This window comes from Myotis lucifugus, unplaced genomic scaffold (assembly GCF_000147115.1).
Source record: "Myotis lucifugus unplaced genomic scaffold, Myoluc2.0 scaffold_10, whole genome shotgun sequence".
In the NCBI taxonomy this organism is placed as follows: domain Eukaryota; kingdom Metazoa; phylum Chordata; class Mammalia; order Chiroptera; family Vespertilionidae; genus Myotis; species Myotis lucifugus.
In genome coordinates this window covers 8,500,154-8,641,988 of record NW_005871058.1, presented here as the reverse complement: position 1 = coordinate 8,641,988, position 141,835 = coordinate 8,500,154, and the positions used below count along the sequence as shown (strand labels likewise).

General features: G+C 43.2%; 4 protein-coding genes across 17 annotated transcripts in view; 1 reads left to right on the top strand and 3 right to left on the bottom strand.

Moving 5' to 3' along the window:
- Nucleotides 1-19,047, top strand: part of CD163 (CD163 molecule) — a 27,930-nt gene extending 8,883 nt beyond the window's left edge. The window contains exons 5-17 of the mRNA XM_006084199.3: nucleotides 5,445-5,765; nucleotides 6,499-6,819; nucleotides 8,794-9,108; nucleotides 9,206-9,520; nucleotides 9,894-9,986; nucleotides 10,069-10,383; nucleotides 11,787-12,107; nucleotides 12,838-13,146; nucleotides 13,720-13,752; nucleotides 13,947-14,054; nucleotides 15,260-15,352; nucleotides 16,265-16,317; nucleotides 18,850-19,047. Coding sequence (XP_006084261.1) covers nucleotides 5,445-5,765; nucleotides 6,499-6,819; nucleotides 8,794-9,108; nucleotides 9,206-9,520; nucleotides 9,894-9,986; nucleotides 10,069-10,383; nucleotides 11,787-12,107; nucleotides 12,838-13,146; nucleotides 13,720-13,752; nucleotides 13,947-14,054; nucleotides 15,260-15,352; nucleotides 16,265-16,287 — 2,567 coding nt within the window. The 3' untranslated portion in view covers nucleotides 16,288-16,317; nucleotides 18,850-19,047. The remainder of the gene's footprint in view (nucleotides 1-5,444; nucleotides 5,766-6,498; nucleotides 6,820-8,793; nucleotides 9,109-9,205; nucleotides 9,521-9,893; nucleotides 9,987-10,068; nucleotides 10,384-11,786; nucleotides 12,108-12,837; nucleotides 13,147-13,719; nucleotides 13,753-13,946; nucleotides 14,055-15,259; nucleotides 15,353-16,264; nucleotides 16,318-18,849) is intronic.
- A 40,052-nt stretch (nucleotides 19,048-59,099) lies between these two features.
- Nucleotides 59,100-106,627, bottom strand: LOC102428432 (antigen WC1.1-like). Its single transcript, XM_023750009.1, has 17 exons — nucleotides 106,039-106,627; nucleotides 98,812-98,923; nucleotides 98,259-98,402; nucleotides 87,035-87,355; nucleotides 78,614-78,922; nucleotides 78,203-78,520; nucleotides 69,920-70,009; nucleotides 69,527-69,841; nucleotides 67,900-68,214; nucleotides 65,996-66,037; nucleotides 65,589-65,903; nucleotides 65,330-65,362; nucleotides 64,608-64,745; nucleotides 63,669-63,764; nucleotides 61,979-62,122; nucleotides 60,341-60,428; nucleotides 59,100-59,243 (listed from the first exon to the last, which is right to left on the bottom strand). The coding sequence occupies exons 3-17, from the start codon at nucleotides 98,338-98,340 to the stop codon at nucleotides 59,240-59,242; spliced, it is 2,610 nt and encodes an 869-aa protein (XP_023605777.1). The 5' UTR covers nucleotides 98,341-98,402; nucleotides 98,812-98,923; nucleotides 106,039-106,627; the 3' UTR covers nucleotides 59,100-59,239.
- A 2,116-nt stretch (nucleotides 106,628-108,743) lies between these two features.
- PEX5 (peroxisomal biogenesis factor 5) lies at nucleotides 108,744-124,140 on the bottom strand. Of its 8 annotated transcripts, none has more exons than XM_006084193.3 (16): nucleotides 124,081-124,133; nucleotides 123,281-123,443; nucleotides 122,570-122,605; nucleotides 122,168-122,300; nucleotides 121,756-121,887; nucleotides 116,268-116,373; nucleotides 115,703-115,793; nucleotides 115,192-115,302; nucleotides 114,837-114,929; nucleotides 114,381-114,500; nucleotides 112,289-112,432; nucleotides 112,014-112,084; nucleotides 111,388-111,600; nucleotides 110,924-111,089; nucleotides 110,425-110,582; nucleotides 108,744-110,208 (listed from the first exon to the last, which is right to left on the bottom strand). In XM_006084193.3, the coding sequence occupies exons 2-16, from the start codon at nucleotides 123,425-123,427 to the stop codon at nucleotides 110,007-110,009; spliced, it is 1,923 nt and encodes a 640-aa protein (XP_006084255.1). In that variant the 5' UTR covers nucleotides 123,428-123,443; nucleotides 124,081-124,133; the 3' UTR covers nucleotides 108,744-110,006. The 8 variants fall into 8 exon arrangements, with proteins under 8 accessions (XP_006084255.1, XP_006084257.1, XP_023605773.1 ...); XM_006084195.3 differs by having other exon boundaries at nucleotides 114,381-114,476; XM_023750005.1 differs by having other exon boundaries at nucleotides 114,381-114,470.
- A 6,865-nt stretch (nucleotides 124,141-131,005) lies between these two features.
- The window catches only part of CLSTN3 (calsyntenin 3), a 46,120-nt gene continuing 35,290 nt past the window's right edge, over nucleotides 131,006-141,835 (bottom strand). For all 7 annotated transcript variants that reach the window (XM_023750004.1, XM_023749999.1, XM_023750000.1 and 4 more), the window contains 6 exons: nucleotides 140,114-140,340; nucleotides 139,655-139,825; nucleotides 138,711-138,856; nucleotides 138,346-138,481; nucleotides 132,153-132,355; nucleotides 131,006-131,918 (listed from right to left, as the gene is read on the bottom strand). In XM_023750004.1, coding sequence (XP_023605772.1) covers nucleotides 131,778-131,918; nucleotides 132,153-132,355; nucleotides 138,346-138,481; nucleotides 138,711-138,856; nucleotides 139,655-139,825; nucleotides 140,114-140,340 — 1,024 coding nt within the window. In that variant the 3' untranslated portion in view covers nucleotides 131,006-131,777. The remainder of the gene's footprint in view (nucleotides 131,919-132,152; nucleotides 132,356-138,345; nucleotides 138,482-138,710; nucleotides 138,857-139,654; nucleotides 139,826-140,113; nucleotides 140,341-141,835) is intronic.

The following is a 141,835-nucleotide window of genomic DNA, read 5'->3' as shown; positions in this document are numbered from 1 at the left end:
CTGTCACACACAGAGCAGGGGGATCAGGGGGTTGGGGCGCTGCCTTCTTATCACCCACAGAGCAGGCCGATCAGGGGGTTGGGGTGCTGCACCCTGTCACACACAGAGCCGCAGGGCAATCAGGGGGTTTGGGCGCTGCACCCTGTCATGCTGATCCGGTGCCAGGAGGCCTCACGGCTCCACTGATCCCGGTGCTGGGAGGAATATTACCCTTTTACTATATAGGATAGAGGCCTGGGGCAGGCTGGTTTGCCCTGAAGGGTGTCCTGGATCAGGGTGGGGGTCCCCACTGGGGTGCCTGGCCAGTCTGGATGAGGGGATGATGGCTGTTTGCAGCTGGTCACACACCCTTCAGGGTGTGGGTCCCCACTGGGGTGCCTGGCCAGTCTGGGTGAGGGGCTGAGGGCTGCTTTCAGGCTGGCGGTTGTTGACTGAAGCTCCCAACCGCTCTTTTTTTTCTTTTTTTTTTTTCTTCTGGGCCAGCTTTAGCTCTGGCTCTAGCTCTGAGGCTTCTGCTGCTGGTTTGTTTGCTGTTCTATAATCGAAACAATGTATAACTTCAGCTCTGAGATCCCAGCCGGCTATATTTGTTACAAAGTTTCAAACTGCCAGCTCAGAGGCCGGCAGCGCAGGCGGGGGAACGTTGGAATTCGCAGTCACTGGAGGAAGCAAGCCTCATGTTCGCTTCCAGCTGCCTGGCTGCCAGCCGCCATCTTGGCTGACAGTTAATTTGCATAAGGATATGCTGATTAGCCAATGGGAAGGGTAGCGGTCGTACGCTAATTACCATTTTTCTCTTTTATTAGTGTAGATATTACTCAGAATCCAGTTCTGTTCTTTGAGGAATATTGATTGGGAGAAGGTTAAGTCCCTTTTCTCTTTGCTTTGCTTTACTTTTAAACTAAGGAACTGGTCACAAAAGGGCCAGGCAGGTATTAACTAGGTAGTGTCGATAGGTAATGCAACCAGAGGCAAAAGTGAGTGTTGAGTATTGAGGCAAACTAGAGTGTGTGAGTACCATCTAAACCAGTGATTCCCAGCCTTTTTGGGCCATGCCCCACCTAAGCATCTCTAAAATCCTGATGCCTCTTCCTCCCCACCCCCCACCCCCCAACCCCCACCCCCATTATATATAATTCTTATTATTCAAAAAGTGAACTCCTATTCACATGGAGGAAGCCTAAAAAGACATTAACTTGGTCTAAACAAGCTTCCAAAGAACATGGCATTCATGAAAGAGAAAAGTAAAAGAACGAAAGGACAGTTGAAGTACTGAAAAAGAAATTGTTTAAAAATAATAATAACATGAAGTGATATGAAAAAAATAGCAAATAAAGTTTCAAAACATATAAGAGAACTGAAATGCATAAATATGTCACAATATAAATTTATATACTGTATATGAGGCCTCTAGAACCATAATACAAAAAATTCACTGTTAATAACTCTCAAATTGCCCCCCTGTGGGGCGTGTGCCCCACACTGAGAACCATTGATCTAAACACATGCAAATACACATTTAACAATAGCAACAATAACAAAACAACCAAACACTTTCAACAAAAACTTTGGTGATCAAAAAGCCTATCGCTAGATAAAATTCAGCTCCTGGAACTCCTGTTATGGAGTTACAGTGCAAGCTCTCTATACTGAAAAGTCCTGTCTCTTACCCAATCCACTCCATCCGTCTTTAATAATTTTTTGTTTTGTTTTTCTTAACACTTATTTTATGTGCATTCATGTGTTATTTTATTTTATTTTTAAAATACAATTTATATTCAATATTTTTTTTATTAGTTTCAGGTCATCTTTAGGAATGTTCAATCAAAGTATACCATTGTTTTCTTTATCTCTATTTATATCTTCCCTTTTCCTGAACTCATTTCAGATACAACTATTTACAGTCCCCTTATTATTTTGTTTCTTTTTAAACTTATTTTTCAATTACAGACACACAATAATATGTTAGTTTCAGGTGTACATTGCAGTGGTTAGACATTTAAACAACATATGAAGTAATCCCCGTGATCAGGCTGGTACCCATCTGCCACCCTACATAGTTATTGTGCCGAGCCAGCTCAAGCCAAGGGTTCGAAAGCCTGAGTGAGAGCAGTGAAGGATGAAGTAATGACAAAGAGAATAAGCTGGGTCTAGGGTGGATCTTCCTGTGCCTGGCTGAGGCCACAGAGATCCAGAGGCAAGCTGAGCCTTTATTTTATAGCCAGAGGTAAACGAGGTAGTGGTCACCATAGTTACAATGTTCTTGTGAGTTTCACTTGTTTTGGCAGCACTTGCTGCACCTCCCACAGCCCATTAGCTACCAGGATAAGATCTAGGGAGCATAGTAAAGTCAAGCCTAATTATGCTAAGAGGACTGTGCCCTCTAAGCTGGGACTTGTTTGTGGCTGTGCCAACAGTTCAGTCCGAGGCTTAACCCTATAGCCGCACCCTACAGTTATTATAATATTATTTCCTGTATTCCTTAGGTTGTATTATACATTCCTGTGACTGTTTTTATAGCTTCCAATGTGTACTTCTTAATCTTTTTTAGCTTCTTCAACTAGCCCCCAAAATCTTCCTAACAATTATCAATTTGTTCTATCTATGAGTTTGTTTCTGTTTTGTTGTTTGTTTTTAGATTCTACATATAAGTGAAATAATATATTTGTCTTTCTATGTCTGACTTATTTAATTTAAATATACCTCTAAGACCACCCATGTTCTTGCAAATGGTAAGATTTCATTCTTTTTTATTGCTGAGTAATACTCCACTGTGCATATGTACACATCTTCTTTATGTATTCATCTACTCAATGGATACCAAAGTTTCTTCCACACCTTGGCTACTATAAATAATGTTGCAGTGAACATAGGGGTGCATATATCTTTTCAAATTAGTGTTTTGGATTTCTTTGGGTAAATAGCCAGAAGTGAAATTGCTGGGTCATATGGCAGTTAATTTTTAGTGGTTGTACAATCCCACCAACAATGCACAGGGGTTCCCTTCTCCCCACATCCTCTCCAACACTGGTTTGTGTATTAGCCACTCTGACAGGTATGAGGTGATATCCATCATGGTTTTGATTTACATTTCCCTAACGATTAATGATATTGAGCATCTTTTCAATTTGAATGCCTTTTTTTTAGCTTCACATGTTTGTATGTGCTTCAAGTTTTCTTCTTGTAGTTGATTTCTCGTTTCATACACTGTGGTTGGAGAAGATGCTTGATATGACTTCAATATTCTTAAATTTATGAGACTTGTTTTGTAACCTAACATGGTCAATTCTGGATAATGTTCTGTGTGCACTTGAAAAGAATGTATATTCTGCTGCTTTGGGAGGAAATGTACTAAAAATGTCAATTAAGTCCATCTGGTCTAATGTGTCTTATAAGGCCTTTGTTTCTTGTTGATTTGCTGTCTGTAAGATCTATCTATTGATGTCAGAGTGGTGTTAAATCCTCTACTAATATTGCATTAGTGTAGATCCCTCCCTTTCTGTCTGTCATTTAGGTGCTCCTACATTGGATGCAGAGATATTTACAAGAGATATTATCCTCTTGTTGGATTGATTCCTTTATCATTATGAAATGCCCTTCTTTGTTGCCATAGCCTTTGTTTTAAAGTCTATTTGGTCTGATATATGTATCGCTATCCCAGTATTTTGTTTTGTTTTTATTCATTTCCATTGCATGAAATATCTTTTTCCATCCCTTTACTTTCAGTCTGTGTGTATGTCTTTCAATCTAAAGTTGGTCTCTTGTAGACAGCATATGTATGGGTCTTGTTTTCTTATTCACTCACCCACCCTATGTCTTTTAGTCCATACACATTTAAAATAGTTATATATAAGTATGTAATTATTGACATTTTATTAATGGTTTTCTGATTTTTTTATAGTTCTCAGTTTCTTATTCTCTTGTTCGCCTCTCTTTTATGTTGATGACTTTCTATAGTGTTATGTTTGGATTCCTTTATCTTTATTTTTTGTACATTTTTCATAGATTTGGGGGTTTTGATTTGTCATTTGCTTCACATATATTAAGCAATGTTTATAGCAGTCTATTTTAAGTTAATGGTTACTTAAGTTCAAACACAGTCTAAAATCACTACCATTTTCATTCACCCCTCCACGTTTTTGTGTTTGTCATTATTTTTTACTCCTTTAATGTGTGTGTGTTTGAGTGTCACCCTTTTTGTTTTTATTATTGTAAAAACAATGGGTGTGTTACTTCTAGAGCCTTTTGGTTGAGACTCCTATGTATGCCAAGGTCATCTTCCACCTGTGCCTCTCTTGGACCTCTTGGTAGAACCTACAAAGTGATCTGAGTTGGTCCGACGGTTATGGGTTATTGTTAAGCTGATTAACAAAGTGATCTGTTCCTTGGTTACCACTTGTGCTGGGCTCAGAGGTGCTTAGAAGAATCTATGCGGCAAACTGAAACCATCTGTCACTTGTGCCAAGCTTGTGTCCCCTTAGTTGAGGCTACCTTATAGGCCCAGACTGGCCACCACTTATGCTAGGCTTGGGGCCGCCTGGTGGGAGTTGCAATGCAAGTTGAGATCAGTCGCCACTTATGCTGGGTTTGGGGCCACTTAGCAAACTGAGGCAGGCTGTTGCTTGTTCAGGGTTTTAGAGATTGGGGGAAAGTCTGCAGTGGGAGCCAAGGCAGGCCACTTGTATGGAGGAGCCACTAAAAGAGGCTCAGGCCAGAGGAGCTAGTTGAGTGGGGCAGGGTCTCAGGGAATCACCAGGACGCAGAATGGTGTTAGCCAGATTAATGAAGAGCACAGATTTGGTGCCCGCCTACATCTGGCTGGCAGGGTGGGAAGAGAGTTCAACAAAGGAATGTCCATTCCCAGACAGAGTTGACCCCAAACCCTGTCACTCCAGCTCTCACCCTAAAGTTAGTTCATTTAGTTTCTCCCCATAGGTCCCTGGAACTTTCCAAGGTGCATCCCATGTCCTGGAGCTTGGAGTGAGTGAGATTGTGAGTGACTGAGATTGTGAACAAGTGAGTCTGTGCACAGGCCCTTTATGACCTGCAGTCCTCTGTCTCTAGCAGCTCATTATCTTTCTTGGACACAATACCCACTTGTTTTCACAGCCAGATGTTAGGGGGACTCCTCCTCCCAGCATTGATGCCCTGGATTGGGGAGCACAGACGGGGCTGGGACCCTTTGTTCCTCAGGGTACCTCTGCAGCCAAAATACCCCCCTGGATTCTTACTTGCCATATTGTGAATATGGGACCTGCCTATCCCACGTCTCCACTCCTATGCTAGTCTTCAGGTATTTCTCAATGATGGTTGTTCTCTAATTTAGTTGTAATTTTGATGTGGTCATGGGAGGAAGTGAGCACAGAGTCTACCTGCTCCACCATGGAGACCGGAAGTCTCTTACTGTTTCTTTATCACTGACTTGTTTTGTGTCCTCCTTACAGATGGAACAGATCTGAGCCTGAGAGTGGTTGATGGAGTCACTAAATGTTCAGGAAGATTAGAAGTGAAATTCCAAGGAGAATGGGGGACAGTGTGTGATGATGGCTGGGATAGTAATGATGCCGCTGTGGCATGTAAGCAACTTGAATGCCCAACTGCCATCACTGGCATTGGTCGCGTTAACGCCAGTGAGGGAACTGGACACATTTGGCTTGACAGCGTTTCCTGCCAAGGACATGAACCTGCTATTTGGCAGTGCAGACACCATGAATGGGGGAAGCATTATTGCAATCATCATGAAGATGCTGGTGTCGTATGTTCTGGTAAGTTAAAACAAAACAAAAACCGAGAAGGAAAGACCTGTATTCTTTAGGAGTAAGAATATGTCTGAGAGATAGAAATATCTAATAATTTCTTTGTTGGGAATTCTTTTACAGTTGTGATGAATTTTTTAAAAAATATATTTTATTGATTTTTTACAGAGAGGAAGGGTGAGGGATAGAGAGTTAGAAACATCGATGAGAGAGAAACATCGATCAGCTGCCTCCTGCACACCCCATACTGGGGTTCTGGCCGCAACCAAGGTACATGCCCTTGACCAGAATCGAACCTGGGACCCTTCAGTCCACGGACCGATGCTCTATCCACTGAGCCAAACCAGTCAGGGCGTGATGAATTTTTAACATTTTCTTTTTTTTTTTTTTACTAGTTTTGAGGGTTGTCTGGTGCAATTTTTCATAGTAATTATTCGGACTGCTATTGGATTCTAAATCTACCTGGAGTTCTGGGACAAAAAATAATATAAATTTTAAATATTTTAAAAATAGCTGTCTTGTTCATATTTTTCTGCCATTGACGGTTTTTATTAACCCTTGAAACTATCATCCTATTTCTAACCAAATGTATGATCTGTGCTGGCTGTGAGAAAAGCCATAAGATGGGTAAGCCTTCATTTCCAGTGCCTCCGTATCTGGAAAGGAGCAAGATTTTTTTAAAAATCCTTTGGGAGTTAATCTGCACATGTACCTATAACCTAAATTTATGTTTCTTTTGCAGATGGATCAGATCTGGAACTGAGACTTATAGGAGGAGGCAGCCGCTGTGCTGGGACAGTGGAGGTGGAAATTCAGAAACTAGTAGGGAAAGTATGTGACAGAAACTGGGGGATGAAAGAAGCTAATGTGGTTTGCAAACAGCTGGGATGTGGATCTGCACTCCAAACATCCTATCAAAGTTATTCCAAAATTAAGCCAACAAACATGTGGCTGTTTTTAATCAGCTGCATAGGAAATGAAACTTCTATTTGGGACTGCAAGAATTGGCAGTGGGGTGGACTTACCTGTGATCACTATGAAGAAGCTAAAGTTACCTGCTCAGGTAAGACTTTTTTTTTTTTTAATCCTCACCCCAAGGATATGTTTCCCATTGAAAGAGAGTGGGAGGGAGGGAGGAGGAGAGAGAAAGAAACATTGATATGAGACACATCGATTGGTTGCCTCCTGCAAACATCCTGACTGGGGCCGGGAAGCAAACCCAAGACCCTTTGGTTTACAGGCCGATGTTCTAACCATTGAGCCACTGGCCAGATCTGCTCAGATAAGACTTTCAATCAATTTTTTAAGAAGTTTGATTTGAGGTAGGAAAAATGTGTTTTAAGTAGAGAGAAAACTTTATGCAGAGGAACAAAAGCATGAAAAACCATGCTATGCCCAAGCATCTTTAGGGTGGGGCATTGGGTATGATTGATAGAGAAATAGATATTAAGGCTTTTAAGGTAACATCATACAGTATTTTAAAGTATGCTAACTTATTAGTGTTTATCATTTCTCCTTAATTTTAATAGATGGGTGGTGTTGGGGAGTCTACCAAAGCTCCCTGTGCTGCAATTTCCTCAAAAGAAAAAATGGTGGCAACAAAACACCCATTTCACAGGAATTACACATCAAGTGATGGATAAATGGTTATGATAATTATTCGTAGTGTTAGTATTATCTGTCTTCACTGATAGACTGAACTCTGTGATTTCAAACCCACCCAAATGCCTAAAAACATTGCAGGTGCTTAATAGTATTTACTGAAATGATAAATTATTGTATAAGTAGAAAAGAAATATTGAATTATCTTAAAGATAAAAAAGTGAAAATATTTGAAATGCAATTAATATATTTGTGATTGTGTCATAGGCTTTTTAGAAAGAGGACTTAGAAAGCTATTGCAAAGAACTATCTGATATAGGTAGACGTGTTAATTAAAGCAATAGCAAAAATTATGCAGAAGAAATATGCTGGAAAACTGACAGAGATTGGTGACTTTCCACACGTGCAGTGTAGTGTGAGGGTCAAGATTCTAGGCTTTGGAATATACTGCGTAACTTCAAATCCCAGTCTTCACTAACTCACTGTATGAACTTAGCAAATTACTACAACTCTCTACGTTTCACTTTTCTTATCTGTAAAATTGGAATGATATCAATGATTTCCCCCTAAGACCATTATAAGGATGAAAAATGTTTGTTACATACTTAGTAAAATACCATATATAATAGGCGCTCACTTAGTATTCACTAATATCATTATTATTGCGCTTATGGTGGATAAAGAAGTGGTTCAATTTCAGGTCATTCTAATTTGGTCTAGATATCATTAATTGGGAAAAGAACACAGTGAGCTTGTCTGTAGATAATTCATTCCATTTTGAACACATAAAGTTACAGATGTCCAAGTAGATACATTTATGAATATAAATTCAAAGAGAAAAGTATAAATGAAAACATTTATTGGCAGTTAAGAGAAAATGTCCATTGATAAGATGGGAAAGTTGAGGCTAGAACCTTCAGTCAAGGAATTCATGAAAGATTCTGTCAGGCAGGAAGGAGGAGAAAACAGGAGAAAGAAGTATCTCATGTATCAAGTGCAATATATCAAAGGGAAAAGGGGGGGTCTGATCATTTGAAAACAGGAAGCATATTGAAAAACTTTTCAAAACCATTTGAAAAGTTTGGGGCAGACCCCAGATGGCAGTAGGTGGAGGATTTAAGTACAGGGTTAAAAGATAGAGTGACTACACATTATCTGTCGTCTCCATTATTATGAACAATGTAAGGAAAATACAGAAAGGCTGGCTTCAGGAGGCAAAGTTTCAGAATTCTCTCAAATGAATTGGTCTAATGAGGAATGGGGAGTTCTAGAATTTGCTATGCCCAATTCTAGGCAAAGAAGCCAAGAGGAACGAGTGTGGAAAATGACTAATCACCCTGGATTCCCTTTCTCACTTTCACTTCCCTTCCTTACTTCCATCATAAAAAAAAAATCTTGGAATTATGTTCTCTCTCACTGAAATATTATTTTTCAGCCCACAGGGAACCCAGACTGGTTGGAGGAGACATTCCCTGTTCTGGTCGTGTTGAAGTTAAATATGGCGACACATGGGGCTCTGTCTGTGACTCTGACTTCTCTCTGGAATCTGCCACTGTGCTGTGCAGGGAATTGCAGTGTGGCACCGTTATTTCTATCCTGGGGGGAGCTTACTTTGGAGAAGGAAACGGACGGATTTGGGCTGAAGAATTCCAGTGTGAGGGGCACGAGTCCCATCTTTCACTCTGCCCAGTCGCACCCCACCCAGATGGGACTTGCAGTCACAGCAGAGACATTGGCGTCGTCTGCTCAAGTAAGACTCGGAGTTCATGTTCAGTCTGTTCCCTTGCTTGGGAGACAGCAGGGCTAGGTCATCACAGACATCTTTTTAAAGCCCTGTTTCCTTCCAGGGTACACAGAAATGCGCTTGGTGAATGGCAAGACCTCATGTGAAGGAAGAGTGGAGCTCAAGGTTCTAGGGACCTGGGGATCCCTCTGCAACTCTCACTGGGACATGGAAGATGCCCACGTCTTGTGCCAGCAGCTGAAATGTGGGATTGCCCTTTCTATCCCAGGAAGAGCACATTTTGGGAAAGGAAACGGTCAGATCTGGAGGCACATGTTTTACTGCACTGGAACTGAGCAACACATGGGAGATTGTCCTGTAACTGCTCTGGGTGCATCGCTATGTTCTGCAGAGCAAGTGGCCTCTGTAATCTGCTCAGGTAAGAGGATCAAGGGCAGCCAGTGACGAGCCTCTCCCATGGGTGCTGGGCCTTCAGAGCAGGTGCACCTGTAGGGGTGAAAAACAAACGTAAAAGGGAAAGATCCATTGTGAGGGGTCATGAGAAACGTACTGGAATATTAACCTCACTTACCTTTTTAGAGAAAGTGTGAACTGGATGTTCATTGGTCTCATAGTTATCTAGTGCTTCTTAAAGCACCTGGTAAATTCCTTGCCTGGTTGACCAGTCCCATTTCTTTCTCTCTAAAGCTATGTTTGTTCCCAGCTCATCTATCTTATACCTCATTCGTCTGGCCTCCCTTCCTCACTCTACCTTTTGAATCTTGTTTGACTGAGCAGTTTGGTATTTGCAGGAAACCAGAGTCAGACACTATCCCCGTGCAATTCAACATCTTTGACCCCAACAAGCTCTACCATTTCCGAAGAAAGAGCTGTTGCTTGCATAGGTGAGAATCAGTGATCAATCTGTAAAAACTATCTCAATCCTTAGGAATGCATTTTTAGTAATATTTTACTTTCTCTCTCCAGAGAGTGGTCAACTTCGCCTGGTAAATGGAGGTGGTCGCTGTGCTGGGAGAGTAGAGGTCTATCATGAGGGCTCCTGGGGCACCATCTGTGATGACAGCTGGGACCTGAACGATGCCCATGTGGTGTGCAGACAGCTGGGCTGTGGGGTCGCCATTAATGCCACTGGTTCTGCTTATTTTGGGGAGGGAACAGGGCCCGTCTTGCTGGATGAGATAAACTGTAATGGAAAAGAAGCTCGTATTTGGCAGTGCCCTTCACATGGCTGGGGGCGGCACAATTGCAGGCATAAGGAGGATGCAGGAGCTATCTGCTCAGGTAAGTTCTGCACATAATCTCTGGTCACAATTACATACGAAAAGACTGAGGTAGGGCAAAGGATAGTGGGGGGTATTAATCTGAAAGAATTGCCTGAAAAACAAGTAGAGAGGAAACTATTGCAAGAGTCAGGATCCCAGAAGTATAGATTTGATGAATTAGTGTTACCTCCTATGCAAGGTAGTATAAAATTAGAAGGAGAAAATTTCAGAAATGAGCTTGCATATCACAAAAATGACAACAAAACTAATAATGAGAAGTTCTTTTACAAATATACGTAGAGCTGAATATTGAGTAAAGATTCAGCATACCTCTTGATAATCACTGTATTAATTAAAAAGTAGGTTTAAGAGACAAGAAGAAATACATTAGTACTACATTCTACAGAGAAAAAGATAACTATCATGTCCAAGCAATTTTTCATGACAGACAAATAAGACTTATTTGTCATAGGAGCAAAAATTATCAGAAGAACCCACTGATCTTATTTTGTATACATGGCAAGCTTCAGAAACTATGGTGAAGTAGAAAAATGTACTCAGCTGTAATATATTGGGGAAAACAGTACTATGATCAGTAACTTAGGGAAGTGAAAAATTCTATATGCCAGAAGTGATGTGGACATCAACCACATTTAATGACACACATTTGGTAGAGATCACATGCAACAAAACTGTGATGTGTCAGAAAGGGGGCTATTCCATTTTAAGGCAATGCACACAAAATCTTGGGTTTAGTATCTGAATATCTCAGTAAATTTTAACTGTCAAGGACAGTTGCAAAAAAATGAATGGAATAAAAATTCTTGAGGATAAAATACAGTAACTTAGGTAGAAAGTCCAAACTATGTAATTAATAAAAGATTTGAGCCTTTTATTGAGACCTAGAAGTCAACTTAAAATCATTGGTGGCCTTCTAAAGAGGTCCCAAGTACAAAACCCAAGACTGTAAAAGCAGAAGATATAGAAAAATATTATATTTTACTAAAATCTACTAAATCACCCCATAGTTACTAAAAAAAATTACTACTAATTGATATAGTGTACTTATTTTTGTGGTTGTTAATCCTCCCCAAGGATATTTTTCCATTGATTTTTTTAGGGAGAGTGGAAGAGAGAGGGAAAGATAGAGAAAAACTCTATGTGAGAGAAACACATTGACTGGTTGCCTCCTGCATGAGCCCCAACCAAGGCCTGGGCCAGAGAGGAGCCTGCAACCAAGGTACGTGCCCTTGATCGTAATTGAACCGGGACCCTTTGGTCGGCAGGCCAATGTTCTATCCACTGAGCCAGCTAGGGCTAGTGTACTCATTTTTGAAGTCATTCTCACACCAGAATAAAGGGAAGGAGCCTTGTGAATTTTCAGAGAAGATGTGAAACTACTCACTCTGTATTTCACTCCAGAGTTCTTGTCTCTGAAACTGACCAGTGAAACCGGCAGAGAGACCTGTGCAGGACGTCTGGAACTTTTTTATAATGGAACATGGGGCACCATTGGCAAGAGTAACATGTCTCCAACCACTGTGGAGGTGGTATGCAGGCAGCTGGGCTGTGCAGACAAAGGGAACATCAGCCCTGCATCTGCAGCCACGACAATGTCCAGGTACATGTGGGTGGACAATGTTCAGTGTCCGAAAGGGCCTGACACATTATGGGCGTGCCCATCATCTCCATGGAAGCAGAGACTGGCAAGCCCCTCAGAGGAGACCTGGATCACATGTGCCCGTGAGTATTTGAAAATTCCACTCTGGCCTATATGAAAATTCCATTCTGTGACTCCACTATGATCTTCTGATCTCATTAAGTAGGAATGGGTAAACTCTAGTTAATACCTATTCTACCTGGATTGTAAAATTGGTTTTATTTCATTTGATCTATAGATTTTCAAGACCAGAGATCATTTTTCCATAGAATATTTATACGTCCCATGGTCTTCCTGAAAGTCCTATTCAATTGCTTTCTCTGTGAACAAATGAGGAGCAGAGAATATGTGATTCAGTATTTAACTATTGAATGGTCTACTTTACCTTTCCAATTTTCCTTTCAATATCATTTTGATGTACTAATATAAAACAAGAAGCAGTCATAAAGACCAATCCTAAAGTATTTCCCCATTCTCCATCTTATTAAACTGGAAGAAATTTTCTATGTACCTGGCAATCTCTCAAGCTCTTTTATATTTGAGAAAATTTAACATTATGCAATGTTCACATTATTTATTTGACATTTTGTGAAATGTCACACTACTGTTCTTATGTCCAATATGAAATATTTTGCTGAAAGGACATGTATTTTCATAAAAGATACATTTTGTTAAATTTATTGTTTAAATGTGCATTAAATAAGCAACGTTTTAAAATAGTCTTAAAAACAGTTTCAAATATCTCTTTTCCCCTGTGACCTCTTAGGAGTTTTTAATCTTCTCAAAAATGACCTTGGGTCTCTGATTTTTCAGACAAGATAAGACTTCAAGAAGGAAACACTACTTGTTCTGGACGTGTGGAGGTCTGGCACGACGGTTCCTGGGGGACAGTGTGTGATGACTCCTGGAACCTCGACAATGCTCAGGTGGTGTGTCGACAGCTGGGCTGTGGCTCAGCTTTGAAGGCACTCAAAGAGGCGGCATTTGGTCAGGGGACTGGGCCCATATGGCTCAATGAAGTGAAGTGCAAAGGGAATGAGTCTTCCTTGTGGGATTGTCCTGCCAAGTCCTGGGGGCACAGTGACTGTGGGCACAAGGAAGATGCTGCTGTGATATGCTCAGGTGAGTGCCAGGATACGGGATTAAGCTTGCAACCTCTGGTAGCTAAGAAGGGGTGAGTCATCGAGTGCATTGTGTAAAGACTGGATATGCCAACATAGGGGTCTAGTGGGGAAAGAATCATAATGTCTCAGTCTGAAGAAATGATGAAAATATTTGTTGTTATACATTGGCCTTCCCCAAGGTAAAGCATATTACTTATCTGTGTTCCTGTGCAGAGGGAAGAAAGAGAAGAACAACATCGTTTTAGGTCGGAAACAGTAGTTTGCTTGACTGAGGGCACTCAAGGCTCACATAGAAAATAAAAAATTAATTGTTTTCAATAAAAGTCGATATTCCTTAACCCAGGAAGTGGTACCACCACCCATCCAAATCTCTCGTTTGAACTTCTTCCTCTCCCTTTGATCTATCACCTCCCCCAGTCAGTCACCAGGTCTTATTTTTTTTTTCTAAGACTAAATTTATTGTGGTAACATTGGTTAATGACATTATATAAGTTTTAAGTATACAGAGATAGAAATATTTGTTCTATATATTACTCTTAGAATTGAGTCTCCTTCTCTTTTTCTCCTACAGGCAATGCAGTCAAAGAATCATCACACGCCAAAGGTATATAATCTTGAGGTTTCTGAGCATAGGACCAACTGTCTGCATTATTTAGAATTCCTTTTGTTAAGAGACTTTAGGTTAGAAGTTCTGAGGATATGACACTTACTTCAAGGATCCTGTATCTGACCTAAGAAAGGGACCCACTTCTTTTAGCTAAGACATTCTCATCTCTTGTGATGTTTACTTGCACTTAGGTAATGCACTCCCGGTTGTACTTGGAGTCCTTGGGGTCATTGTGTTGATTGGTCTCATCGTGTTCTTCTTGCGGTCTCAGAAGGGAAGACAGCTACAACAACTTGCAGGTCTGAGCTAAATTATGGTCTTTCCAATGTTTTATGGGATAAGAACATTCTTGGGATAAAAAAAAAACACATAAAAATATTAGATCCAAGAATCAAATGGCCAGAAAGATGGAGCCTACAAGAGGCTTAAGCAGTTTCTCAAAAAGAGGGAATAAGATTGTAGAAAAGAAAAGGGGCTTAGGTTGTTTTGATGAGTCCTGTACTTCACCTATATATTTAACTGGGACATGATAGAATTGCTAGTTTAGAATAAATATGCTTATATAGTTAAACATGAATCCTTTTTTTTTTTTTTTGCCGGAAGATTCATTTGCTTTTGCTATATACTTATTACTGATTGTGCCATTCTGTCAAGCAATGTGCCTAGGATCTTATGATATGGACATAGATAACCAAGTGTTTTTTGTCTTCATGGAATTTCAAATCTAATGGAAGAGATATATATGTAAACAAATAACTTGCAGGGTAGTGTTATATATTCATATGAATAAGGGGACAGTGGCACAGAGGAGAGAATAATTAGCTGTAAGGGAAAGGGGAGTATCAGAGGCCCATTCTAGGAGGCATTCAAGATAAATTTTGAAGATAAGAGTTCAAATAACTGAGTAAGGTGCATTTATAGGGGAAGAGAAAACTATGTACAAGTGTAGAGAAGCTTAAAGGATGCAACATTTGTTGTTGGGGGTCGGGGGGGGATAAAAGTTGAGCTCAATGAGAGAAGCTACTGATAAGGCTGGAGAAGAGGGGGAAAATCATGAAGTTCTGTATTCCATGGCAAGAAGAAGAATAGTATTAAAGAGTATTATGTAGAAGAGTGAAATAGTGAGGCAGCCTTTTAAGAAAGTTCCGGGCAACAGAATGTATGAGGAATTGAAGGATCACATTCCTGACAAGGATAGCAGTTTTAAATAGTTGGGATGAAAGATGAAAAAGACTTTATAGTGAGGATGAAGGGAAGATAGATTTTAGCGAGATTTTAGGAAACACTCCAATGGATTCGGAAAAGCTTCTGGCTGCCTTGGGGGGGAAGAAACTAGGTTGTTCTACAATGGCAATAGCTTTAGCTTGGTAGTAGAATGGGATGGAAACCAGACAAGGGTATGAATGAAGATTGGGTATGTTTGCACTGCTAGGAAAAAGCACACAGAGGGAGGGAAAGTTTTACTATTTTCTGCTGATTTATAACTTAAGACGTCTGTTGTCAGTTTCTTCAAGAGAGAATTTTGTCCACCAAATTCAATACCGGGAGATGAATTCTTGCCTGAAAGCAGATGATCTGGACATGCTGAACTCCTCAGGTGTGTGGTTCTTTAAGGGTCAATAGCCCGGGGCTTCAGTCCAGTAGCTGCAATTGAGGCTGAGGCATTCTACTTTGCATAACAGTGGAAAGAAATCACAAACACGTATTAATAGGAAACTTATGATGCATGTAAGGAAGAAGACAGGAATGAACTGAAAATTATTCTTAGAGAACATGAAAATTGCAATCATGGGGACACCTCTGGCTAAGAGGTCTATATTTCTGACAGAGGTGCAAAGAACCATGAAGCAGAATATTATGATTTGGACCTCATTTTATTAAAACAGAAATTAATCTTCTAAAAAATAGCTTAACTCTTCATATATCTCTTTTGTAGTTTCTTCCATTAAAACTCCTGCTACTTTCCTTTCTCTAACTTTATATCTATCATATTTTTCCTAAAATCATAAAAGCTCGGACTTTTTATATCTTATCCTATCAGAGGCCACTAGCCTTATTTCCTATCACATGATACTTCTTTCTTTGTCCACTGACCTCTATTTAGCACCACTGCACTAATTCTGCCTCTGGGAAGCATAACTCTGCTGGTTTGGGGAAAAAATATCCCAATACCTTCTTACTTCATGAAGGTTCAATGCCTTCTCGATAGTTCTTACCTTCTGACAAGGGCCTGCCTCACTTCTTCCATACAAGGGATTTGATATTTGCTGCAACTATGTCAGGAACATAATGTTTAAGGCATGGAAAGGACTTTCTGTGCCCCCTACATCACACTTGTTTCCTTTCCTAATTACAGATGGTGTTTTTAAATGTTCAAAGAGCTTCTAAGACATTTGAGGGGAGGTCTGATTTATTTCCCAATAATTATTTTCTTCCATTCGGAAAATCTCAATGAGCCAGACGGTTTTAATGCTGCTCGACTAATTTCCATGTCCAAATCTCTTCCTAGGGGACCATTCTGAAATACACTGAAAAGGAAAATGAGAATTATAACCCAGTGAGGTGAGTGAGGAAAATTTATTCATCATCATTCTAAACAAGTACATTCCTCTGGAAAATTGAGAGCTCCTCTGGTTAGGGCACATCATCATTCTAAACAAGTACATTCCTCTGGAAAATTGAGAGCTCCTCTGGTACTAGAAAGAATGTATAGACACATATTTTATATACATGTATATATGTTTATGTATGTATATCTAAATAGAGAATATATAATAGATTTTTATTACTACGACTTCACCTTTCAGTTACAAATAAGGGTTTTCCAAAAAATGTATGCACACTTTGAATAATTATTCATTCCAGTGGGTTAAATCTGAAAAGAAACATCAATTGAACTATCAGCTCTTAAGTGTGTATAGTGTTTTGGGACACCCTATATATTCTAAGCCATAACAATGGTATGTAATGGAGCTAAGGAAAAACTGGGTAAATAAATATGAATAAATCTTTTAAAGATATATGGGGTAATTTCAGGAAATAAATAAGACATATTTATGGTTGTATAATGCATGCTACGGTAAGTATTCAATACTATAGGAGTGTAGAAAGTTTGGAAAAATTATGAAGAAGATGTAATGTTCAAGTTAAATAGGAGATGACTGAAAGATAGACCATTTTAGGGAAAGGACATAGCAAGTACAAAATATGGAGGCATAAAAGAGAAGCACACCTTTGGGAAACAAGTTTTTCATTCAAAAATATATATTGAACATATTTATGGTGATAAGTGGTATCCTGCTGAAAATACAAAAATTGAAGACACTATTGACAAAGACAAGATTGTTTAATGAAATAGGTAGGGGTATGGAGAGGTTCTGTGAAGAGAAGCAAAGTGATGCAAAACCCAAGATGAAAAGGCTGCATAGAGCCCTATAATGAATGGTCTTATCTGCTACATTTCATATTTATATTTTATTTTAGCGATTCTTGGGGAAGTGTTGGCTATGGAAGATTAAGCTGGTCAAGAAACAGATTTGCATTTTATAATTTGCTTTCTTGAGGAAGGTATAACAAGAAAAAAATGAACAAGGCAAAAAATTTGCTAAGTTATACATCAAAAAGAAAAATGGTGAAATGAATTAGTGGGTATATTTTCTATTCTTTCAAAAGTAAGGGGGTTTTTTAAGAAATATTATGACATATAAGAAATACAGATTGAGTCAAAGGATAAAAGTTGGAACTCTTAAAAGTATATAAATATAAAGTGTTAATATCATATGTAGACACATAGAGCACCTATAACTTGTATATTGCATGAAAAGGGTAAATTCATGTATGTAAACTTTACACACACATATATATCTCATCAATTGTTATGATAAAGACAATATCTAATGGATAATTGGGAAAGCTATGAAAAGATAACTCATAAAAAATGAATTTCAGCCCTAACCGGTTTGGCTCGGTGGATAGAGCGTTGGCCTGCGGACTCAAGGGTCCCAGGTTTGATTCCGGTCAAGGGCATGTACCTTGGTTGTGGGCACATACCCAGTAGGGAGTGTGCAGGAGGCAGCTGATTGATGTTTCTCTCTCATCGATATTTCTAACTCACTATTCATCTCCCTTCCTCTCTGTAAAAAATCAATAAAAAACATATTTTTAAAAAATGAATTTCAAATGATAGACATTTTTAAATGCTTAAATTCACTAGTAACTCAAATTATGACTAATGATGAGATGCCATTTTATGTAAATCAGACCAACAAAAATTTAAAAGCACCAATGTTTATTGCTAGTAGGAATAAAAAGAAAACTAATTTTAAACATTGCTTTTGGAAATAGGAAGTGTGATAGTCTTTGGAAATGGAAACTTCTATTTTAAAAAACTTAAAATGCTTCACAGATCCTTTGACCCAACAATTCTACCACTGAGAATTTTTTCCATACAGATAAAGACACTAGTATATAAGAACATATATGAAGGTTTATTTTTTACAGTGTTGTTAGTAGTAGCCAACGTTGGAAACAAAGTAAATAGCAATCAGTCAGGAAGTGGCTGATATGGAAAAACTAAAAAGGAAAACCCATTCATGAAAATGCAATAATATTATTCCATCTATGTGCTCACGTTATTGAATATAATTAAATCCACCTATAAAATCATGTGTGTATACGTATAAAGAAACATGTAAACATTCTAACACTATTATAAACTGAGGACTATGAATGACTTTTGATTTATAATATCAAATGCATGAATATTATAATAAATAATATTTAAAACTACTTATTCCTTAAAGAGTAATCACTGATGAATAACTGCTTCAGAATCATGTAGGAGTGCTTTTAAAAATAGCATTTCTGGACATCACTGTAGTTCTTTGGAATAGAAATCATATTTATGCACACTGAAGTTTGAAAATTGTTGCATTTAAGTTTTCTGTCCAGGAAAGTATTGTGTTTTGTAATCCAAAGGAGCCAGTGAGAGTGTGTGGTAATGTAATACATTACAGTATATTATAATGTAATTCTTATAAGCATGTGTGTGTAAAGAGGAATATAACAATTTTTCTATGTATGGTTTTAATTCAGCCTTTTAAGATATCTGAAGACTTGGATTATTGAATGGAGCAAGAATTCACCTGGTTCACTGAAGATCACAATACAATCCTTTTTCTCCTACTATTCCAAAGACTGCTGCTGAATTTATAAAAATTAAATTGATGAATGTGACTACTAAAAGTTGTATATAAGACTCTCGGGGGGGTAAATAAAAATGAATATTGCTGATTTAAATTCGTCTTAACTTCTTGTTCTTGACTGAATTTCTTAGTGGGCTTTCTGACTTTTTTAGTTTCATAAATATAATGTGATGTCTTTTTATTTGATAATGTTTTTATTTTTATATAATACATATTTTTATAGTTTGGGTTAAATAATAACTTTCTTATTATTATTAAATCAAAACAAAAATTTTTTAGAAAGGGAAAGTTAGTGATTATTGAAGGATTTGTTAATAATATATGGTTATCTCTGCAAGGCATGATTCTCATTGGTTCTTTAATTGCTTTTTGTCACTGTAATTCTGGTCATGGACAAAAAATGCACAGCAACAACTGGTAAGGAAAAAAAAAATTCAATAGCTCACTTCCTCAATTCCTTTGGATGGTAAAACAGAAGCTGAAATAAATGCATAAATTATGTCTTTTCTATATAACTACTAGAGGCCCAGTGCACGAATTCGTGCATGGGTGGGGTCCCTCGGGCTGGCCAGGAGGAGGTACCATGAGAGGTTGGCCAGCCAGCGGAGGTTGGCTGTGGGAGCCCACTGACCACCAAGGGGCAGCTCCTGCATTGAGCGTCTGCCCCCTGGTGATCAGTGCACATCATAGCAACCAGTCATTCAGTCACTTAAGCTTTTATATATATAGATTATAATGAAAGTTTATATTTTACTAAAAATCACTTATCCACATTTCATATAAACCTAAGTAAGAGTTATAGTAACTCAAATAAGAGTTATAGTAATAAGACTTATAGTAATTCAACACTAAGCTTCGAGTCTATTAACTTGTTCAATTTGCATCAGTGTTAGATGCAAATTGATTTTTAATTCTTTCTTGGTATTCAGATATTGCATACAGCCTTTCCTGGCATTTTGGGCTTCAAAGCAACTATATTGTAGAAACACATCTGTCTGACTTTCCATTTCTTTAATACCTCTTGTCAATTTCACAAAATCTATTGAGCACTTACTATTTGTCAAGTATTGTATGTACATTAAATACTCAATTATATGCCATGTACTATGTGCCCAATGTTGGGAACTATATTCATATGTGTGCCAATATATATATGAGCCAGGGCCCCTCATGTCCAAAATGACCAGAGGGATGACCGAATGTGTGTGGGGGGGGGGGGGGGGCAGGTGACAGGCACGGTGAGGTCGTTAGCCTCCAGCCCGGGCTGGGCAGAGGCTTAACGACCTCGCCGCTGCCTCCGTGGATGACTCCCAGCAGGACCTGGGCCCTCCCCTCTGTGGACCAGAGGCCCTTTTCCTGATACCATGTCCCCAGGATCTCTCAGACCCGTTTGTGGAAGTCAGGAAACACTGCATGTGGTCATCCCGCCCTGGGGACTCCCAGGGCTGACAGCAAGGGTGGGCTTCTGTGGGGTCCCCTCTGTTATGTGATCCAGGGTCACTACATCCTAATGTTGACTCTGGCAGGACTTGGAATGGTCCTCTGTGTATCTGAGGTCCTGCTCCCTATACCAAAGCCCCCGAGTCTCTGAGACCCAGATGCAGAAATCGCCTGTTGTCGTCATCCCGCCCTGGGTGGGATGATTCTGTTCTAGGGTCCAGGGTCCCTCCCTCCTCCCTCATGTTCCTCACCTTGAGCCCTGGCAGGTCCTGGGATCCTCCCTCTGTTGACCCAAGGCCTCACTACCCTGAGTCCTCTGCAGGAAGTCAGTGTAGGTCACATCCAGTACCAAACCCAGCAATTCCAAAGCCTGATAGCAGGGGCTGAGATGGATTCTGTAGGGTCCCTTAGCCCTGCCTCTGATCCATACTTTGACAGGGCCTGGGCCTCCTGTCCTCTATGAACCTGAGTCTGCAATCCTCAGACCAAGGGTCTGACTACCCAAGTTCCCTGAGGAAGTGGGGGGTGGGGGAAGGAGGTGCAGTTTTCAACATACAAACAGGAAGCCCAACTTTGGGAATTTAAATTCCTGCCTCATTCACCTTATACTGTTAAAACCCAAATCTAGATACTATACCTACTATGATCACCCCCAAGATTTTAAACAAAGCTAAGATAACCAGTTGAACAACTCTATTCATTAAAGACAGCCTAAGGCAATGATTTCAACCTTGAAAACAGAAAGGTGGGGAGAGCCACATGGACAGTGGGAAAAGGGGGGTGAGATGGAAAATTTCTCTGGTAGTAGCCAAGAAGTGAATGGTTTTCAAGGTGCATAAGAGCAACCTGTACTAGGGAAGCAGGATGATTCACATCTCCACAGAGACAGTCACATTACCTTGAAAAGATTTTAGGTAAATCTTATGAAAACTAGCTAATGGTGAAGGATGAGAAAGAACAGTGAACCACTGAAATGGGTGGCCTAGGGAAACGTTTGGAGGAAGCATCATCTCCCTACCATGTGACCCAGCAGAATTGAACATGGGGCCCTAACCAGTTTGGCTCAGTGGATAGAGCATCGGCCTGCGGACTCAAGGGTCCCAGGTTCGATTCCGGTCAAGGGCATGTACCTTGGTTGCGAGCACATCCCCAGTAGGGTGTGTGCAGGAGGCAGCTGATCGATGCTTCTCTCTCATCTATGTTTCTAACTCTCTATCCCTCTTCCTTCCTCGCTGTAAAAAAATCAATAAAATATATATATTTTTAAAAAAAAGAATTGAACATGGGGTCAATAAGCTTGAGAAGGATTAGGAGTGCTAAAGAAATGTCCCCTTTCTTACCAAAGCATCTCGGCATCCTCACCCCTCCCCATGGAAGTGTAAGGATGGTGCTTTATGATGTCTAAGTTTCTCTCCCAGAGCTACCATTAGCTGGAGGAGAGGCTTCCTGATTAATTAAAGCCTAAAGGGTGTAGCCCCTCATTTTCCTAGAGAAAAGCATATGTTTAAGAGGCCTGGGGTAGGGCCCTGGGAAATTTTGACATGGTGAAGATGACCAGGAAACCACAAACTCCTAGCACAGTTATGTAACAACCAACCCCATTCACCAAAAGAAGGTAAAAGAGGAAGAGGCCCTGTTAACCCAGGTCCAGTGTCCATGATGAAAGGACCACACCCAAACTTCTCCTCCTCTTCTTTAGCGGCATATCCCCAAGACTCCCTGGTCTGCCTGGCAGATTCCAGCCTCAACCCATACTTTTTCTCATGAAGACTTTTTCCCCTTTCATCCCAGCCATTTCCCCACAAACCAATGTCCTTCTGTGCTCACTCTGTTGTCCTTCTAGGTACTAAAGACATCCATGGGGGTGAAAAGATGTCTTTAAGGGAGTTCAAGGAAAGGAGCCTTTCCAAAAATTCCTACCCCTTTAAGAAAACCTATGAAAGTTATAAAGCCAACAATATGTGGCCATGATCACAGGCCAAATGAGAAACTGAATAAAAATGATCCAGAAAAAGACCAAGACAATGTAGAAAAATTCACCACCTCGAGTGATAACTTGGGCAGCCAGTAACTTCAGAGCAAGGTCAAAGACCTCAAAAGTATCTATGAAGTCTCTGAAGTCTGGCCCCCAAGAAATGCTGACAGTGTGGAAGCCAAATTTTACACCTATAGGGTACACCAATAGTGATGATTAAAATAAAATTGATAAGTGCTTCACTTTCAGTGTAAGCATAATTTGCAGACAATTTTTATTAAATTTATTGGGATAACATCTACATTATAAAAGACCAGGGGCCATCACATCCTAAATGACCAGGCAGACAACTAACTGGTCACCAGGCGGGGGTGGGGGGAGGGGGAAGGCGGTGGGGGGCGGGGCGGGGAAGCGGGGGGTGGGGGGGGGGCCCCGGGCGAAGTAAGGTGGGCACAGTGAGGTTTTTAGCCTCTGGTCCGGGCGGAGGCCTAACGACCTCGCCGCTGCCTCAGCGGCTGCGGATCAGGCCTGGAGAGAGGCCTAGAGAGAGAGGCAGGGCCTAATCAGCAGCCACCGTGGTTGTGGGCGAAGCCCAGAGAGAGAGAGAGAGAGGCAAGGGCTGATCAGCAGCTGCCACAGAGGCTCCGGATCAGGCCCAGAGAGAGGCCCGGAGGCAGAGGCAGGCAGAGGCAGTTAGGGGTGATCAGGCAGGCAGGCAGGTGAGCGGTTAGGAGCCAGCAGTCCCAGATTGCGAGAAGGATGCCCCTGATTGGAGAGGGTGCAGGCTGGGCTGAGGGAACCTGCTCTCCCCCACCCCCCCATGCACGAATTTCATGTACCGGGCCTCTATATATATCCAATTATTGTATACACACCTAGGAACCCCACATATATAATTAATATAAATCTTTATGTACATATTTTAAAGTAATATGTAATGTAGAGTCTTTACCTATATTTAGATTTATTTTACCAAAGTTGTGTATGAGACAGTCAATTGTTAAAATATTTCCTTACTGCCCTAATCAGTTTTGCTCAATGGATAGAGCGTCGGCCTGCGGACTCAAGGGTCCCGGGTTCGATTCCAGTCAAGGGCATATACCTTGGTTGCAGGCACATACCCAGTAGGGAGTGTGGAGGAGGCAGCTGATCGATGTTTCTCTCTCATCGATGTTTCTAACTCTCTATCCTTCTCCCTTCCACTCTGTAAAAATCAATAAAATATATTTTAAAAAAATATTTCCTTACTAATACTCTAGTAGGACATAAATGAAAATTGATAGTACTTTCAGAATTTCCACCATTGCTTGAGAGGGTGTTAGTAGTAATGCACACCACCTCCCTCCTCTTATTGCTCAATATGTCCCCTAAATATGAAACTCTACTCCATGTTTTAATACTTAAGATGTATGATAGCTTCATTTTTATTAATCAGCCTACTCCACATGGAAGTATGTATGAAAAATCCAGATAAGCACCCTGATGGCTTTGTTGGCTTTTCCTTAGACCTATCCCTATAATCAGGGAGACAGGTTTGTAAGATATAAGCTCTAATTATTAATATATCAAACATCGAGGAGAAAAATGTTTCCAAATAAGCTGGTAGGACATATAGGACAATTAGAACATAGAACAATCACTGTGAGCTGAGAAGCCACTTCTGGTTTTCTACTAAATGTTTTAAATCAATGTTTTCCAAACTCATCTGAGAACTGAACATTTTTCTTTCACAGTATTATTAACTGGTGACCCAATGCACAGATTCGTGCACATTGAAAGGAAATTCATTAGAAGGTGGCCAGCGGGGCGGACTGGGCAAGATGGGCCGGACATGCCCTGGAGCCAACCTCCCATGGTCCCTCCCCGGTCAGCCGCACCTGGGGCAGCACCATGGCTTGAAGGGCTCTGCAGAGTGAGTGGGGTCCCTCTGGCAGGAGGGGTCCCTTGGCCTGGCCTTCGGGCATCGGGCCAAAACCCGCAGTCCAACATCCCCCAAGGGGTCCCAGAGTGCAAAAGGGCACTCTGCAAAGTTGCTGTCATACAAGGTGTGGAACGCAAACACAAGTCTGCAGTAAACCAGATTCGAGGCCGACAGTGCCCCAGCAACAACATAACCCACAGCCAAAGGTGGAATCCCCCAGCCCCATGAGGAATCAGGCTCCCTCCTCTCTGGTTTCACCCTAGAACCGAGAACCACCGCTGCCAAGTTACTGCAGCTCGGCAGCTCCTGTGTTGAACATCTGTCCCCCGGTGGTCAGTGCACGTCATAGCCACCAGTTGAATGGAGGGAGGGACTTAGCATATTATTATATACTAGAGGCCCGGTGCACAAAAATTTGTGCACTCGGGGGGAAGAGGGGGTCCCTCAGCCCGGCCTGTGCCCTCTTGCAGTCTGGGACCCCTGGGGGGTGACCACTTGCTGCCTTAGGCCTGCTCCCTGGGGGATTGGGCCTAAGATGGCAATCAGACATCCCTCTGGCAGCCCGCAGCCCTCGGGGAATGTCCATTTGCCAGCGGGGAGCAGACCTAAGCTGCAGTCAGACATCCTTAGTGCTGCTGAGGAGGCAGGAGAGGCTCCCACCACGACTGCTGTACTGGCAGCCATCAGCCTGGCTTGTGGCTGAGCAGAGCTCCCCCATGTGGGAGTGCACTGACCACCAGAGGGCAGGTCCTGCATTGAGCGTCTGCCCCCTGGTGGTCAGTGTGTGTCATAGTGACCAGTCATTCCCAGTCTTTATGCTGTTAGGGTCAGTTTGCATATTACCCTTTTACTATATAGGATAGATGCCTGGTGCACAGGTGGGGGCCGGCTGGTTTGCCCTGAAGGGTGATCCGGATCAGGGTGGGGGTCCCGCTTGGGTGCCTGGCCAGCCTGGGTGAGGGGCTGATGGCTGTTTGCAGCTGGTCACACCCACTTCAGGGTAGGGGTCCCCACTGGGGTGCCTGGCCAGTCTGGGTGAGGGGCTGAGGGCCGTTTTCAGACTGGCGGGCGACTGAAGCTCCCAGCCTCTTTTTTTTTCTTTTTTTTTTATTCTGGGATTTATTTACCTTCTATGGCTGTCACTGGAGCTGAGAGCCAGCTCCAGCTCTGAGGCCCGGCTCCAGCTCTGAGGCCCTGGCTGGCTGAAAGCAGGTATCTGGGTTTGTTTAGCTTCTATAATTGAAACATTGTTGCTTCCGGAGCTCAGAGCCGGGCCCGGCAGGTGGGGAACCTTGGCTTCCTCCATCACTGGAGCAAGCAAGCCTCATGTTCGCTTCAGCTGCGTGGCTGCCAGCCACCATCTTTGTTGGCAGTTAATTTGCATATCCTGCTGATTAGTCTATGGGAAGTGTAGCGGAGGTATGGTCAATTACCATGTTTGTCTATTATTAGATAGGATATAGATACTAAAAAAACTAATTTTCCGGGACTCCATTTATATATATTCATAGATTATAGGATATAGTCCTATAATATGTGTTTAAAACATGTGTTTATTCAGGCTCATGTAGACATCAGCAAAATTTTCATAGAAAATCCAGTTTTGAGCAATGTAATTTCCCTTTAACATAGGTTGTTGTAATATGCATGCTAATGTTAACAAACCTGGTGACATATTTTATCTTTTAAGTAAAATCCATATAAATCTTTTAATGCAAAATATGAATTTCTTTAAAAATATAGCATGGCAGTTTATAGTTCCCCTTATTCTGTGGTAGTGTCCAGGCAGATTCTTGAACTTCCTTTATGGCACCATATCCAAACATGATAAGGAAGTAACAAGGGAAAAACAACCTCAGCTTTTATAACGAACTTCTCCTTTCAAGTACCAGAAACTCAAATTCTTTTTAAAAAGTTTTTATTGATTTTTAGAAAGAGAGGAAGGGAAAGGGAGAGAGAGATAGAAATATCCATCAGTTGCCTTCCTCACACCCCTTACAGGGGATCGAGCCCACAACCCGAGCATGTGCTCTGACCAGGAATCAACAGGAACCAGCTATTTCCTGGTACCTGGGTTGATGCTCAACCACTGAGCAACATCAGCCAGGCTAGATTTGTCATTGGCTAGCCACACCAATGACAAATCTGTTTTCACATCATGAGTACACCTATGGGGGCATATATAAGAAGATCCAGAATTATTTTTTAAGACTCAGGAAGAGGTAGTTTCATAATGATACTACCTCAAAATTCTTGGTATATTGGTAAGGTTTGCTTTTATTTCACTCTGTCATTTGGGAGAGGGTAGGCATGGTAGAAGTAGATGTAAATATCATGCAGTAAGGACAAAAATTGAAAGAAATGAGAAATATAAAAGATATCAGAAGTTTTGTGAAGGTTTGAGTAGCAGCAATTTTGGAGACAGATCCTCACTGTTCTTACCAGATTTTCATGACTAGACAGTTCTCAAATTGGTTTTTGCCTTTGGTTAATTTCCAGAGTTCTGAAATAGTGTTTTTTAAATATTATATTTAGTTTATAGTTTCTTTGGGGGGACAGGATTTGCCAATCTGCTCACTCCATCATGCCTCCCTTACTAGTGTTAGCATCCATTATCTTGCCTGAATCAGTTATTATTAGGATGATTACTGAACAGTGACTTTTAAACCTATAATTTCTATTTTGTTTATATGTTGAAATTCTACAGTAAGGAAAATTTTTCTCTTCTTCCCCATTTATTTATAAATGCATTTATTCAATATAAATACATGAGTTTTTATTTCATTGAAGAATTATAGTCTATTAGTTACATTATTAACATTGATGCAAAAATTGTCTCATTTTTGACCAGTAGGAGCCCCCCTCGTACTAGGGCATAAGTCCATTAAATATATTTCCATCATTCTTAGAGTACTTCTTAAATTTATGTCAGTTAGGTACAGACTTCCAGTCTAGGTGGCAGAGTAGATAAATTCTGTGTTCACCTCCTCACACAATCAAATCAAAATTGCAACTATGTTAGGAAAAAACCATCACTGAGAACCTCCTGAAGACTAGCTGAACAGAACTGCTATAACTAAGGATGTGAAAAAGAAACTATGCTGAGACTAGTAGGAGGGTCAGAGATGGGGAATGAGCAAGTCTCATAATTACAATGAGGTGATTAAGAATCAGAATGGTTACCTAAGTTGCAGAGGTCTCCTCTGAGGAGTCCTAGACCCATACTGGGCTCCTCAACTTGGCTCACTGGTGGCAAGAAGAAGTCCTCATAACAACTGGCTGTGAAATACAGAAGAGATTGCAACTGAGAAAGACAACAGCCTGCGAGAGACCTAGGTGCTCCTCTTAAAGGTCCTGCACACAGATTCATTCTCTCATGAACTCATCTCACTCTAAGCTCTATGCAGCAGACGCAGCTTGAAAATCAGAATGGGCATACAGGAAGGAACTGAATTAACTAACTTCAGGATAAGGGCTGGTGGGGGAGAGGTTAAGACAACTCTCTCCAGGAATGGAAGTACTGGCAATGTTGAACTCCCCTCCCACGCAGCTGGCATGGCACAGGCAGATGACAAATTGGTGCTCTCTATTAACCTGGCTAATAGGTAATTATTGTTCTCTATTAACCTGGCACAAAATATCAAAGTGGTTAAAGGCAAGGCCTACAATCAAGGTTACTCAAGCCTAGCACAAGCTGACCTTGGTCTGCAACAGAGCTTGTCCCAAGAAGCTCCAGAACCAACATATCCACTGGCCAGCTATAGATCACACCAGAGCACCACCCAAAACACACTTGAAGGACAGATTTTACTGACACCAAAGCCCCATTGACACCATTCAACCCTCCCTGGTGACTCCCTGAGACCCCACTTCATCCAACTCACACTCCAGAATGAAGCCTATTCTAGCAACTCCTCCACAAAAGTAGCCTACCTACTTCGTGCTACAGACTTTTCCAAAAATTTCTCAAAGGTCTACCAACCCCAAACCAGCAGTGGCTGGCCTCTGCATGACTGGTAGCTCTTGCTAAGTGACCCCAAGCCTAGCAAAAATGGTAACCAGTCTCAGCTTGCATGTGAGTCCCATCAGGTGGTCCCAAGCCTGGCACAAGTGGCAACTGGCCTCAGCTCACACTGTGGTCTCTCCCACGCATCTCCAGGACAGCACACAGCACTTTCCTGAGAGCATCAACGTATTTGTTATCCATTTTATTTCAGTACAAACAGGACTCCCACACATTGTTTTCCTCCATAAAAGCCCTTTCCTGTTTATGAGGAACTTTGCTCAATATTCTTCTTCTTTTTCATATAAAGTCTGTATCCTTGTATAGATAAATATTGGGGAGGGACCCCATTTTAATAAGCATGAGTGAAATATTTAAAAAACAATATGAAGCCCTGACCGGTTTGGCTCAGTGGATAGAGCGTCGGCCTGCAGATTCAAGGGTCCCGGATTCGATTCCTGTCAAGGGCATGTACCTTGGTTGCGGGCACATACCCAGTGGGGAGTGTGCAAGAGGCAGCTGATCGATGTTTCTCTCTCATCGATGTTTCTAACTCTCTATGCCTCTCCCTTCCTCTCTGTAAAAAATCAATAAAATATATTTTTTTAAAAACTAATATGAATATTTTCTTTTCCATTTAAAAACAATGCTTGAAACTTTAAGATTAATTTAATGACCCAAATATTAATATGAAGTTAAAGGGAAAAAATGTGGAGATTTTTTGACATTTAAATGTTAAATAAAAATTATATGGAAAGATAATAATAGTTCAATGGAACCATTTTTTATTTAATGTTTAGCATTATTTTATCAAGAGAGTGCAGCTAAAGGGTTTCTGAAAGTTTTATTCCATGACATCATTAGCATAAGAGATAACTCCTTTTAAGTTCAGAAATTAGCAATCATAAACTATTTGCTTATACAAGTATAAGGGAAGTAACCACCCATTGCCCATGAAAAAAAAAAAAACACTATTAGGCTATCTTGAATCTCAATTTGGGTCAGAGAGATTGATTAACAATGTAAATTTTTTAATAAATTCATCAGGCATATCACCAACCAGGGAGCATCTTTCAAGAGCAATGGTTCCCTGGGAAGGAAATTAAGACTGTTGGTGATCCACACACAATATATAACATATCTATAATAATAAAAGTATAATATGCTAATTAGACCAGACAGCCAAACGACCTTCCGGACATTCTTCCCGGATGAAGCTGCAGCAGCCGGGGCTGAGGCAGAGGCAGTTAGGGGCAATCAGGCAGGCAGGCGAGCAGTTAGGGGTGATCAGACAGGCAGGCAGAGGGGTTAGGAGTTATCAGGCAGGCAGGCAGAGGGGTTAGGGGCGATCAGGCAGACAGGTGAGTGGTTAGGGGCGATCAGGCAGGAAAGCAGGTGAGCAGTTAGGAGCCAGTGGTCCTGGATTGCAAGAGGGATGTCCAACTGCCTGTTTAGGCCCAATCCTGCAGGGTAGTTGGATATCCCCCGAGGGGTCCCAGATTGTGAGAGGGTGCAGGCCAGGCTGAGGGGACCCCACTCCCCACCCTATGCACAAATTTCGTGCACCTGACCTCTAATATCAAATAAGTCAAATAGGACTGGGGGGAAATGGATGGAAAGCTATTGTGATTGGAGTATACTTTTAGTAAGGTAAGGGAGCAGATGGCTTCCATACTTAGAATTAATTTCTAAAAGGATGAGATCCCAGCCCTAGCTGGTTTTGATAGAGTGTCGGCCTGGGGAGTGGAGGGTCCTGGGTTCAATTCTGGTCAAGGGCACATGCCCAGGATATGGGCTCGATCTCCAGTATGGGGCATGAAGGAGGCAGCTGATCAATGATTCTCTCTCATCATTGATGTTTCTATCACTTTCTCCCTCTTCCTTCCTCTCTGAAATCAATAAAAATGTACTTTTCAAAAATAAAATAAATAATAATAAAAGGATGGGATCCAAGCATAGTATGTGGGCAATGTTAAGCCCTTCTAACCCAGCACCTGAAGAACCCCTGTTAAGAATAGAAACAAAATAGCTAGAGGAGGCCTCTGGGGTGATCACTATGTGTTCTGCTGAAACTAGCTCTGCTTTGCATTGAATAGGCAACCAAGCTGAATCAATTCTTCACAGAACTACATTTCTCACAATCCCTTCAGGAGCAATCTGGGCTAAGCTCCACCAATAACATGTTCTCCTATTCATGGAAGATTTAGTTTTGGAGGGGCTTTTACCCTTGCCCTGAAAATTGCTAGCTTCTGTGTTGCAGCACCATGACCTTTAGCAGTGGTTTCCTGCGGTTTTTGAAACGTTGTGATGAGGATTTTTGTAAGATAGAATTTCCTGTAGTAAACCACTTTCTGCTTTAAATACCTAGAGGGCTTTTTTATTCATATCTGATTTTGAGCCCTTGGTCTCCTTAAATTCATTTCATCTTTAGCAGAATTACATTTTGGGGAGTGGGAGGACAGGGCCTTAGAGTTGTATTCTTCTTCCAAAGCAGTGAAACATAAAGAATGAAACATTTTAGAGGAAGACCGGTTTGGCTCAGTGGATAGAGCATTGGCTTGCAGACTGAAAGAATGAAACATTTGCAAGGTAGACAGAAAAGAAAAGAAATAATCAGACTTAGAAAACAAATAGGGAAGACATGCACAAATCTAGAGATGAAGGAAACAAAAATAATCTAAAAGTTTAAAACAATCAGGATATTAAAAAGAATTAATAAAATTTAATAACATATAAAATAAGATAAATGTAAAAGAAAAAGAAATGTGTACCCAGAAATTCAGGGAAAAGATATACAAAGTGACACACACCCCAAAGAAACAGATGCAAACACAAAAGACCAATATTGCACACCCAATTTGAATATCATTTTTTTCACTCTTTAAAAATACCTTTATTCAAAGAACTGTGTTAGCAAATTAATTAAAACTTAATAACATAACTCTTTGAATTTGAAAAGCCTATTGAGTCTGACAGACTTTTTAAATATCATATTAATAGACATCCCTACAGTTTCATAAACATCAAAGTGAATTGGAATTTTAACAGGTTTTTTAAGTTGTATTTTTCCATTACAGTTTACATGCAGTATTATAACTGGACAATCAATGGGTCCATGCTGCCTGTCACTGCTTGAGCCAATTAAGCAGAGACAGGGTTGAATCATATATTATTCCAATACTACCAGCAGCATGGGACAGTGGCAGGTTATCCACAAAAATCTGCTCTGCACCCCAGCTGCTTATGTTGGGTAGAAGGACAAAGATTACATGGGGAAGGGTATGCCAAATGGCAGTTTACAGGTATTTTCAAAAACCTGTGAGTATGCAAAGGGCTGGGGATCTTCAAAGGACTAGCGATATGTAAAGGGCTGGAGGCTCTGGTTTCTGCAACAAGGTTGTTAATCTTTCCCTGATAATAGGCAGCTCCCTGATGGGGAGGATGGGCTACATTTCTAGTTGAGTTCCCAGGTCCCCTGTATAACTTCCAGCCAGGTTAGAATGTGCCTTCTTTAATCAGAACAAATCATGGTTAACAGAGCATGATTAATATTTCTTACAATTATTGGTCCCCAATATCTATTTCTGCCCCTATAAATATTTTGTATTGGTGTCAGGTATACAGCATAATGGTTAGATTTTACAAAGTGATTTCCTTAATATTTCCAGTACCCACCTGGCACCATACATAGTTATTATGATAGTACTCGAGGCCCAGTGCACAAAATTTGTGCACGGGGATCAGCCCTAAACCGGCAGTCAGACATCCCTCTCACAATCTGGGACTTCTGGCTTCTAACTGCTCACCTGCCTGCCTGCCTGATCGCCCCCTAACTGATCCCCTGCAGGCCTGATCTCGCCCCCAACTGCCCTCCGCTGCTGGCCTGGTTGCCCCCAACTTCCCTCCCCTGCTGGCCTGTTCACCCCCAACTCCCCTCCCCTGCCGGCCATCTTGTGGTGGCCATATTGGGGCAGCCAGCTTGTGGTGGCCATCTTGTGATGATGTTGTGGCAGCCATCTTGTGACTACGTCACATGACACCACCTAGGCTTTTATTTTTTTTATATATATATATATTTTATTGATTTTTTACAGAGAGGAAGGGAGAGAGATAGAGAGTTAGAAACATCGATGAGCGAGAAACATCGATCAGCTGCCTCCTGCACATCTCCTACTGGGGATGTGCCCGCAACCCAGGTATATGCCCTTGACCGGAATCGAACCTGGGACCTTTCAGTCAGCAGGCCGACGCTCTATCCACTGAGCCAAACCGGTTTCGGCATGGCTTTTATTATATAGGATTGACAATATCCCCTATGTATCTATAAGTCTATTTCTGTTTTGTTTGTTCATTTATCTTGTTCTTTAAATTCCACATATAAGTGAAATCATATATTTGTCTTTCTCTAAAAGACCTATTTCACTTAGCATAATACTCTAGGTCCATCTATGCTATTGCAAATGATAAGATTTCATTCCTTTTTATGACTAATACTAGTGGTCCGGTGCACACATCCATGCACATTGAAAGGAAATTAATTAGAAGAAATATTTTAATATCACTATTCACCCTTTCTCTATAATAGAAATGTCAGAGATGAAAGAAAATTAGTAAAATATATATGAAAATAATATATAAATTGATTAATAAATAAACAATAACAACATGATATAACAACAAAGACATGATATAAAAACAACAAAAACATGATATAAAAACATTGATAAAAACAATGACTGATAAATTGATTAAACTTATTCTAATATCTCCCTGTATACCACATGAAGAGTAAAAACACTTCCAGAGTACTTCACTAATTTCCCTTGTGACGAAGTATTTACAACTTTAACGTCACACACTCTTTGAACTCAAGAGAAAGCAACATATAACTGACCATGTCTGAAAACTGGTTCAGGTAGGAATATTCCTACTCTGTCTAAATTGGCACCAGCGAGAGCTTTATATGTATCACACGTGCATGAGTCAATGTTTATTTTTAAATTGCCAGTGTGCATAATATGTACTGGCTGGTTGGTTGGTCAGACGGTCCAACGGTTGGTCACTTAGCCATATATATATATATATATATATATATATATATATATATATATATATATATTAGAGGCCTGTTGCATGAAGAGATTCATGCAATAGGCCTTCCTTTCCCCTGGCTGCTGGCACCGGTTTTCCTCCAGCACCTGGGGCCCAGGCCTTCGCTCTGGCCAGGCTCCAGCTGGAGCCAGCCCCAGGGCCATGAGGCTTCGCTGCTCTGCCAGCCCTGGGGCCATCAGGCTTCGCTCCACCACTTGGGGCCTATGTATGCAAATTAACCACCATCTTTGTTAGGTTAATTTGCATACTCTCCTGATTGGCTGGTTAGCGTAGCAAAGGTATGGTCAATTTACATATTTGTCTGTTATTAGGTAAGATATATATTCCATTGTATATATGTACCATCTCTCCTTTATTCACTCATGTATTGATAGGCACTTGGGTTGCTTCCACATTTCTTGTGTTAACATAAAAACATTCAAACCTGTAAAGAATTTTTGTGAGTTTATTTGAGTCAAACTGTCGACAATTGCCGGGAAGCAGTATTTCAATGGATTGAGATAGTGCTCCGGAGAATGGCTGGTTTTCATCTATTTTTATACATTGCAATCAAAGGAGGAGACACAGGTGGGTGGGTTACATGAAATCCATTGGTGATAGAGAGGTGGGAGGAAGCAAAGCGGGGGGGTGGGGAGGGGGGCCGGGGGTGTGTGGAGGGAGAACCTCTGGGATTGGACAAAAAGTAAAATGATAGACACATACTTAAATGGGTGTAGGATAACCAACAGTCAACAATTAACATGATAACAATGAAGGAATTTGTGGTATTTGTCCTGGCCCCCAGGCACATTAGGTTGTGCCCCAAGGGGTCCAGAAAAAGGGAAGTTACAAGTTATCCAGACATTTCAAGGATATGTTATTATAGATGCAAAAAGACAGATAGGCTCAGTTAAGGTAAAGGTTGACCTTGTCAGTGAAGATATCAACCTAGGATGTAACTACCCACCATAACTGCTTTTAATTAAAGTTTAATTTCAGACCATCCTTTGTGGTTACTTTAGGTCTCTGAGTTTGCAAGACCGCTATGCAGGCCTTCCCTGAGCTTGTCAGGTTAGCATGTGGCCCCTTTCGTCCACACTTGGCTATTGTAAATAACACTGCAATGAACACAGAGGTGCATATATTCTTTCAAATTAGTGTTTTGGGTTTCTTTGGATAAATTCCCAGAAGTGAAATCACTGGGTCATAAGGCAGTTCTATTGTTAATTTGCTTGAGGCAACTCCAGACTGTTTTCCACAGTGGCTACACCATCTGCATTCATACCAACAGTGCATGAGGGTTCCCTTTTCTCCACATACTCGTCGGTACTTGTTTGTGGTTTCATTGAGGCTAGCCATTCTGGTGAGGTGATATCTCATTGTGGTTTTAATTTGCACTTCCCTGATGATTAGTGATGTTGAGCATCTTTTCATTTGTCTATTGACCATCTATATGTCCTCTTTGGAGAAATGTCTATTCAGGTCCTCTGACCATTTTTAAAATTAATTGTCTTTTGTGTGTTAAGTTGTATGAGTTCCCTATATTTTTAGCTATTAACCCCTTGTATCACTGGCCAATAACTTCTTCCGTTCAGTAGGTTGTCTTTTTGTTTCTTTAATTTGTATTGAATTTATTAGGGTGACATTGGTTAATAAAATTATATGGGTTTCAGTTGTAGAATTCTATAATACATCATCTGTATTGTGTGTTCACCACACCAAGTTTGTCTTTTCATTTTGCTAATGGTTCCCTTTGCTGTGCAAAAAAAAAAAAAAAACAACTTTGTAGTTTGATGCAGTCCCATTGGTTTATTTTTTCTTTTGTTTCTCTCGCTGGAAAGATATGTCAGAAAAAAAAAAAACATTGCTAAGAAAAATAAATGTCCAAAGTTTTAATGCCTATGTTTTCTTCTAGGAATTTATTGTTTTGAGTCATACATTTAAGTTTTAAGTCCATTTTGTCAACAGTTCTTTATCACAAATTATATTAGACAATGAAGAAACTTTTCCATACTAGTTCACTTTCCCATTCAACACAGAAATCCCTCTGATAGGTAGTATCAGAGACTTTTCTTTAACATTTCTACTGACAGGAGTTTCTTTCTTCTCAAAACAACCTATTCTATGTCTCCAATCTAAATATCTCTCCCTTCCTCTTCCCTCCATTCACATCCCCTCCCTTTTCCTTTACCCCTACTCCTTCTCTAGCTCCTCCTCCTCCTTCCTTCTTCCTTCCTCCAACCATCCCTTATATATCTCTCCAACTAGAGGTTTCCACTTGGATGCATTATGACTCAATATGACAAAGATAACCCACTTTGTTGAAAAAGGCGAACAGAGAGAAAGAGCAGGTAAATAGGTATATGTGGTAGGTAAAGATGAGAGAGAATTATGTGTACAAACTTACATGAAAAGAAAACTTGATGTGGGAGAGGTGAGATTTTTTAAAAAATAGTTCCACTTGATAGTAAAGAAGAAATATTGAAGAGGGGCCATGAGCTTTGAGTAGAAAATTCAGTCATTTCTCCACTTTGCATCTATCTTCACAAAACTACATTTCACTCTAAGATGGAAGAGGATCATGATGCTTGTATAAGAAAAAAGTGCCACATGAAATCTGGACAGAACCTTTTAGAATATTAGGATGGTTTTTCTGTGTGATCTTCTTGGGTGGAGACAAGAAAGGCTTGGCTGTTATACTAGATAGGGATCATGAGCTTTTCTTCCCTTGTAAAAGGGACTACACATGTTGCTTTAGGAGAGTGAAATAGCATAAGTCATTCCCCTAGAATTTCACCTATAAGTAACAAATTTGAGATTTGGATTTACTAAAAGCAACTGAGTTTATAATAATATTTTACTAACTATGTATGGTGCAAGGTGGGTGCTAGACTTATCTGGGACATCACTACTTAAATATATAGATGTCTAGCCACTATACTATATACCTATAAATAATATGAGATCATATTAAATGTCAATTGTAATTGAAAAATAAATAAATGCAATTGTGTATAAGAAGCTATAAGTTAAACAAAAAATTTCTGCTCCCATAACTTTTCTGAGAGATTCAAAATATTTATTATTTCTTTTGTTTTTTTCAGTATAACCATTGATAACAAGGGTCTCAAAAGCCCTCTCCTGTCTGATATATGATGTCATAGGTGATTGTTTACAGCTTCATCCACTCTCAAACTGATGGCCCAGGGGTACAGACCTCAGAATCCCTGGGGTCTCTTGCTACCCTCACAAATAGTAAGGGATCTTTCCCCATCCCATCTTCCTTCCCTCCCAGAACTTCTCTCCTTGGTGACTCCAGGGGACAGTCTGAAACAAGAAGAAAATTGCCTGATTATACCTGTGACTCGGCAGAATAATAACATCCATTTTAGACAGCAGAAATCGTGGAAGAGATACAAATATTAAAAATTTCTATACATCATTAAACTCTCAGAACAATCCCGTCAGGAAAGGACAGTATGACTCTCAACCTACAGTCTGAGAAATACTTGTCACAAGAGATTACTATTTCTTAAGATGAATATGCAAGAAATATTTTAAGCTCCAAAAAATTCTTTGTTAGTGACAGACCAATCTTTTCTTTGTAACCATGTCCTAATTCCCAAAATATCTATGCAGATAATCCCAACTTTTATAATAGTTGTATCTAGGAGTTGTTACATGAGTTATAAAAGTCAATCTTCACCAAAGTGCCCACAACTTTCACCTTATACAGCAAAGAGAAAGCAAAAGTCTTCTAATCTGGTAATCAAATATATTTAAGCTGACATTTGCTACTTCAGTGCTAATGCTTCTATCTCTAAGCTCCTATGAGTTTATAAGGAAATCTGGAATAATGCTCTCCCCATCTAACCTCAGAAGCTATATATTGGTAAGGAAAGTTAATCTAGTATGTTAGGGACAATGGTCATCATAAGGTAGGAAATGTCACCAAAAATGCTCATATTTTAGCATCTTGCCAGACCCCCTACCCTTTGGTACACATGCAGAATTAGTGCAAAAATCACTTGACTTAATATTCAAATTTGAGAAATATTGTCAGATAGCACAATATGTGTGCATCAGTGACTGAGAATGGGGGTGGGAGGAACAGGTAAATCACAGACCTCAAGATTTACCCAACCTCTGGGAGGATACAGAAAAATGACAGAAATGCCTTGAAAAGGGGGAACAGTGATGTATGAGAGAGATCAGAACCCCCTTAGATTCTGAACTCTCAAGAAGTCCTAGGTAATAAACCCATGTCTCTTTACCTCTCCCTAAGGAAGGTACCCCATCCTTGCTGGAATAGGAAAAGTTCCAAACAAACCACCCATTTGACTCCTTTGAAGTCATCATTTGGGGTATTATTGTTGTGAATTTGGGCTCTAAGGGCAAAAAATGGTCTTAAAAGCAGTATAACAGGGGTGAACTGTAACATGAGTTGGGGAAGTGGAGACATTTGTACAAATGACTGAGAGTTACAGTGACTTCACATGGAATTTGGAGCAATTTACTTAACTTTTCCAACTACAATAATAAAATATTCCCATTTTAAATCACATATTCCTATTTCTATCATTGTAGTGTTGAGCTAAATATTCTAGTTGTTTACAGTAAAACCACATATACTTTATTTTATCTACCTCAAAGTAAAACAACAAATTTTAGAGACCAGATATTTCTATTTTGTGTGAAGAAAACCTGGTCATGCCATCTGTAGCATATATTCACAAAGAGGTGATGATGTCATGGGTACAGAGAACTCAGGAATTCACTGTGTCCCCTCCTCGTGATGTCACAAAGGAACTATAGAATAACTCAAAGGAGGGCAGAGCTGACCTTAACTAGAGAGGCCAGTCACCTCACCTACATAGTCTGCAGGAATTATGGTCAACACATGATTAAAATGTTCCCCAGAAAAATGGAGAAGAGTCACCTAATTTTTCACTATCTAACAGCATGAAAAACTGGTAGTGTAGTCACTGAGTCACTTAAGAAGGAACCTTGATTGAAAGAAAAACATCACAAGTACAGATAAAAAAAGATAAATGTTTCCACCTAGCGGAGGCCCTAGATCCGTGGTCGGCAAACTGCGGCTCGCGAGCCACATGCGGCTCTTTGGCCCCTTGAGTGTGGCTCTTCCTAAGCCTTAAGGGTACCCTAATTAAGTTAATAACAATGTACCTACCTATATAGTTTAAGTTTAAAAAATTTGGCTCTCAGAAGAAATTTCAATCGTTGTACTGTTGATATTTGGCTCTGTTGACTAATGAGTTTGCCGACCACTGCCCTAGATAATAAACCTGTATTTATTATGGAGTTAATGAGGACTCCACAAACTTATGCTTGAAAAATGTTCTTCTTAAAAGACTCAGAGATCTTTGGCTAAACAGTACATGAAGAGGCTGTCTCACTGAGACCAAATTTGATATGGGGTCCTGAGCTATCTTGCACACGGACCATGGGAGTAACCAGAGCTGCCAGCTTATGGCCATATGAACCAGAGGTGCAGAGCAAAGAATACTCACCTGGCCTTCCCAGATTGTCCATCTGTGTCTCGTTTTCTTTATTCTTATGCAAGGCATTACGCAGAAAGCACCTACATCTGATCAAGACTAAGACAAAGCACACTGGGTCAGAGATAGTCATCTGTAAATTTCTTCATACAAGCCAAGATTTACAGGGTTCCCTTTATCCTTATACCTGAGCATTATGTTAGCTCAGGCAGGGCCCCAGATACTTCCCAATGCTCCACAGGTATACCAGAAATGGGCTTCCTACCCCACATCTAAGCTGTGTCCCCAGGTATTTTTATCACATATAAGATTATGATTACTAAGACCCCCTAGCCCTGGATTAAGACCTTAGAGATCAGAAAAGACCATGTTCTCCACATTATAATGTATACTATCCCCTCCCTCCACATATCCATTCTCTCATGATAAGTCCCCTGTGCCCTAGGGCCCACCATGGCACTTACAGTTCTTTATATGTTGATCTATCTCAAGTAAAAGGGGAGAGAACATGACAAAAAGAAAAAATACAAAGAGCATAGCAAAGAGGACAGAGAGCCAAGGAACGCCATTTGAGAATGAACTGGCCCCTGGTACAACCTTTGCCATCGAGATCTAAGATAAGATGGGGAATTCTCTGCCCCAACTCTTTCATCACCTAGGTGATCAGAGTGATGAAGTCACAGCTTCAGACACAATAGGAGTGATGAAGGTCTGAATGGGGATTGGCCACGCCTCATTCCATTATGTGCTATACACAGGAACAAGGGAGCCACACTTCTACCACAGCTCCACTGAGCCAAAATTACTAAACCTGCAGGCCAGACCTGTAAAAGGGTAGATTACTATAAACTTTTTAGAATGTGCATCGGAATCCTATCCATTCACAAAATGAAAGAACAATTTCTAGAGCCAGCCTTATTAAACAAGATGATATCTAACTTGAGGGCAAAAAAAGGACAGGTTTTCCTGAGAAAGATTTCAGATCCTTCCCTAGAAGTGCTGAGAAAACCTTGTCTTCGTGTGCTTACTCATGTCAAGAATGTGTATCACAGATCATGGACTATTTCTCCCCAGTCACGTGTCAATGGGGAGGGAACAGTTTTTTTTCTAGGATCAGGGTTATGTTGTCTTCTGAACTAAACAGAACTTGAGGCTGTGGAGTTGTTCTGGATATCACTATGGTCTGAATAAATCCTTATTTCTATGCTGCTACACAAACCCATCTGACATGTTTTAAAGAACATAGATAATCAATCCTCCTCGACTCAAAAGAATACCTGACAGTAGAAGTTGCTCAGGCTTCAGGTCACTTTCCCCAGGCATCCCCTGGCCACTGCCACGGGGAACATTCTGTCCCATCACCACTCCCCACTGCACACAATGACCTCAATTCCTGGTCTGAACTCATCCTTCTCTGAGGTGACCAATGCAGACGCAATGAGAAGATGTTAATATGCCTCCATAGTCTTTGCCAGCAACCAACACTTGTTGCACACCATCTCCAGGAGTACACTTCCATGAAGAGGTTCTCTCATCCCGTGTTTGGTTGCCCAGCATAGTGGCTATAAAACAAGTGATAAAATAAGTTGGGGAAAATGCAAGATCAGATCTTTCCTCTAGTCTACACATTCATTTTCTCCCCAGGTTTCAGCTCTCTTCCCAGGTTGCTCTCTACTCACCAGTTCAATCTAGGTTTCAGTTTATTCAGGAAATGGTCTCACTCTGATATGGTTCATTCTTTGGATACTGATTTCCCTTTTATCTCTATTATAGCTCCAGAGCTGGTTTTGGCAATTAGAAGCCTCTATTGGTTCACCATTTTGACAAGAAAAGGTTGTCATTACATATAAAACAAATTACCCTATTGAAGAAGAAATATTTTCAGAACATAATATAAATATTTGTCATGTTTGATCCAAACTACAAAAATGTAAATTAATACATCAAATTCAAATTTCTAAAATTAATTACCCCTTTATCTTTATGATTGATCAATGATGATATTACCGGACAAGGACCAGTGCGGAGCGGATCTGCTTCAGGCCAGCCATCACTGTGTGGATTCTTGACTTTGTGTCAAGGAAAGATTTCACAATATGAGTCCAGGTGACTTTGAGAGTACATTTATGAAAGCTGGGGACCGTGAACAAAGGAAGGACTTAGGGTAGAAGAAGTAACGGGAGAGAGCCTAGGCAGTGCTCTGCTTTGTTCCCTAGAAATATAGGAAAGAAGTGAGCCAGGGCAGAGCTTCTGTTAGCTCACTGGGAAGTCAGAGGAAAAGGGGGCCTTGGAGACAGAATCAAGGGGTGCGCCCAGGACAAGCTGCTGTTGCCTGCTGCTCCCCTAGGGATCCTTAGAGTTTAGGAGGAAGTATAAAGTTCATGCCAAAAGAAGAGCGTGGGCATGCTCTAGAGCGAGCCCACACCAGGTCTTTGTTTTGAGTGTTTTTATATTTCTTCTGTAGGTGAAAATCTTAGGGAAGGGCTTCAGTAGAACATTCATCAGCTTTCCAGGTGTATTTTAAATATGTGGATGCATCAAAATGAGCATATAGGTGATTTAAGCTACATATTCTCTGGTTAGGGAGGAGAGGTATAAACCATTTGCTCTTAAGTGTCTTTGGTTAGGGAAGATAAGGTCTGGTGATTCACTAGCTGGCTGTAAGTTCTTCAAATTGTTTGACCTTGTTTAATCTTACCTCAGTTTCCCCATTCCACTTGCCCAAGAATTTTCCTAGCTTCTTACTGTCCTGCCTCAGTGAGATTGCTATTTTAGGAAATTCTACAGATAACTGTATATATATATATACACACACATACATATACTAGAGGCCCGATACATGCAATTCGTGCAAGAGCAGGCTTCCCTCGGGCCACCCGCAGGCACGCAGGACCCAGGCTTCGCTCGCAGCCCCGGCTTTGTCTGGAAGGTCGTCCAGTCTAATTAGCATATTACACTTTTATTATTATAGATTGATTGATTTCAGAGAGGAAGAGAGAGGGGAGAAAGAGGTAGAAACATCAATGATGCAAGAGAATCATCCATCGGATACCTCCTGCACACTCCACAATGGGGATCAAGCCTGCAACACGGGCATGTGCCCTGAATGGGAATCAAACTGTGACCTCCTGGTTCATAGGTCAATTCTCAACCACTGACCAATGCCAGCTGGGCAACTGTAGATCTTTTAAAGCAATCTAAGATATACAAAGTACACCACAAATTTAGGCCAAGTAGAAATCAGCAAGGCCTCTGGCATTACTGTTAATCAGATATTACCAAAGATGCAGGACGTTTTTCTGTTCATAATTAGACCCATTCATGATTGTAACCACTGTGGTATGTAACAGGAAGGAAAATTTTGCTATATATAAAAAAATAGCAGATGCTTTTTCACTCAGGAAAGGGTGTTGGGTTGTGGGTAATAGTAGTAAAAGTTAATGTTATATGTGTGTATTTTATTATAGGAGGTCTGCCAGTGCCCAGAGATTATAATTGGACATTCTTTACAGTAAATCTATGTGGATAAGGTTCCTGTGGGTACCTACTAACTAATCTGTTTATATGCTAAAACTCTGTCATGTTCCTATACACAAATTTAGGCAGTCCCTGCTAGACAAAAGCACAAAGCTGGCCTAAACTCCAAATAGGCAGAATGAGCAAATTTTGTTTACTGGTGTCAGCTTGTGCACAATGATACCTCAAATATGAGAATCAGGGAACCAAAAGCTGGCCAGGCAGTGACTGCTAAAATAATAAGCCTTTTCTCTGATTCCCTGCTCATGAATCAAGCATGCAGTCCCAAGTGGACAAAATTCTTCTACTTTGTCTTAGTTGGAGAAAGAATGTTTTATTGGCTTACTCTCTCCTTACCTCCCTGTACCTGAGACAAGAAGGTCAATTTCAAGAGACCTATGGGAAGCACTTCAAAACTTGTGAGAGAGAGACATTAATAAAGGTCAATAGAGAGAGGGAAGAGTGAGTCCTAAGCAATGGAGACAGTTGGGGTTAAAATGGAAAGAGAAATTCCCTCAAGTAGAGAGGCAGGAGAGAACAGCAGTGGGATATTAAGATTAGGTCAAATTTGCTATTTACTTTTTGTGCCAGGCTATATCCCCTCCTCGCCCAACGGTAATAAATGTTGACCACACAAAATAAGCTTTTGATAGCAATGTTTTAGAGGAGTAAGAAGCAGCGAAATGTCCACACATTACATGGTGAAATGGGCCAGAAAGAAGATAGAAGGCACAGAAAAAAACAGATAGAGGACTCAACAAAAACACACTTTCAGGAAGTAGTAGAAGTATGATAGCCCAAACACACTCAAGAGCCATTAGAGTCCAGCCGGTGAGGCTCAGCGATTGAGCATTGACCTATGAATCAGGAGGTCAAGGTTTGATTCCCGGTGAGGGCACATGTCTGTGTTGCAGACTCAGTCTCCAGTGTAGGGCATGCAGGAGGCAGCCAATCAATGATTCTCTCTCATCACTGATGTTTCTGTCTCTCTATCCCTCTCTCTTCCTCTCTGAAATCAATAAAAATATATTTTAGGTTTAAAAAGAACCATCAGAAGTATACAGAGCTATTGATTCAAATCACTTTCATTTCTTATTATTCAAAGGACTTTTAAACTTAGATATGTTATATGTAGATAGCATATTTGTTCCCAGAAGATGTGTGAACTCTATTAATTTTCCCAGGAAGTTCAAAAGGTTGGCAAGACTGACCCTACTCTGTATAATATGTGACCCTATTATCCTAACACAGCAGCTCAGAAATACAGGACCTCATTCCCTTTCTCTTCTACTGATAGGCACACATTAGGATAGAATTTGGGGATAATGTAGGCACTTTTTGCATGTAAGGGTTTATCATTTGATTTTCCTGTACTCCTAGCTTGGATCTAGGAAGCTACTTCAACTCTTCAAAATTAGCAAGCAACTCAGAGATTGTGGAATAGAGAATAATTTTACAGAGAGAGTATAACTACTTATCATAGAGCTATTTTCCACAGTGGTATGCAGCAGTCCCTTCTAGGAGATGCGTTGAGAAGACTATCCATGTTCATCATGGCCGTGCTGAGGGAACAAGACTGGCACAACTCCTAAAGAGTTATTACTAACTCTGACCCTGATCCCAGCTTCTAATATTCCTCTTACCCACCAAGAGACACATAGTTTCTGATCTTTTTCTATAGCCAGAGGAATTAACTGAAAATTATTTTCCCAACTAAAATCTAACCATACTATGGGGTAATTTGAATTGATTTATATTTTTAAAAGATCACTGTACTTGAGAATATAAGAAATTATCTTCATCTGAATTAACCATACAGCACACATTATATGCTACACCCATTGGCTCAACCATGAAAATACAAAATTGGGCTTAGAAATAAGTTGAGAACTAAGAATCTTCACAGCCCAAGTTACAAATTTGACATAAAATTATTCTACTTTCCTATTCCAATTATGCCTCTTAAAACGTATTCAGATATATTTTATTTAAAAAGCTCTGCCATGAAAGCAAATTCCAGAGTCTATAGAAGGGCCCCAAATTATGTAAGACAAGATGATGTAAGTAGGATGGAACTTTTCTGGAATAGTCAAGCATTTTTACTGTGAAGTCATCTTGGGAGGAGAGACACCTCAACTTTGGATCTAGGCTCAGCATCTCCCTCAGTCTGACCATAGATCACTCACCTAGGGTTTTACCCAGGTGAAGAAAACATATACTTGAGTTAAAATGGCTAAGGTGTGAACTGAAAAAGCAGTTGTGTTAAAGTTTCTAGAGAGTCACAAAGATTTCTCAATCACACAGAACTGGTCTTAAAGGACCAAAGTATTTATTATTGGACAATTTATTTGAAAATGGAATATAAGTCAGTGTTGTCCTATCTAGACATGGACAATGATATTTTCTAAACCTCTAGTATGGACCAAACATAACAAAGTTTCAATAGAGGCATATTTGTTCACATGATATCCCACCATCTCCAAGCTCAGCATTCTCATTTCCAACCTTGTCTTCTTCTTTTAGGAGTTTCTCTTTTTCGATATCTTTTTTTCTTGAGAAATGTAAAAACCAACCTGCAATAGCAAATTCAGGGCCTGGTTATAACTCAGAGACTAAACAGAGCCCTCTAGAGGCATCAGAATCATGGGCAAGATGAAAACAGCATTTCTGGGGCTCCAGATTGAGATCATTTCTGCACAACATAAAACATCAGGGAAATAATTTTAGATACAAACTGTTGGTCTCAGGTGACTGTCTAGGAAACACCTATAATAGAGACTAAAGACCTCTCTGAATAGCTATTTTACAGTCTATACAAGCAGCAGGGGCATGAAATTAGAGGAAGAAATAATTGTGAACATCCTACTTACCCCAAGGAGATTGGGCTAAATCACAGCAATTTGGTGATGGGAAGGTACAATTCCATTACCATCTATTCCATGAGGACACTTAGAGACCAGACCCTGACTTCCCAGATGTTCACAAGGATAACCCCAGCCTTTTCTGAAAGCCCTTAAGTGCGCATAGCTGCTTCAGTTTCTATAGTTTTTCTCCTCCCAAGGAACCCACCACCTTTACACAGGGTATGGCAGCAGATGTTTCATTGGGCCATCAGCTCTGAAATTCTGTGGGTAAGGGCCAGCTTCATGGACATGCAGCCTATGCAGTTGTGCAGAACCTCATGCTGTCGCCATCTTCAAAGTCTTAATAATTTTTGAAAAAGCAATTCATATTTTCTTTTGCATTGGGCCCTGAAATTATGCAACTAGTCCTGCCATGGGTCTTAAGAAAATCTAGAGTAATTATCACCTTTCACCCAAAACCTGTCCTCATGAAAAAAATATACTTATCAGAGTAATTTTAATATATTAGTAACTTCACAGTGTCATAATATAGCCTAATATCAATGTCTTGCTGTTTTAATTATATTTTTCACTTTGTCACACCTTAAGTTAACAAAAAAAATTTTTTTGATAGCATGTGGTTGTTGTGATTGGGAAAATAAGGTCTCAGCATCAAAATATATGTGTTGCTGTAACTGCAGAAAGGTACCTATCAAAAATCTAGTTATTTCCATTCTCCCAAAAGGTACCTACAAATAACAAAAAAGACTGGGGAAGATAACTGCTTGTAATTAAGAAACATGGACCCACTCAAAAATTGTCTTTACAGGAAGGATTGGCAATTAAGGACTCAAACTCATCTTCAGGAAATAAGAATAAGAATACAAGAGATTTTATTTCCCTTTTACTTGTTTATGAGGGATTATTCTCTGGGTTACACAATTTGTGGAGCCTGATGTAAAATAAAAATGCAGAGCCTTTTGTCCAAAAACTAGCAAGAAGTTTATGATGCGACAGGAGAACAATAAACCAAGTGTGAGGTCCGGTCCGTCTGAGTGTTGTGACCTGTCGCGATTGCACAGGTCTCATTCTCATGAAGCTGTGTCTGAGCATGTCCATCTCATCCATTTCACGTAAATAAACTTCAGGAAGAATTTCAGGCACAGAAAACCCTTCATTTTTTGTAATTATATTCCATATTACCTGTCTTCTGTCTGCTAATAATAATGTCTTACTCTGATAGAAATCATGTAGGTAGAGTGGACCTATCCCTAGGAATGAGGAAAGGGTCAACCTGGATCAAACAGTGACCTTTTTTTTTTTTTTTTAATCCTCCCCAAAGGATATTTTTCCATTGATTTTTAGAGAGAGTGGAAGAGAGGGGGAAAGACAGAGAGAAACATTGATGTGAGAGAAAGACATCACTTGGTTGCCTCCTGCACACGCCCTGACCAGGGCCCGGGTGGGGGAGAAGCCTACAACCAAGGTACATGCCCTTGACCAGAATCAAACCTGGGACCCTTCAGTCTGCAGGCTGACACTCTATCCACTGAGCAAAACTGGCCAGGGCTCGAATAGTGACTTTTTTGAATGACCTTGAGAAAGTCACATTATCTACTTTCAATTATTTTACTTATGGAGTAATATTTAACCATATAATTCCTATCATCTCTTCAAGTACTGAATCCCAGAGTGTTTCATTAAAGACATTCTAACAATTGATAGATATACCAGCTTCAAAATGTTATAGCATTATTCCCATAACACACAAAATATTCACCAAATACCAAAATATTTCCATAAAATTATATTTCTCAGTTGTCTCCCACCCTAAAGGTTTACAATTTTTAGAGGAAAGTATTAAGATATACAAATTGCCAGTTATAAAAACCATCATGGGGATCTAAAGTACAACATAGGGAATCTATCTACACTAATAAAAGAGAAACATGGTAATTAGCGTACGACCCCTACCCTTCCCATTGGCTAATCAGCATATCCTTATGCAAATTAACTGTCAGCCAAGATGGCGGCTGGCAGCCATGCACTGAAGCGAACAGGGAGGCTTGCTTGCTCCAGTGACAGCGGACTCCAACGTTCCCCGCCTGACTTGCCGGCCTCTCAGCTGCAACTCTAAGCAACTATGTACTATGTTGCAAATATAGAAGCTAAACAAAACCCCAGAAACCGGCTTTCAGTCAGCCGGGCTTCAGCCAGCCGGACCGCAACATTGTATCAAATACAGAAGGTAAAGGCCAGAGCCGAGGCCTCAGAGCTAAACCTGGCCCAGAATAGAAAAAAAGAAAAGAAAAAAAGGAGCAGTTGGGAGCTTCAGTCACCCGCCAACCTGAAAACGGCCCTCAGCCCCTCACCCAGACTGGCCAGGCACCCCAGTGGGGACCCCCACCCTGATCCAGGACACCCTTCAGGGCAAACCAGCCGGCCCCCACCCATGCACCAGGCCTCTATTCTATATAGTAAAAGGGTAATATGCCTCCCGGCACCGGGATCAGCGGAGCAGCGAGGCTCCCGGCACCGGGATCAGCGTGACAGGGGGCAGCGCCCAAACCCCCTGATCGCCCTGTGGCTCTGTGAGTGACAGGGGGCGGGGCCACAACCTCCCTATCTGCCCTGCTCTGTTCGTGACAGGGGAAGGCACCCCAACCCCCTGATCAGCCCTGCTCTGTGCCTGATGGGGGGAGTTCCCCAATCCCCTGATCGCCCTGTGGCTCTGTGTGTGACAGGGTAGAGCCATAACCTCCCCATTGGCCCTGCCCTGAGTGTGACAGGGTGCAGCACCCCAACCCCCTGATCCACCCTGCTCTGTGTGTGACAGGGGGCGGTGCCCCAACTCCCCTATCGGCCCTACTCTTTGCGTGACAGGGGGGGGAACTCCTCAACCCCCTGATCGGCTTCTGCTCTTTGTTTGACAAGAGTTCGGAGCCCCCACCCCCCCTGATGGGGCCCTTCTTCTGTGAGTGACCAGGGGGCAGCACCCCCCAACCTCCTGATCGGCCCTGCTCTTTGAGTGACAGGGGGGCAGCGCCCCAACCCCCTGATCAACCCTGCTCTGTGCATGACAGGGGGTGGCGCCACAACCTCCCCATCGACCCTGCCTTGAGTGTGACAGGGGGCGGTGCCCCAACACCCCAATCGGCTCTACCCTGAGCATGACCAGGGGCTGCACCTAGGGATTGGACGTGCCCTCTGCCACCCAGGAACAGGCCTAAGCCAGCAGGTCATTATCTCCCGAGGGGTCCCAGACTGCGAGAGGGCACAGGACGAGCTGGGGGACCCCCCTCCCCCCCCTCCCCCCCAAGTGCACAAATTTTTGTGCACCGGGCCTCTAGTATATATATAAGCCCAGTGACCATTAAGGCAGAAGGACCAGAATAACTGGTCGCTATGATGTGCACTGACCACCAGGGGCAGACGCTCAATGCCTAAGCTGCCCCTGTTGGTCAGTGCACTCCCACAGTGGAAGCACCACTCAGCCAGAAGCCAGGTTCATGACTGGCGAGCACAGTAGCGGAGGCAGGAGCCTCTCCCACCTCTGCAGCAGCGTTAAGGAGCTGTGAGCCAGGCGGTAAGGAGCGAGCAGGTTGGCAGTTAGGAGCGAGGAGTCCCAGATTTCGAGAAAGATGTCCCACTGCCAGTTTAGGCCCAATTGGCCTAAACTGGCAGTCGGACATCCCCCAAGGGGTCCCGGATTGTGAGAGGGAGCAGGCCAGGCTGAGGGACACCCCCCTGTGCATGAATTTCGTGCATTGGGCCTCTAGGATAGTCAATAATTACATTTGGTGTCAGATAGTTACTGGACTTATTGGGGTGATCACTTCATAAGGTATATAAATGTCTAAACACTATGTTGTACACCTGAAACTAATATTGTATATTAATTGTAATTAAACAATAAAATAAAAAATTCTTTTTAGAAGTTTTACCGTGGTTTGTTTTGTTTTGTTTTGTTTTGTTTTGTTTTTGTCGAACCAGATATCTTGGTTTGAGAAATACAGTCACATTATCTCTACATGAACACATATCTGAAACTATTAGAGCAACTATACACCTGGAGAACTCAGTCTATTTCTTCTTCTCTGAGGTCATGAGGCAGTCACTGGAGAAATGGTCCTTTGGTTCTCAGAGGATGGTCTTTAGAAAACCAGACCCTCCTTTTCAGAGGACTGAGGTTGCTATTTCCTTCATTGTTTCCTTCACACAAGACCTTCTTACCCTCATCCCTATTCCCAAGAGCAGATTGGCCTGCCTTGCCCAGAACATGTCCAAAACCAGCTTTGTCTTCATACTCCTTGGCACACAGTGGCAGCTTGGCCACAGAATCATCTAACAGGTTTTTTAAAAAAACATTTTAAGAACAGACATGAAAAGGGAAATTTTCACATGTGAAAATTAGATAAGCCTTCAGAACAAAATCTCAGACTTAAAATATTTTCTTTCTAGAGAGAAGATTCACTGTCCCCTGGGGGTCAGAGAGAGATGCTGAGACCTGAAGAGAGCTATGGTTCTGAGGTGGGACACAGGAATGCTGTGTGTAGATGCTTTGCTTGCAGATGCTGCAAATCACCCCAGGTGATGGTTTGTGGTCAGAAGAACATGTGAGAGAGGGCGAAGGACATCCACCTGATTCCAACTGTTTCTCTTATCCAGTGTTCTGGTCATCATTAATGTCCTCACATGCAGCCTCACATAGATATTTACATGAAGGCAAGATAGATACAAAGGCTCTGAATCAGAAACTCATATCTTGAAACACCTTTAGCTAGAACCACCTTTGAAGTCTCTGGAGCTTCTCTCAGCCCATCTGAGCCTCTATCCCTTCATGAATATACCCAGAATTTTTGACCCAGGCCTGTGTCCCCACCCCTGGTGCTGAAGTCCCTGCTGTCATATATGATACCAAGTTTCATCAGCACTCCTGATCCAAAGTCACTGAGACTTAGAGTCCACAGAAGTATAGGTATCATTTTCCAGAAATGTAATAAGGACAAGATGCAGATTCAGCATCCCACATCACAATGGGCCCCTTCTCATCCACTGCCCACAAGCTCTCCTCATCCTCATCTCTTTTCTAGAACCTACCTTGACACTTTATTTTCTTACTGCACTGCTGGATTGCCAAGAACATGAGAAAAAGAAGCAGGCAGGGCCCCACGATGAAACCGAAGATAGCTATCACAAATAAAATCCTAGTGCCAGCATCTGAGCCTAAATGGGTCCCGAAAGAAAACATATCCTCTGGATGGGAAAGGACATGGGGGAATCCTGCCCCTTCCTGTCACCTGCTGTATGCTCAGGATAGTGAAGTCACAGCTTCAGGCATAATGGGAGATTGTGAGAGCCTAGCAGGGACTGGCCCAGCCCCTCTCCTTTATAAACCTCAGCCCCATCCTATGCTACCCAGAAAAGCTACATAAGAGAATTTTAAGGAATATCAGGAAGTTTCACAACTGCCACAGATTTGGGGTTCAGAAGCATCATATCTATCCCCCTTCTTAGAGATAGAGCTCATTCACATCAGAGCCGAGAGAAAGATCAGAGGACTCCTGGTCAGGATGAGAATATCCTCAAAGGGAACAACACCCATGTGCATGGCAAGTGATCTAGTTCCCCAATTTTTCTGCCCCAACTCAACCCAAGGAAAGAAAAGCCCTCCTGAGTAGGGACTCCTTATCCTTTTCTGAAGAGTCAAGGGTCCCTCAGGGCACATTCAGTTCTGTGTGAAATGTGTGCACCAGAGAGAATCTTAGACTATCTCTCCTGTCACATGGAGCAGAATGAAGAGAACACTGTATCTACTTAAAATGTAACGCAAACTTTCCCTATTGTCTGGACAGCAACCATTACCAGAACATAGACACATTCACCTTGTATTCACTCTTGGGATGCCTTGAGCCCCCCTCATCCAAAATGCCTGGAGAAATCCATCAGTTCAGGCCATAGACTCACCTAGTGTAAGAACACTTACAGGTCAGGGAAGTACTTTTGGAAAGAACATTTTTACATTCTTACCTTGTTTCCCATGGCTGCCACAACAAATTGCCACAAACTGAGTGACTCAAGACAGAAATTTGTTCTCTCACAGTTCTGGAGGCTCAAAGTCCAAAACCAAGGTATCAACAGGGCCATGCTCTCTCTGGAGGCTTCAGGGGAAAATCCTCCCTTGCCTCTTCCTAGTATCCTGTGCTTGTTGGCAATCCCTGGTGTATCTTAGCTTATAAAGGTATCACTCTAATCTCTGCCTCCATCATCACGTGTCATTCTCCTTGGGTGTCTCTCATTTTCACATGGTGTTCTTCTCTCTGTGTCTGTGTCTAAATGTCTCTCTTCTTATAAGAACAGTAGATATTGGATAAGGGACCACTCTAATCCAGCAAGATCTCATCTTAACTTGATTGCATTTGGAAATAAGGTCACATTTTGAAGTTTGGGGTGGACATGAATTTTGTAGGGACACTCTTCAACTTAGTACATACCTCATCTTCAAAGCTGTCAAAACTAATTCTCCTTTACAGATTATTAATCCAAAGCCCAGGCCTCTCCACTCAACAGGGCACCTCACTCCAGTATCCTCTTCACCCTGTTGTCTACAAGTGCTGGCCTGTGGGAAGGACTCCCTGCCCCTGTACAACACCTCGACCAGCCAGATTCTGCCATTCCCCAGACCAAACAGAATTTCCCCAGGCAGCCAGTGCAGAGACATGCACATTGTGATAGAAAGTACAAAAGAGAGAATCACACCTCCAGGTATTTGCCAGTTTCTATGAACACTTCCTGGAAAGCATAATGAGTTGTATAATCAAAACAAACTGTGTTCCATGCTTTTTATTTTATCTTACTAGAGGCCCGGTGCACAAAAATTTGTGCACTCGGGGGGCAGGGGGAGGGGGGGGTCCCCCAGCCCAGCCTGTGTCCTCTCGAAGTCTGGGACCCCTCGGGAGATAACAACCTGCTGGCTTAGGCCTGCTCCCGGGTGACAGAGGGCAGGCCCAATCCCTAAGTGCAGCCCCTGGTCAGGCTCAGAGCAGGGCCGATTGGAGAGTTGGGGCGCCGCCCCGTCATGCACAGAGCAGGGCGGATCGGGAGGTTGTGATGCCACCCTCAGTCACGCTCAGGGTAGGGCCGATTGGGGGGTTGGGGCACCGCCCCCTGTCACACTCAAGGCAGGGTCGATGGGGAGTTTGCGGCGTCACCCCCTGTCATGCACAGAGCAGGGCCAATCAGAGGGTTGGGGCGCTGCCCCCTGTCACTCACAGAGCAGGGCCAATCAGGGGGTTGGGGAGCTGCCCCCTGTCACTCACAGAGCAGGGCCGATCAGGGGGTTGGGGCGCTGCCCTCTGTCACTCACAGAGCAGGGCGATCAGGGGGTTGGGGCTCTGTACCCTGTCACTCACAGAGCAGGGCCCGTCAGGGGTTTGGGGAGCTTCCCCCTGTCACACACAGAGCAGGGCCAGTCAGGGGTTTGGGGAGCTTCCCCCTGTCACTCACAGAGCAGGGCCGATCAGGGGGTTGAGGAGCTCCCCCCTGTCACTCACAGAGTAGGGCCGGTAGGGGAGTTGGGGCACCGCCCCCTGCCACACACAGAGCAGGGCGGATCAGGGGGTTGGGGCGCTGCACCCCTGTCACACTCAGGGCAGGGCCAATGGGGAGGTTATGGCTCTACCCTGTCACACACAGAGCAAGGCCCGTGGAGGGGGGTTGGGGCGCCACCCTCTATCACCCACAGAGCAGGGCCGATCAGGGGGCACTGTCACACTCGGGGCAGGGCCGATGGAGAGGTTATGGCTCTACCCTGTCACACACAGAGCAGGGCCGATCAGGGGGTTGGAGCGCCTTTCCCTGTCATGAACAGAGCAGGGCGGATAGGGAGGTTGTGGCCCCGCCCCCTGTCACACACAGAGCCGCAGGGTGATCAGGGTGTTTGGGCGCTGCCCCCTGTCACGCTGATCCCGGTGCCGGGAGGCATATTACCCTTTTACTATATAGAATAGAGGCCTGGTGCATGGGTAGGGGCTGGCTGGTTTGCCCTGAAGGGTGTCCTGGATCAGGGTGGGGGTCCCCACTGGGGTGCCTGGCCAGTCTGGGTGAGGGGCTGAGGGCTGTTTTCCTGCTGGCGAGTGACTAAAGCTTCCAACCGCTCCTTGTTTTCTTTTCTTTTTTTTTTTTATTCTGGGCCAGCTTTAGCTCTGAGGCCTCGCTGCTGAAAACATCGATACAATGTTTTGGTCCGGCTGGATTTCAGTCCGGCTGGTTTCTGGTGTTTTGTTTAGCTTCTTATTTGCAACATAGTACATAGTTGCTTAGAGTTGCAACTGAGAGGCCGGCAAGTGAGGCGGGGAACGTTGGAGTCCGCAGCAAGCAAGCCTCATGCTCGCTTCAGTGCCTGGCTGCCAGCTGCCATCTTGGCTGACAGTTAATTTGCATATACTCACTGATTAGCCAATGAAAAGGGTAGCGGTCGTACGCTAATTACCATGTTTCTCTTTTATTAGTGTAGATTCCCAGTAGAACTGGTACTAGGTGTCTGTGATCAACAGTGACCCACACATCAGGGTATCAATATCATTCATTAGAGTTATCGAAATGCACAGAGTAGTAAACCCTGAGCTGAGCCCTCCAGGGCTTCATATGTGATACCAAAATAAGGACCAAGGACTAACATTTTAAATAGAGTGGTTGGCTATTTCTCACACAGTTGTTACAAGTTTAGTCTTCCAGGAAATAGGCTCTGAGGTGAAGATTTGAGAACAGCAAGCTTATTGATACTCTCATCAGGGACTAAAAAAAGGAGATTGGACAGAGGGATAAATTGAGCTGTACAAGCAGTCCTTTCTAGTTGTCCCAAGTGGAGGCAAATGGGCTGGGCCCGGGTACCCATGTACTAAGAAGTCATTGGATGGGGACTATCCCTTAAGAGAGCACAGCCACCAACACTCGCAGCTGCTGGAAAATGGGTGTTTTAGTCAGAGAGAGGTTCAGACCATGGTATCCACCACAGCCACTTTTTGTGCCTCTCTGGTTCACTTGCTTTATACATGAAGTATACATTAAGTTCTGGCAGCTTATTCTTATTGGATGCTTATATGGTCCTTATTCTGGGGAACTTTGCAAGAGGAAGTAAGACAAGCTATCGAATTTGTTGATCACTGCCGTTGGGTCCTTTTATTTCTTTTTGAGACTTTTGGTGCATGTATTTATCCCACAATCTAAATAAATCATAACTTCAAAACCATAACATTATTAAAAGGTAAAGGAGACTTTGTGTCACAGTGGCATCAATAAAACAAGAAGCAAGATGGCGGCGATATAGGCAGACGCGTCCCAGGTCTTGTCCCGGAGCAAATGGAGTAAGCAGCTGAAACTAATAACACCCACCCAGAATTGGCGAAATTACTCAGCTGGTGAGACGGTTTGCAGCCGGGAAGGGCAGAGCTCCCCTGGAAAGGTAAAAAACCAGGGATCTGGGCAGGAAAGTTTGCCAGACCTCTGAGCCCAGAGGGTCAGAGGGAGACCGCGTGGCAGACAGCCGCGTCTCTTGGGACAGACACAGCCCCTGACTGGGGAAAGGAGTTCCGCGGGTTTGCTGGCGCCGGGAGATTTGAGATTTGGATTTGTGATTGTGGAGAACTGAGCCTAAAGGGGGCACCCTGAGGAACTGACCAGATCATGCAGTGCCGGTAAGAGAGGAGTGCTTCCCAGATCATGCAGTGCTGGTAAGAGAGGAGCGTTTCCCAGACCGCAGATCCAAGCAACAGGAGCCTCCTGATGACCACACCCTCTGTCTGAGGAACAGCAGCTGTACGTGAAGCCTCCCCCCACCAGCCAGAAGAGCCACCACAGCTGTGAACAGCACCCACCAAAGGAGCTGCTGCCAACTGAGAAGCAGCTGCTACCGCAACCGTCCGAGCAGCAACCACAGCCCAAGGAGCCCCTGCCACCCAGGGAGCAGCCACTGAATGACTCAACATCTATCTATGTCAGTGAGATCAAACATGGGTAGGCAAAGAAACCCCTAAAGGAAAGAAAAGGAGGACTCGCCAGAAAAGCAGCTAAGTGATACAGAGGCATGCAACATGACAGAAAAAGAATTCAGAATAAGGGTCCTAGAGTGCATACACCGGAAGGAGGAAAAAGTCAACAACTTATGCAAGAAGCAAGAAGAAACAGATGAAAAAATCAATAACTTATGTAAGACCCAACAAGAAATGAAGAGCGATATAGCTGCAATAAAAAAACACCATTGAAAGCATCAACAGTAGACTAGGAGAAGCAGAGGACCGAATTAGTGAATTAGAAGACAAGGAAGCAAAACACACCCAAACTGTACTGCAATTGGAGAAAAAAATAAAACAGACATCGGTCTAAAATGCAACACTACCCAGGTGTTCTGTTCACATGGTGGAATAAATGCATAACAATTACACATAAAATTTCAGTAAAGACCTGAGATACGGCAAATAACCCTTTGAAACAAACTGTTCAATAAATAGAGGCGTGCTGTAAATAATTTCTACTAACATTTTACTGCAAGATGGAAAAATCCCCAATGTGACTACTAACTCAAACTGCATTTCCTTGGCTTTTGTCTTCATTCCTCAGACACATTCACATCCAGAATGGCTTCTGCACCCCATACTCAAAAACGCCACCGTAAGTCCCAAAGGACCTCAGCACAGCCGCTGTGAATGTGCCTGTTTACAGCCTTCATCCAGAACCTCCAGGGAAAGCGAGAACCCAAATGAGCAGCAGCATTTCTTTGAACAATAGTTTTCACTATTGAATAAGCTCTGACAGGCCATGTACATTTCACAAAACAAACCAAAATATTGTCTTATTATATTCCTATTTTTTCTTGCAAAATGTTAATTAAGTAGACCATTCAAGTTTTTTTTTAATTTACAGAAACAATTACATTTCAAAGGATTTATGCCAAAAAGCAAACCAGTCCTTTACAGCCTGACTCACTTGTTTCTGGAATGTGAAGCCATGGAGAAGGTGATCAGGCAGTAGAAAGATTCTCCCACCATCAGTGCCACAGTGGTTCCATAAAGCATTTGGTCAGGCAGGCCTTGTTTTCGGTAGATGGGCACACTATCAGATATCTAAAAAAAAACTTCTGCAACTCTAGAACTTTGTTTTTCCCAGCATAACCATATGCAGTACAATCAGAAGTTAGTTTGTTTATTTTTAATCCTCACCCGAGGATATTTTTCCATTGATTTTTAGAGAGAGTGGAAGAGAGAGGGAAAGACACAGACACTGGGGTGGTGGGGGCTTGCCCAGGGTGGGAATGGCTGGGAGGGGGGGTCAATTGGGGGAAAAGGAGACATATGTAAAACTTTAAACAATAAAAAAAATGTACAGGATACAAGAAAAGCCTAAAGTGACTAAAATTAAGTTATAGAACTAGTCAGTCACCACAAAAGAACTGCTTTATGCTACCTCTTTGTGTTCACACTTACTTCCCACCCTACCTCACCCCTCTCCCTATCACCTGGCAACTGCTAATCTGTTCTCCATGTCTATAGTTTTGTCATCTTGATAATGTTATATAAATGGAATCATATAACCTTTGGATGTAATCTTTTACAATTGACTTTTTTCACTAAGCATAATATTCTTGAAGCCCACTCATGTTGTTATATGTATCAGTAGGCCATTTCTTTATATTGCTGAAAAGCATTCCATTGTATGGATGCATCGGAGTTTGTTCAACCATTGACCCATTGAAGACATTTGGACTCTATCCCAGTATTTTGTTATTACAAATAAAACTGCTAAGAACATTTGTGTGCAGGTTTTGTGTGAACATAAGGTTTTATTTCTCTTGGATAAATGCCCAAAAATGTAATGGCTGCATCAAATAGCAAGTGCATGTTTAGTCTGAAGAAATTGCCAAACTGCTTTTGAGATTGGCTATATTCCACCAGCAATGTATGAGAGAACCAGTTTCTCTTCATCTTCATTAGCATTTGATATAATCACTGTTATTTATTTTAGCTGCTCTAATAGATGTGTAGTAGTCAACCTATGCCTTTTAATTAGACAATATGGTTCATTTACATTTTATATATATATATAAAAGCCTAAGTGACCATCTGACCATTTGACCATCCGACCGATAGCTATGAGGCACACTGACCACCAGGGGGCAGGCGCTCAATGCAGGAGCTGCCAAGCTGCAGTGACTTGGCAGCTGTGGTTCTCAGTTCTTGGGTGATGCACCTGAAACTAGAGAGGAGGTAGCCCAATTCCAGGGTTCGTCACCCAAGAACTGCCCTCTTATAATCCGGACCCCTCAGGGGATATTGGAGAGCCGTTTTTGGCCTGATCCCCACAGGCCAAGGACCCCCCCCCCCCCCCCAGTGCACGAATCCGTGCACCAGGCCTCTGGTATAATTATAATATGGTTGGATTTAGCACTACCATTTTGCTCTCTATTTTCTATTTGTGCTATATCTCTTTTGTTCATCTCTTTCTACCTTCTTTTAAGTTAATTTAATATATTTTATATTCTGTTTTAATTTCTCTACTGGCTTTTTAGCTATATATCTTTACATCAATATTTAGTGGTTTCTCTAGGCATTAGAATATGCACCATTATCTTATCATAGTCTCCTTATGTACTATGTAATATTGTACTATATCAAGTAAAATGTAAGAACTTCGCAACAATGTGGTTCTATTTACTTCCATCCTTGGTGCTATTGCTGTCATATGTATTATATCTCACATGGATTTTGATGACTATACTACATCTTTATGATTTTTGCCTCAAATAGTCATATATTTTTTGTAGAAATTAAGAAGAAAATATGACCTTTCATAGTTTCTTATATGTTTTCTAATTATTACTTTCTATAGAACTGTTTCCATCTCTGTCATTTACCTCCAGCCTAAAGAATTTCCTTTACCATTTTTTGTAGTGAAAGTCCGTACAATAAATCTTCTTGGTCTTTATTTATCAAGATAGTCTGCTGCTTTGTCATAGTTACTACTAAGCAGAGAAGTTTTCTGGTTTTTGTTGCATACCCTAGAATGGTATATCTTCCATTATCACCCCCTCACAAGAGGCTCATTCATAAGCAACATAGATCATTTGAAATGATTGCTGCTTTTCTCCCTAAGTCTAAACACTCTGAAAATCTGTTCACCAACTCCTGGCTGCTTTTTTAGCACCCAATCCATAAACCCTGGAACCCTCCCAAATCTGGGTGGTGAAGTTTGTCCTAACTCTCTCTTCCTTAAATTTTCCTAATTTTTATCACCAAAAATTATAGCAGCCATCTCTCTTTTGTGGCTTCATTGACACCATGCATCAGAAGTAAAATCTCATAATTTTGGTGGGTATACTTTACTTTTCATTGTTTTTGTCATTTTCCTATGACCAATGGCCATGTATATTACACTGGGAGAAGCCCTGGCCACCTTCTAATCCCAATGACCTACTACAATTTATGAAGATTACAAGAATGAGTATAGTTAATACACGCCCCTCCCCCCCACCCCCGCCCCCAGATGGCATCCATAACCACCAGCTAAGTAATTACATGGGCTCAGCTCACTTCTTATATTAGTTCTTATATTAGTTCATCAACCTCTCCACACATTTATTGTGGTGGAGTTTTGAAGATGTAATCTTTATTTGGCCACTGCTACAGAATATCTCTTTACTCAAGAATCACAGCAAAGCCACATGTGTATGTTAAATAGTCTCCAGATCAAAGAAACCTTAAAGCAATATATTTTCAGAGAAGCCCACTGGTCTGAAATTATTTTTCTATTAGTTTAATCATGTCAGATCCCTTCATCCAATCTGCAAAACTCATGTAGCCAAAAGTTCTTGTTTTTTCTGTCTGTATTCCTTCTGGGTTTCCTCTGACTAGGTCTCCTCTTCCTTGTTTTCTTGCCTACTTGGATGCAGGTCTGTGGGTGAGTGCCAATTTGTCCTCCATCAACTTGCAATAAAAAGAGATGAGTTTATATAATTTGCTTAGAAGGTTTTATAATTAAACAGACAATAAATGGCAATGTCCTAAATAAATATGAGAAAGGAATGGAGAGGAAAATCTGAATTTATTTTTTGTTTGTTTGGTTTTTTGTGTGTTTTTTTAAACATATTTTATTGATTTTTTTACAGAGAGGAAGGGAGAGGGATAGAGAATTAGAAATATCGATGAGAGAGAAACATCCATCAGCTGCCTCCTACACACCCCCTACTGGGGATGTGCCCGCAACCAAGGTACATGCCCTTGACTAGAATCAAACCCGGGACCCTTCAGTCTGCAGGCCGACGCTCTATCCACTGAGCCACACCGGTCAGGACGGAAAGTCTGAATTTAAAAGGATTTCATAACCAACTAGACATGAGGAAAAAGTAAGGAGACTGTATGAGCTTGAGTAATAAATGAAAAGCAGCTTAGGAAATTAGAGGTGAAAAAAGAAGAAACAGTTATATAAAATTACATTTTTAATTGTTCTGTGAAAGTTTGGACAGAGTAAGGAAAGTTTTACTCATTCTCTCTTACTAGCCAGCCTCTCACCCTCAACTTTGAAATTCACACCCAAGTCTGGTTTCTAGAAATTGTTTAAAAACAGATGATGTGACATCTCAGCAAAGAGCATACATGAATGTTCAGGATTTTTATATGAGTTCATCTTGCTAGGCATGAGGGTGTGAGTGTGGACCAACTTTAGAGTCCCTTGTCTAAGCAAGAATGACCTGAGCACCCATGAGCCTGGGCAAAGTTAATGCCTTGAGTAGTTTGTGGGGGAGATGAATAAACAGGTCAGTTCCCAATATCTTCATAAGGAAACTGATTGAGGACCAGTCCTCTAAGAGCAATTAGATCAAACTCGCTGATTTATCAACAAAGCAAAAAGTGCTCTATTCAGAATAGTTAATTTTGAGCAATTTCCATATGATATAATTATAGGTCAGTACTACCCTATTGGAATAGAGACAGACTATCTGAGACCTCATCTCTTTTTTAACACAACAGCATGGAAAGCTACTGTAGATGTTCCAACAACACTTAGTTCAGGGTCGTCATACTCAGGATCCTCTTCTCTCCCCTGGAGCAGCCAGGGACTATCTTCTTTCCTAGGATGAGCTGCCCCTTCAGGGAAGTGCAGAGAGGAGCCTGCAACAGTAAAGAGAAGTTTAATTAGAACTGTGATAGAGGCACAGGACAGTGCCCCAAAGTAGAAGTAAGTCTAGTAAATGGTAGTAAAAAAGCATCTCTGGGGACCTATTTTTTTTTAATATATTTTATTGATTTTTTTCAGAGAGAAAGGGAGAGGGATAGAGAGTTAGAAACATCGATGAGAGAGAAACATCGATCAGCTGCCTCCTGCACATCTCCTACTGGGGATGTGCCCGCAACCCAGGTACATGCCCTTGACCGGAATCGAACCTGGGACCTTTCAGTCCGCAGGCCGACGCTCTATCCACTGAGCCAAACCGGTTTCGGCATCTGGGGACCTATTAATGCTCAAGTAGGCGCTGACTATTTAATATTAGTTACAGCAAGGGTGTACCAAGGCTATCCTATCAGGATCCAGTCCATGTGGGTCTCTGGGGCCACAGCTTATCTGGGAAACCCTGAATCACAGGAGATCTGTGACCAGGACATGCACTCTCTAAAGACCTTTTCCCTGGCTTACACACTTAACAGGGAGATAACCCAAGAATGGTGAGAATTACATGACAAAATGTGAAAGCTCCTTTCACAATTTTCAGGTCTGCATTCACAAGGAGGAGACAGGAAACCATAAATGGAGAAATCTCAATTCTTCACTGAAAATCTCAGTCTGCTCTTGCTGGCCTTGATTTATGTTCCCAGATACCAACAAAAACAATCACAGAATTCCTTCACAGTTGCCCTATGGAATCACTTGAACCCTCAGGTGGACACTCTTCTCTGGAGAATGAGTATCTTCATTTGGCCATTAAATGTCTAGAGAGGATTAGGCCTTGGCTGCCTACAAATTCTGAGTCTATAATCCACCACAGTGGCTTTAATGTTTAAGGTCACCATATATCATAAACCTTGTTAGGGCTAACATATATGATCATAGCATATCTTAAATTATCAAAATGTCTCACAAATTCCAATATTGCAATATTTTTTTAAAATCCCTTACTGCCTTTTATGTATAAGACAACACAAAAATTTTAAAAGAACAGTTGTTCCATTTTTGGATTTGGTAAATATGCTCAATTAATCTGCAAGCCTTAATGCTGTCACATTGAGGATAAAGTTATGAAAACACAGATAAAAAGACTACAGAGTTCTTCCTCCCTCCTAAGGAATCTGAAAGCATTAAAGAAATGAAAATGGTCTTCGGTGGTCGGCAAACGGCGGCTCGCGGGCCACATGCGGCTCTTTGGCCCCTTGAGTGTGGCTCTTCCTCAAAATACCAACTCTTGCGCATGGGCCACGAAGTTTCAACCGCACTGTTACATGCGCACCTGCACGTGGTATTTTGTGGAAGAGCCACACTCAAGGGGCCAAAGAGCCGCATGTGGCTCGCGAGCAGCAGTTTGCCGACCACTGGTCTAAGTGATGCTATCAAACATATTAGGTCATCCAAATTTTGAATCTACAATAAGAATGGGCATTGAAGAGATCAAATTCATCCTTTCCAGGCCAGAGACAAAATATACAGGGATCAAGTAATCCCCACTCACCTGTCTGAAAAATTCTCACTCCATTGTCCTCTAAGGGCACTTCCCACTCGTTCATCTGAGAGGCAGAAGGAGCCTGGGGCACTGGAACCTCTTCAGCATCATCGTAAATCTCGCTAAAGGCATCAGTCCTCTGAGCTGAGGGCTCTAAGGGCAGACAAGGGGGTCAGGTGCAACCACAGTAAATGGATTGATTTAGGTCAGTGATGGCGAACCTATGACACGCATGTCAGAGGTGACACTCGAACTCATTTTTTTGGTTGATTTTTCTTTGTTAAATAGCATTTAAATATATAAAATAAATATCAAAAATATAAATCTTTGTTTTACTATGGTTGCAAAGATCAAAAAATTTCTATATGTGACACGGCACCAGAGTTAAGTTAGGGTTTTTCAAAATGCTGACACGCCGAGCTCAAAAGGTTCGCCATCATTGGTTTAGGTAATGCCTAGAATCCTTTCTGACCCAGAGATTCTGGTGGTTGCTAATCAGAGGCACCATTTGCCCCATGATTTAACAGGTCTTTTCTAAGGCCATATATTTCATTTTTATGGGCCAATAAACCAGACAGTTATCCAAATATTTCAATATTTCTTGATTAAAACTTCATATTTTCAAAGAACTCTTATACCAAAAAGCATTACTAAAATATTTTATCAGATCATACTTTCCAGATGTTATTTTTTAAAAAACAATTTGTGCCTGCTGTGGCTGAATGGGGTTGGTTCTGGACACCGAGAGCCTGGCCCCAACATGAGGCATTTCAAAGCCACCAGAGAAGAGGAAGCGACCCCTCTAATCTTAGTCAAAGAAAAACTATCTCCCTTGGCTCTCATTTCTGAGGGAAATTCTTCTGCCCTCACTATCCAGCCAAGACAGATCTACCTCAACTACCTAGAACATATTTATAGTCACTTTTCTCACCATCTCTGGTGTAATATGGCATTTTTTTTCACTGAGTCATCTGACAGAAACTCTACTGTAGAGGAAAACATCACAAAAACAAACAAACAAACAAAACAACTGCAGGAAGCCATCCACTACCGATACTATCATGAGAGCGCACCAAGGAATGCGGAAGGCTGATGGACCTTGGACGATTAGCAGGGCTAATGTCAAGCATCATTGTTCTGTTGAGATTGTGGTGGCTCAAAACAATTTCCTGACCTAATAGCCTCAAAGTAAATGTTTACTGGACCTTACTGATCTTTACTGATCATTATTGCCCTTAGAGATGATCTGTCTGCTATCTGTTTGCCGTGCTTTACTGAGGGCAAGATGTGTATCTAAAACTGAATAAAAAGCGGATAAGGCCAGGTTTCAGTGTGCCTCTCCAAAAGAGAGGTCTCCACCCGGCCCCCCATGCCTTCTAAATTCATATTTCTTATATAGTATTTTCATTTGTGCATTGGCCCCTCCTTCAGATCCTGAACCCTAGCCGTGCAGGTTGGGGCAAACAACCCTTCCCACACCCATAGGCTCCACAGTAAGGCTGAGAAGAAATGCTGGGGCTAACATGGCTCTTACAGAGTCAAGGGAAGGCTCAGAGCTCACAGGAGCTCTGGAGGGGCTCATCCTGCCTCTGTGAGCCTGGGGTACATGTGGGGTCTGCAGTTGCGGAGAAGACCTGGACCATAGCCAGCAGGTGGCTGAAAAGTAGAGGTGCCAGGAGGGCAAGGCAGGGACACTCACCTGGGCTGCTCAGTAGAGCTTCTTTCTTCGGCGATACCCGATAATCAATTTCCTCATACATGGCTTCATCAAGAGCATATTCTAAATTGGATAAGGCTGAGAAAACCACCAGCAGGTCAGAGATTGCCACCTGAGACACCTTCATTATCCCCGATGCTCACACATGGAAAAACCCTCACAGCTTCCAGGAGCCCTATATCAGTGGTTCTCAACCTTCTGGCCCTTTAAATACAGTTCCTCATGTTGTGACCCAACCATAAAATTATTTTCGTTGCTACTTCATAACTGTAATGTTGCTACTGTTATAAATCATAATGTAAATATCTGATATGCAGGATGGTCTTAGGCGACCCCTGTGAAAGAGTCATTCAACCGCCAAAGGGGTCGCGACCCACAGGTTGAGAACCGCTGCCCTATATAGTCTTATACCCATGCACCAGGTCTGCACCTTCTACCTTTGTCTGACCCTGTATCCAAAGCTCAGCTTTTACCCTTTCTTGTCTCACATAAAAAGCCACGATTATGAGTGCTCACACCCCATTCTTTTTTTTAATATATTTTTTTAATATATATATTTTTATTTATTTCAGTGAGAAAGGGAGAGGGAGAGAGAGATAGAAACATAAATGATGAGAGAGAATCATTAATCAGCCTCCTCCTGCACACCTGTTACTGGGGATCGAGCCCGCAACCTGGGCATGTACCCCAACTGGGAATCGAACTGTGACCTCCTGGTTCATAGATCAACAGTCAACCACTGAGCCACAGCAGCCAGGCCACATCCCATTCTTAAGAACTTCTATATATTCTGCCCTTAGAGGCTAACGTGGGGCACATGTATTTTGCAAACCAATGGGGTAAGAACAGATACCTTGCCCAATTTTCCCCTTGTCACACCTGGCCCATTTCCTGCCTCCATACATTTTCCATATTACCCACCTCTGTGCTCCACTCTCCCTCTGTACAGCTGAATTGCCAGGATGATGAGGACCAGGAAGAGAAGGGCCCCTAAGATGAGGCAAAGGGTCCCAGGCAGGGAGAAGATGCCAGGTACAGGACTTGGGCCAGATCTGGTCCCTAGAAAGAACAAAGCCAAGAGAATATCAAGAAGGACATATGTGCAGGGAAACTCACTTATGCCAGCATTTCCAGAGAGCTCAGAACAGTGAAGTCTCAGCTTTCAACATAATGGGATTGACTGTGACCCTGGTGGGCACTCCCCCAGGCCATGTCCTAAGATAAATTCAACTCCCCCTCCACTGTGGTCCAAAGGAATGCTGGGGATCATCAGGGATCTCCGGGGCTACAACCTCTAAAGGCCAGGGCACAGCTTCAACCCCTTCTCTTGGGCTTCACCAGACCAGAGCATCAAACAACGTAGCATAGCTGCTGAGGAGCAATACTCATGAGCAGGTGAAAAAAGTCTTACATTCTCAACATAAGAGCCAGCCTCCGATGGCCTGAGGGCATGAGAAACTTCTGTCACAGTGAACAAAAAAAGGGGGGAACGTTTCTCCAATGAAAATACCTTGATACTTCCCTACCATCCAGTTGCTCCTCAGGATTTCCTTCCCTGAGTTGGCTAATTCTGTCAGAGATTCCTCAGGACATGTCCCAGGAATTTGAACATTCTCCCCCATGAATGGATGGTGACACTGTACCTGCTGTAGTGGTGGGCAATGTTGTTCTTTCACCTAGAGAGACAAACAGGAGTTTGGAGTGCAGAAATTGGCCAGAACATGAGTTCACCCCTCAGTTATCGATATCAATACTGAGTCCTCCTAGCACCCCTCTCGTAGATCTAGGACTGCAGAACCTAGATACTTTCTAAATACAAACTCCCCATCTTATTCCAGGCCAGCCCATTGTCCCACCCCTACCCCAGCTCAACCAGAGCAGGACCCACGCTCCTCCACTCACCAGAGCACCTCACGCCAGCATCCTCCTCATGCTTGCAGTTGCTCTGCCCCCAGGGCTCCGCAGCACAGGCCCACAGGGAGGACTCCCTGCCCCTGCACTGCACCTCATCCAGCCAGATGGGCCCATGTCCTGGACCAAATGTCGCCTCCTGCAGGGCTTCCAGGGCAGAGCCACAGCCCAGCTGCTGACACACCACCTCAGCCTCTGCCAGGCTCCAGGAGTCATCACACACTGTGCCCCAGGAGCCATTGTGCCAAACCTCCACTCGCCCTGAGCACTTGGTGTCTCCATCCCTGAGTCGGACCTTGTCTTTGTCTGAAAAGGCAGCACCACCTCCTGTTACTGCCTCTGGTGGAAAGGAAGGAGGTTCTGGGAGCCAACAGGGAAGGTGGGAGGGGCTGATGTACCTGTGCAGGGGGCAGTAGAGGGACAGCTCTTGGGTCTTCTTCCTGCAAAGCAGACAATGGGAAAGCACTGGATCAGGAACAGCTGGACATGGTCTTGCCCCACAACAAGATTATTTAAGGTCCTTGGTTCAGTCCAATGACAAGTGAAAACACGGGCCTTTTTTTAATCTAATAGGCTGAGTTACTGAGACATTCACTGGATCCTAGCCTCTATCACCAGCCAAGATTACTTTATCTACTTACTTGTTTATCACTCTCCACATACCACAACAAATACAGACACAGACACACACATACACACACACACACACACACACAAACACACACACACCACATACACCTGAATGAAAGCTCCCCTAGAGGAAGAACCTTGCATATCTTATTCACCTCTGTGTTTCTGCTATTAAGACAGTGTCTGGCACATTATATGCATTCATTCAATGAGTATACATTGATGATCTTCTATAAATACTAGGTATAGGATCTTGATCAACATTTGTTGAATGAGTGGATCAATGAATAAAATTCAGTGAAATATAATTCACTTAAGTTCTTGCTGATCAGTAAGATAATAAAAGAAATACAAATTAATATTCATGAATTGTGGTAATAAATAGTGAATATTAAAAACAAATAAGTCCAGAACCACAGAAGTAATTTGTATTCAATGTTCCACTTCTACTTTTTAAAGGGAAATTATACAGCAGATTCTAAACTTATCTATTTTTCAGTGTGAGATATAGGAACCTGAGGTCACTAACCTCCCAGCAGTTCTCCATGGTGTGGCAGCCAAGAAGTAAAACAAATTCCTCTTTAACAGGATTGTTTTATTGGGTCCTGCCTAACAGAGGTCTTTGCTCTGCTCACCATTCCAGGCTAATCCTGTATCCCTCTCCTTCGCCCTCTTTCTGCTCTGCCCAGGATGGAATATTCTCGGTACCTCAAATATATCATGTCCTATCCCTACTCAGTATTTACACTGACCAAAATGGTCTTTTGATTCTCTTCCTTTAGGAAACTCTTGCCCTAGCTGGTTTTGCTCAGTGGATAGAGCACTGGCCTGCAGACTGGAGGGTCCTGGGTTTGATTCCAGTCAAGGGCACATGCTCAAGTTGCAGGCTCAATCTCCAGTAGGGGGCGTGCAGGAGGCAGCCCATCAATATTTTTCTCACCATTGAGGTTTCTATTTCTATCTCCCTCTCCTTTCCTCTCTGAAATCAATAAAAATATTTTTTAAAATAAATTCTTATTCTTCCTGTAAGTCTCCATCTAAATATGATCTCTTCTTTTGCCCAAATTACACATTTCCAACCACTTCCTCATGCTTCATGACACTTGAAATTTCTGCCTCATAAGAGTTTTCAGCACTGGATTGTAAATTCTATGAGAGCAGTGACTACATATTTTTTCTCTTCTCTGTCCTCTTACCTATAGTATAAATTTGTACCTTCAGGCACTCAATTACTATCAACCAACAGACTGACTTGAAAAGTAGTCTAAGTGATATAGATGCATTTCAGAGTAAAATACCATGAGTTTAAGAGACAAAGCCGTCAAGATTGATTCACTGCTCTGTCCCTTACCTACTTCAAGGTATTATGCAGATCTTTTAACCACTCCTAATTTTTTAACAATTCCTTAGAAAGTTTATCAGAATATTATTTGTGCTCCCTACAAGTTTTTTTTTCCAATCTTCCTGATATTTTTCACTTAAATTGCTGTGAACATGGATTTTCTTATTTTTTCCTTTGAAACAAGATTACAACATATGCATTAAATCATCTTCATCCAACTTTATTTTGTAGACTCATCTTACAATCATCCCTTAGATTTGAAAACATAAAGTCTCACTAACTATATCCTACAGGGGTGGCACAGACACATAGAAACAGACAGTAATTCACCTGCACACGTGATATAAGCTTCATCTCTTGGAAGGCATGAGCTGTATTTCCAAGGGTCAGAAGGACATTGCCAGAGAGAGGTATCAGTTTTCCGACACCGGATTCCATCTACCCACCGGGGTCTAGAACCTTCCCTAAAATCAACAGAAGAGTCCAGGGTCCCACTGTCCCCACAGCCAAGGTGTCTGCAGATCGTGGACAAGGTTGTAGCTTCCATGGGGCTGTAGCAGACACTGCCCCAGGTCCCGTTGTAGAAAACTTCCAGCCACCCAGCACACTCCTGGTCCTTGCTCACCATCCTGAGGGCCAGGAACTCTGAAAGTGGAAGAGGGGAAACAGGGCACAGTGAGCATGCCACTCAGCGCTCTCTCCCAGAGCCTGTGAACACTTGTCCCTGACTGCTGAGGAGACGCCCCTAAGTGGCAAGATAGAACTCTGTGTCCCTTTTCCCTGACTTTGTCCATTTGTGTCTGCCTATCTCTACTTCAATGATGTAGTGGAGAGAGGATCACCAACCTGGGCCTTCCGCAGGGAGGAAAAGCTGAATGCCACTTCCTGACAAACCTTCTGACAGAGTATGTGAAAGGAAGTGTGGAGAGTGGGTGGTAGACAGAATAACAGACCCCAAATTCCTACATCCTCCCCTCTGGAATCTGTGAACATGTTTCCTAACATGGCGAAAGGGACTGTATAGTTACTATTAAGATAAGGACGTTGAATGGTGAGATTAACTTGGGATATCATGGACTAACCAGGTGAGCCTAGTCTAATCACATCCTTACCAGTAGACTCACTCTCCTAAAAAACAAATAAACTTTCCCAGCTTCAGGTCAGGGGGAAATGTGAGTAGGAAAGAATGGTCATAGGGAGGCAACATTGTTTGTTTGAAGAAAAAGAAAGGGAAGTAGGAATCAAGGAGTGTGCACCTTCTTTAGAAACTAGAAAAGGCAGGGAAAAGAAATCTTCCCTGGAGCCTCCAGAAAGAATGCAGCCCTGTTGACACCTCGATGTCAGCCCAGTGAGACTCCTGGTCGGACTTCAAACGCACAGAACTATAAGGTAATAAATTGGGGTGGTTTTAAACCACTAAGTATATGGTAATTCATTACAATATCAGTAAGATCTCAAGATTTTACTACCATAGGCAACTGAAGAGTGAGCCCCGCTTTTAATGGAAACTCTGTAAGAAATGGCTTTGGCCCTAACTGGTTTGGCTCAGTGGATAGAGCGTCGGCCTGCGGAATCAAGGGTCCCAGGTTCGATTCCAGTCAAGGGCATGTACCTTGGTTGCTGGCACATCCCCAGTAGGGGGTGTGCAGGAGGCAGCTGATCAATGTTTCTCTCATCGATGTTTGTAACTCTCTATCCCTCTCCCTTCCTCTCTGTAAAAAAATCAATAAAATATATTTTTTTTTAAAAGAAAAGAAAAGAAATGGCTTTGTCACGGATATTGCTGAGAAGGAAGGACCAGAGCCTCAGCTGGTGCAGGAGGAAATGAAAGCACCAATCTCCATACCTGCCAGTGAGACAGACTCTGTGGCCCTTTCAGCAGCACCTCTCAGGGTTCAGACTCCGATCCTCGAGACCCTCCCCTCTCCCCCAGCCTATGGACAATGTGCAGTGAGACCTGAGCAGATGACCCCCGCGTCCTCCTTGTGCCAGCAGTCGTGCTGTCCCCAGCCCCGGGAAGGGCACTTCCACAGGTGGGACTCCTTTCCTGTGCAGCTCACGTCATCCAGCCAGATCTGGCCTGACCCTTCCCCGAAGTGAGCAGAGACCATGGCGTTGAGGGCCTCTCCACAGCCCAGCTGTCTGCACACCACCTGGGCATCGTTCAGGTCCCAGCTGTCATCACAGATGGTGCCCCAGGAGCCCTGGTGAAGGATCTCCACTCTGCCGGCACAGGGACCGCCCCCGTCCACCAGGCGGAGCTGTCCCCTGTCTGAGGAGAGAGAGTCAGGCCAATGGGGTATTTACACAGGGAAAGAGGAGGGTGTTCTGGTCTTGGTGGAGCCCTCACCTGAGCAGCTGGCAGGGCTCTCCTCTGAGGCTGCAGAGCCTGCTGGTGCAGACATGGAGTCACACTGGGGCAGCACCTGGGTCTGGTTTCCTACAGAAACAGCAGTGGTCAGAGGGTTAGTGGGGATGAGGAGCAGGAAACTGATTTAAACTAAACAATCACCCAGTGATGGGGTCTGAAATGAAAGCTGTAAAATAAAAGTAATATTACCATAATATTAGAGTTCACCCTGTTTGTGGAGACTTCTGCTTCTGACAATGCCAAAATTTCCTGTTTTTCATTGTTTATTAGGGTAACATTGGTTAATAACATTGTATAAATTTCAGGTGTACAACATATGTATACTCTATTGAATGTTCAACACCTGGAATCTGGGTTGACCTTCTTGAATTGCATGTAAGTAATAGTATGCAGTGAAAGTAACCACTTGTCTTTCAACACCTGGTCAAAAATGTCATGCAGCCTCCCCAAAATTAGCTTAGGAAATTTGCTTTAGAGAGAGTTTACATGTTGAGATTACATGCTGCAGATACTATTACTAGAGGCCCAGTGCACGAAATTTGTGCACTGGTGGGGTACCTAGTGGCTGCTGGCTGCCGGCCAGGGCCTCCCTCCCTTCCCCTGGCCGACCCCACCCCTTGGTTGAACTCCCAGACAACTCCAGGTCGAGGGGACAATTTGCATACTACGCTTTTATTATACAGGATATGCAGGTGCTCTGGTCCACTAACCAGCTGACCCAGCTGCCAGCCATGTTCTTGAGCCATCCTGGATTCTCAGCCCAACTGAGTCTTCAGATGACATCAGCCCCTGAAACCTCATGAGAGAACTGCCACACTAAGCCCTTCCTTAATTCCTTGGTCAGGAAATCATGAGCAAAATAAAAAAGAGTTTTAAACTGCTAATGTTTAGAGAAAATTGTTATTTTGCAGCAATAGGAACCAGAACAATTACACTTACCATGTTACTAAATATTTACTAACAACAAATGAAAATGCTTGTCTTCAAAAGAGCATGTACATTCATGTTCACAACATCCTTATCTGTAATAACCATCACCACAATTAAAATACAAAATAGGGGAAACCAAGATGGCGGCATAGGTAAACACCAGAGATTGCTGCCTCACACAACCACTTCAAAAATACAACTAAAAGACGGAACAGACATCATCCAGAACCACAGGAAGGCTGGCTGAGTGGAAATTCTACAACTAGAAGGAAAGAGAAAAGCATACCGAGACTCAGAGGAGGTGCGGTGCAGAAGTAAAATACAAAGGTGCGGAGGTGCATGCGGAGAGGGCTAGCGGCTGAGGACACGATTGTCTTTTTCAATCGGGAGGGAGTCTCAAGCTCTGAGCTTCAGTTCCGGGCGAGTCTCTGGGGACCCAGACTCATACAGGAGAAGCGGGACTGTCTGGCATCAATCAGAACTCAAGGGCAGCTTTCTCTCGGAGGCGCTCGCAGCAATAGCCGGGGCCTCTAAGTGCAGGACTGTTGATCCGCCCACCCTGTTGATCCCCTGGGGCCCCGCCCCGCCCAAGCCGTGCACGGAGGCTTTTGCATATGAAAGGCCCGGCCCTTTGTAATCTGAAAATTACTTAACAAACTGCAGCTGCCCCAAGGCCCCAGGGCAACTTGCATTGCTTTACAGCTGGCTTCTGCTGGGTAGCCTCAGGCAGAGGCTAGATTAGCACCTCCTTAGATCCAAGAGCCAGTCTACCCAGTGGTCAGAGTGGGATCATCCAGTTACAACTCCTCAGATCCATAAGGGACACACTCAGGGGGCAGACTCAGTGAGCACCAAAGCCCCACTGAAGCAAGTCTTGCCCCATAAGGGTGTCTTCAGCACAGAAGTTCTCCCACCGTAGACACAGCTGATTCTCACAGCCAATTGGCCTGGAGGTCAAATCCTCCCAGTGATACCTACAACAATCAAGGCTTAACTACAACAAGACTGTGCACAAAGCCCACAAGGGGGTGCACCAAGAGTGTCCACCTCAGGTAATTGGGGAGGCTGAGCCACTGGGCCCTATAGGACACTTAGCACAGAAAGCCACTCTATCGACACAGCGAAGCATAAAAAATGCCGAGACAAAGAAACAGGACACAAATGACAGAAATGGAGGAAAGCAAACTACTGGATATAGAGTTCAAAACCACACTTTTAAGGTTGTTCAAGAATTTTCTAGAAACCACCAATAAACTTAATGAGACCCTCAAGAAATCTAGTGAGACCCTCGATGTTGTGATAAAGGACCAACTAGAAATTAAGCATACACTGACTGAAATAAAGAATATTATACAGACTTCCAACAGCAGACCAGAGGATCGCATGAATCAAGTCAAAGATTTGAAATACGAAGAAGCAAAAAACACCCAACTGGAAAAGCAAAATGAAAAAAGAATCCAAAAATATGAAGATAGTGTAAGGAGCCTCTGGGACAGCTTCAAGCGCACCAACATCCGAATTATAGGGGTGCCAGAAGAAGAGAGAGCAAGATATTGAAAACCTATTTGAAGAAATAATGACAGAAAACTTCCCCTACCTGGTGAAAGAAATAGACTTACAAGTCCAGGAAGCGCAGAGACCCCTCAAACAAGAGGAATCCAAAGAGGGCCACACCAAGACACATCATAATTAAAATGCCAAGAGCAAAAGACAAAGAGAGAATCTTAAAAGCAGCAAGAGAAAGAGACTCAATTACCCACAAGGGAATACCCATACGACTATCAGCTGATTTCTCAACAGAAACTTTGCAGGCCAGAAGGGAGTGGCAAGAAATATTCAAAGTGATGAATACCAAGAACCTACAACCAAGATTACTTTATCCAGCAAAGCTATCATTCAGAACTGAAGGTCAGATAAAGAGCTTCACAGATAAGGAAAAGCTAAAGGAGTTCATCACCACCAAACCAGTATTATATGAAATGCTGAAAGGTATCATTTAAGAAGAGGAAGAAGAAGAAAAAGGTAAAGATACAAATTATGAACAACAAATACACATCTATCAACAAGTGAATCTAAAAATCAAGTGAATAAATAATCTGATGAACAGAATGAACTGGTGATTATAATAGAATCAGGGGCATAGAAAGGGAATGGACTGACTACTCTTGGGGGGAAGGGGGTGTAGGGGATGCGGGAAGAGACTGGACAAAAATTGTACACCTATGGATGAGGACAGTGGGTGGGGAGTGAGGGCAGAGGGTGGGGTGGGAACTGGGTGGAGGGGAGTAATGGGGGGGAAAAAGAGGAACAAATGTAATAATCTGAACAATAAAGATTTAATTTAAAAAAATAATAAAAAAATAAAACTGAAAGAGAAAAAAATATACAAAATAGATTCATGGCCCTAAAAAGTTCCCATGTGCCTTTTTTGCAGCCAATAAAAGACTCCACAAACCCAGGCCCAGACAAACACTAACAGCTTCTATCACAATAAATTAGTTTTATGTTTTCTAGAGTTTAATAAAATCATACAATATGCACTCCTTTTTTGTATGGCTTCCTTCAATATGTTTTGTGTAGTTGCATTTACCAGTAGTTTATTCTTTCTATTGCTAAAAAATCTTCCATTCTATAAATATTCTATAGTTTAATTATTATTCTGTTAATGAACATTTGTTTGTTTTATAATTTTTCGCTCTAGTGAATAAAAATGCTATAAACTTGCTTGCCTAGATTTTTTGTGTGGACGTGAGTTTTCATTTCTCTTTGGTAAATATCAAGTAGTAGAATTTTTGGATAACCTAGTAAGTGTATCTTAACCTTTAAAAAAACTGATTTTCCAAGAGGTTGTTTTCTTTTACATTACTACCAGCAATATATGAGATCTCTAGTTAATCCACATCCTTGTCAAAACTTAGAATTGTCTCTTTAACTTTAGCAATTCTAGTTTGTGAAGTCATATCTCTTTACACGTTAACTTAAATTTTCTTAATAACTAATTTTATTGAGTATCTTTTCTTTTGCTTATTGGCAACTTATAAATCATCTCCCATTCCATAGGTTGTCTTTTTAATTGGTGGTGGTTTCCTTGCTGTACAGAAGCATTTTCCTTTTATGTAGTCCCATGTGTTTATTTTTGCTTTTGTTTTCATTGCTTTTGATGTCAAATCTAAAAAAAATAATTGCAAAGACTGATGTCAACGACTTTACTCCCTATCTTTATTATAGGTCTTCCATTGTTTAGGTCTTACATTCAAGTCTTTAATCTGCCGGAGTCCATTCATTGTCTTCACTAGCTGAGTTTAGACAGACCCCCAAAAGCTAGTAACCTTTGAAGTCCTAGCAAAGGTCAGAACTGCACCACCCAGTTAATCTAGGAACCACCCAGTTAATTTAGGTAATAATAGCTGAAGCATCCCCACCTTAGTTCCCTTAATTCCTTAGATACTTGTGTAGATCCTTGTTGATTATTGTTGATCAGATATTCTGCCTATTTCTGGAAATTGTCATTCAAACCTCCTTACCCTAAGGCTACCCCAGACAAACCTCCTTACCCTAAGGCTACCCCAGACAAACCTCCTTACCCTAGGGCTACCCAAGATCAAATAAAAGCTTGGAGCAGCCTGAGCATCAGTGGAAGTCCCTCTCCTTGAGTTGGACTTGCCCGCCTGGTCCCCCAATATTGCAAAATTATCTCGTGTCTTTTTCTTTCACTTGTGTGCGGCTCCTCTTTCAGATACCGAACCCTACTCCACGCGGGACGTGGAAGGAAACACACTCGACATTAATCCATTTTCAGGTGATTTTTGTGTATGGTGTAAGATGAGAGTCTGCACCCCATTATTGTCTATGTCCATGGGTTATGCATATATGCATATAAGTTCTTTGGTCAATCTCTTCCTACCCCCCTCCTCCTTCCCTTTGAGATTTGTCAGTCTGTTCCATGCTTCCATGTCTCTGGATCTATTTTGTTCATCACTTTATTTTGTTCATTAAATGTCACATATGAGTGAGACCATGTGATACTTGTCTTTCTTTGGCTGACTTATTTCACTTAACATAATACTCTCCAGGTCCCTCCATGCTATCTCAAAGGGTAAGAGATCCTTCTTTTTTTACAGCTGCATAGTATTTCATTGTGCAAATGTGCCACATCTTTTTTATCCACTCATCTACTCATGGGTACTTGGGCTGTTATGTTTTTAGTGTATAGAAATACAACTGATTTCTGTATGTTGATTGTATATCTTAGAGCTGAGCTGAATTTATTGAATACTTCTGTTTTTTTGGTAGAGTCTTTAGGATTTCCAATATATAAGACTAGAGGCCTGATGCACGAAAATTTGTGCACTGGGTGGGGGGGTCCCTCAGCCCGGCCTGCCCCCTCTCACAGTCCAGGAGCCCTCAGAGGATGCGGGAGGCGACCAGGCTGATCAGGGGAAGGTGCCACCCCCATCACCCCACTGCTGCTGCCACTGCCAGCCGCCACAGCTGCTGGCCCTCCTCAGCCCTCGCAGCCACTGCGGCTTTGTCTGGAATGATGTCCAGAAGACATCCGGTCTAGCCGGTCTAATTAGCATATTACCCTTCTATTAGTATAAATCATATCATCTAAAATAATGACAATTTTACTTTATTTCCAATTTGGATTCTTTTATTTCATTATCTTGGCTGATTGCTCTAGCTAGGACTTCCAGTACTATGCTGAATAAGAGTGGTGAGAGTAGGCAGCCTTATAGTTTTTCTGATCTTACAGGAAAAGCTTTCAACTGTTCACACTTGAATATAATGATAGCTGTGCATTTGTAATATACAAATCTAGTTTCTGGACTGTCTGCTATCTGAAACAATTCAGTTCTCGACCAAGTTGTTCACAGAAAAAAATGTCTCGATTGTTGAACCAAACTGACTTTCAACCTGACGACCTTTTCTTGCTGATACCTCAGTGTGACAAAAGCTTTTCTCAGGCAACAAAGGAGAGAATGTTTTTGTTGTTGACAAAATTAATAATTAGCACAATTCTAAAACATAAAGAAGCCATCAAGAGTGCTAATGTTGCTAAGGGTGTGAAAGAAACAATAATTAGAGGCAATTGAAGAGGTACTAGCAGAAAAAGTGTTGTTGATTTGGATAAACAAAAAGCAGTTAGCCAGTGACAGCCATTTCAGAGGCAGTGTTATATGAACAAGCAAAGATGCTGCATTAGACATGTACTGTATATAAGAAAGGTTAAAGCAGGGAATCATTTAGGGGTCTAGAATGGATTCATTCAATTTACATTATTTCTAATGAGGAAAAAATGATACAGTTTTCTGACAAATCACTTCTCGAATTAAGTTCGAGAACTGAGGTTTTGCTGTATGGGTTTTTATTTTGTTCCTTCTAGACCCAATTTATTGGTCTGTAATGAAAATATGTTTTATTTTATCAAATGCTTTTTATGCATTCATAGAGATGATCATATGATTTTTATCTTTTATTCCAGTATTTGGTGCACCATCTTTATTGATTTGCATATGTTGAACCATCCTTGCATCCCAGGGATAAACCCCACATGGTTATGGTGTATGATCTTTTGAATGTGTTGTTGAATTCAATTTGCTAATATTCATTGAGAATTTTTGCATCTTTATTCATCAAGGATATGGGTCTATAGTTTTCCTTTAGTGTTATCATCTGGCTTTACTATCAGGGTAATGCTGGCCTCATAAGATAATTTGCAAGTGTTTCCTCCTCTTCTATTTTTTTGAAAGGAACTGAAAAGGACTGGTGTTAATTTTTCTTTAAGTGTCTGGTATAATTCACAGGTGAAACAATTTATCTTGGACTTTTCTATGTTGGAAGTTTTTTGAGAATTAACTTAATCTCCCTACTTGTTATTGGACGGTTCAGATTTTCTATTTCTTCATGGTTCAGTGTTGGTAGGTTGTATGTTTCTAGCAATTTATCCATTCCTTCTATGTTATCCAATTTGCTGGCATATTATTGTTCATTATGGCCTCCTATGATCTTTGTATTTCTGTTGTATCAGTTGCAATGTCCCTTCTTTCATTTTTTTATTTATTTTTATTTTTTTAATTTAATTTTGTTTTATTTCTGAAAGTATTACAAAGAGTATTACATATGTCTCCTTCCCCCCCCCCCTGACATTCCCCCAGCCTCCCCTACCCCCCAGTGTCTTGTGTCCATTGGTTATTCTCATATGCATGCATACAAGTCCTTCAGTAATTCTCTTACCCCCCCAACCCTCCCCAGGCTTCCCACTGTAGTTTGACAGTCTGTTCAATGCTGCTCTGCCTCTGTATCTATTTTTGTTCATCAGTTTATAATGGTCTTTATTATCCATAAATGAGTGAGATCATGTGGTATTTTTCTCGGCTTCCCAGGGGCCGGCGCAGCCTTGCAGGGGCTGTCTCAGCCTCACAGGGGCCGTCTCAGCCTCATCTTCTTTCATTTTTTATTTTATTTGAGATTTTTTTTCTTAGTCTAACTCAAGCATGTCAAACATGCAGCCCACCGGCCCTGAGTTTGACATGCTTATTTCTATTTTGTTTATCTTGTTTAAAAAACCAACTCTTGCCCTTGGCGAGTGGCTCAGTTGGTTGGTATGTCATCCTGTACACCTAAAGGTTGCAGGTTCGATTTCCAGACAGGGCACATATCTAGGTTTTGGGTTTGATACCTGGTCAGGGCACGTACATATGGAAGACAACCCATTGGTGTTTGTCTCTTACCCCCTTCCTCTTTCTCTCTCTCTCTCTCTCTCTCTCTCTCCTCTCCTCTCCTCTCCTCTCCTCTCCCTTCCTCTCTCTAAAAATATATCCTTGGGTGAAATTTAAAAAAAAACAGCTCTTAGTTTCATTGACATTTTCAATTGTCTTTTTAGTCTCTATTTCACTTATTTCTGCTCTGATCCTTGTTACTTCCTTCTAGTAATTTTGGGCTTAGTTTGTTCTTCCTTTTCTAGTTCTTTGAGGACCTCTTCTTTGGAGAGAAGGGAGGGCAGAATGATTAGTAGGACGGGAAGGTAACTTCCTAGGTGCTATTAATGTTCTCTTTGTTAATCTGGGTTGGGCTACATGACCAAGGTATACACTTAACTGCTTACACATTGTTCTCTATGATTATACTTAAATAATATTGCTTATTTTTAAAATATTATTTTTCTTAACACTTCTTGTGCTGACATGAAAAATGAATAAACAATGAAAAGAACAATATTTCACCATAAAATACCTTATTTTTAAGGCAGTTTTTCCACACTTTCTGCTCTTAGGCACAGTTCACTCAAGAAACATCCTTAGTACCAGTTAGCCCTTCCCTTTCTCTTACCTGAGCAGATCACAGAGGCCGTGCTTCCATGGGTACAGTCAGGAATGCCCAAGGCAGTCATTGGGCAATTCCATAAGAAGGACTCAGCCCCTGAGCAGTGAAATTGGGCTTTCCAGATTTGATCACCTCCTTTCACAAAGTATGCTGCTTTGGGGGTTGAGATGGCAACTCCACAGCCGAGCTGACGACAGACAACATTGGCATTGGCCATATTCCAGTGGGAGGCACAGAGCATTCTCCATTTTCCAGAAATATTCATTTCCACTTGTCCCTCACACTGGGAGGTGCCATTTTTCATGAGCCGCACTTCTGTGTATGCTGGTAGGAGAAGATAGGATTTTAACAAAGTATTATGTTTTTATCACCCCAACAGATTATGCAGAGAGGTTAAAATCTTGCTCTGCAACTCACCTGAACAGACAACTTGAACAGCACCTCTGTGCTGGCAAGTACCTCCAGGACAGGGCACTCTGGGGCAGGTCCTGAGCTCAGGTTCCTGCCCCTCACACCAGAACTCTTCATCCCAGACCTGTCCATCTGACTCTCTAAAGGGCACATCCATCAGAATAGACACAGCTTTGCCACACCCCAGCTCTGCACAGATAACCTGGGCAGTGGAGAATGTGAAGTTCCCACCAGATACTGAATCCCAATTTCTTCCAGAATGTACTTCTACTCTCCCTGAGCAGGGTCCATCCCCTCCAACCAGACGCACAAATCCTAAGAGAAAACAAATAGACCCAGTGAGTGTTCACAATCACATGTTGACAATTAGAAAAGACATCTGATAAACCATGGTGTTAAAATTTTCTTTTTCCAAGGAATGAGAAATGGGAATAATACTGAACAGTCAGTGTCAGAATGGGACCTCCATGTGTGTGTTTCTGAAGATAAATAATTTGTAATGGCTGAATACCTTGAACATATATTTCAGGATTGATCAGAGAAGTGAAGTCCTCAAATGGGTACTAGGATCTACAGTGCCCAAGGAAACTACACAATACATAAGCATTCAAACTTCAGTGAAGAACAACCTAGAGGGACAAGGGCTATGAAAGGTTAGAGACCTATCAGTTATAAAAGGTTAGAAAGCCATCCTGAGAGTTGTGGGGTTCGAATTCTGATTAGCTTCTTTCTCAGGAGCCAATCCTCAAATGACTGAGGATACGGAAAATCATGAGGATAGTATCCATGAATCCATGTCAACCTATAGGCAGACTGTGATGGCTCAAGGTTAGAAATAATAGACATTATAACAAATTCACTTTTATGGTTTTACATTTTATTTTTCTGATAATTTTTTATGGCAAAAAAAAAAATCCCAGAATATCTTTGGTGATCTAAATGGAAAAGATACGTCTGGATGTTAAGAAAGCTCAGAGAGTCATAGCAGAGGGAAGAGTTGGTCCTGGCCATCTCTCTTCAACCAGGACCAACTTGTTGGTAAACTTGGGTGAGAGTGAGTTCTTAGGGGCAGTTTACAAGGCAGCTGAGTTTGTGATCACGTCCTACTAGAGGTTTTTCTTTTGAGTCTTAGCAAATGCTAAGGGATGGTAGTAATTGATTTTTATCCTGTCATTACACTAAGTCTATTTCTATCTGACATTGGCAATATGGCAAAATAGTAAGTCCCAACCTCTGTTTTCCCACAGAAACAATGATTTGGCAGCCATCTATATGCACAAGTGCCCTGGTGGGAGCCTTGAGGTCCAGATGAGAGGTTGCAAAACCATGGGGGAGCCAAAGAATGAGGAGGGCCAATAAAATAAGTCATATCCAAGCCCCAGTGGCAGGCCTTCTGATTATTGTTCCAGCTGTAGGCCTGGAAGCAGCTCCATCCTCTTATAGATTTGGCTCCAGCCTAGCTTGTCCATGGTCTGGCCACTAGTCCCATCCACCAAAGAACCCTGAAGAATACATGTGAATCTATGCCCCCAGTAAGAGGTCTGACAATCTTAGACATGATTGTTAACCCAGAAGCAGCTCCATCCCCTAGATCCAACCCTTTTCAACTGTGGTCCTGAAGATAACCCTGTCCACTCAGGAGCCCAAAAGGAACCATGCCCAAGCAACAGGAAGGCCAAATGTGAACCTGACTGTGACTCTGAAGCAGCCCTGTGACCTGGCTCTAGTCCCATTCTACCACACTCAGGAGGCAGTCTGGGCCATCCAGGAACCCAGCAGGAACTATATCTATCCATGCCTCTGCTACCGGGCCCACTGACCACAGACCCAATAGCAGACCCAGCAGCAGCTACATGACCTGAGTCCAGTTCTGCTCCAGGGGTGGGCAAACTTTTTGACTCGATGGCCACAATGGGTTCTTAAACTGGACTGGAGGGCCAGAACAAAAGCATGGATGGAGTGTTTGTGTGAACTAATATAAATTCAAAGTAAACATCATTACATAAAAGGGTATGGTCTTTTTTTTTTTTTTTTAGTTTTATTCATTTCAAACGGGCCGGATCTGGCCCGCGGGTCGTATTTTGCCCACGGCTGTCTAGACCATGATCCTGAAGGCAGTCCTATCAGTCAAAGGATATAGTAGAAGAAGATCTTTACCTGTAAAAAAAAAAAAAAAAAAGTCTATAAAGACTGGAACAGGTATCTGCTCCTTCAAATGCAGACACAGATCATGAAGAATCTGGCAAAGATGATACCATCAAAGGAAAATAATAATGCTCCAGTAACTGACCCTAAAGAAATTAATATCTATGAATAAAAAATTCAAAATAATCAGCTTAATGAAGTTCAGTGAGCTACAAGAGAGCACAGATAGACAAATAAATGCAATGAGAACAACAATAAATAAACAAAAAACAGTTTAACAAAAAATTGAAAACATAAAAGGGAACAAAAAAATTCTGGAGCTCAAGGATACAATGACTGATCTGAAAAAAAATTAATAGAGAGCTTCCACAAGACTTGATCATGCAGAAGAAAAAAATCAGCAAACTCAAAGACAGGTCATTTGAAATTATCATGGTAGAGGAACAAAAAGAAAAAAGAATGAAAAAGAGAAGAAAGCATATGGGACACAGTGTCCAGCAAAATGATATAGGTATTTGAGAATCCCATAAGGAAAAGAGAAAGTGACAGAAAGATCATTTAAAGAAATAATGGTTGAGAACTTCTCAAATCTCAAGATGGAAATGAATATATTGATTTATGAAGCCCAAAAGTACCCAAATAGGTAGAACCAAAGGGGTTTACACCAAGACACATTATGATTCAATTATTAAAATTCAAAGACAAAGAGAGAATTTTGGAAGCAGCAAGAGAAAAGCAACCTGTAACATATAAGGGAGTCCCTATAAGATTAATAGATGATTTCTCAGGAGAAGTCTCACAGGCTAGGAGAGAGCAGGATGATATTCAAAGTAATGAAAGAAAAAACTGCCAACCATGAACAACAAAACTATCCGTTAAGAACTAAGTAAAAGCCTGGTGGTTGAGCTTGGCCCATGAACCAGGAGGTCATGGTTCAATTCCTGGTCAGGGCACATGCCCGGGCTGTGGGCTCGATCCCCAGTGGGGGGTGTACAGGAGGCAGTGGATCGATGTTTCTCATCAATGTTTCTATCTCTCTATTCCTTTCCCTTCCTCTCTCTAAAATCAATAAAAATATATTTTAAAATATATATTTAAGAATTAAGAAAAAATAAAAAATTTCTCTGACAAGCACCCCCAGACAGAAGTGCTGAAAAAGGTTCTTCAAGTTGAAATGAAAAGATGCTAAACAACAACACAAAAGTATGTTCATGTATCAAAGTATAAATCCCACTAATAATGGTAAATATGAAGATAAATACAGAATATTGCAATACTGTAATGGTGGTACATAAATCAATTTTAACACTAGTATATAAATTAAGAGACAAAATAAGTAAGAATAACTATAACCACAGAAATTTGTTGATGAAAACACAATATAGAAAAAAATAAAATCTGACATGATTACATAAAGTGGCAGGTTGGGGAGTAAAATGTAGTTTCTGTATGTTATCAGCTTAAAACAAACTTCTAGAACTGTATAATATTCCATGTAAGCACCATGGTAACCACAAAATAAAGTACAGTAGATAAATAAAGATAAAGAGAAGAACAAGAACTACAAAACAGAAAATGATTAACAAAATGACAACAGCAAGTCCTTACCTATCAATAATTTTAAATGTAAATTCACTAAACTCCCCACTCAAAAGACATTGAATGCCTGAATGGATTTTTAAAAACAAGACTGAACTAACTACATGTTGTCTACAAGAGACTCACTTTAGATTTTATGACACACTTACACTATAAGTGAAGGTATGGAGAGATTCAATGCAAATGGTAACTAAAAGAGATCAACATTAATAGTATATCAGGCAAAATAGACTTTAAGTCAAAAACTGTTAAAAGAGACAAAAAAGACATGATATAATGATAAAAGAGTCAATTCAACCAGAAGGTATACTAATTACAAATATATATGTACCCAACAATCAAAGCACCTATATATATGTCCCAAAAAAATGTATACACACACTTTGAATAATTATAAAAGTAGTTTTTATTAAAATACATTTCATTTCCAAAATTGAGCTATCAGCTGTTAAAGTGTGTATACATTTTCAGAGGGACACCCTGTATAAAGCAAACATTGACAGATCTAAAGGGAGAAATAGACAACAAAGTAGGGGCAAAATAGGTTAACGGTTGTGAGGGTTGTGAGTATACGTCCATATTTCTCTCCTTCTCCCTTCCTCTCTCTCTAAAAATATATTTTTTTAAAAAGCAGCCTAGTCATAGCTGGTTTTGCTCAGTGGATAGAGTGTTGGCCTGCAGACTGAAAGGTCCCAGGTTCAATTCCAGACAAGGGCACATGCCCGGGTTGTGGGCTCGATCCCCAGGAGGGGGTGTGCGGGAGGCAGCCAATCAATGATTCTCTCATCATTGATGTTTCTATCTCTCTCTCCCTCTCCCTTCCTCTCTGAAATCAATAAAATAATAATTTTTTTAAAAAAGCAGTCAGAGAAAATTGACTCATTGTATAGAGAGGAACAACAACAAAACAAAAACGTATTGCTGACTTCTTATTGGTGGCAATGCAAGCCATATGATATATAATATAAATAACAATATAAAATCAATTTTAAGGTAGCGGGTAGGAATTACCAACCTAAAATTAAGTCTCCTATGAAAATGCCTTTCAAAATTGAATGCAAATAGACAATAGATAAAAGATTAGAGAATTTGAGGACACCAGACCTACACTACACAAAAATCTTACTGAAAGTTCTTCAAGCTAAAGGAAAATGATAACAGATAAAAAAAAGTGGATCTACCCAAAGCTATAAAGACTGCTGTAAATAATAAATTTGTGAAAAAATATATAAAAGATTTTTTCTTATTTTAAAAATAAAAGAACATTTAAGGCAAAATTAACAGTGATGTATTATAATATTTATAACACTAGAGACCCAGTGCACGAAATTCATGCGGGGGCGGGGGGGGCGGGTGTCCCTCAACCCAGCCTACACCCTCTCCAATCTGGGACCCCTTGGGATCGGGCCTAAACTGGCAGTTGGACATCCCTCTCACAATCCAGGACTGCTGGCTCCTAACGCTCACCTGCCTGCTTACCTACCTGCCTGCCTGCTTACCCCCTAACCGCTACCCTGACAGCCTGATTGACACCTAACTGCTCCCCTGCTGGCCTGATCACCCTCAACTGCCCTCCCCTGCTGGCATGATCTTGCCCCCAACTGCCCTCACCTGCCAGCCTGATCACCCACAACTGCCCTCCCCTACTGCCCTCCCCTGTTGGCCATCTTGTGGTGGCCATCTTGTGGTGGCCATCTTGTGACAACATTGTGTGAGGGCATTGCACGACACCACCTAGGCTTCTATTATATAGGATATCTATAAGTAAAATGTATGACATTACTGGCACAAATGTCAAAAATAAGAAAACAGAAGTATACGGTTTTAAGATCTTATATGTTAACTTTTATAATATCATTTGAAGGTAAAAAGTGATCAAAAAGCAATAATTTCAACATTATGATAAACTCTTTAAAAAGGGAAATAGTAGACCAATACAGTTAATAAAATAGTTATAAAAAAAACTCAAATAAAGATTAATATAGGAATAAAAAAAACAGAACAAATAGCAAGCTAGCAGACTTAAAGCAAATCATGAAATAATTACATTAAAATTAAATAATTTAAATTCTCCAAATAAAAGCAAGATGATCAGACTATGCAAAAGGCATAACCATATGCTGTCTACAAAAACACACACATGAACTATAAACAGAATCAAAAAAAGATATACCTTGCAAACACTAATCCAAGAAAGCTGTAATATATAATATCAGATAAAGTAAGACAGAATTTATTCAGAGAGAAATAATAAACATTTTATGATGATAAAATAGAAAAGAAAATATGTAATATTAAAATTAGCAGGATACAGCTAAAGAGGTTCTGAGAAGAAAATTTATAGCCTTGATGCTTCCTTGATGTATACATTAGAATAGAAAATAAAAACTAAAGGCAAATGATCTATGATGCCATTTCAAGAGTCTACAAAAATAACAGCAAATTATTATCCAAAAAGAATGAACACTGCCCAGCCCACATGGCTCAGTGGTTGAGTGTTGATCTATGAACCATGAGGTCATGGTTCAATCCCAAGTCCAGGCACATGCCTGGGTTGCAGGCTCGATCCCCAGTAGGGGGTGTGCAGGAGGCAGCCAATCAATGATTGTCTCTCATCATTGATGTTTCTATCTCTCTCTCCCTCTTCCTTCCTCTCTGAAATCAATAAAAATATATTTTATTTCTCCCAATTTTTATCTGCCATACATTTATAATAATATAAAATTTTTAAAAAAGAATGAACACTAAGAACAGAAATCAACGAAATAAAAAGCAAATACACAATAAAAAATATCAACAGAGTCATCCTGGCCAGTGTTCTCAGTGGTTAGATCATTGGCCAGTGCACTGCAGGGTCTCAGGCTTGATTTCCCAGTCAAGGGCAGGTTCCTGGGTGGCAGGTTCAACCCCAACCCGGGATGGGGCATGTTCGGGAGGCAACCAATCAATGTGTCTCTCTCACATTGATGTCTCTCTCTCTCTCTCTCTCTCTCTCTCTCTCTCTCTCTCTCTCTCTCTCCCATTCCTCCCTCCCTTCCATTCTCTCTAGAAATCAATGGAAAAAAATATCTTCACTCTTCAGGTGAGGATTTAAAAACTAAAAATAAATTTTAAAATATCACCAGAGTCAATTGGTGATTCTTCTTAAAAGAATAATAAAACTAATATTTCTTTAGCAAAACAAATCAATAAAAAGTGAGAGAACACACAAATTAATATTATCAGAAATGAAAAGAGGGATATCATTATAGATCCTACTAATGCAGTGTTTTATGTTCACTGTGGCATTATTCTCAAAAGCCAAGATATGGAAGCAACCTAGATGTCCATCGATAGATAAATGGATAAAGAAGATGTATAATATGTAATGGAATGTTATGTAGCAATAAAAAAAGAATGAAATCTTGCCATTTATAACAGCATGGATAGACCTAGAGGGTCTTATGCTAAGTGAAATAAGTCAAACAAAGAAAAACAAATACTATATGGCTTCACTTACATGTGGAATCTGAAAACAAAACATAACATAACAAAAACAAACTCATAGAAATAGAGACCAAAGGGATGGTTACCAGAGGGGAGGGATGAGGGGGATGGATGAAAAACGTGAAGGGGAATATAGTCAATAATATTGTGAGAAGTTTGCTCAGTGAGGACTTCTGGGCAAGATGGCAGCCTAGGTAAACATAGTACTTGCTTCCTCCCACAATCACGTCAAAATTACAACTAAACTACAGAAAAATCATCATTCAGAATCATCTGAAATCTGACTGAATGAAAGTCTTACAACTAGGGAATTAGAAGCCACATCAAGACTGGTAGGAGGGGTAGCAATACAGAAGGGGCTGATTTCACACCCATGTGTGGCGGATAAAAATTGGGAGAGCTGAAACCGGTTTGGCTCAGTTGATAGAGCGTTGGCCTGCGGACTGAAAGGTTCCAGGTTCGATTCCGGTCAAGGGCATGTACCTTAGTTGCGGGCATATCCCTAGTAGGAGATGTGCAGGAGGCAGCTGATCGATGTTTCTAACTCTCTATCTCTCTCCCTTCCTCTCTGTAAAAAATCAATAAAATTTATTTTTTAAAAAAATTGGGGAGAAATATCTAGGCTGCAGTACACAAATAAAATCCCCTTATGTTTTTTGCTTGTGTACTCCACCCTGACCCCCAATATAAGTCATTTGTCTATAAGTTTTCTCTCTCTCCTCCCCACCTGCTTGTTAAGCCTATTTCCTTGGTATTTTCCCATGTGGCCCCCTTATGGAATTAAGTGACTCTGTCTCTCTAGGACTTGTACGTATAAAAACTTTGTTTTCCTGTGCCTCTTTCATGTCCCCTCTTGTGGCTACACCTGATTGACCATCTCATGAAAGACTACAAATAGCTACTATGATCAGACAAATTCATACAGGTACAACCCAGTAGTTGTACCTATAGGAAACTTTTGATCCCCCCTCCTTATTTCTCATGACACACCACAGGGATGAAAAGTTCTGTGATCCGTAGGTATGGACTACTTACTGTCCAGGGCTAAACATGCTTCTTTGAATACCTAATGCTTTAGGAATCACTGTGTAACTGGAATCTTCTCCCATGAATGCTCTACTAGTAAAGGCTGTGATCCTTAGAATGAGACTCAGGCTATTCCTGCTGGGGATCCCCTTCCAGACATGACAGGCTTACCTGAGCAGGCAACTCCAACATCCAAGGTATGGGAATAGTCAAGTTCATGATAGTTTCGAACCATAGAATGAATACAGTCATTGATTTTCAATTCTGTCCCTTCGCAAAAAAGATATGAATGCCAAATGGGCCCTACCCCTGATCCGAAATAAACCCCTCTGGAAGCAGCAACAGCAACTCCACATTCCAGCTGTCTGCACACCACAGCTGCATCCTCCAGGTTCCAGTCAAAATCATTCACTGTGCCCCATATTCCTCGGTACTTCACTTCCACTCTCCCCTCACAGCGGTGGCCTCCACTCGTCAGCCTCAGGTCTGCAGCTGCAAGAGAGACGTAGACACAGAACTCATGACACAGCAGAGATTTTAGGAGACCGTACAGTGGTGTGTGTTTAGTATTAAAAACCTAGATCTCTGGGAGAGTTCCAAAGGTCAAGATGGCAGAGTATGTAAACACTATTCTCACCACCTCCCATGACCACATCAAAATTACAACTAAACTGTAATAAGTAAAAGGAGAATCACTCAGAAGAAAAAAATAGTTATCTAGGGTTTCAAAAATATCTCTATGTATAGCATTTGTTTATTTCTGTGGTGTAAATACAGGGTGGGACAAAAGTAGGTTTACAGTTGTTCATATGGAAAATAATATAATAGTTAATAAATAATAATATGAGAATAAACTATTTCACAACTATAAACATACTTTTGCCCTACCCTGTATTCCCACTGTGACCAGTTTTAAGCTATCAATGTGGCATCACTAAGTACAGAGTTGGAAAGAGATGCACACAATTATTTCTCACCAGCTAGTAAGATCCAGCTCCAGGCACCCCACTGAGGATAGGCCTTTAGAGGATCAGGATGCTGTTGTCTCAATAGATAATGCCTAAGGCTGGTAGGGGCCAAAGTTCACCATCCCAGTTATAGTTCATGGCCCACCAGGCCAGTGGAGGAATCTTCTCTCCCCTCTGGCCCACAGGGAGCACTCTCATCTAGCTTTGGAACAGAGGAGTGTGTTAAGCAGCCTCTAAAATCCTGATTATTCCTATTTCCTTGCATTCACACCCTCACATAATCTTCCTCACACTTGATTGTGGGATGAACCCAGTAACATGCATCCAACAAGTGGAATTTGGCAAAATCGATGAGCTGTCACTTAAGAAATTGGTTTCAAGAGGACTCTGGTTTCTCTCTTTTTGATCTATCTTACTCTCTTATTTGCTTGCTGCAATGACGCCAGCTGCCAAATTGTGAGCTGTGTATGGAGAAACCTCCATGACAAAGAACTGAGGGAGGCTTCCAGCCAATAGCCAGCAAGGGACTGAGGTTCTATTAAACTGTTCATCAAGGTCTAAATCAGTGGTTCTCAACCTTCCTAATGCCACGACCCTTTAATACAGTTCCTCATGTTGTGGTGACCCCCAACCATAAAATTATTTTCATTGCTACTTCATAACTGTAATTTTGCTACTGTTACGAATTGTAATGTAAATATCTGATATGCTATATGTGTTGCCCGATGGTCGAGACCCACAGGTTGAGAACTGCTGGTCTAAATGCTGCCAATTAACTAGGTGGATAAGTTTGGTAGTATTCACTCCCAGATGACCCTTAAGATGATTGTAGCCTTGTGAGAGAGCATAAGTCAGAGGACCAAGATAAGCCATGCCCAGATTCCTCGCCCACAGAAACTAAGAGATAGTAGATACTAGATTCTTGCTCACTAAGCTGCCATGTTTGGCAGTAATTTGTTGCCATATAGTCTGCAGTATTTTGCTATGGCAGCTCACCTGAGCAGACTAATACACAAGGATTCTTTTCAAATTCAGCATCTTTACAGATGTTTCCCTTTTTGATGCACCACTTCTATTTTTCCAGAATGAAAGCATATGGACCCAAGCAGAGACCTGAGCAGTGAGAATGGATACCCCAGGGACTGAGCGCTGATTACATTATAAGAAAAAAAATTCTCATTTTGGTGACCTCAATTCAAAGCTAGTAGAGATGATTCTAGGGCCTCAGCAAAGCAGGAATCTAAGGTACTGAATGAGAAACAGATATGAAAAGATAGAGAGGGTTTAGGTCCCTATTTCAGGTAGCATCAAGGTTACAGAATTGGTCACTCAGGAAGAAATCTTATTTGGATGAAGCAATTAAGCCACTTATATAAGTCTCCAGGTTGTCCACCCTGCTGTTTTCTCGCTTTGGTGGGAACCCCTCAATTAGTCATATATTGCTGTGCAGCAAATTACATTTTACTAAAACTGTGTTTTACCAAAGACAAGGAGAGAATTTTTAAAGCAGCATCGTGAATATACCACATACACCTTCTTAGATCTAAACCTGGACCTCTCAAATTTTCAGTTGCTTCAGCCCTATTCTGGACCAGAGTCACCTCACCACTGAGAGTTCAGTTTAGAAATTACTCTTACATTGTCTGCTGCATTCTTGACTGCAAAATAAAATCTGCTCAAGCCAAAAAATAAATATATATTATTAATATATATACTCCACCTTGTAGGATTGTTGTGCACTCAAATGAGTTCATATAAGTGAATGTAGTATCAGTATCTGGTGGTAGTATTTGCAGTTGTGATAGTAGTAGTGGTAGTATAGTAATAGTAGTGGTATAAAGAGTTCCAATAGAAATTGTAACAAAAATGACAAACATCCAAAGATAAAAAGTACAAATGTCATGAGCAAGTAATTCACAAATAAAGGATTAAATTAGCGAATATATGCCAGTTTTTGCCTAACATACACCAGTTTGGGCTAAGATTTTAAAATGTGATAAAAACCCAATGCTGGTGAAGGTATGTGAAAACTAATATTCTCATCCAACGTTAGTGGGAATAAAATTTAGTGCAAACATTTCTGGTGGGCAATTAATCTCTATGTATCAAAAGCCTTAAAGGTATTCAGAGCCTAGAGAACAGCAATTTCACTTTTAAAATGTTATTGAGAAAAATAATCATGGAGAGTCCTTATATGTAAATACAAGGAAGTTGAACAACTTCTTTTCATAACTTCAAAAATGAAAACAACTAAATACCCACACAAGTGATCACGTGAATATATTGCATGTTGGTCATATAAATAAATGATTGAAAATAATTAAATTTTCCATATTATCCTTGTAATATTATATATTGTTGTAATAGAATAAAATGTTTTAGTGGAGAAAGAAGAATAGTTAATGGTCTAGAAAGATGTGCAAAATATATTGTCAATTTTAAAAAACAGATTACCAAATAATGTAAACCAAATAACCAAATTACGCAGTCTTTGGGAGTTTATGTTTTTGTGTATTATGGCATAAAGTGTGTTTGAAGGCATAATTTCTTGCCAATGCCCATCATGGATTTCACTGTGGAGACTCCTGTAATGTATGCCCAGCTCAGAAATCATCAAATGCTCAAAAAGGCCAGGACTACTGTTTTACAAGGAGCAAGTCCAATGTCATATGAAGTTGAAGAACAAATTTCTAGTAGGATAGCTGCTTACCTTGGAAAAATGTTCTTGCTGCCCTAACCGGTTTGGCTCAGTGGATAGAGCATCGGCCTGCGGACTGAAGGGTCCCAGGTTTGATTCCAGTCAAGGGCATGTACCTTGGTTGCGGGCACATCTCCAGTGGGGAGTGTGCAGGAGTCAGCTGATCGGTGTTTCTCTCTCATCCATGTTTCTAACTCTCTATCCCTCTCCCTTCCTCTCTGTAAAGAATCAATAAAATATATTTTTTAAATGTTCTTGCTTCTTAAGTAACTAAGTAAATTTCCTATAGTTTTTCTCATAATAAGAGGTGTCCTTTTATCAAAACACCCATTGTCTCTCCTCTACATGGGACCAAAACCTACCTCTCCACTTCAGAGCCATCAAGAGAAGAATCTTCACTAGCATCTGGCCAACACTCAAGGAGCAGACACTTAAAGGGATGAGGTTTCCCCAGGAGAGTTATGGGACTGAGAGACTGAACTCTAGGAGGAAGACAATGAGCATTGAGAGGAGACAGAGCTGTGCACCATCTCAACCTGGATCAGTACCCAGACTGAAGGCTAGATTTGCTGCAACCCTATCCCTGATGCCTGCAGTCCTCTGGCTCAGTGGAAGCCATTTTGCAGGGAGGGACAAAAGAACCCGTAAGAGAGAAAATGCACCCTATAGAATTCACAACACATCCTAGGGAGTGGGTGTGAACCTCAACAAGTCAGGGAACAATTCACAAGAACTGGGGCAGGAACTCGGGAAACTATACATAACTGATGCTGGGTATCTATAAGCAAGAGATCCCCTCTCCTGGCTGCAGAGTCCTCTGTTCTACAGCAGACACCTGATAGGAATAGGTGCGTCAGGAAGCAAATTCTCTCACAGAGCCTAGTGCTGCGCAAACACTGTAGTCAAGCAGAGAGGAGGCTGTAAGATTGAAGGAGAGCAGCCAGAAAGAAAGAAAGCAGGTGCAAGATTATCTATGATCTGATTACATACAGTTTACGTGACACCCCAACAGTGTGGGCACTGTGTATTCCACACACCAACTGACTCAGTCACTTCTCGGATGCTATGTTCCTCTCACACATCCATCACATCCACTTCACACTCACACCCACTTCCCTGTCTCCCTTTCTCTCTCTCTCTCTCTCTCTCTCTCTCTCTCTCTCTCTCTCTCTCCCTCCCTCCCTCCCTCTCTCTCTCTCTCCTCTCTCTCTCTTCCTCTCTCTCTCTGAACATAAATACATAAAACATAAAAATCCTCATGGGTAGTCCTCTCCAAAGCAAGCAAATGCAGTGTGGGAGGAACAGCCCAGAGGCCCAGCTGAGTCAATCTCTAGTCCTTCCCAGACACTGGGAGCCACTGGCACAAAACAGATACTCCTTAAAAACAAGGAGGCATGGGAGAGAACTAAAATTGACTCACCTTAGTCTGCAACTATCATTTCTTTGAAAAACCTGCCACTGCCCTAGCCGGTTTGGCTCAATGGATAAAGCGTTGGCCTGCGGACTCAAGGGTCCCAGATTTGATTCCAGTCAAGGGGCACATGCCCGGGTTATGGGTTCAATTCCCAGTAGGGGGCATGCAGGAGGCAGCCGATCAATGATTCTCTCCATCATTGAGGTTCCTATCTCTTTCTCCCTCTCCATTCCTCTCTGAAATCAATAAAAATATATTTTTTTAAAAATCTAGTAGTCTTTGGAAAAAAAAAAAAAACCTGCCTCTACGACCAATTGAAACCCCACAGGAGAAGAACCAACATTTATAATCATTGTGGTTCCCTTTTGGTCAAAAAGCATGGTCTCCTTTGAGGCTTTAGCTCCATAACTCCTGGGACCTTTCCCTTTGCCAAGGTGTCCACTCACTGTTGATCCCAGGGAAGAGGTAACTCTTACCTTGAGAATGCAGCACAGTACTGAGGAGAAAACAGAGTCCCTGAGGAGAGAGATGTCCATTCAAAGCCATCCTACCTCCTGTGCCATCAAAATCACAGTCCCAGCTGCAAAATAACCCCGTGCGGAGGCATCAGGGTACCGACGAAGGTCTTCAACAATGGGAGGGGAATGTACACACACACACACTCACATCCTCCCTCCTGATAGCCAATAGAGAGAGCTTTTGCCATTTCAGATGCTATCAGAGACTTCATCTGCCACCTTCTGAAGCTCAAACACCAATTAGATTCTGAATCTCCAATATCTCCTTATATGAGCAGCATGGCCCTTTGACATCATGTTTCCTTAGGTCCCTGAGAACTAGGCCCCCATGATCACGGCTGGGGTAGAAAAGTTGCATCAAAAAGCCACTCTCCACCAACAGTCTTGGCTGATCTCTGCAGACTGAGATCTTTCAGGGTTCATGGTGCTGCAATCAGTTACCCTTTGGCCCATGCGAGGACGTCTTTGTTGTAATCAAACATTGTTCTTCCCTGTGACTGAGCTCATGCCTGAAGCAGAGAACCACAAGAAGGCTTGAAATATGAGACTACTTATCAGGCCAGCAGAAAATGAGGACCTCAGCATAGAAATTCACAGGTGAATGTGGAGGGGTGAGAGGGGAAGCGCCAAGTTGAGGAGGTGTGATTATTGGTCTTTCTCCCTTTTCCTAGTGATCTGGAGACTGGGGACTTGGAACAGAGGTGCTCATAATAACAATGGGTCTTCGACAGGATCTAACTTTTTCTCATCAGAGATCTTTCTTAGCCCCTAAGACCACTCTGTCCAGCCCACACAAGTCACCTGGGACTAAATTCTCCGGAGGGGCTGTAATCTCCAGGGTATTTACCGACCAGATCTCCTCCTTGCTATGCAGCTGCCCAGGGCCAGCAGTCCTGCCCTGAGAGCCGGGATGGTGCTCAGGGGTCAGAAAGTGCATCAGCCAACTGGCTGATCTACTTGCACCATTTTTCTTCCTGGATCCACCCTCCCACCCTTTTGGAATCTTTCTGAATTCATAGCTTGGTGCAGCATGAAGTTTAGCCCCAAGTCCATCTTATCCTTGCTATCCCTAATATATGTACTCATTCTCTTTTCATAATTAATGGTTTTACTGTGAGTCACTCCAGAGAAAGGAATAAGGGAAGATAGAAATTTATATCTTATGATGTAAATTTTACTGAGGTAAAATTCATGAGTTACCAGGCATAGCATATAACACACCATCAGCTAGCATTTACTAAGCATTTACTCTACACCATTGCCTTTAAGCACTGTGCTGTGGCTGGGAATAAAACAGTGAGCAAGACAGACTCTGTCCCTGGGCTCACGGGACAGTGAGCTGCTGGAAAAAGACATATATATAATTGTTTAACAACATATATGAAAAGGCTATAAAGAAAAAATACCGCCCTAGCAAGTTTGGCTCAGTGGATAGAGTGTCAGCCTGCGGACTGAAGGGTCCTGGGTTCAATTCCGGTCAGGGGTACATGCCCTGGTTGCCAGCTCAATCCCCAGTGAGGGGTGTGCAGGAGGCAGCTAATCAATGATTCTCTCCCTCTCCCTTCCTCTCTGAAATCAATAAAAACATATTTTTTTAAAAAGAAAAAATACCATGTTTATTATATGAAGAGGAATTGCAAGAAGGTTGAACCCAGCCAAGGGAAGCTTCTTTGGGGAAGGGATATTTAAGCTGATACTTGATGGAGGTGGAGTTTACCAAGAAGTTCAAGACCATCAACTCACACCCACTCCCCCTCCCTAAACCCTGTCACTCATGGTAACAACTCCTTTTCTGAATTTTTACATATTGAAATTCTATTGTTCTATTTCTCACTCTTATTTTGACCATACCTATCCTTCAACTGTTCAATATCTGTACTCCCTTAGATCTCTTGCTCTGCTTGAGATAGAACACTTTAAGAATTAGAGAAAGAATTTGATAGATCCTCCCTTCCCCCCAACTGGTGGGTGGAGTATGACATAACCTGCAGCCCGGAAATACCTGAGTGACTAACCATGTAACTTATATGGACTATACATTGAACCACCAATCCACACCTGCCAAATACCCTAAGCCCTTGTTCCTATATGGACCATACATTAAGCCAGTGATTCTCAACCTGTGGGTTGCGACCCCTTTGGGGGTCGAATGACCCTTTCGCAGCGGTCGCCTAAGACTATCAGAAAACACATATATAATTACATATTGTTTTTTTGATTAATCACTATGCTTTAATTATGTTCAATTTGTAACAATGAAATTGGGGGTCACCACAATATGTGGAACTATATTAAAGGGTCGCAGCATTAGGAAGGTTGAGAACCACTGCTTAAGCCACCAATCAGCACTGCCAAGTACACTAAGCCCCCGTTCCTTCCCATGCCTCCCCTCAACACGTGTTCACCGCTGCACATGTTGCTGACCTCCCATTGCGAGAAAGCCTGTAATCCTCGTTTTCAGCTCCTAACTGGTCTCACAGAATTAAAGATTAGATTATCAAAAGATGTATTTGAGTTGACTGGGGTAAAATATCTACAGCCAGTCATGGCGGGGGGGCGAGGGCGGGGGGTGCCTAAAGTTTGAAATAACTACGCTGATGTTGTTGAACTTATTAGGACTGGTGAACCAGAGCAAGAGGGACAGGGAAGCTACCACAAAAAGTGACGTTACTTTGTTACTGCTATGTTCATTTTTCTCTGTGATTCATGACTTCCCATAGACAAATGCTTTGGTGCAGTAATGGGAATGGAGAGTCAGAAAGTTCCAGGCAGGAGGAGCCTCAAAAAAGGGAGAAAACACATGAAACTCTCAGGTGGAGACAGAAACCACTCCAGAGGATAAAGGCAGCTCTAGAATCTGTACAGTCTGACCAGAAAGGAAAAAAAATAGATAACCAATGGAAGTCTACCTAATGAAAGCAAAATGCTACTTCTCTACAGCTGGCAGACTAAGAGTGAAATGAACTCAGACAAGCTGATTCACTGATACCTTTCATTGTCAATAGGAGCACTATTAGGAGAAGCTGTCCTTTCATCCACTTGGCAGGCATACAAAAAATAAAAAATAAAAGAAGCTGTCTGTCAAGCCAAGCTTCAAACGCACTGCTTTTCTTCCCTTCAGGTTTATTTGATGCTATTTCAAAAGCACATAGAATCTTTGTACTCCAGCCAACAGATTGACAACACAATCTTCTTACTCCAGCTCATCCTCCATGGATTTTTTTTTCCCCCTCACTGTCACCACAAAGTAAGCATAGAACCTTGACATTGTACCTATTCTCACTTCAGCGCTCAGGCACAAAAGGTGCCCAAATCCTCCTTTACAAAAATCATTCTCTCTTGATATCATGATCTCTTTAATATACATAATCTGCTTAAAGAGGCCAAGTGCCATGGAACCAAGTCTAATATATTTCCTTTGCAAATTCTGTATTTAGTAGTCTAGCTTCAGAATTTCATGTCTGTTACACTTTGACATCTTGATGGAAACTTCAGTTTTAACATTCTACTCCAGAAGCATGAGAGAGCTATCAAAGACAACAGTGGAACTATCTATGCAAGCATTGTTTAAGCCAGAGAATGCCCTTTCTGGCCAATACGATGATCTGGAATCCTGAGAGGCATATGATAGTGTCTCGTTGGAATGGAAGGTACATCATCTTGTCAGCCTGCAGAGCTCGAGGCATTAAACCTTCCAACTAAATATCCAACTTCCCCTGTTTATTCAGTAGGATTTCAGTCATTTCCTTCCAACCCCTCCCCCATGCACCCTTGTGGATTATGATTAGGAGATGCTTTGGTCATATTCAAATGATATCCAGCCCATCTGACAGTTGCATTTCCCAGTGTAAATTAATAAAAATGGCATTCTGATTTAAATTTCAAATTGTTTTCTGAAAAGATGTTTCCATTAGTAAACATCTCTAAAGTAAGAACATATTAACAGTTAGCTTCTTTAATGGTAATAATTTACCAATAATTATCAGAGAGGAAAAAGAATAAAAGAATGAGGATAAGGAGGATGGTGGAAAGGAAAATTCCATATCTTCATTTTCATATAATTAATGTTAACACAAAAATCTTTTCACATAAATGTTGTCTGCAGTTCAGATTATTAACTTGTGATAGATATCCAGAGAGGGGATTGTTATTACATATGCAGAAAAGGAATTTATTAGTAATCAAGAGGGAAAAAATAGTAAGTTTTTTGCTATATTGCCATGTAGTACCTGGAAATCTATCTATTCTCCTCTGAATCGCTCAACCTTCTTGAAGAAGGAGAAAAGAAAAATAATAAACCTATCTCCTTCATCCATTCTAGGTGACTGCCTCTTCCAGGAGTGGCTGGAGTGGGAAGTGTTTAAGGCAAAGAAGGCTCAGGTATTGATGACTTCCCCAAACCTCTTCCTTGCCCACTACTAGAACTGACTACCAGCCCTTAGCTAACGTAGGCATGGGATCTTTACATAGTCCTTAATGGATATTTAAATTATTAATTTTTACAAAGAAATTTCAGAGTCAAATTGTAATCCACTTATTGCACCAGTGGACTAGTCCAGTGTGTGACAGGATCAGCTTGTACCTGGGAGTTGCTTCTCTGAGATCAGAAATTCCAGGTTGCCAGTGTGCAGTTTATAGGGTTGCCACAAGATGGCAGAACTGGGAATGACAAATTCCTGGAAGCTAAAGTAGCCAAGTAAAATTTTATTACTTGTGTGTTTTGTAATTACAATTAATATCTATTTCATATTTAAACATCCTAAAATGGTCCATTGAGTAATATATTAAAATTTTAACTATGAAAGAAATTAATGAAGGCATAAATATAAACACTAAAGAAACAGATTAGGTAGATGGGATCATCAGTTGATGATGGTGGTGATGGTGATAGGTAGGTAGATAGATATGGATAGATAAACAAATAGATACAACAGCTATATAATGGTCTTTTAAAATATCCTAGATTCCTTTTTCTTTATTGCATTTCATCCAGTCACCAAATGATGCTTTAGGGGATAAAGAGATTATTATTACAGGAAATAAAGAAAAAGGAGTTGACATTCAACTCTGGCCTTTCAAAAATAGGCTTTTTGTGTCCCAAGAATAAAATAATTTTGAAAGACTAAAGTTTTCTAAATTTCAAATTGTTCCTCTTTTTATACTGAGAATTTGGTTTGGTAGGACTCGGAACAAAATCTTATTATAAACCATAGGTAGGGAAGATGCAAAATATAATTTTATGGAACTGCCCAAACAGAAAGGGAAAAAATAAAGTCTTTTGCTATCGGGTGGCAAAGGAGAGGCATGTGAAACAAAAAAGAGAAGGGGACAGACGCTAACTAAAACCATTGCTTTCTAAGATCTGAGGCCAAGAGGGAAGGTGGTGGCAAGAATGAAAGCCCAGGTGAGTTGAGGGGAAAGCCCAATGCAGACGGGCATATGCCCAATTTAGCCACTGTGCCTTATTCTGGTTTCCATTGATCAGAGCAGCTCCCAGATGCTTTCCAGAAAGTAGCCCTGGGATAGGTATAGAGAGTGAGAAGGGAAGTAAGGGTATGCAAGTCAGGATCCCACCTCAAAATTTGAGGTTATTAACTCATGCTACCACCCCATTCTTCATGCCTCCACAAGCTCAGTGTTTCCATAATACATCTCTGCAGTGCACACAAGCCAACCTGGTGGTCCCCTCACAATAAGATTGGTCCTCAATGTTTAAGCACGCCGATATGGGAAGGAAACATTCTGTGACACCCCCATCCCCAAAGTCCCCACCAGAGTTCAGAGCCCTGTCCCACACCTGAAATTTTCAGTGGGACAAACACTGAGGGCAGCTGTGAGTCATTCCACAGCCTTGCCACATCCCCACTAAAAGGACCCATGTCAGCAGATACAAGTTCTCAGTTTCTGCCATGCCCATTCTTCCTCTTGAGACTTGGGTCGACTAAAAGGAAGAAAAAAGAAACAGTTGAACACATGCATCTAATACTTACCTATTAATTTTCTAAGAACCACTTACTCATGCCTAAGCCCCATAGCATTACATGAACCCTGTCTTCTTCTATATCTGTAGTCTTAACATATTAATGATAATAACTGATTCTAAATATCAGAACCAGAATTCAAACTCAGGTGCTGGAGCTAGGATCCGGATCTGCTGGATCACTTAGTCAAGACGCCATCCTCCCTCTGTGGCACAGATTTATCATTCTTACCCAGTTCTGGGCTCTACACCATCACTAGAAACCATTCACCCAGACCCTAGAACATGCTTGCTGGAGTCCAGCCACCCATTCCCAAAGGATGACATAGGCATGCATTTAGTGTAACCAGTCACATTTGGTCTCGCTTACCTCAGCATCGAGATCTCATAGGTAAGCACTGTTATGGGCTTCAGATCCAGCCTTTCTCAACCTGTGGGTTGAGACCCCTTTGGGGGTCGAACGATCCTTTCACAGGGGTCGCCTAAGACCATCGGAAAACACATATATAACGACATATTGTTTTGTGATTAATCCCTATGCTTTAATTATGTTCAATTTGTAACAATGAAATTGGGGGTCACCACAACATGAGGAACTGTATTAAAGAGTTGCAATAGTAGGAAGGTTGAGAACCATTGTATAGGGATTGATGGACTAGAAAGAAAGGTCTCAACTCAGGGCTGGCATGCTGTCTCCAAGCAGCACCCTATATTCCAGAGTTGGGGGTACAGTGTCAACATGGACTAACACACCCTCTAATAAAGACAAGATCTTCTTTAAAACCTAAGAAATATCAGTGTACAATCTCATAAAAGATGAAAGGGAGGAAGGTTTTACAGAAGACACCAACCCAGCTGGGTCCCACAATGAACCTGAGAGGCTGCAATGCAGTGATCAAGAGAACAGACTTAGGAGGCAGACTGCCTGGTCTTGACTCACAGCTCTGCACATACTATATCTGTGACCTTGAACGGTTTCTTAAAACTCTCTGTGCCTTGGTTGCTTCATCTATAAAATGAGGGTGACAATCATGCCTAGATATTAGGGTTTTGGTGAAGATTAAATGAGTTGGATTTACCAAGTTACAGCATAAATGCTGAATAGTGGTAGTAGAGAAGTCGTATTAGGGCATCTTTCTCCATCTCATCTCAGGAATCACAAGAATCTAGAATATTAAATTAAATTCTGTTACCTATAGCCTTGTTGGGAACCTGTCAGAAATCTATCATGGAACTATAGTGGTGCCTTGGTGGTATGACAATGGTGCCACTCAAAGTTGTGAGCCTTTTGCAATTGATCTTTCTCTCTCTCTCTCTCTCTCTCTCTCTCTCTCTCTCTCTCTCTCTCTCGTTCCCATTCTACTGATTATGAAATTCTCCCTTAGCATCTGCAACCCTTTCATGAGCTCATTTGTTTATTTGCCAATTTTACTTTATAAGCTCTAAATGTTCTTAGCAGAAGTTCTATGTCTAATTCACCTCTATAGCCTCAATGCTTGGCTATTTAAAAATTCCAAATGTCTATTGATTGGATGAATGAGTGAATGAATGGCACTCTGCTATGTGTTTTACACAGGTCATTTTCAATTAAAAAGAACTGTTTTGAGAACATTATTCAACTTTATCTTATGAGGACTTAATATTGCAATAGAAGACATATCATTTAATATAATTATTATAGCATTAAAGGCTATTATATTAATGTATTTAATATAATACAGTAAATTCCAATTTACAAAAATAAATGCAGACCCATTCCCAGGGCAGTGCTGAGACAGCCAATTTTAAAAACATGCAAATGCTACAGGTTTCTTTGTGTATCCAAAGATACAGAAAACAAACCACAACATACTGCCAGGTAAAAGCATGAAGCCTCTTGTGCTATCTATCAGATATGGCTAAGTGGGCAGGATGTTTATGTATTTATCATTTGGCACATTTTCAGTTAAAACCACACATGACTGTAACAGGAAGAAATTCTGTTATACAAATATTTTGGTTCTGAATAAGAAATGCAGAAGTAAAGAGCAGGAAGAATTCTGTTCCTTTACTTTGCCCATAACTAGTAAATTGGCCTTCTGGATTGCAACACAATACAATATATTACAACAATATTGTAACATAGCATTTTCCTTCCCAATTTACCCATAAGAAAGTGGGGGTTTAAGAGGTCAAGTAACCTCTTCTCTGGAGAAGTTAATAATTAAACATCCTTGCTCAAGGAACAGTTTCTTAAGACCTACCAGAAACAGAGTGACCAAAACACAAAATATTCCTTAGGAATTAAAAAAGATCTATATAGCCCAGACGGTTTAGATCAGTGGTTGAGCGCCGACCTATGAACCAGGAGGTCACGGTTCAATTCCCAGTCAGGGCATATGCCCAGGTTGCAGGCTCAATCCCCAGTGGGGGTTGTGCAAGAGGCAGCTGATGGGTGGTTCTCTCTCATTATTGATGTTTCTGTCTCTCTCTCTCCCTATCCCTTCCTCTCTGAATTCAATAAAAATATTTTTTCAAGATCTATAAGCTATTATAAAGAAATTATTGAGCTATTTCACAAAAGCATGGAAGATCCACCTCACTAATCTGTGTTCCTTGTGGATGGTACAGGGTTAACAAAGGTTCTTCTACCAAAGCCCACTTCATCACAAGGCCATGAACAAAGTCATGAGCTGGTTCGGGTTCATCTCATCATCCTTGTTCAGCCTTTTGCAGACTTTGACTAGCAACAGCTAGCAAAGAGCTTGGCACTGAATAGACCTCATTCTTTTCTCCACAAGTCCAGTGCATAATGCCCAGAGACCAGACCAGATCAAACCTACTAAATCAAAGACAAGCAGATACTAACTGGGGACCATGCAGACCAAGGACCTTTTCCCCACTGCCATTAGGGTAGTAAAAAGCCCCTTCATCAAAGAACCGTCTTTGGGAGGAGAAACAGAGGAAATAGCTCCTGAAAAAGAGAAAAACCAGCAGGGAGTTGGAACCAATTACTGGTGAAGTATCTATTACGCTGCACCTGAGCTAAGTTGAAGAAGACATTTAAATGGAAGAGTCTGCTCTAGTCGGTTTGGCTCAGTGGGTAGAGCGTCAGCCTGCAGTTTGATTCTGGTCAAGGGCACGTACCTTGGTTGCAGGCTCCTCCATGGCCCAGGCCCTGGTCAGGGCTTGTACAGGAGGCAGCCAATCAATCGATGTTTCTGTCTTTCCCTCTCTCTTCCACTCTCTCTAAAAATCAATGGAAAAATATCCCCAGGTGAGGATTAACAAAACAAAAACAAAATAAAATTTTTTAATGGAAGAGGCTGAGTTAACTTTTTTCATTTTATACCAGTCTGTGCTGGCAGTCATGCTCCCATTACCCTGCTTTTGTCTCTTAGCATCTTAACCTTAATTCTTAAGCATCCCCTCTTTCCTCTGGGTTAGTCAATCCATCATCTTTGATTTTATTTTTATCTTTCCATCATTTCTATACTAATGAAAAAGGCCTTTGGATAAGAAACAATTTCATTGAATTCCTTCTTTTTCTCAATCCAAGAAAATGGCACATTGAAACCATATGCCCTGTGAGCACCGTGCTAGGGCCCCTCTCAAGGCCTTGGAAGAGGCTGGTGCAGGAGAGGCCAAGATGCTTAAGCTTCATGAGCTTCATGATTAATCCACTTTTTTAAAAAAATATATTTTATTGATTTTTTACAGAGAGGAAGGGAGAGAGATAGAGAGTTAGAAACATCGATGAGAGAGAAACATCAATCAGCTGCCTCCTGCACATCTCCCACTGGGGATGTGCCCGCAACCCAGGTACATGCCCTTGACCGGAATCGAACCTGGGACCTTTCAGTTCACAAGCCGACGCTCTATCCACTGAGCCAAACCGGTTTCGGCTCACTTCTGATCAGAGGTTATAATTAGCAACTCCAGAGGAATCTGAGTTCTTGTAGGAGGCGATTCTTAACCCACTTAAATCCAAGGTTGGTGTCAACAGTTTGCTCTCTAGCCCAGAAGACAGTTCAAGTCAAAATAAAAGAAGAGCAGAATTGGGTCAGCTGATCCAACATTGCCCTTCTATGGCCGGTTCTCAAAATTCAAAGCTAGTTGTTCCCACACTGGCACTGTTGCACATGGAGCTTTGGTGCAGCTTAGTCCTGCCTGCAGACCTGCTTGAAAATACAGTAAAAAAAAATTTGTTTTTCCCTTTAACACCTAAAAAGGCTGTGAACAGATTATTTTTTTCCTTATCGTTGAATCTTTCCCCGTTTGGGCATGCTAACTAAGGCCACTGCAGGCTACAGGCATCTTCTGAGGCCCTCTAAGGACCTCAGATTAGTGTAAAGTCTACTCCTATGTACCTCCTTTATATCCCATTTTACCTATTGGTCTTCCATACTTTCTTCTGGTTTTTTTTCTTCCCTTCTCACTGTAAAGGCTACATCTGCTACATTACCTAAGCTAATGCAGTAACATGTTTCAGAGAGGAAGGGAGAGAGAGATAGAAACAGCATGATGAGAGAGAATCATTGATTGGCTGCCTCCTGTACACCCCTCACTGGGGATCGAGCCTGCAACCCAGGCATGTACCCTGACTGGACACTTGAATAAAAATTTTCGGACAGCAGACCAAGGGGACCAGACTTTTTGAGCCACTGAATCTCCTGGGAAAATCCTCATAGAAATATGTTAGTCACAAACATATCCTGCCCCTGAAACATGACCTGCTGGCGCCTCTTCCCTCTGTCTGTTGTTACCCTTACTGGGAATTGACTGTATTGTGCAGAACAACTTAATTGTCTTGGTTGCTACAGCAATTCCATTGCTGCTATAACACAAATTAACACAAATTTATTATCCGAAAGTTCTACAGGTCAGATCTGTATGTACTTGACCTACATATCTCTTCTCCATTTCCTTTGTCAATCCTTCCATCTTGTTCTTTCTAAGGTACTAAACATCAATCCAAGCCATTCCCTGTGAATCAGTATAGATCAGGGGTGGGCAAACTTTTTGACTCGAGGGCCACAATGGGTTCTTAAACTGGACCGGAGGGCTGGAACAAAAGCATGGATGGAGTGTTTGTGTGAACTAATATAAATTCAAAGTAAACATCATTACATAAAAGGGTACGGTATTTTTTTTTTTTAGTTTTATTCATTTCAAACGGGCCGGATCCGACCCGCGGGCCGTAGTTTGCCCACGGCTGGTATAGATCCATACTTCTGACCTTCCCTCTGGAATTATCCTATATAATAAAAGGGTAATATGCAAATTGACCCTAGAACTACCGGGAACGACTAGTCGCTATGATGCGCACTGACCACCAGGGGGGCAGACGCTCAACACAGGAACTGCCCCCTGGTGGTCAGTGTGCTTCCACAGGGGGAGCGCTGCTCAGCCAGAAGCCAACTCACGGCTGGTCAATGCAGCAGTGGTGGAGGGAGCCTCTCCCACCTCTGTGGCAGCACTAAGGATGTCCAACTGTGGCTTAGGCCTGCTTCTCTTCCCCTCCCCCGCTCAGGTGGACATCCTCTGAGAGGGTGCAGGCCGAGCTGAGAGATACCCACCCCCAGTGCACGAATTTTTGTGCACCTGGCCTCTAGTATGTATAATTCATCTACTCTTCACAACAATCCTATGAGACTTTTTTCTTAGCATCCCTATTCTACAAAGAGGAAAATCAAGTTATATAACTCATCCAAGGTCATCCAACTAGCAAATATGGCATTGTGAAGCCAGCTACTCTGACTCCTGAGTCTATGCTCTTAATCACCACTCCTGAGCAATCTTGGGTAAATGGGGTGGGAAACAGACTAATAATGGAGATGACAAGCAAAACTGTTGGTTGCTATTAAGGGCCTTTGGCGCCATCTGCTGTTGACCTAACGTTGGCCATAGCAAATGGATTCCCAAATAGTTGTTTTTTCTTCCTCCTACTGAACCATCTGAATATGTGTTCTTCTGTTGGATCATTTCTCAAAACAAAGAGATCGAGAGTAATTCATTCTCACTTAAACTAAAAGAAACCAGTGCCTTGACCTGGTTGATTAAACTAAGAAGGAGTAAAAGGCAAACTCACCTCTCCAAGTTTGTGCTTGGTTTTAATGTGATCCAAACACTTAGAATAGCCTTGGCTTTGAGAACCATCAGAACGTAAGGTAAGTTCAAATATATAACAGTGGTAGTAGTAGTTTTTGCTGCGTAGCAGCAGCTGCCAGATGTTGTTAGTGGAATCAGCACATTAATTTTTTTGAACTGATGAAGCCTATGTAGTCAAACTTAGAGGAAAAGCTGTTTAAGCTCTGTCTTCTTAGAATTTTTCATAATTATTTAAAAATATTATCAAGTTAGATATTAACCCAATTGTTTCTTTCTTTGTGACATTTGAGATTAAGCAGGGATTTGGGGATGAGTTTCCAGATTGCTAGAAAATTTTGACTAGAGCTTAGAGGGGGAAAAAAGTATGGCCCCAGGTGGCAACCCTTTTTCAAAACAAGAGACCCATTGGCCTAAAGGGTCAAATAAATGTGTGATTTGCTAGAAATCCAAGGACAGGCAGTGTGTTTTATCCTGAAATTGTGGTGGGTTTTTTACCCCCTGGATCATCTATTTCTTTTCATTAAAATACAAGGCTGTCATGTAATGTCTAGTGTGACCAAACTTTCATCTCTTTTTTGAACAAGTGAGGATTTGTTTTCCTATATGAAAGCCTAAGAGCACTGAAACATGGTGAGTAAGGGAACCCAAGGTGATGTCAGGATCCCAAGGGACTCCAGCTTTTTGAATCAGAAGCCATGTCTGCAGAGGCTGTAAATTTCTGGAGAAAAGAAATAGGCAGATTGAATAAAAAAAAACAGTTGTGTAATTTCCACTGTACACTTGCCTTAGAGATAAAGTAAGTTATTACCTTTGCCATTATTTAAGGGCATATAAATGTATTTACATGAGTGTTTAAATAATTTTATTTCATTAATATTTAAATGTAATAATTTAATGTCTTTATAAAATGGTTTTCTTAACCTTAGTCATTAGTACACATTATGCAGACTACAAAGGTACCCCACATACACAATCTAAGTAAAAAAATTTTTTTGGTGTTAATCCTCATCTAAGGATATTTTTCATTGATTTTTTTTCTTTCTTTCTTTCTTTTTTTTTTAGCGAGAGTGGAAGGGAGGGAGGGAGACAGAAACATTGATGTGAGAAACACATCAATTGGTTGCCTCCCACATCACCCAACCAGGTCAGGGATGGAGCCTGCAACCAAGGTACGTACCCTTTGACTATACACTGAGCCTAACAGGCTAGGGCCTAAGTAAAGTTTTAAGATGCCACATTTATCTGATGAGTTCGTATTATCAACAATAATTATACCTTTCAGTATCTGTCCATTAGCAGAGCCCTCCAGAAAAGTACCCTTTGTCTCGTGAATATGGGAAATCTCTGTATCTCCCTCTCAATTTTTGTTGGAAACCTAAAACTGCTCTAAACATTTACATTTTTAAAAACAATCATTTTCTAATGTTTTAAGTAAGTGGAGAGGAGCCTCAAGAGACAATGCCCGTACATGCACTATTTAGAAAAGAGGGTGCCTTGGCATGCTTACATTCTCGTCTAGTAGGCTTGACAGTATTGTGAAAATGGCCCACCAGCAACCAGAGTTTGGGACTATAAAGACGTCCTATCAAATTGTCTTCACACACCAAGCAGTCTTTCCATCATTTCACCTCCTATCAGTTTACCTGTAGAGGGAGAATGGTCTAGTCATACTGAATTGAGCACTCAGACATCTGCCAGTTACATTTCTTCCTGTAAATAGAAAAACTTGGGAGGGAGGGTGGGGAGTTAAATTGTTTCTTAAAGTTGCAGAAGATATGCAATTCAGATTACATAGAAAAAAACAAGGTTACTCTGTACAGATTTGTATCATACAGGAACAAATGCCTGGTAATCCATAGTTTTGCAGCCTTACACCCTCTTTCTTTATTTACAGTCTCGCTTTAGGTAAACATATCCAGTCTCAGGACTTTAAATATCACCTGTATAAAGGACATAACTTTATCTAGATAGCCCTGACGTACCCCTAAGACTTAATGATCTACTTAAAATCTCTACTTGGAGATCTCTACCTCCACTCTAATGTATTCCAATCTAATGTATGGAACTTTGTTTTCCTTCCCAAACCTGCTCCATCCACCATTCTTGCAGTTGCTCAGGGTGGGAGTCATCCTTCATTTCTTTCCCTTACCCTCTGCAGCCAATCCAGCAGCAAGTTCCAGCAGTTGAAACGTGTGTGTGTGTGTGTGTGTGTGTGTGTGTGTGTGTGTGTTTATGTATATACTAGAAGACCAATGCACAAAATTCATGCAGGAGTAGGCCTTCCTTCCCCGCTGCCAGCACCGACTTCCCTCTGGCACCCAGGACCCGGGCTTCCCTCGCAACCCTGGCTTCTTCCAGAAGGTTGTCCGGATGACATCTGGTCTAATTAGCATATTACACTTTTATTATTGTAGATGTGTATGTGTATGTGTATAGATAGATAGATAGATAGATAGATAGATAGATAGATAGACAGACATATACTGAATTCATCCAACCTTCTCTGGCTCCATACTCTCCATCCCCTCCACTCCATGCCCACACTACACTAACCCACTAACATCCCTTACCTGGCTTACTCCAGGATCTTCCAAATTGGCCCACCTGCTTCAGTTCCAACCCAGCCTCCACACCCTCCATGATCCATTCTTTACGCTGCAGCAACTAAATCACATAACATCGCTTTTCTGCTCAAAACACTCCAGCTATTTCTTGTGGAACTTAGAATAAAATTCAAACTCTTTACCATAATGGAAAAGAGCCTCCCTGCCATGGCTCCTGACCACCTGTCGACCCTCTCTCCTGCTATTCCTCTCCACCCCAGCCTTCTTCCTGTGGGATTGCAGAGCTTTTAACCTCACCAGTCTTCCCACTTGCCCCTGGGACCAGAACTCCCCATAGGTGGCTCCTCCCTTTCACTCAGATCACCTCATGACAAAGACCTTTTCCTGACGACTTTATCTAATGTTGTCTCCCCAAACCCTCCCCTTTACTCTCCTGTGCAATGTGCCATTTTGATATTTTCAAAACACATATGAATAACTGAAATGTTCATATATACTTGCTTATTCTGTCTCTCCCCCTAGTATGTAAGCCATAAAAGCAGGGACCCTGTCTGCCTTGCTAATTGTAACCCTGGTGCCTGACAGGGACTCAATAAATACTGGCTGGATTTGATTTGGATTCAAGGGGCAGTTGGCACTGACTATGCAAGGAAAGTATCCTCTTGGATGCCGTCATGCCACCAAACGCAGGCAAGGCAGACAGACCTGGAGACTTCATTTAAACCAGAAGTTAGCTAAGCTTTCAAGCCATTTACTCGGCCACTTTCTTCCTTCTTATATTTCCACATATCAAAACTACTGCTTCGGCCTGCCCAGCCCACTCCCAGGCCTGGAGCTTCATACTGCCCACTCCTCAGAGCCCCGGTCTCCAGCTGCCTGGAGATCACCCAGGTGGTGGCCACAGACACCCTCCTCCCTCATGGTGTTTTATTTTCTTTCCTCTGAAAGTATTACATGTGCACTAAAAAAAAAAAATTGGGATATGACAAAAAGGGGGAAATCCTCACACTTTTAGCATATTGGAATATTTCTTTATTCTCTTTTCTGTGCATTTATTAACCTTTTCTCATTATATTAACATTTATTGGCCTTGGAAACTGTACCATAAATATAAATAACTAAAATAATGTATCACTGTCTAGAAATTTACAGAACAAGTTCTTTTAGATTTTTTTTTTAATTCTAATGTGGCCATGAACATTTATTTTCAAATATATTTGTTTATATTTTTTAATTTTTCCCCAGATTAGTGACCCATGTTGATATGGCTCTTCATACAGTCCTGAGAAAACCAGGCAGAGCCGAATGAAACCTTTAAATGAAACCTAAGCATTGGAAAAAACTACAAAACCCAAAAATGACATAGCACCACCCCCATATTTTTTGTAGTACACAAGTGTGAAAAGTGCATATGGTTGTTAAACATCTGTCTGTCCTGATAAACCATAAACTCCATGAACACAGGCACCCTGTCCATCTTATTCATAGTACCTAGTACGTAATAGGTGCTGAGTAATTGCTAGGTACACAGATGTGCAATCAGTACACCAATGAGAATTTGAAAGATAAAGAGGAAAACTATTGAATCCCAATCCTCCAAACACCAACCCACCTTCCAACACCCCAACTTCATACTTGGCAATAGTACTCAGACCCATGTCAGTTCCATTTATTCTTCCTACAAATATTTTACAGTTTTATTTTAAAATCATTTACACATATTCATACAAAGAAAAATAAATCTCAGAATGGAACCTTGGGACCATGGTAGTTTAAAAAAAAATTCTGATCATTAGCTACTAATGACAAGGCAAGAGGCTCAGCAGTCATTTCTGGAGGTTAGTGTAGCTCCCCACGCAGGGCACAGGTGAGAAGAATCCAAGAGGCTCCCTCCTCTTCCCTCAATCTTCACCTTGCAGAGGTACTATAGGGGAAAGGGATATTTTACACTCTCCCCTAGAAACTCTTCAAGACGTGCAGCAAAGTGCTAAGGTAACACTGAACCATCTCTTTGCTAGGAATTTGGCAAGATGGCAATTTCTGAAGCAACTTTCTAGAAGAGCTACTAGTTCAATTCCTACTCACAGGTCTAAGACGAGGAGGGACTCCTGCACTCACATCCCACGTCCCGATGCCGTCCTTCCACCAAAGGGCACAGAGCACAGCCCTTGACCTGATCCCATCAGGTCCCTTCTAGGCTAGCTAATTCCACAAGTGAGCCTTCCTGCTACCCAACACCCAAACACTGTGTAGCAATTTACCCTGGCAGCTCTTGAGGACCCCCAGATAGTGAGGCCAGCATTCCTGTGTGCAGCATCATATCCAGGGAATCTGAGCAACAACCAGGAGAGGTCCAAGAATGACAGAACTATGAGCACCCCTACCAAAACTTGACTCTGCTGAGCCAAATCAACATTTAAGTCCAACAGGCCAACTCCTGCCATCCCGCCCTAGATATGGTCATCACAGAGGTGCATGGCAGAAGAATGGCCTACACATAACTGCCCAAGGAAGCTGTACTATTAGCAATTCCCAGTAAAAGGGGGAGGGGGGACAGACATTACAAATGTGGTAGACCCTATGAGAAATGGCAGCTGATGACAACAGTTACCCTATTATCTCTGGGTCCTACCCAAAAAGCAGCACCAAGAAAGGGCATGATATGCAGAGATCTGTAGCCGGGTGTGCACCCTTGAATTACCAAGGGACTCAAGAGATACAGCTCATTTTCCTACAATTATGTAGGAACTAGAACAAAGACTACCCACCCCTACATTGAGGCCACTCCTGAGAGGCCGTACCGCTTATGATCATCAGCCCACCCCCTTGGTAGGCCCATTTGGGGAGAGGGAGTCACATCCAGAGCGGGGACCCCTCCAGGCAGACACTCACAGGGCAGCCCATCCCACTGTCACTGGGGCAGGCCAAACATAGTTAAGAGGGCGGACAGATCCCGGGCATCAGCCGCCCCATAAGCATCGCTCTGGCCTAACATGGACAATGCCAAACGCAGGGTGCTCCAAATGTTCTCTGACATGGCGCCCCCTTCACCCCGAGGGCCCCGGCTTTTCCTCTGCATGTTCAAGGCCTCCAAAAAGTGTTCCACAGCCTCCCTGTAGGGAACAGAAATGAGAGCTGGTGAGCAAAACACCAAGGAAGGAGGTAGGTCAGCTGGTATGGGGAGAAAGAAAGCTAGGGATGGATAGTCAAATAACAGGAACAGAGAATGAGGAGCTAGGGACAAAGGCAGGGAGAAAAGGTTCATTCATTACTCAGTAGATACCCTCACCAAGAAGTTCATTCATTCATTACTCAATAGATACTCTCACCGATGAGCCCCAAGGTTGATGCAGCTGATGCCCAGGTTATAGCGGGACCGTATATAGCCTGGTTGTAGCTCGAGGGCCCGACGGTATGCAGCTACTGCTTCTTCACTCTGGTTTCCATTGGCTAGGGTGGCCCCTAGTTTATTCCACAGCAAATAGTCCTGGGATAGGGATGGAGAAGGGTTAGGAACATAAGCCAAGCTCAGATCAAATTCTGCCCATTCCTCCCCTGTTCACCAATCTGTTTAGCTAATGTATGTTACAACCCCATTCCTTTCCCCTCAACAGTTCATTGTGTAGCTCAATGTAACCACTCTCATCATACAGACTCCTGTAAATTCAGATGGCTCTGCACACCCACCCTTCTTTGCCCAATTCTCCCAAGGTAACCTGTACATGGAACACTGGAATGAACTATCCCATGACTCCAAAGGTCCCAACAAATGATTCTTCCATAAGGTACAGAGTGATGTCCTATTTCCATTCCTCCCCTGAGACTCACATTGGGACGAACGCTGAGGGCAGCTGTGAAACAGTCCACTGCCTTGTCATACTCCCCACTCAGGTTGAAAAGGACCCCTAACCCACACTGCACATCAGGGTCAATGTTTGTAGGGTCCAGGCGCACAGCTGCCAGAAAGAGCTCTTTCACTTCAAGAAACAGGGAGCTAGAAAAGAAGAGAAAAATGTGGATGGACATGTCTACATATTCCTACTCCTCCAAAATAATTCCTTAATTAGTCAATCAGATCCCAGAGATTATCAATCTATCAGCCATCCTTCCTACTCTACTCCCAAATTCTAATTTACAAACCTGTTTTTCTGTCTCCTCCCAGCATTACACTGTAAAATGCAGACCTCCTTCAAGTACTAGTAGATCCTTGAGTCTCACTCTATCCAAATATCGAAAATCAAGGTTCTCCTCCTAATGGGTTACCATTCTCACCCCAGGAACTCCTCACTCACTCAGACAACAGAGATCCCAGGATGCGCTTGCTTGGGCCCAGTCCTGCGCCACTGGCCCCTTCTTCCCCGGGCACCACCAGATGGGCATAGGCTGGTGTATAGCGCAGCCAGTCTCGCAGGGTTTCACAGGCCTGTCGCTGCAGGGACTCGTTGGTGAAGCTGACAGCCAGTGCCATCAATGCTGTCTGGTTATCTGGCTTTAGCTCCAGACACCTGTTTGAACAGAGATGGACAGAACTGGTATTGCAGTGACAATGGCACCCATCAGTACCCTGGGATCCAAGCCAAGCTTTGGAATGCAGTCATGATGGCCTCACCTGCCAACTCCCTCCGATTAAGATACAGAGGAATCCTCTACACATAGTTACTAATAAAATTATAGATCTGAGAAAGGGAACAGTTTAGCAGCCAAGGAACCAGCCAGGGTCTCACAAATAAAACTAAAAGCTATTGAAGGAATGGAACCAGTTATCGCCAACTCACTCCAAACCTTATAGTTTTAATCATGAAAAACACTCTAGTTAGTGGCCTGAAAGAAGACATGGATCTGGATCTGGGCTCTTATCATTCTAAAGGCGATTTGGAGAGCCCTGGACCCACCTCACCCCACCTCTCAGTGTACTCACTTCCGTAGTGCGCTGATGGCTAATAGTTCTTGTTCATTCTCTGCCTGTGTGGTACCCAGATACTGCCAAGCCTAGAGAGAAGTTGACAGATTCCATCACCCCTGTATTCACCTTTCCATCCTCCCCTCCTCTGGCTCCCCACCACTCACCATCTCACTCTCACCCCATCCCAGGCCAGCACACTGGCCCTAGTCCATCTGGACTACTCTTTGGGACCTCCCTCAAAACTAGAGAAAGCAGTCTCTAACGTGAAGTCAGAAGAACGAGTCACTCACTTCCATGTGCTTAGGATCCTGCTGCACAGCCGCCTCAAAAAGCAGCACAGCATTCGGCAGGTCCCCATCCTGAAGTCGCCGCAGCCCTTCCTCGAAAGGCTGGGGGTGGTCACGCAGGGGGTTCTCCTCCTCAAACTGGTACCCCTGGAAGGAAGAGAAGCCAAGTAAGAACCCATACGAGGAGGAGTCATCACAGAGCAGCAGGAATAGGAGATGACAACCAAGACAAAGGTGGAAAAGTTGAAGGTCTCCAGAAAGGTATCTGAACAAATGATGACAAAATTTCCATATTAATAAGGAAATCATGTATGACTACAGTGAAGTCATTCAGTTTTGTGCTCACACTTCTAGCTCCTGTTCACAATAACTGGAACGCTAGGCTGGCCTACAAACTCTGATCCATGCCGGGCATAAGCTTATTTTAGGAACCCTTTATAGACCTGAATTTCCAAATCCTTGACTTCTCACCAATGAACAGAATATATGTCTTGCCAGGATTTGCTTCCAGTAATAAGATAAGCTCTCCTTAGCTCTTCACAGGGCATTTCTAGTTATCCTGCAATATGTGACAATGTAAAGGATAACTACATTATAAGGCAATTTGGAATTAGAGACCCTGCCATTCAAATGCAAATCTTACCCAACTCATGGAGTCATTGTGGACAATAATAAGAGAGCATGTGTTGAAGCACTTAGAAATTTTTCATTTGTTCCCCAATTTCATTCTTAAAAGTTATTAATATTAATCTGTATCAGATGGTAAATGATAGCTAATCCCAAAATCCTGAGGGCAGAAATGTTTCAGAAATACACTGTCCCCGTCTAGCTGAGGAATTCTCATTTCAGGGAAGAGTTATGATGCTCTGTGCAAAGTTTTGTCTAGTGGCGTTTCATGTTAGGCAGAGAGTAATGAGGTAAAGTGGGAAATCAGACTGGGATAATAGGCAAAATCATATTTCTCTTAGTACTAAGTTTTTCATTGATTTTTTTAAAGTTATCTTCAACTTTATTCATCTCTATCTCTGCACAGCTCCCTTATGTCAAGATCTGCCTTCAGCATCCTGCCTTGTATCTCAATCCCTGGTTCTAGCCCCTGAATCCCTTCCCAAACAGATCTGAGCTGAGAAAAAGATATCCCTACTCACCTCCTCAGTTACTATTTTGTCTTTTACAAAACCAAGCAATTCTCTCCCTTCCCTATCATGCTTCAACTCAGCAGCTTAATTATTAACCACATCCCCAAATGCCCTACAACCCACAGGTAGTATTTTTTCATAGTGATAACCCTGAAATAACATACACTTCTAAGTCAATAGTATATGCTATATGCAAAATTTGATCATTTTTCACCACTGACTGCTGGCAAATTTTCCTAACATTTATTTAATATAATTCTTTGAAAACACCCTAAATTGGGTGATCTGTAGGAAGAGATCAGAATTTAAAGTAAACTTGTGAGTTAAAAAAATACATAGGTATTAAGGTGTGGAGGCACAGAGAGTCTACCAACTACCACTCCACACCAAAGGAGTTATCTATCTTCTCAAAATGTTCTCAACCTCCCAAGCTCTTGCTGCATCATGTGCAAACTTCTACCATAAGTATAATGTCATCGCACCATTGTTATTTGACAAGGGTGGTCTATTATTAACCTTTATAGCCTAAGAATAAAGCATACTCTCAATTACTAGAGGACAGCAGGGGCAAGGGAATGTTCCTTTCAGAAAAAAGGGGCTTAAGAAAATAATTACATAAAAGTGAGTACCCAGCCCTGGCCTGTTAGGCTCAGTGGATAGAGCATCAGCCTGCAAACTGAAGGATCCCAGGTTCGGTTCCAGTCAAGGGCACACACTTCAGTTGCAAGCTCAATCCCCAGCCCTGGTAGGGGTACGGGCAGGAGGCAACCAATCGATGTGTCTCTCTCACAGCAATGACTCTCTCTGTGTGTCTCTCCCCCTCCCTTCCACTCTGTCTAAAAATCAATGGAAAAATATTGCTGGGTGAGGATTAAAAAAGATGAATATCCAAATTCAGGATTAAAGGAGAGACAACAAAACAAGGAAATCCTGCGATCTGAAAATCTAGTTCTCACCTTATCATAGGAAGCAGTCGTGATGTCATCATAGTCAGAAAGCCAGGGGTGAACCTCAGCATCCCGTTTCGCCATCTCCTCCAACTCTGCCTGCAACTTGTCCCAGAAATCGACATCAGACTGTAAGGAAGGGAAGGAAGCTAGAAAAAGGGGATACATCATGACCACCCCACCCCACCTCAGCTCCACTAGAACGGTTCCCTAAGCACTAAACTTCAATGTGTTCAGAATATATGAAGAGCTTTTTCTAAATGCAGATTCCTAGATCCTACTCCCAGATTCTGATTCAGTCATCTGAGGTGATGCAGGAATTAGCATTTTTGAGAGGCACCAACCCCAAACAATTCTGACAGATGATCCAGGAACACTATGCTCATCATCTTTGGTGTTAACACCCACTTGCTCCCATGGAGTCTTTTCTTGTGCAGTGTGTGCTCCTGCACTATCTGCTCTCACCTCTATAGCTGATTTGGCTCGTTCAAACTCCATATCAAGGGCAGATGTGTTCCCTGGTCTTGTGAACTCGTCAACCCAGGCATCTGATGTACCCTGTGACAAAGAAGGATGGTCATACCACCAACACCAACTTTCTACCCACTAAACACTGACTAAATACCCACTGAACACCACCAACCTGGACACTTCTGAGAAGAACATTCTCAGAATCTCTTTCCCACCCACTCGGACCTGAACGCTACCAAGACAAGCTGACAATAAAATCCCTTCCCCATCTGGGACCACTGAACACTGAACCCAAGGCCTAGGACACCAGCTGGCTCTGAAGTGGAACTGGGAGGTGACAATGTCCTACCTGCTGCTGTACAAACTCTGCTGCCCACTGTTCTGCCTGAGCTCGGCCCGACCCTGCACCGGACTCCAGGGACACCTGCCCCTCGCCAATCTGCCGCACGAATTTCAGGAACTGGGGCACAGAGACACACATAGGCCACTCGGGAAAGAACTTCCAAGTGTGCACTCTCAACCATGCCCAGAGACCCTGCACTTAGCCCTCCCCCTGACTTCTCGGGCTGTTGGAGAGCAATGCACAGGGCCTTAAACAAGGTAGAGAAGAAAAAGAAAGTCTTTCTGGCTCAAAAGCTTTAAGAAGGCAGGGCGGGGGGGGGGGGGGGGGGTTAGCAAGCAAGGAAATGAGGAAAGAATGTTGGAAGAAGAGGCAGATCCAAAGTCTCCATTCTCAATTAGAAGGAACAGACCAAGGATCTCATCTCCTTCTCTTTAAACTGAACTGGGGTAAGAGAAGCAAGACCCTTGACTTCCAAGACCAGCTCTGCTGGGCAAAGCAGCAGTGGGGTGTGGCTCACCTCAGAGTTAGCCAATTTGGGGTCATCCACTTTGGCCACAAAGTCACTGGCAGTATGCTGTAGATCATCCTCAGGATGATAATCATTATACCTGGAACAGGTAGGAACAAACTGATTTTACACATTAGTTAGCCATTACCTTCCCCATGCTATTCCCCACTCCCAGCCCATGGCAATCACACTTCCTATGGGGGAAGAGAGTGACCTTACTCTACTCTCTTGTTGAGGATCTACAATTTACATTAAAGAAGGACATCTGGGCAGGAGTGTAAAGCAATAGCTATATCCTTTTAACTCTCCCTTCCCCAAACATATCTTTGCAGAGAGAAAGAATAGACAGGCTCCAACTTAAAAAGGAAACAGGGCGCAGAAGGTAAAGTTACAAACTTTTGGTTAGGACAGTTAGGATTCTTAGGGATCATAATACAGGTGGGACCTTAATCTACAAAATGAAGGTTTTGCAAGATGGTTTGGGAATATAGATGGAGGAGGCTGGAGGAGGCTGGGAAAACTGTCCAATCCTCCTTCCACAGGGATCCATCCAGGAAGAAATGGCTGCACTCACCAGCGATCACTGGCATTCGTTCCCTCGGGCTCTCCCAGCCACAACTTCTCCTCTGATTGTTCCAGATATTCCTCAGCCCAGCGGGCAGGAGACACAGACAAAGGGTCTGCAAGGAGCAGAGAGTTGAAAAAATCACACAGGATTCAGTGAAGGGGCTGAGAAAAAGAGTACTACCTTGACCAAGCCAAAGCAGACAAAATCCTATTTAATCCCTCAGAGACCCCTGGTCAAAATATATATATATATTACTAAATTTTCAGTATCCAACCTACTCCCCCAAGGGCCTGGCATGGAAATTTACTGAACCGGGAACAGGAGACCAAATAAAAAGAATAAGGACCAAAGCCTTTTGCTTAAAGTGTCAGAAACCTCAATAAGAAAAAGCAGGTACTAGGACCTTCACTTTCCTCAAAGGTACTATTGGAAAGCAGCAAGGAACTAAGGGAGAACAGAAGAACTCTAGTTCCTTAACCAAATCTCTGGTCTGTTCTCCATTTACAGAGTTCACACCCTCCTAACGAAAGGAGCATCATATTTCATCTTACTATACCTACCAAGAGAATCTGAGAACCAGAACACTGAGCTAGAATTAAAGATACAAGGGTCCATTCTTCCTACTGGATGTTTTTTTTATTTTTTTAACTGAGATTTAAAATACAAACATGAAAGTTCATAAAGTATACCAAACTAAATAGACTGCTTCATTAGTTTCTACATATGAATATAACTCAAATCACCATCACCCAAATCAAGATACAGAATATTTATGGTTCCCTCATACCTCCACCCCCCAGAGATAAACATTATTCTGACTTCAGTCACTTTTGATTAATTTTGAGGGCTATGTTTTTAAGTCTAATTCTAGAAATTGTCTTAGCTCTAGTGACAAAGGGCACAGCTGCAACATCTGAATAAACATATCAAGGCAACAGGTCGAATGAGGGTGCTAAACTGTTTGTTTCTCAACCTCCAGGACTTTGCCCTTTACTATTCTGGAGTCAGGGGGGAAAAGGCAAAAAAAAATTATTCTAAGGGGCCCTAAAGAATGTGTAAACATAGAGAAAGCATAAGCCTGCAGTGTTCATTCCTTTTGCTCTGCATCCACATCTTTACAAACCAGATACTAAGATGGACTTCCTGTCTTTGTCCCCAGTTTGAAGAACTGTCATTGCTTTTAATGCTGAGGAGATTTATCCCCTCAGTATTAATGTTTAGCAGAACTCTATATTATATTCCATTTAACTGAGATTTAGCCTGAATAAATTCAACAAAGTAATCTCAACATCTGAGAAAGCAATGTCAAAATCTGAGAATATAAAGAATCAAGACTCTCAGAATATACCTAATTATAAATAATACTAGAGGCCCAGCACATGAAATCAAGTGAGATCCAGACCTGCCGCGCCACCAGGACCCCAGTCCTGCCGTGCACGAGTAGCTCACTGCCACGAGCCACGAGCAGCTCACGGGCCAGTGTGGGGGGCGGGGGGGCGGGGGGGGGACCTAGAGGTGCTCCATGCACCTTTTGGTGACCGGTTGTTTGGTCGTTACAGCATTACAGCCACAGGCTTCTTATATATGTAGATATTACCAATATAATAAAATATATCGTTGACAATATTTTTGATCATGCACTCTGTCTCTTAATGTCACAGATTCCCAACATTTATATCCATATATCCTTCACTAGCTCTTATAGGCAACATTTATTTTTCCTTTGCCCCAACTAGACTGTTGGCTCAAGAGTAAAGACCTAATAATGAGATGCTTAACACTTAGACTTTATAATACCGCCTAGTTCCTTTGTCCATTCTGTTGAAGAATAACCAGTTCCTCCTCCTGACTCTCAATTAGAGTGTTTTACAAAAGCATACTCAGGCCACAAGTGCTCCTTACAGAGAACACCATTTCTGTGAAACGCTCCTCTCAAAGATAAGAAGCAACTGAAAAAAAAATACAAAGTGCCTGGACTATAAAACAGACATGAGAAAAATTAAAAGAAAATCCCAAAGGTGAGAAAAAGACTTCTTCAAATACCTGTAATTTAATATTTGGCCATATTAGCCAAAAGACTCAGAATTTTTTGGCATTTGGGAACCTGCTCCAACAAAGGAGTCAAAATAAAATTACCAAGAGAGTACCACTTGGCCTTCACAATATTTTTTGAGAAATTCTTGCAGAAAATCAGATTCATTTGGATACCTCTGAGATTGAAGCATCTAAAGCCTACAGATGGAAAAGGACTGTCCTAGGACACACTGATTAGTAGAGTTCAAACTAACAACCCAGGTACCAATTATCCAATTCAGAATGTTCACCTCTTACAGTTTCATTGTGTGTTCATTCCACCTAGGCACATCCAACTCAAACTCAGAACTTCCTACCCCTATCCATCAGTTTTCTGCATTTGCTAAATAGCACAGTAATAAAAATGTAGATTCTATAGTCAGCCTACCTGCACTCAAATCCCTACTCCCACAACTTATTCACCATGCATTTTCAGACAAATTACTCAACCTGCCAAGTTTCCATTTCCTTATCTATAAAATAGAAATAATAATAGCTACCTCAGAGAGAGGTCATAAAGACCAAATGAGATAATGGATACATAAAACACAAAGTAACAAGTATTTACGATTCTATCATAGCTGGCCACTCGTGGCAAACTTACACCAAAAATAGAAAACATCACAATGAGATTGTTATTCCTTTTATTCCACAGCCTCTTCCTCTGCCGTCCAGGGGAGATCTATGGCACTCACCTTCTGCTTCTACTGCCCACTGTTTTTCCTATGAAAGTACAAGATTCATTATCATTGAACCTCACACACCACGTTAGCTGAGGCCTTCTAAATTCAAAACTCCTTAAGGATGTGTTTCATTCCTAGAGCTAAGCAATCATGAAGTGGAGAATTATTTGGCCCAGAAAATTAGGGTTGGAGGGCATATTCTATCAACAAATCTGGCAGACTGAAAAGTAACTTTATACATACAGAAGGCCGAAAGACATATGAAAACATGCTCAAAGTGACTAATTATACGAGAGATGCAAATCAAAACAACAATGCGGTATCATCTCACACCTGTCAGAATGGCTATCATCAACAAATCAACAAACAACAAGTGCTGGAGAGGATGTGGAGAAAAAGGAACCCTTCTGCACTGCTGGTGGGAATGCAGACTGGTGCAGCCACTGTGGAGAACAGTATGGAGTTTCCTCAAAAAACTAAAAATAGAACTCCCATTTGACCCAGTGATCCCACTTCTAGGAATATATCCCAAGAAGCCAGAAACACCAATCAGAAAGGATATATGCACCCCTATGTTCATAGCAGCACAATTCACCATAGCTAAGATTTGGAAACAGCCTAAGTGCCCATCAGCAGATGAGTGGATTAAAAAACTGTGGTACATGTACACAATGGAATACTACGCTGCAGTAAAAAAGAAGGAATGCTTGCCTTTTGCAACAGCATGGATGGAACTGGAGAGCATTATGCTAAGTGAAATAAGCCAGTCAATGAAGGAAACTACATGATCTCACTCATTCATGGATAATAAAGACCATTATAAACTTTTGAACAATAATAGATACAGAGGCAGAGCTGCCTCAAACTGACTGTCAAACTGCAGTGGGAAGGCCAGAGAGGGTTGGGGGGCAGAAGGGAGGGGAGTAAGAGATCAACCGAAGGACTTGTATGCATGCATATAAGCATAACTAATGGACATAAGACACTGGGGGGTAAGGGAGGGCAGGGGATTGTCAAGGGCGGGGGATGGGGGAAGGACACATATGTAATACCCTTTGTAATACTTATTATAATATTTTTTTAAAAAGAATTTTTAAAAAAATAAAATTAAATTAAAAATTAAAAAAAAAAAAAAAAAGAATATAACATATATAGCCCAGCTGGTGTTGCTCAGTGAAATTAGCAACCTATGAACCAGGAGATCATGGTTCGATTCCAGTCAGGGCCCACGCCTGGGTCGCAGGCTTGATCCCAAGTGGGGGGACGTGCAGGAGGCAGCCAATCAAAGAATCTCTCTCATCATTCATGTTTTTTGCCTCAAATCCCAACTCCACAACTTATTTACCATGCATCAATCTCAAAGGATGCAGTGAGCATGGATGCCCTCAAAGAGGGAAAATTTGGCTGAGACCCTGAAGAGCAAAAGCTGTAGGCCTAGCAGTACTACATAATGGTTAAACCCACAGGGTCTGGAATCATTCAAACCCAGAGTCAAATCCCAACTCCACTACTCACAAATTTGTGTCAAAGTTCTTATCTATAAAACTAGGAATAAAAACAGGAACTATCTCCTGGCTCTCATGATTAAATAGATAATGCATTTAAAGCACTAAACACAAAGCCTTTAAACATGGTAAATAAACATTAGCTATTATCATTAATTTGTATTATTATCATCAGGTATATGTCTTTGACCTCCAAGATCTTATACTTCAGGCCCTTGAACTCAGCAATTTCACTCTCCAAGGCCCAATTCTGTTCAAGATAACTTAATGCCAAAATCCCATAGGGTGTGTTAAATAATTCTCCCTCCCTGAGCCACACTGCAATCCATCCAATTTCTCCACCAAACTACAATAATAAAGTTTCAGGTAACAAAGAAGTAAACATAATTCCTCACCCCCTCCCCCGCCCCCTTTTTCTCTCTCTCTCACAAACACAAACAGTCCTCTGTTTAATATAAGTTTTAATTCCCTATTATTATTATCACCTAAGGGAAATCAGATTCAGTGGCCCATAGAAATGAGTCAAGAATTCAGAAAAGTCATAAGCAGCTGAATCACTCTACATATACCCTTAGATGAATTAGGGTAACAGTGCAGAATACTGATTGACCCATGGGAACCTGCCGGAAGCCGGTCCATCCTTGCTGCTTGACACAGTTGCTGCAGGGAAGAAACATATGCACAGCATATGTTTCAAGGGACCTGGGGTATACGGCATACTGTTCTTAATATGTTTGCTCCCCTTCTTAGGGCTATGTGTTTTAACCAAGGTCACCTCTCCGAGAAAGGTTGTTTCCCCAGGTAGGGATTTTTCCCTGGAGTTAGGGAGGGAATAAAACCCCCTAACTAAGTGCCAGGCGGGTAATTAATCACTTTAACTACAATCATGCTTAAGCTACATAATCTTTACTTAAGATAATCTCCCTCAGTTACTTCCTTGTAGCTTCATTGAACAATAGAGTAACCTTGGAATGGAGATAAGAAATGTCCTAACCTTTGGAATAGAATGGATACAATTAAAATCAACTGATATAAATACAGATGTAACAGAATAAAGATAGAACTTGGCTGGAGATCCTGGCTAGAAAACCTGGCTAGGCTGCTGATCAACTGAATGCTATCTCCATGTCATTCCTTCTTCGCCGACTCCGTCCACACCTTTGGGAATCCCTGGACCTGCTGGGGTTGGACCCCAATAGGAACCACTTCAGATTTTCCCCTGAGGAGCCTCACCTGTAACTTCAGAGATGAATTCTTGGGACCAGTCCGTCTCATTATAATCCTGCGTTACATCCACAGCATCTCCAGCTGCAAGAAACTCCTGGGCCCAGTTCTCAGACAAGGCCAAGTCTGCCACCCCAGGGGCTGGAGATAGAGAAGGAGAGAACTGAGAAACAAAAGAAATGCATATCATTCTCTCATGCCTAAAGATCCCTGAGTGTCCATGAAAACACTGTTCCTTTTGTCTCCTTCTGCATCTCAAGTTTCCCAGTCCCAGCAGCATCCAAATATGGAACCCCCTTGTTGTCTCCTTCTGCATCTCAAGTTTCCCAGTCCCAGCAGCATCCAAATATGGGACCCCCTTGGCTCTATCTGCACACACAAAAAAATGGTGATCTCCCCTCCCATCAGACTCTGGACCCACCTCTCTGGGGTGCCTGGCGGAAACTTGACTGTTCAATCTCCTGCATCTCTGCCAGGAGGTCATCCATCTTGAAGGTCTGAGGGGCACGCGATATAAGTGGTTCATTCTGGTCCTGGAGGAATTCGGCCACCAACTGTCAGAAGAGAGATGGTGAGATGAACCCAGCAAGAGGCAGGGCCATGGGATGGGGGTTACTAATGTCAAACAGAAGGAAAAGAAAACACAGAAACTACAGATTTGGGAATATGCCAAGAAATACATTTTTTTTAAAATAAGCAAGAGGGCTAAAGCACATTTCATTTGGTCAGGAAAGTCCAAAGAATGAAATGTGGGTGAACCAACTTTAGAGTAAAAACACAATGGGCAACAGGAAAATTAAACAGAAGAGACTAGAATATTTACCTCATCTTCAGAGGCTACCCCCAAAGGCTTAGGGACCTAGACAGAAGGGAGACAACAAAACCTCTGAGCCTCGTTTCTTCACCTATAAAACAGTTGCCTCCATCAGTGTAAAGATGTACAGTGCTTAGCATGTTGCTTAGTAAACACTCATTGAGTGGTAACTATTCTTTGCAACACGATGAGCAGTGATTTTCAACCTTTTTTCATCTCATGGCACACACAAACTAATTCCTAAAATTCTGCAGCACACCAAAAAATAAATTTTCTGCTGATCCGACCAAAAAAAAAAATAGGTATAACTTTGTTTTTTGTTAAATGTATCTTTTTATTGATTTCAGAGAAGGAAGAGAGCGATAGAAACATCAATGATGAGAGAGAATCACTGATCGACTGCCTCCTGCACACCCCGCTCTGGGGATCAAGCCCCAACCCTGGCATGTGCCCTGACCCGGCATCCAACTGTGACCACAACCCGCTGGGCTAGGTCTCATTTCCATTCATTCACAGCGGACGGCTATTGTGTGGGCTCTTGTCATTTTTTTATTTGACAATCTAAAGAGAAAGAGGTCAGTGCCCCTGACCGCACAGTCGGGTATTGCGTGTCTTACAAAGTCCGGCCGCGCACAGAGAAAGCCGTTCGGTGTACGTACTTCCTAACAGGCACCCTCTACCCCACGCCACTCCTGGGCCCTCCGACCCAAGAACACTCACCGCCTCGGAGGCTGGGGTCCCCGGTGGCCAGGGACCGGGCCTCAGCCCCTCCTGCCGAAGGGCCTTGTCCTGGGTGAAGTGCCCGGCCAGCTTCATGAGCGGGTTGGCACCCCCGCATTCGGCCTCCACCAGCTCCCGCATCGCCATGGCGACCGCCAGCTCTCTGATGGGCAGAGAAGGTGAGGAACTCAGGTCCCGCAGTCACACCCAACCACCACCCAGCCAGAATCTGGAGGAGGCGGACCGACGCCCGGCCTTTCCCCACCTGTGCCTTCTGCTGCGGCCTCACCTCGGTCAGAAGTCCGAGAGGGGACCGCTGCTCTCCTGCCGCCCACCCACCCCCCACCCCCAGTCCCAGGCCGCCGCTTTCAGCCTGGGCCTCCCCAGCGGCCTCCACGACTGCAGACTCAGGCGGCGGGACTGACCGGCCGGCAACCCTCAGAGGGGCCTGGACCCCGGGAGACGACGGGGGGGACAGTTCCGCAACCGGGCTGTACCGGGGTATCGGCGGGACAGGGCAGGGCAGGAAGAGTGGGGACGCCGCCAGACCGCAACGCCAGGCCCCCCCACTCCCCACGGCCCCACAGCATCGAGGAGGGACATCCCCTCCCCGGAGTCACCTGAGCCCCTCCTCCAGCCCCGCCGAGCCAGGCCCACCCCTCCCGCGCTCCGGACCACCCCGTCTCCCCCGCCCAAGCCCCAGCCCCAGCCCCAGCCCCGTCCCGGGACCCGTGAGGACACGGCAAGGACGCGGAACGCTCGGTGAACGTGTCCTCAGGTCCCCCAGGCCCTGCGCTCACCGTCGCGCGCCGCGCCGCCCGACCCGCCGGGGCACCTGGTGCCGGGCCGAGTGGGAGAGGAAAAGATGGGGCGGGGCGCCAGGGGCGGGGCTCAGGCTTAAAGGGGCCGTGACCGCCGGGCTGCGGCCGCGGCCTCGCGGAAGTCGTTGAAGGGGCGGGGCCTTAAGGTCGAGAGGCGGCACGACGGGAGCCACCGAGAGTCTTAAAGGGGAAGAGCGCCTTAAAGGGGAAGTCTGGAACCGCTCTGGGAGCTCTTACCAGGATCACGGACTCCAGGACTTATTTGAAGGGAACCTCGAAGAAGAATGGAGCTAGGAGGGGCTTCCTCCGCTTCGGTGAAAGCCGAGGGCGCTGGATTCTAGGCTCAGTTCATTCCGGCTCTTCCCTGGAGGCGCACCGTATAACGCGGGATTTGCGAGGTTCAAATCGGGGGCCCTCCCAGCCTTCTAGGCCTGTCCCCTTCTAAATCGCCCCTGGCTGGCCGTGTACAGTCTCCATGGAGACAGAAGCTTGCCCTCAAGCCCTCTGCCACCTCTGGCTAGTGGGGGAATAGCACTAGATGATGAAAATAGGGTCCAAGCATCCTGAGACCTCAAGCTGGTAACCTACGGGGAAGGAGCCCAGTGAGTCATTCATTCCTCTTCCTTCCTCCCTCCCTCGCCACTGGTCAAGGTCACCATGGTGACCTTACTCCCACTGCTCCAAACTAGGAAAGCACAGACAAGATGCAAGAAATGATTTTTAACCACGGATTAAGCCTCATACCCCACCATATGCCACAGTAGTGGCTCTGGTGTCAAACTTCAAGGTCACTGAGAAACCCTGAAATCTCACCTGGCTCCAAGGCCAGGGGAATCCTGGTGTCATGCAAAAGGGCACGAGGTGCTCAGGGCTGCTGGTAGATGGGCCGTAATGGGTTAGTGCAAAGAGAACAAAAGTCCCGAGTCCAGCCCAGGGTGCGGAGGGGGGGGGGGGGGGGGGGGGTGCGGGGAGCGGGGGATAGGTAGACAGCAGGTGGCACCCTGGGCCAGGCTGTCCTGCAAATTTCAAAGGTGGAGGCTCCAGGGGACTTTATTTCGGGGAAAGTAGAGAAGCTGCTCCAATACATCAGGGAAACAGAATGGCAGGGCAGGCCTGAAGATTATGCAAAAATTCTCCTTTCAGAGGCCCTAACCCAATACCCTTTTCCCCTGGTACGCAATGACATTAGTAGAAGGAAGGCATTTCTGTTGGTGCAGATAAGCTTACATCATGACATTAATTCCAGACATGTTTTTCATTTTCAGTCCAGCTTTCTTATTATCTTTACAAACAGTTATTTGGGACACGGTGTTGGTTTAGCCCCAATCCAAAGGTTATTTTGCCCCATCTTAACATCCCAAAGGTTTGAGGAATAAGACAGTTCATGTGGGATGGCAGCACCAACTCCATTTTACAGTGGCTTTATATTATTTTTCTACCTACCGATGCCTTACTTAAAAAGCTCTCATAGTCAAGATTCTGCCCATTTTGAGGTGTGACCAAAAGACCACCTGTTTGTTGAACTAATCTCTGTTTTGTATTAACTGTAGTACCAGGTCAGCTTTGCCCATCCAAATCAAGGTCACCCACAGAAGTTGGCACCCAACAGCCTGTGAGCTCTTGTTTGTTAAGAACCTAGGGACTCCCGTTGCTAAAGCCCCTATCTATTAAAAAAAATAATCTCGTGCCCTCACCGGTTTGGCTCAGTGGATAGAAGGGTCTGCGGACTGAAAGGTCCCAGGTTCGATTCTGGTCAAGGGCATGTACCTTGGTTGCAGGCAGATCCCCAGTAGGGGGTGTGCAGGAGGCAGCTGATCGATGTTTCTCTCTCATCGATGTTTCTAACTCTCTATCCCTCTCCCTTCCTCTCTGTAAAAAAAAATCAATAAAATATATTTTTTAAAAAATAACCTCATATCTGTTTAAAACACACTGGAAACTATAAAAATAGTCGTTCTCCTACGGGCATTAGCCACAATACGCTCCTGTAAACTGTCAAGGAGAAGAAAAAAATCCAGGTGTCTCTGACTCCAAAGCATGTGTTCAAAACCACAACCCTATGCTGCCTGGACTTTGAATGAAAGGAACTTCAGGGATCTCTAGAACTTCATGGTTTAAAAGACCCCATTTACTGTGGCTAGGGATAGTTTTGTGCATCTCCCAATAATTAATGATAATAACAGCTGACATGGAATATGCTGATTCTGAGTTATTTCAGAAAAAGTTCTTACTTAAGCCTCACTCAACCCTTTGAGGAAGTAATTCCCCTTTTAGGTGATGAACCAACGCTTAGAGAAAAAGACAAAGAACAAACACTAAGTTGCTGGGATTTGAACAGAGGCAGAGCTGATAGCAAAGTCCTCATCAGCCTTGCTCCCCATGACCTCACCTGGCAAGGGGGCCCTCTGTGCTGTAGGATTTTCTCAAAGCAACAAGATGGCTCGTCAAGCATAGGGCCCTGAGGGCCTGGCCAGTGTGGCCCAGTGGTTGAGTGTTGACCGACAAACCAAGAATTCACCTGTTCGATGCCTGGTCAGGGCACATGACTGGGTTGTGGGCTTGATCCCCAGTAGGGGGCATGGAGGAGGCAGCTGATCAATGTCGCTCTCTCTCTCATTGATGTTTCTATCTCTCTATCCCTCTCCCTTCCTCTCTCTCAAAAAAGAAAAAAGAGTAGGGGCTAAGGGAGAGGACTGGCCCTGGCCCTGGGCTCTGTGAGGGGACTGCTAAACTATCAGGAGACTAGGTAGCATGAGCAGCCTAAGTCCACCTGGTACCCTGGGGCTTTGACCAGTTGTCATCTGGAAAATGTATTACCCTCTCTTCACTGCTTCATGCCTTTCGGACTTTGCCCTCCCTGTAGCACCATGGAATGAAGGAAGGCTGCTCTTCCTTCAGAGGCCTAATTAAAAGTAGAGGTCTTCTCAAATGTTGCTTTTGCCGCAGCCCATGGGGAGACCACAGTATAATCCTAACTGCACGTGTTTAAGGGGGAAAGACCACACCTGATGAGGAGACAGGAGAGGGCTGCAGACCTGAGGTGAGAACTTGGGAAAAGCGGGCAGCTCTTTGAGATTGGATATTTGGGGCCGACACTCCCTTATCCTTGTATATTGGGATTCTCACCCAGGCATCGTGGGATTTTTACTCCTGTTTTCTCAAAGTCAGCTCCACCACATCCCAGAGTCTCCATCACCCCCTTCCCCCTACCCACTGTTGCTAAATTTAAATCCTCATCTGTCCTTTTCCTGGAGGACGTGGGTATTTTAAGGGAGCGACAGCGTGGTGCCGCAGGAGATGCAATGACACCAGTGCTGTGAAAATAATCCTGCTAGCTCCTCCTCTCTGTCTGTCAGATGCCTCCACCCACCTGCCAGGGACTCGCCCAAAGGATGCTGCATGAGGAGAGGGTTCCCAGGAAGTGGAGTTCGGGAAACCGGGAAACCATACCCGCAGTGCACAGAGAAACAGAGTGGACACAAACTCATCCTTAGACACCCCTCGGAGACATCCCAGGATCTGAGGGAGTCACCAGGTCAACATATAGTCCAGAGTCCTGAGGTATAGTAAGTCTGGGGGGTCTCCTAGGGGACACACTTTGGGGAGCAAACATGGATATTACATTCTGAAGGGCATATGAGACCTTCCATAGCTCCTAGAAGATGGAGAGCAGAAGTGTCATTCTTTCCCTACCCAACAAAGTCCCCAGGGTGGGGGCTACTGGGGCAATGGAGGTTTCCGAATTCTTGCTGATTGGTGCATCAGCCTGAAGGTTGCAGGGTGGAATGGAGACTCCTGCCTGAAGGTTGCAGGGTGGAATGGAGACTCCTGAAGTGTGCAGAGCCCTCCTGCATTTACACACTACCAGTGTGTGTGTGCGCCGAACACCCAGGAAGCACAGGGTGAGTTTTAAGGTCTCTGGCCTGGTAACAGGAAGGACACACTTTGTTCTTGAACTCGTGGTTACCATATCTGCCTCTACAGCATGGCTTTTCCCAGGGGCATAGCTCTTCGTCTTGCAGCTTTTGGAAAGCTAATTAATTTTCATTGCAGAGAGAGGATTTCAGAGGAAAACATCCTTCCAGTGCAGAAGAATGGAGTCAGGCCAAAGGAGATGTGTCGGCTATTTTGAATTAAATGGGAGTAGGTAAATTGGAAACACTGCCCAAAACCAGGCACCCTGAGGCTTTGCCAGCTTCTACACGGGAGGCTATGGAGCAGCCTTCCAGGAGACCTTGAGCAACAAAATAAAAACGCATTTGGTCTGCTGCCTGCTGTGTTTTCTCTGCATGGTCAGAGTTAGCATCTTGCCTCATGCCTGATTCCGTGTGTGTGTGTGTGTGTGTGTGTGTGTGTGTGTGTGTTTGAGAGAGAGAATGTTCAAGGTCTTCTCCAGGCCCCCAGGCTCCTACTTATACCACCACCCCCACCACCACCCACGATGCCTCTACATGTACAATTGTCATAGAGGGAGATGGCAGTAACCATACACTGGGATCTGGGGTGTCAGACACGAGGGACAGGAAAGGTTACACCTATAAGACATAATCAGTGATCCATGGCTGATTCTGGAGTCTCCAGGAAACTAATGTAGAATGGTAGGTTTCGGAAAAAAACTCCACCCCAGGGGCAGACGATCCAGAAAGGCCAGGAGTCTGGCTGAGGTTGGGCAGATGCTAAGAAAGACTCCACGCTGCCATTTGCCATTCTGTGCTGCTGATGTGTGTACATCAAGGGGAGGGGATGGGGGAGACAGTTCCCAGTGAGCTCTCCCTCACCCCCACCCGCTCCATAGAGGTGTGGCTTGAACTGGAGGTGAATAAGGACCCCATGCCGAGGTCTCAGCCACAGTGCATGGGCCCCAAGGGCAAGCACAGAAATAACGGGATGCACTTGGCTTCAGCTCCTCCCCATGGGAAGCTGTGGTCTCGGAGACCAGGGAGCGTGAGGGTGAGGAGGGATGGCAAGAGGGAGAAGAATGACGTGAACACACTGAGATTCAGGACAACAGTCTCTCTCATGCCTCTCTACCTATTGAGCCATCACCTGAGCCTCTGCAGGACTCTGGCTGAACAGGTAGAGCTGCCTCCCACATGGTATTGCCACAGACACAGAAATGTCAGCTTGGCATACAGGTGGCCCCACCACAGGAGAGGCTGCTACAGGGCATCTGCTTGGCTGCCTCTGTCCTCTATGCACTGACCTCCCAGGGCAGAGGTCACCAGATCAGCTCTCCTCTCCCCTTCTACCAATAAGCCTCAGTGTGAGAGCCACACACACCACCTCATTCATCATTTATGGAGCCCCTACTATGTGCCAGACCCTATATAATTTGCTGAGGATACCACAAATCTGGTGGTGCAAACAGACATGTACTGCAGTCTAGTAGGAAGTGCTGTGATGGGGGCATTAACAAGAGGTGCCAGAGCACAGAAGACTTCCTTGAAGAAGCAACATTGGAACTGGGTGTTCAGTGATAAGTAGAAGATTGCGCACAAAGAGAATAGATAAGTAGCATAGTTAATAAAACATAAGCACACAAAGGGGAAAGAACATGCTGGGCAGGGGGAACAGTATGTGCAAAGACGAAGGCAGGGAAGAGCAGGGTGAATTTGGGGAAGTACTAGTGGTCTGTGTGACCAGGTGCACAGGAGGGGTGGCAGAGAGAGCCCAGGGAGGGAGGCAAGATCTGACCCCCCTGGGTTAAGTGCCACCCCTAAGGCACCAGAACTTGACTGGCAGTGACGGGAAGGAAGGGAAAGTTCTAAGAGGAGAGTGGCATAACCAGAATTGCACTTTGGAAAGGTCACTCAGACCCAGAGTCAGGCTGGAGTGCAGTAAGACCCCAGAGGCCAGGAGACCAGGCTTATATTGACAGGCTCATTGAAGCAACACAGCAGCAGCAGTAGAGGAAAGAGAAAGGAAAGGACATGTGGAGAGATTTTAAGGGGTAAAAATGACAGATGTCATCACCATTTGGACATGAGGTGAAGGGAGAGGGAGAAGTCTAGACTGACACCCAGGTTTCTGGCTTAGGTAACTAGGTGAAAGACAATAGGGAGAGGTAAGCAACAATAGAGCAGGATTTGGGTTAAGGTTGAGTCTGAGGCACAAGATGCCTGACATACCAATAGGTAGTTGTAAATAGGGGCCAGGAAAGAGGTTTGGGTGGGAGAAATATATGTGGAAGCATCCATCTACAGCTGGTAGTTGGATCCATGGGTAAGGAGGGAGCACCCAGCAGAAGACTGGGCACTGAGAGGGGCATGGGATGGGCCAGTGATCTCCACCTCCATCCCACCTGTTAAGAATTACAGAGAACATTACTGATCCTCAAAACCCCTCATCTCACAGAAAGGAACTAAGACTTACACCTCTGGTGTTTCCTGGGGCAGAGACAGCCCAGGAAGGATGCTCCATTACAGGTCCCTCTTCTGAAACATGTCCATCTCATTACTGCTCCTTACCACCTAGGGGACATGTCTCAGAGCCCGCCCTCTCTTGCTACAAATGGCAGGGCCTCCTGCCCTGACCTCCTGGACTCCTGGGCTAGGAGCCCATGTGCTCCAGATGGGATGTTCCAAGAGATGGGGAGGGACTGACAGTGACCCCACGATGTCCAGGCATCTGCAGCATCCCCTGAATCACCTATATTTTTCCAGGGAGTGCTGAGGGAAGATGGCGTTGGGAGCCATCTGACCTTGCCTTATTTCCCCGTGGCCTGGCATCCTGGTGATGGCACCCAAGACAACCAGTCCTGCCCACCTCACCTCAGCCCTGCTCACAGACCCCAACGGGCCCTGAGACCCACAGGCCTGCCTCCTACAGTGTCCACATGGGATCAGACAGGCAGGAGGCAGCTCACAGCGCTTTTTTCTGGTTGTTTTATTTGAAAACCCTCAGGTGTGTCCCCTCCCTCACCACACCCATTCCCCTACCGCCACCCCAGGACATGACAATGCCACACACACACACACACACAAGGCTGTGAGCTGCACATGGAACACAGGGGCTGTGCTCACAACAACATGAAAAAATATACATTATATATATACATCGGGGCCCCTACTCCCGCTCCCACCCCCACAACCTAGCCATGACCGGGTCATGTAGGAAGGGGAAGGGGTTGTAGGACTTCAGGCAAGGACAGGAGAGGAAAGAGGACACAAAGGAAGGAAAGTGGGCGCAGTGAAGAAGCAGGGGTCCCCAGAGTGAAACGGATGGTGGGAACTGGGGGGAGAAGGCCTCATGGACAGGAGGGTAGGGAAGTGTGGAGTAGAGTGTTCCTTCAATCCCACTGCTGGCCCCTGCCATTGCTACTGACAGCGCCCCCAATACAGAGCATGGCTAGTCGGGGGAGAGACAGAGACATGGGTGAGCTAGGGGAAGGCTGCTCTGAGGGGCAAAAAAGGCAGCCAGAGTCTTCCACTCGGGATAGCGGGGGAGCCCAGAGGCATGGGAGCAAGGTGGACGGGGGGATGGGGAGGGTAGACTCCAGTGGGGCCAACTGGGATTTTGAGATTAAAGGATGCCTCAAGCTCTCTCCCTTTTGGTCTCTCTTCTCTCAGAATGTCCTTCTTTCTTTTCTGAGAGTATCTCTGTCTCACCAGAGCAGAATTCTCTCTCTCTCTCTCTCTCTCTCTCTCTCTCTCTCTCTTCGGGGAGGAGTGTAGGCCTTAGTAGCGGTGTGGGGGGGTCTCAATGATGCGTCTCTCATCGCTGCTGGGCGAGTCAGCTGCCTCTGAGTCACTGCTGTCCTCGTCCTCCTGCTGGCCACCGGCAGCCCCTGCCACACAGGCTTGCCGATTCTGGTAGGACTGGAGAAGGCAGGAGTGGAGAAGAGAGGGGCTCAGTGGCCTGACACACCCCAGAGCCTCTCAGCCTCCCTCCATCTCCTCACCCCACCCCTCTCCCACCTCCTTCCCCATGCAAACCTTTCTCCTTTCTACTCAGAGGCTCTGCCCAGAGCTTTTCCCCCAGGGCCTGGCCATTCCTTAGAGGTCTTCGCTGTGTATGACCCTTCAGACCTCCCACTCCCCAGAGCCACTCACCTCCATGGGGTTCACGATAATGGTGAGAGCAGAGTCATCCCAGAAGAGGTCAGGGTCCTTGGGGTCACTGGAGGCCCCTGGGGGCCCACCGGCCCCCGAGACACGGCGGTGAAGGGAGTGGATTCTCACCAGGCCCAGGATGACCATGAGCACCAGGAAGCCCACACACACCACAATGATGAGAGTCGCTGCACTGGGGACCACTGTGGGGAGAGCGTGCGGTGAGCAGACCGTGGCCAGGCCCACCTGAGGGGACTCGGCACAGGGAGCAGGGAGGGGGGCCTGGGCAGAGGGTATCTCTGAGTAAGAGAAGAGAAGATCCATGATGACTCAGAAGAGGAGACTACCCTGGAGAAGCTAGAAGAAAAATAGAGCTGGGAAGGACCAGAGACCAAGAGAGAAGCTGTCGGCAGAGTGGCTGCTGCTAGAGAGACAGAGGGAAGGAGGTGTGTAAAAGTGGAGGCAGGGCAAGGTGGGGAAGGGCTCCCAACCCAGTGCTGTCAGGAGCAGCCCTATTGTCAGCGGGAAGAGGGCAAGGTTTGGAACCTGCCCAGGTTGTGCTCTCGGGACCACTTGGCCTAGGAATGAGCTGCTCAGTGCCCAATGGGAGAAGGAGAGAGGCAGCCACATGGGCTTAATGGTGTGGGAGGAGAGAATGTCCAAGGCTGGGACAGGTCTAAGGGGCAAGGAGCAGCCCCTTCACTTACCTACCTGGATTGGACTCACTCCTGCTGGATGCCGCCTCCCTTCTCCTTATGGGCTTAGGGCTCCTGGGCTTCCGGGGCCTCTGCTCCTCCCTAACCTCCCTCCGAGGTACACCCCTTCTCTCTTTGGCCCTGCCATGCCTCTGGTCCTGCAGCCCCACTTTGAGGCCCAGGCTCAGGGGGGCATGGACCTTGAAGGGCAGTGAGACATTGAAGGGCATGTGGACTCTCACGTGGACCCTAGAGCTGATGGCGGAAAAGCAGATGTGCATGCACAGGTACATGCCCAGGAGGACCGGGTGGGCACACAGCTGGACAAAGGCCGCCACACCCTGCACCCAAGCCAGGCCTCTGCTAGCCCACACAGCTGCCTGCACCAGCCACCTGGCGGCCTGCTCACACAGCAGGGTGTACGGGATACGTCTGAGGGTCTCCAGAAAGGCAGCGAAGAGCCATAGGTGCAGCGTCACCCAGCTCCCTGCCAGCTGGGCACACCAGGCAACCCCCTGAAAGAGGACGTAAACAGCACAGACGTAGACTGCGAGGGCCACAGAGCGAGCAGCTGTGAGCACAGCCCTGCCCACCCCCCGCACACACACAAACAGCCCTCGGAGAAACAGGAGGAGGCAAAACAGGAGAGCCCACAGCCCCAGGGATAGCAGTTGGAGGCAGAGACCCCACACATACACACCCAGGCCCAGGGCCCTCACAGGCAGCTGGGTCACTACACCCCACATGGTGCACATCCTGCCCACTGTCTTTGCTCACAGCAGCTCACCACCCAACCACAGAGGCTCCATGAGGTCCAGACTCTGAGCAGTCCCGTTGCTGAGGAACTATTAAATGCATGGGACACACACACACACACACACACACACACACACACACACGTTATGTTCTGGTAACAGATATACCTCCTGGTCCTGAATTTACCCTCAGCCTGTAAGACTCACATGTCAAGAGACAGAGCAGAGCGCAGAGAAGCACACAGCACAGGAGCCCCACACACCCTGCTGCAGTCCCTGCTTGCGGCAGCCAGCACACTCATGCTGCCACCACACACACTACCACACGCTCCAGGGCCAACCAGGTGTGTGGAGAATGCCCTGCCTGAGCAGGCACACTAGCCTCACACCTCCCTGAGGCCACCCTGATGGCTCTCTGCCGAGTTGGTCTCCGTCCCGACCCATAGCCCACTTGGGGCCACTCTCCAGCTAGAGCTGACTCTGCCTAGCAGGGCAGGCAGCCTTCCTGGGCACTGGCTCCAGGGCAGAGATGGGCCTGGCTGGATCAGCATTTCTCAACTGCCTGGGCATGGGGGAGGAGGGGAGAGGGAGACAGAGAAGACCCGTCTGCCCATCTGCAGGAAACAGTCCCTCCCAAGTCTCCACGTCAATGAGCAAGATGGGGGGGGGGGGGGAGCCACCAGCAGAATGCCCCTGTCGCTAAGCCGAGGCTCTAGAAGGAGTGGAGGCCACAGCAGGTAAACTTGCTCTGGGCACAATGATGACAAGCCAAACCTTCTGGTTTGTGCCTTAATCAGATGCATTTGGTCCTCTGAGACCCTGGCCTGGCAAAGGAAATCACAAGTTGATTGCCAGGACTAAGAAATGATGCAGGAAAGACAAAATGCCAACACTCTATCTATAGGCCAATGAGCATGGTTCATTAGTTTAAACTGAGCCAGGAGGCCAGGGAGATGGGAGGATTTTTAAATTAGCCACAGATAAAAATCAAGAGTTTAACAACGAAGCAACCTTTCTTGCAGCATTAGATCTGAGCAGTTACTTCTGGCCTTAAATGACCTCCATAGTCAACATGAAAGGATGTTTTAGAAAATGGCCCATGTGACCTCCTGGCTTCAGCTGATGGTGAGGACACTGTGGAGAGCCCTGTCCACAGCTCTGCGTGGTGCCCCCTTTGTGAAGACCATCAGGAGAAACCTCTTTCTGCCCTTGGTCCCAGGGCTTCTCCTGAAATTCTGCTTGGCCCCTATCCTATGACCTTCATAACTTCTCAGGTTCCCCTTGGCTTTAGCGACAAGGAAGCTCAGAGTCAAAATTTGACCCACTCTTGCAACTGCACAGTCTCTGAGTATTTTATGAACTGGTTTTATCTTATTCTTCTTTCATCTTTGTCCTTTGCGCCGCACTTCCTAATTCATTTCCTACCTTTATCCTATTACACTGTAGGTCTTTCTGAAAAGCCTTGTAGGAAACAAGGCAGGGAAATGGTTCCCAAACCTTGCCACACTTAAGAACCTTTGAAAACCCTGATGCCTGGCTCCCACTGCCAGACATTCTGATTTAAGGGGTATGGAGTGTAACCTAGGCACCAAACGTTTTTACAGCTCCCCAAGTGATACTGAGGAGCATCAAACTTTTGGATGACTAGATAAATACTATCTTCATCATTTTGTCTCACCCTTCTCAGACAACCTTATTCTCCGTAACCATAATTGCCCTAAACCACACACCCACAATTTTCAAATTCTCATTCTCTCTCATAACCACACAAAAATTCCTTCAAGGTCAAAGTTCAAACTCTATGCGCACCACAAAACATTCCCTGACTGCCCCCCTTCACACTGATCCTCTGTTTTCTGATGCACTTAGGACCTTCAGGGAAATCTACCTCCTGTCCCTTTGGAGGAAATGGTATCTCTCACTGCTTCTGCCTGCCTAGAGGAATTTGACATTGCAAAGCCATAATACCACTCTTGGGATTGGGTCGGGGAGGAGATGGACTGCCTTGAGGAGGGTTTTATGAAATGGATCTCCTGGTAAGCTCAGGAGATGTCATCACCAAGGACCCCAGGTGAACTATGAACTCTGCACAACACTCAACCCAAAATAAAGGGGAAAGCAAAAGCAGGCTGCCACTCTCAGTTAGGATCTCAGAGCAGGCTTGGTTGGCCTGCACATCAGCTCAGAACAGTGGATGGGGAGGTGAAATGAGGACAGTACTTACACACACCCCTGGAGCACCACCAGCTGGGGAGAATGAGGGTGAGGGTAGGAAGCTCTGGGGTAGTTAGAGAGGGACCTCCCCTGGGACCTCATGCCACAGAAAACAAAGACTGAAAATCTCGACAGGCCCAGCAACAATGCCAACAAGGATTTAGATTGAGCTTAATCTGTGTAGCAGGACCCAGTATCCAACCCAGATAAGGTTGGTGGGCCAATTCCGAGGGAAAGAACTGGAGAAAGAGCTAGGGAATCATGAGAAGAAAGAAGTTTGTCCTGAGGGTCTATTGAACACAAACAGGTTTAGTTCGCTCACATCTCTCTACCAACTAAAGACTGGGTGAAGCCTGGCCAGCATGGCTCAGTGGTTGAGTGTTGAACAGTGAACCAAGAAGTCATGGTTCGATTCCCAGTCAAGGCACATGCCCGGGTTGTGGGCTCCGTCCCCAGTGTGGGACTTGCAGGAAGCAGCTGATCAATGATTCTCTCTCATCATTAATGTTTCTATCTCTCTCTCCCTCTCCCATCCTCTCTGAAATCAATAAAAATATTTTTTTAAAAAAATGGAGTGAAGCTTCTTGGAACCCCTGCAACTTGGTTATGCCTTTTACTCCCTCCTCGTCCCTATTCCCACCTGCTCTGCCATACTGTCAGAGTGAAACACTTAAAAAGGCTTCTGCAGAAGAAAGAAGGGAGCCAGTACCAGGGGTAACAATACACAAAGGATAGTGTAGCAGTGGCCACTGCCCTAGGAGAGGAAGCCAGACTGAGCAAGAGGGAAGCCCTACAAAGTATTGAGGCTAATAATAGTGTGTGTGTTTTTAAGCATCAAATATAAATGGAGAGAGTATGAAGTGCACAGGCTCTGGAATTGCTGCTGGATTTTAATCCTGGCTCTATCACTTTCTAGCGGTGTGATCTTAGTAAAGTATTTAACCTCTCTGGGCTTCCATTTCCCTGCCTTTAAAGGGATAATTCTAGTGCCTATTTCATTTGCTGTTTGTAATGACTAAATGAGTTAATATGTGTAAAAGCCCACAGACATAGTGGCTGGCACACGTGGATGTGTTTGCTGTTCTTATTACTAAATGTATTGAAGGGAGTGCTGTACTTCCAGGGTAGTGCTCACTGACCAAGGACTTCTTCCCACAAAGCATTGTTGGAACTCCTTAAGGAATTGCCTTCCGAGCCTGTGATACACCTTTTGGCTTTTTTTCAAAAGTGACAAATCTGTGCCCTTCGAGAGTAGGTTTAATGTTTAAAAACGCAAAATGACATCCTGCGCCAACTCTGACAAAACTGGATGCTGAGGTTGGGTAATACTGAACTGGGCCAAAAGCATGGTGTGTCCAAAAAAATAAAATAAGTGCAACCTCATTAATTGGCTTTGAAAGCAATCAAAAAAGGGATTTAAAAAATCATTTTTAGCACTATCAGAATAATTTTGCAGTTTTTAATAATGTGGGGGAAGACTCATTTTATAATATTTGATATAAATCTCAAGTTGCAAAATAATAGGATCCGAACTTTGTAAAAAGGAAAAAAAAAATGGGGATAGGAAAAAAAAAAAAAAACCCGGCGCATAATATACCATATTAAAATGGTTTCGCCCTAACCAGTTTGGCTCAGTGGATAGAGCGTTGGTCTGCGGACTCAAGGGGCCCAGGTTCGATTCCGGTCAAGGGCATATACCTTGGTTGTGGGCACATTCCCAGTAGGGCGTGTGCAGGAGGCAGCTGATCGATGTTTCTCTCTTATCAAGTTTCAAACTCCTTCGGTTGGTATCCCTTCCTCTCTGTAAAAAACCAATAAACTATATTTAAAAAATAAATAAATAAAATGGTTTCCTCTCTGTGATAGAATTGTGGCTGAGCTTTCTTCTTTACACTTGCAGTTTCTGGTTTCTCTGCTATTAAGCAACTCTTACATGGGAATTTAAAAATTGTGTCACTGGTGAAGGACCAGGGCCAGGGAAGGAGATTGCCTTGAAGGGCAGCACTCCATCTGCATATTGACACACTTGCTCATTTTGATTTAGAAATAGTCTTATGACTTTGTACATGGCACGTAATTATACGTGTAATAGTGCCAACTTTCCCCTTGGGGATAGGAACAGTATCCTGTAATTTTTTTAGATTCCTAAGGGTACTTTAGGACAGTGCTAGTACATGATAGGTGTTTAATAATACTTGATAACTTCACTACCAAGGGTCCCTAGGTCCGGGGCTTATTGATATTGTTGTGGGAGGGCAGCAGGGACAACAAAGGCTTGGCCTAAACCCCACACAGACTTCATGATTCCCAGCATGAGTGCCCCTGCAATGACACACAGCTCACATTCTTCACAAGGGAAAGGTGATGATCCAGGGGAATAAAGGAACTGGAATACAGCCTTCAGGTACCACAAGGGAACAGAACCCAATGCTCCACCCTGTCCTGCCCCTCCCCCAGGGGTGGAGGGGGAGGATGCCTGTGCCCAGCCCCGTCCCCTGCCACCTGCCCACCCCGCACAGCCTCACTTACTGGAGTTTCGGTGGGAGCTGGCCAAGCTGTGTCCAGCCATCTCAGGAGGTGGCTGGTGACCACGGTGCAGAAACTGCTGGGAGCTGAGCACATGGCTCGGGTGGGCAACCCGGTTCATGCTGTGCAGGACGTTGACCTGGGGAGGGAGGGCTTGGTGGGCACACACTCCTCCCCAGGTCCAACTCCATCTCCCGAAAGCCCTCTCTTAACCACTGCCCCACAGCTGCTGCCGCCCCACCCACCACCGGGGCCAGGAGTCCTCCCTGCTGTCCTTTCCATTCCCACCACCTTTCGGTTCAGTCCACTCCACCCTGGCTTCTCGCCAGTGGGGAATAGCTGTGGAAGGAAGGAGACTCTCTCGGTACCTCCACGATGAATTCGTTGCTGGAGTAACGACCATTCATTTCTGAGCAGGAAAGCCGGAATTTCCTGGCATAGAGGGCAGCTCCGTGCCGCAGCCTGTAACGCGCCTGCCTCAGGATCTCTTCATACACAGTGATGCTCTCCACCCCTGGGGGACGAGGAAGCAGCTCAGTGCAGGAGCCAGCGAAGAGGCCCAGGGCGGACTCTCTCTCCGACTCCCACCAGCCTAGAGTGGGTTAGCTCCACCCTTCAACAGGAGTTCTCAGAGGAAGCGATGTTCCCTTCTGCTCCGCAACCTGGCTCTAATTGACTGGGATGGGCTGCATTTCCTGCTCTGGTTTCCTCTCTAATGCTCTGTGGCTTCTGAGTAGGGATGGAGAGAAGGAAACCAGGACCCTCTGCAACACATTAGGGAGGTGGCAAGCAGGAGAGAAACAGAGAGAGGGGGAAATACGGAAATCACCAGGGAGGCTCTGGAAGGGACTGGAAATGGGAGGGAACTGGTGATGCCCATCAGCTCCCATCCTCCCTTAGGGAGAATCCTTTGGAGAAGAGCAGGCTTCCTTTGGACATTTCCAAATCATTCCCACTAGTTAGATGACCTCCTAACGAAAGCTATGCTATTTACATAAGATGAGTGGCGGGATGGCTGGTATCAAACAGCCAGAGGATTAGGAAGCTGGTCAAAGAAGGCTCGGCCAAAGGAGAGGTGGAGGTGAGCCAGGCTGAAGAGAGAAGAGGGAGAAAGGACCATTTGGAGCCTAACCCCTGGCACATCTCCTCCAGGGGCAATCTAGCAGCCAAACAATCTTCCAGGCTGGGAAGATGCGAAATGTCACTTGGCCACATCCCTGGACCTGGAAGGGGACCCTCTGGATTTCCCAGTACTTGATCGTGGGGAGGAGAACACACAGAAAAAGAGGACAGGCCCTCGGGCCCCACTGACCAGCAATGGTGATGTAGGCAGACGTGTTGGTGAGCTCCAGCCCTCGCTGCTGCAAGGATGCCATGTCCAAGAGCAGGCTTTCCCGCTCCGGGTCTAGGTCATCCCCCACCAGAGAAATCTCACAGCCGTCCAGGTTGTGCACAATCTCATCCGACATGCGTGTGTCTGTCACTGGGTTGGAGAGAGTCAGGATCTGGGTCAGAGTGGAGGCCCACCTCATGGCCACTCTTCCAGGGTCATTCCCTGGAAGTCAGCATCATTTTCAAGAACGCCGTTACCCAACAATTTCCATCCACCTGGGAGCCTCCTACAGGCTCTTCTTCCTAATGGTCTGTGGCTCTAGTCAAGCAAATGCAGGATGAAGTCGCTGCTCACGTCCAGCCCCAGATTTTCTCCCTCACTCCGGTGCTGGACAGGGACCCTCCTCAGGATGATCTCACTCCCTGGGGTCATCCTTACCTGTTCCCTGCCAACTCTCATCCTTTTTGGCCTCCACCTGGTGAGAGATGGAGCAAGTGATCTGAAGATCTGGGAACAAAGCGACCCCCTCGGGTCCCTCGAAGTCCACAGCTGGGCGGGCAAAGTGAGCAGTGCCACTCAGCAGGATCTGGGGGGCATCGGGCTGGAGGACAACCACGTAGCCCTCCACTTCGGGGATGGAGACGCAAGACTCTTCACTGAAGCACCTATGTGAGAAATGGGGAGAGGCAGCTATGACCCCCAAACCCCCTCTCTTATCATCTATATTCTGTTTCATCCCTCTGGGCCTCCACCTCTACATAGAGCAGCCCATGTGGTGAGGGGAGGAAAGGGGGCTAGTGTCTCTGCACCACCACCACCACCACCCCAAGTAGTAGAGCTGACAGTATCTCTCTCTTGAAGATGCTACTGCAGGAAAGATCAGGGACAGAAGGTCAGGCAACCCTAACCTAAGGGGATGACCACATCATCAATGTCTTACCCCAAAATTATGGAACATCCAGCAAACTTGCATTTTACAAGCTGAGCTTACAAAAATGTACATACATACACATACGGTTCTTGATCCAAGAGGTGTTTTTATTTGTGTTTAGTGCAATATCTGGCAGAAATATGCCCCAAAATATTCTACCACAAAAGGAGGTGGGGACCTATCAAAAGATGTTCGCCTTCTTGATGAGTCTTCTATTCACTCTCTTTTAATATCAGAGTAGCATACTTTGGTAGGTGAACTAATCTGACTATCTGGGACCTGCATCCATCTTCCCATGAGCCTCACTGATCTTGGTGCCGATACAAACTCTCCCTAGAAAACTCAGCCAGGCTGAACCAACCACCAGCACAGCAGCTCAGAAACATGCTCCCAGGATCCCCTCTAGCCCCATCCTATATTCATAAATAAAACTCCTCACAGCATTATTTCAGCGTTAGCTCATTTTTTTGAGATGCTGAAAGAACTTCTAGATCAGCGGTTCTCAACCTGTGGGTCGCGACCCCTTTGGGGGTCGAACAACCCTTTCACGGGGGTCACCTAAGACCATCGGAAAACACATATATAATTACATATTGTTTTTGTGATTAATCACTATGCTTTAATTATGTTCAATTTGTAACAATGAAATTGGGGGTCACCACAACATGAGGAACTGTATTAAAGGGTCGTGGCATTAGGAAGGTTGAGAACCACTGCTTTAGAGTGTTTATCACAATCTATATTTGTTTCATTTATTTGTTTGGCAACTACTCTCTCACCCACTAGAGGTGAGGGTGGGATCTGTTGTCTTGTTCATTGTTGTGCTTCTAGGCCCTGTCATGTACTAAGTTCTCATTCAGTGTTCTTTATGACTAAGTTGATTTTCAGCCCCCCAGTCTCCCTGGTCTTGCAGCTCTATTGCCCATTATTCATTCTTGGATCCTAATTTCAAAATCCAAGTAGCACATTATGGATTGGCCGGTCTGGTTCAGGTACCTATCCCTGATTCAAACAGTTGGGTTCAGGGCATTGGGGTCATGTGATATAAACAGCCCCCCCCCCACCCCCGCCCCCGTCTCCTCAGCAACGTTAGTGGATAGAGCAGATTCTCTCTGGAGAGGGTGTAGTCCAAAGTCAGTTTCAAAGAGTATGAGCTGGGCAGGAACTCCCCTAAATGTGTCTTTTACGTCCCCTCATATAGTAGATGATTTAAAAGCACAAACTAGCCG

Excerpts from the sequence above, each read along its gene's own strand:
- LOC102428432 (XM_023750009.1), bottom strand. The coding sequence starts at position 98,340 with ATGGGTCCTTTTAGTGGGGATGTGGCAAGGCTGTGGAATGACTCACAG. Across the intron at positions 87,356-98,258 it reads TGTCCCACTGAAAATTTCAG|CTGCAGACCTGAGGCTGACG; the intron begins GTGTGGGACAGG and ends TCTCTCTTGCAG. Across the intron at positions 65,904-65,995 it reads CTCTACTGCCCCCTGCACAG|ACAAAGACAAGGTCCGACTC; the intron begins GTACATCAGCCC and ends CTGCCTTTTCAG.
- PEX5 (XM_006084193.3), bottom strand. The coding sequence starts at position 123,427 with ATGGCGATGCGGGAGCTGGTGGAGGCCGAATGCGGGGGTGCCAACCCG. Across the intron at positions 110,583-110,923 it reads CCCTCAGCGTTCGTCCCAAT|GACTATTTGCTGTGGAATAA; the intron begins GTGAGTCTCAGG and ends TCCCTATCCCAG. Across the intron at positions 110,209-110,424 it reads ATCAACCTTGGGGCTCATCG|GGAGGCTGTGGAACACTTTT; the intron begins GTGAGAGTATCT and ends TGTTCCCTACAG.